Source organism: Lactuca sativa, chromosome 8, assembly GCF_002870075.4.
Source record: "Lactuca sativa cultivar Salinas chromosome 8, Lsat_Salinas_v11, whole genome shotgun sequence".
NCBI lineage: Eukaryota > Viridiplantae > Streptophyta > Magnoliopsida > Asterales > Asteraceae > Lactuca > Lactuca sativa.
The window spans coordinates 189,660,241-189,804,419 of record NC_056630.2 but is presented as its reverse complement, the minus strand read 5'-3'; the positions used below and the strand labels follow the sequence as shown (position 1 = coordinate 189,804,419).

The following is a 144,179-nucleotide window of genomic DNA, read 5'->3' as shown; positions in this document are numbered from 1 at the left end:
TATGACAACATATAACATTTAGCACATAAAGCATTTTAGGCAACTTTCCTAAAATAAACTAGTGCTCGTGTCTAAATCACAACAGACACACATCTCAAAATTTCACTTAGCATTCTAAGTTTAAGTCTAGAAATCCTACAAATTCCTAGTTCACTTAAACTAATGCTCTGATACCAACTGTGACATCCCCAAAATCTCGGCCAGAAAAGACCGATTTTCATTTATGCTTTTAAATAATTTCAGAGTAAATCCTTTTGATTTGAAATGGGTTGCGGAATTTGTTCCCAAAAACAAAGCATGATAAAACAATGTTTACCAAAGCATTTCATAAAAGAAATGTATTTTCATTATAATCAAAACTCGGGGTGTCATGTTTCGATACAGACCAATAAGTATAAACGAATACATTACAAGTCATATAACAAAATATAAACATATGCAGACTTGTAAACAAAACAACTTGATGGTTCATCCATCTCATGCCCTTCCGCCACTTCCTGTAATACAATTTAAAACTGAGTGGGTCAGGCTTGGGAGCCTGGTGAGCATATAGGGTTTTCAACCTACAATAAATATCATATTTAATTTTCACCAACCAACAATAACCCAATTACCCATTCCCGTTATTCTCACTTTAATGTCCCTAATTCAACTAACATATGGGACCTAGTCTAAGAATATTTCATCGGGGCGACAACACATGCTTCGGGGGTACCTCAGCAATATAAGTCAAATAAGGCAACCATGAGGGGGATGGAGTACAGCGAATGAACACCCAAGTTCATTAACACCTACAGGTGGCGAACCTGCTAATGTTTCCACAAGATTGTCTAGAATAGCCAGTGGTCGTCATCTAAACTCCGCTAGATGACTCAATCAAACAACAACGAGGCCTCTCATCTGTTTATTACACACCAACTGTCTACCCATGTTCTACCTAACATATTAGTAGATAAAAATATACATTTGTATACATAGTTTAAAAACCTGTATAGCATGCTTTAATAAACACATATATCACATACAGATGAGGCACACACACATAACACATATCTCATAGAGAAATAATCAGATCTATAAGATAGAAGAGAGGGAATACACATTCACACATAACACAACCAAATATATACACATAGCACGTATTTTATATAAAATACTTCGTATTATTGTATTTAGAAGAAAATAACTACACACTCACACTTGTAAACAACAATATACTTAATACACTCGAACCAAACTTGTATTCTTATTGTGTTTATGAAAGGTAGTATACACTCACTTGATCAGAAGATGATCGGACAACACTACGACTTGCAGAAGTAGTAATCCTCAGCAGATCTGGAAGATCTCTTCAAAAATCGAACTTCTCGCGGGCAGAGCTTCGGCTCGGGAACCGCACTTCTCGGGATCTTCGGGATCTCGGGACTTGCTTCGGGGCTAGAGTATGATACCGGGGCTTCGGGGTGGAATCGGCACGCAAAACGATGCAAAAGACTAGAGAGAAGAGAAGAAATGAACAAGAATTTTGGCTGCCTTCGGATCCCCTTTTATAGAGGCTGGAGCCTCGGAGTACGCGGGGCGTACTGCAGTACGCAACGCGTACTGCTTCCGAAATCGTCACTGCATGCGTCATCCGAAGTGTCGACACTATGCTGAGTACGCGGTAGCGTACTCTTGTACGCGGGGCGTACTCCGGATCACACCGGTGACTCGTCTTCGGATAAGGCTTCCGATTTTGATTTAAATTTAATTACAAAATGATTAATAAACTTCGGAAATTCATAACTTCTTCATACGAACTCCGTTTTCGATGTTCTTTATATCCACGGAAAGGTGAGACCACGCTCTACGACTTTCGTTTAGACTCCGTCGGCTAATTTTGACTTTATTTTTATTAATTATTTTTAATAGGCCGCGACAGAAACTTTCGTTATAAATTCATAACTTCTTCGTTTGACGTCCGTTCTCGCCCAACTTTTTATCGCTTCGATACCAACAATGAGATCTTCGATTCTCATTTAGGTTGCTTTGGCTAAAAACCGCTCGATCTCAAATCGAGTATTTCAGGCTGCATGCCGCTAAGCCGGAACTTCGATAAATCATAACTTCCTCATACGAAGTCAGATTTGGGCGTTCTATATATATTCAGAAACCTCGTTTCAATTACTACAAAATTAATCAAAGATATTAAGTTTATTTTACACTTAAATTTTGACGCTTATTTTTTTATTCTTAATTAATCAAACCACATAATTAAGAAATTAAGCACAAAACACATAATACTCAAATAATACAATCTTATTATTTCAAAACGGGTTACAAAGGTTAACCTAGACTATTATATTGCTACAAATGGCAAGCCCGGAAACACAGGCGTTACAACCACCAACAAGGTTGAGGTTGGTGAGAAGAGAAAGTTTGTGGGAACATCTAGTTCCGGTAAGAAAAGCAAATTTTCGAAATATGATTCGAAAAAGTTTGGTGGAGGAAAAGGAGGCGAAGCGAAATGGTGTGATACGTGTAAGAAAAAGCACTTTTGGGAAGTGTAGCGAGGATGTAACCTGCTACAAGTGTGGAAAAATTAGACACTTTGCCAATGAGTGTCCGAACAACAAAAGGATGTGTTTTGGTTGTAATGAAGAGGGGCACATTTTGAAAGACTGTCCGAAGAAGAAGGAGGCAGCAAAGCCCAACATTCCACCAAAGCCGAAGGCGAGAGCCTTCCAGATGACACTTGAGGCCGCGAAAGATGAAGCTGATGTCGCTTTAGGTACCTTTCTTGTTAATTAACTACCTGCTCAAATTTTGTTTGATTCTGGAGCCAACCACTCCTTTATTTTGCATAAGTTTGGTGGAAGACTAGCTTTTCCTGTTGATAGACTAGATAATGCTTTATTAGTCGAAGTTGCTAGTGGCAAGTTTGTACCTGTTAGTCATCGTATGAAAAACATCTTAATCGACCTGAATGGGAATAAGTTTCACAAGGAATTATTGCATATCGAACTTAATGGTTTCGACATCGTTTCCGGGAATGGATTGGCTTAGCGCTAATGATGCCGAAATTTTATGCAAGAAGAAGATAGTTAAAGTAAACCCGCCTAGGAAAGATTCGCTTATGGTGTATGGGGACAAACACAGAGTAAATTCTGGAATCATTTCCCTAATGAAAGCCAGAAAGTGTTTGACCAAGGGATGTACATCATATTTAGCATTCGTGATTGATGCTAAGAAGGAAAAGAAGGTGATGCAGAGTATTCCAATGGTGTGTAATTATCCGGAAGTATTTCCCGAAGATCTTCCAGGATTACCACCTAATAGACAAGTGGAGTTCAGAATAGACTTGTTACCAGGGACCACGCCAATAGCAAAAGCACCTTATCAATTAGCACCGATGGAGATGAAGGAGCTGATGATGTAACTTCAGGTGTTACTGGACAAAGGTTTCATTAGACCTAGTTCATCACCCTGGGGAGCTCCGATGTTATTCGTGAAGAAGAAAGATGCAAGTATGAGAATGTGTATCGATTATAGAGAGCTGAATAAGGCAACGATAAAGAATAGATACTCGTTGCCAAGAATTGATGACCTGTTTGATCAATTTCAAGGTTCGAGCTATTTCTCGAAGATCGATCTTAGGTCAGGATATCATCAGCTAAAAGTGAGAGAGCACGATATCGAGAAGACTGCGTTCAGAACACGATATGGACACCATGAGTTCTTGGTTATGTCGTTTGGACTAACCAATGCTCCAGCAGCGTTCATGGATTTGATGAATAGGGTTTGTAATCCGTTTCTAGATAAATCTGTGATAGTATTCATAGACGACATTCTGATTTACTCGAAAAGCCAAGAGGAACATGGTAGACACTTGCGAGAAGTGTTAGAAGTCTTGAAGAAGGAGAAGCTATATGCGAAGTTCTCCAAATGTGATTTTTGGATTCGAGAAGTCCAATTCTTGGGTCACGTGGTCAACCAAGAAGGGATAATGGTTGATCCAACAAAGATTGAGGCTGTAATGAAGTGGGAACAACCAAAAAGTCCCACAGAGATCCGAAGCTTTTTAGGATTAGTCGGATATTACCGAAGGTTTATCCAAGGCTTTTCTTCGATTGCTACTCCATTAACAGCTTTGACCCACAAAGGAGCTACTTATGCTTGGAGTGATAAGCATAAAGAAGCATTCAAGAAGCTAAAGAAAAGACTATGTGAGGCACCAATACTTTCTCTACCCGATGGAGTTGAAGACTTTGCTGTTTATAGCGATGCGTTTGGGGTTGGATTGGGTTGTGTTTTGACCCAAAGAGAAAAGGTGATAGCATATGCGTCTCGACAGTTGAAGGAGCATGAAAAGAACTACCCTACTCATGATTTGGAGTTGGCTGCGGTAGTTTTCGCTCTGAAGATATAGAGGAATTACCTCTATGGCACAAAGTGCAAACTTTTCACTGATCATAAGAGTCTCAAATATCTCTTTAATCAGAGAGAATTGAATATGAGGCAACGACGCTGGCTAGAATTACTTAAGGAATACGACTGTGGGATACTTTACCACCCCGATAAAGCTAATGTTGTTGCTGATGCTCTCAGTCGGAAAGTCAATCTTGAAGGAAAAAGGCCAAGAGCGTTGAGAATAGAAGTTGTCTTGATCATTGTGGAAAGTATAAAGAAAGCTTAAGAGGAAGCTTCTGAAAAGAATGACCGAAAGGAGGAACGTTTGGGCAAAACGTTGGTGTTCGGTATAAACAGTCATGGACTGAAGGTGTTCCAAGATCAGATTTTGATACCTAAGTCAGGTGGAATAAGAGATCTTCTGATGGAAGAAGCTCACAAAACCATGTACTCGATTCATCCTGGCAGCACTAAAATGTATAGGGACCTGAAACCCTACTACCGGTGGCCAACGATGAAGCTTGATGTTGCAAAGTATGTGGCCGAGTGTGTGACCTGTCCGAGAGTCAAGACACAACATCAGAAACCATATGAGAGTTTAGAGCGTTTACCTGTGCCTATGGGTAAATGAGAAGACATTGCTATGGATTTTATCACTAAACTACCCAGAACGAAAGGTGGTCACGACATGATTTGGGTGGTCGTTGATCGATTCACTAAGAGTGCGCATTTCATAGCAGCCAAGGAGAAATGGTCTATGGATAAGCTTGCGAATTCTTATGTGAAAGAAATTGTCAGGCTTCACGGTGTCCCGTTAACGATTGTGTCAGATCGTGACAGCCGTTTCACCTCAAGGTTTTGGAAAAGTATACAAGAGGAAATGGGTACCAAGTTGTGTTTAAGTACAACTTATCATCCACAGACTGATGGTCAAAGTGAAAGAACGATACAAACACTTGAAGATATGCTGAGAGCATGTACCCTAGAATTCCTAGGTAACTGGGATGAACATTTACCTTTGGTAGAATTTTCCTACAATAATAGTTTCCAGTCAAGCATAAAGATGGCACCTTATCAAGCTTTGTACGGACAGAAGTGTCGTACGCCGTCTTGTTGGCTTTAGGATGGGGAAAAGCAGTTTATGGGACCCGAGATGGTCTATCAGACTGCTGAGAAGTTGAAAGTGATCAGGGAAAGAATGTTAGCAGCTCAGGATCGTCAAAAGAGCTATGCTGACAAGAAGCGAAGACCGATGACTTTTGAAGTTGGAGATTCGGTTTTACTTAAAGTCTCGCCGTGGAAGGGACTTATAAGGTTTGGTAAGAGGGGAAAGTTAAGTCCGAGGTTTATTGGACCGTTTAAAGTTCTTCAGAGGATTGGGAACCAAGCTTACAAGCTAGAACTACCAGAAGAACTGAGGGGTATTCATAACACTTTCCATGTGTGTTATTTGAGGAAGTTCATGGGAGAAGTTCCCGATATAATTCCAATTTCTGAATTGAGAATTGATGAAAACAAGAGTTAATTGAAGAACTAGAGGCAATTGTTGACCGAAAGACTAAGAAGCTTCAACGCAAGATGGTCGAATTGGTGCTTGTTCGTTGGAAACATTCGAATGGGCCAAATCTCACCTGGGAAACGGAGAGTGACATGTTGAGTCGCTATCCGAACTTGTTTGTCAATGTGTGATTCCGGGGATGGAATCATCCTAAGGGGGAGAGAATTGTAACGCCCGCGTTTCCAGGCTAGGCATTTTCGTTGATGTAATAGTCTAGGTTAACCCTTGTAACTCTTTTAAAGTATTAATAATGAAATATTTGAGTATTATGTGAATTATTTGTTTATTTTCTTAATTATTATAATTTAATGAATTAAGAATAAAATAAGCGTCAAAAATAAAGTATGAGATAAGCCCGATATCTTTGTATAAAGATGTAGTGGCCGAAACGAGGTTTCCGAATATATATAGAACGCCCAAATCTGACTTCGTATGAGGAAGTTATGATTTTCTGAAGTTTCGACTTAGCGGTGTGCAACCCGAATACTCGATTTGAGATCGAGCAGTTTTTAGCCGAAACAATCTAAACAAGAATCGAAGATCTCGTTGTTAGTAGCGAAACGATGAAAAGTTAGGCGAGAACGGACGTCGGACGAAGAAGTTATGAATTTATAACGAAGTTTTTCTGTCCCGGCCTACTAAAAATAAATAATAAAAATAAAGCCAAAATTAGCCGACGGAGTCTAAATGAAAGTTGTACAGCGTAGTCTCACCTACGAGTAGATATAAAGAACGTCGAAAACGGAGTTCGTATGATGAAGATATGAATTTTTGAATTTTATTAAATATTTAATATTTAAATTTAATTCTAAATCTTGGTATTATCCGAAGAGGAGTCACCGGACTCATCCGAAGTACGCCCAGCGTACTGGTGTACGCCCAGTGTACTACGAACCGTGACGACCTTCGCACTCGAGTACCTCCGATGATGTAAGCGCTGACGATCTAAGGCATACGCCCCGCGTAGCCTCGTACGCCCAACGTACTTCCGAGGATCACACCCTATAAAAAGGCATTCGAGGGTAGCTTCTTTCTTTTGCCAAATTCTTCCTTTCTCTCTAGTTATTGCCTCGATTTGCATGCCATTTATACCCCAAAGTGATGGGTTTTAGCCAAAAGACATCCTATGTGCTCATGCAAACCCTAAAGCTTGGATCTAGGTTTCTCTATTGTACATGCTTTTAATCCAAGACTTAAAACCCTAGATCTAATCAATATAACATATGAATAAGGGTTTAGATCATACCTTGATTGTTATATAGTAATAACAATCTCAATTCCTTCTTGTATTGACTTTAGAAAGCTTAGAGTCACAAATGTCACTCCTCTAATGGCTCACAAGCACCAAAAGCAAGAGGATGAAGAAGAGAAGAGAAGGAGGCTGCCCAAAACATGTGGAAACCCTAACCAATTAGTTCACCACGTTTTTGAGGCTTAAGGGTACTATTTATACATGTAGGCTATTAGGGTTTTAAACTAGGAAACCCTAATTTGGATGCTTAGGCCCTAAGCAACCCATGGACCCTTCCTTAAAGGCTCTTGGACGATTTCTAATGGGTTTCCCCATAGAATTCGTCCAACCTCATATTACAAGGTAATTCATAGCCCAATTGCAAATATCTTACAATTACAATTCTAGTCCCTTAAGTTTAATGAATCTCTTTTAGCCACAAACTTAATTCTTATTAATTCTTGACTAATATTAAATTAAACAATATGATTTCTCCTTTAATATATTATTCTCATAATATATTAATAAATCATATTTAATCCTTTATCTCCATAATTCATCCTATCAAGTTGCTTTGGTGAAGGCAACCCAAAAGGACCATGCACCATCGGGTCAAGTACATACCAAAATAGTTATGGACTTAGACACTAATCCAACAGTCTCCCACTTGGATAAGTCTAATAACTATTCCGCGTATGACTTCAGATCCTGATCTGCAATCGTAGCTTTCTAAAGCCGTTGTCAACTCTGATCTTATCAGATACGTGTGTCCTTTAGATAAGGGATCATATATTCCTCCATTCTAGATATTGTCGTATAGACTGAGACATGGATCTAAATCATTCTCTCTGTCTCTGTGTTGTTTCCCGAATTCAGATTTATGACGACTGACAACAGACTACAATTGAACACATCAATTTAGTCCCGGCTTGGCCAAGCGCTTAGGTGCCATCACTAAATCATCGAGGGGCCCACAGATACCGCTTTTATACTACTTGGATAAAAGGAACGGATAAACTTTGACTCAATGCTCACTTGCAATTACTCACCAAATCACACACAACAATATGTTTTATAACACCAAGTTACTGGTGCGTTTACATATTATCAATGTGCAACCGACTCGCAAGATACAACTCACACATCTCAGTTTCAAGAATATAAGATGTTATCGTCTCACCAATCACTCGTGATAAAATCCATGAAGTGATCCAAGTGAGCGTGGGGTTTAATCCAATGCTCAAATCCTATTCATAAGCACTCATGAACGTTGTAGCAAACAATTGCTTATGTCTAATACACTTTATACAATCCACACACCAATTCACGACAATCTTCATTCATACCTACTTCCAACATATGAATGACTGTGGTCCGTTCGAATAATTTTGATTGTTCTGTGCCAATTAAATTATTCAGGAAGTCAAAACATGCAAAGTGAAACACAAGAATAATACTAATCCCATATGGCCTCAAACCTTTGAGTATAAATAAAACATTTTTTATTTATCACCATATCGATTACTCATTATTTGTTGTTTCGGGTAATCAACCTCTTACTTGAATCATAACTATACTTGTCCCATGCTCTTAGCATGCACACAATGTTTTCCTATGGTTCTTACTTTGTGAAATAGATCAAATGAACACATTTCCAATCATACTCATTTCACAACTCCCAATTCCTATCACAAGTGTAAGAATATCAAATTCTTGCTACTTATAGAATATGTTAGATTCTAACATTTTACGCAATGATCCTTTTGTAATATCACTGCACTAAAGTCACAAGGACTATTGCCAATGAAATTACAAAGTCCTCTATCGGAGATTGTTACAATTCCATAGATGTGATGTCTCTCACTCAAAGTACATTTCTTTGAACATCCTTTTGCATAAAAGTTTCTAATCTTAGACATAGATTCTCAATATCTAACTCCCAATATGGAAACCTTTCCATACTTACCATATCACAACTCATAGAATCTTATCTATACATAATAATGTCGATATGCTCCATCCAATATCATACTTCTATCTACTCACAAGCGACCAATCCTCAGCGAGCTTTGGATCGTCCTTTGATAGTTGTTTAATTATCTTAGTCAAAACCGATTCTAGTCCTTTTTCCCTTTAAATGCACTAGACATTTGGAAAATTTTAGAATGGTCAAATATTATAGCATTTGCAATCGATCCTATACCCGAAGCGTATTGGACACGATGCATAATGTCTTACATGAAGATTTAATACTTTATCAATCTTCTGCCATAATATTTTATGTGCTACGTTCTTATAATTCGAATTATGAAGAGGGATGTCGTAATCATAATCGAAATAGTTAAGAACACACTATGTATCCACAACCTAAGCCTTTAGATTTGAAACGAAGTACAATATTCTCTCCCTTAATTATAGCAAAACAACTATTCAACCATTACGACTTTGCAAAGTATAACTCTTGTTTTCTATAATTAATATTGCTAAATTGCAATACTTTCCTTAATAATCATACAATCATAACATTTATGCTCCCACTATCATGATGATTATTATAAACATAACACTTATGCTCCCACTAGCTTTGACACGTATTTAGAAAACAACTTAACTTACAGAAAAACAATACCTATTGAATTTCTTAAGTTCATATTTCTAATACTTAATGCTTTGATAATCTTTTATCTATGCTTCTTAATCTCATACACCTTTATCCAAGGTAGCTCATATGTGTGTCTTAATCAATTAAGACTAATTGCCAAATCTCACAATTCGAATCATGGAAAGGGACACTGTAACCATAATCGAATTTGAGAATACAATTTCACAATTACTATCTTCTTAAAATCTTTCTTAGTGAAAGCATTTCCTCATAATCATTTTCATGAAGGAGGGAATCTTATGACACTTATATTTTAATGGTGTATGTGTTCCTATCCATGTGAATTTGTCAAAAACAAAGTTTACGACAAATTCAAACTCATATGGACTGATCTTTCTCAATCTTGATTTCTTGCCTTATGGTAACACGGCTGCCCACCATGTCTTCCAAGTAGTTAAGTAGCTAACCCTTTCCCATCAATATACTTTTCATTGATTAAGGTCCTTGCCTATTATGCATTCAAACGAGAACTCATAGGGTTCATATGCATAATTAACTCAACTGGAATGGCATAGAAACAAGATAATGTCAACGCGATAGGTTGTAAACCTCAAGTCGTGTGCTAGTGATGTTCGATAAGGTTTATTTTGATTTGTTCTTGAACCCTTTCAAGACCATTAAGACTCCCACCGACTCCTTGACATATAAGATTCTCTTGTCAACAAAACATTTCTTGACAAACAAATATTCAAGAGTTAGTGTAGTTTTTATCAAGACAAAACACTTCACAAAATTGGTCCTAGTTGATCTTTGTCTTACCCAAGACATCACAACTTTCCAATTTCAAATGTGCAAGAATAAGAAAACTTTTTCCATATTCTACATTTGATGAGTGTTATAAACCTTCTTAAGACTTGTTACTCAATGTCACAATCTTAACTTTAAGATTTTGTTTTGGAACGAATTATGATTGACTTCTTGATTTAACCATTTCTTCAATTCTTGATTCCTCTTCTTAGACATACAATTGCACTAAGACTCACTTAGAGGATCAATTGAGATATGGTTCTTAATCATTAAGACCTATCATAAAATATAATAAAAGGTACTCTCCCTTCTTCTTAGAATAGAGAAACTTTTATCTTTCTGCCTACTTGATTCCTTTTATTCGTTCTGCTATTGATTTAAACCCTTTTCAATCAACTAAGAATTACACTTAATCTCATAAGTGTAATCATATTTACTTAACCTTAGTAAATCATGACGAATATCTTTGTTACTCTTGTGGTGGACTTGATCAACACACAACCTTGTGTACTCGATCTTCTAGTCCTTCACTTGACACTTTGTCAATGAATTAGTCTAATTTTCCCAAATGTGAAAGTTTTTTTCATTCATCATCCAATACTTGTTGCATGATTCCAAGTTTCTGTCCACTTGAAACTTGGATGATGACAAACTCTCCTTATTTGGTAAATTCTTGACATTTCCACAATTAATATAATTAAGAGTCACATCCATTCGTTATAGAAATATGCAAACATCAATTTTTCATAACGATTTCATTGCAAGGAAATAAATAAATAAATAAATGAGTCAAACCAAAATTTATTTTATTCATAAAAGCAGCGGAAAACATTTTGTTCTTACAATGCAAAATCAATTGAAAAACTATGTAATAAATATTCCTAACAACTCTATCATAACTTTCTAAGCTCAAAATCTAATCTTCAAGTCCATGCGATCGAGAGCCATTCTTTGCGATTAGACTCATCTTGCTTTTCCATCAAGCTTCCTCTCCTTTCACTGATCCTACAAACCATTCAAATGCAATCTTATCATATCATGTATTAAGAATCAACGAATAGGAACTTAATGGAGTTAGATAGTGGATTTTAGTGACATTGAACCTTTCAATTCTTCGATCTTGTGGGTTAGGGAGAACAACGGGAGGAGGAGGAAGAAGTGAAGCATGATTTCTTGTTCCTCGATCGAATCGTGGAATATCATCTTCATGTGGAATGCTTGTTCCACGGGATTTGGGAAGACCATAGTTGTCGTACTTTGACATCTACAAAACGGGAGAAAACAAATTCAAGTTAGTTGACAGGTTAAGTCCTTAATAAATCACCCAAATGAGATATTAAGGCTAGGATCCAACACAATATTCTACAACTCGGGAGAGGGATGCCGTAACCCTAATTGCAGAACATTTGAAGGTAAGTGAATGACGATTCACTAATTTCCACCATTGAAAAACGAAAAAGAAATTTTTAAGTTTTAAATCTATGAAAACTCCTAGATCCTTTGAGATTCATTGAACATTTCAATGGCATGTTTAAATCTCGATATGCCCCTCTAGTTTGTGACTGGGATGCCGAGGATCACAATGCGGGTGTAAATAACCATGCAAATCTACATGGTGCCCTCACATGTTACGATCACCTATTCGATGTGTCGGTTAACCACACACGCTCCACCGAACTATGACAAACATTGAGTCACCCTTTGATACCTTTGCTTAGAACCATTTAGTGTGCCGGTTAACCACACGCGCTCTACTAACGTCTTAGCAAGGGCACAAAGTGTAATTTCATGGAATTGCATCAATTCACTTTTGCCTAAAGTAACTAAGATTGGGAATTTTATAAAAACATTTAGTTACTTTTATACTTCATTATACTTATAATGGAAGGTTTCTGTCCTATCCTACCTGTTTGGCTAACGACCCTCCACTAGTAAAGAGTGCGGTGGGTAAGAGTGGATACCCATTCAATCGCCATTTTATAGGCAATTTCGTTAAACACCCCTTATAGACCAGCTTCGTGAATGAGGCCTACTAACGGTAAGACTGACTTTTACTCATAAATATATATAATGTTAGACTTTTAATGTTATATATAGTATAGGGTGTATTTTACACTTTTAAAATACTAGGTGTTCTAATTTAATAATTATACTTTTAATTTAACTAAATTGTACACCAAAACTATATGGATTTATTAAATCTCTTTTAATTATGCACTTTAATTAATTAATAAAACCATAAGAGTGTGATTTGAACTTTTCAAAACAATACTAGGGTTTCAGAATTTAACATTCCTAAATTAAACTTTTAATCAACTTTTAAATTCCAAAACTTGAGGGCAAGTTTTGAAACATTTCAAAACATTAGGGTTTATAATTTAAATATTTCAAAATTCAAACTTTTTAATCAAAAAATTAAATTCCATAACTTGAGGGCAAGTTTTGAAACTATTCAAAACATTAGGGTTTCAACTATTTAAATTTCAAAACAAAACTTTTAAGTTCAAACTTAAACTATAAAACCTAAAGGGGAAAAATTGAAACTTTTCACATGATAATTCAAATCTAAATTACAAATAATCAAATTTTATCTAATAAAACAAGTGATTATCTAAATTTTGACAATTATCTTCTATTTAGGTAAGGATAATCACCAAATATTGATAAAATTCGGATTTTATAACAAAAATATGTTTATGGTAATTATCCAAAGCTAAAACAGCAAGAAAATCGCGAAAATTAGCTGTCAGACGTTTCGACTTGTCGAGTCTGGACTTGGACTCGTCGAGTACACCTGACTCGGCGAGTACATCAAGTGACTCGGCGAGTCAAACACTCAGAACCCAAAAATTTTCGATTTTCAGTGCTGATTTCGATCAAATATGCATCAATACAATAGAAACCAACCTGGCTCTGATACCACTGATGGGTTTTAGCCAAAAGACATCCTATGTGCTCATGCAAACCCTAAAGCTTGGATCTAGGTTTCTCTATTGTACATGCTTTTAATCCAAGACTTAAAACCCTAGATCTAATCAATATAACATATGAATAAGGGTTTAGATCATACCTTGACACAACAGATGGCTCATCAATAATATGACAACAGAACACTGCTTAGGGAGGTGGAGAGGATGAAGGCGAAATTTCAAAAATCCTAGGAAATGACTCCCACAGTTGTACAACCAAGGATCCTAAACTTCGACAATACAGGATCCTTAGGAAACCAACAGAGGAACACAACTCCTACTGTGTCACCCTGGGGGACAACCATAAACAATCAAGCCTCCATAATCAATGATCCTTATGATCCCCTCAATACTCCTAGAAATCTCGATTCTAGTAACTTCTTAAACAACAATACTATCAATACTAACTCTATGAATGTTGATGCAAGAATAAGCCCAAACATGGCTAGGGAACTTCAGCAGTTGAGACAGATGATATCAAGTGTGCCTGGGGTAGTTTAACCCATACCAGAAGCATCTCCAAGAAGTTAGATGATCTTGAGATTTGCTCTTGCGATAACTGATATCGAAGTTCTTAAGCGCTTCCAAACTCCTAGCATGAAGCCTTACGATGGAACTATAGATGCTGAAGAGCATGTAGCACAATACCAAGAAAGGATGGAGATCATTCCCATCCCAGTGCACTTAAATGAAGATTGCCTATGCAAAGGCTTTGGTTCAAACCTCATAGGATTAGCTCTTAAATGGATGCTAAACGTTCTGCCCTATTTTATTACTTCATTTGCACACTTGGTCAATATTTTCAATAACCAGTTTTCTTGTAGTAGAACTTCAAGAAGATCACTAGTGATCTTTATCGGGTGGTTCAGGATCCTAAGGAACGACTTAGGTATTTTGTTAACAGGTTTGGCAAGGAAGCTCTAAGCATCCCCAACATTGACATGGCGACAGCTGTAGAGGCCTTCAATATGGGTCTAAGGAAGGATTCACCCTTCTATGAAGATCTTGTGATGACCCCATGCAAGAGACTGGATGAAGTTAGGTGCCGAGAACTAAGGTTCATAAGGCTTGAATAGGATAAAGAAGTCCAGAAGAAGAGAAACACTTCAAGTCAATACGAGAATCCCAACAGGAAGCCGAATCCTCAGCCCCAAAATCCTACAAATCAAAGCACTATTCTAAACTGGAAAATCACAGGGTTAATACCCTTGAAGACGAAGGAGAAGAGGAGGAACTTCCTAAGATCACTGACTATTGTTTTTCTATGGATGTTTTAGGATTAATCCATGCTATGCAGGATCTCGGAGACAAAGAAAGGTGGCTAATAAAGGATAACAAGTCCACCAGTTGGAAATACAAGTCCAAATGGTGTGCTTATCATGAAGATTTCGGTCACATAACGGAGGAATGTATAGCTCCAAGAAAGGAGATCAACTATCTCCTCGGCAAAGGAAATCTCAAAGAAATCCTGGGAAGAAAGAAAGGTCCAAGGAAAACAACCAGGATGGTCACAAGATCCCGGAGAAACCAGGATCTCTACCCCCAAACGCCAAGATAATTAATGTTATCTCAGGCGGATCTAACATTTGTGGTACTTCTTATTCTCAGGCTAAAAACAGGCCAAGGTCTCTAAAAGAAAAAAGGAAGATAGACCACGGAAGAATACCTTGGTTAACAATGAAAAGGAAACCACGTTTGACAAGATGGACATGGAAGGGATCCAGGATCCTCAATATGACAAACTCGTAATAACATTGAACATTCCCAACCATTTCGTTAGAAGGATCCTTATTGACAGAGGATCCTTGGTCAAAATCGTACTTTTGGACACACTGAAGAGGATGAACATCCCGAAATCAGAAATAATCAAAAGATTCTCAGTTCTCATAGGATTTAGTGGAGAAACAAAACACATCATTGGGGAGATAAAGCTACCAATATACATAGAGGGGGTAAACTCCATACAAAATTTTTGTGTTATTGACACTTTATCTTCTTATAATGTGATATTAGGTAGACCGTGGATCTGCAAGATGAAAGTGGTCCCATCGACATATCATTAATGTGTAAAGATGCCTACTCCATTGGGAGTGGTAAAGATCATGGGAGATTAATAGGAGTCAAAGAAATGGTGTAACACCTCCATGAAGCCTACGACGAAACCCCAACAAGCAGAACAATTAAGGCAGTGGGCACGATACGTCCTGAAACGAAAGAGCAAGACGTGAAGGAAGTACCCCTGAGCATCAAGGATCATAAAGTTAAAGTCCTCATAGGATCCTTAATACCTAAACAAATCGAGCAGGACTTGTTAAACTTCCTTTGAAATAGAAGCAAAACTTTCGCATGGAAACACGAGGACATGATAGGTATAGACAAGAGTATTATCATTCAGAAACTTTATATTGACTCTTCTTTCAGACTGATACACCAAAAGAGAAGGAAGTTTGCACCCGAAAGGAATCAGATCAACCAAGAAGAAGTCGAAAAGCTCCTCAAGACAGGGATGATCAAAGAAGTAAAGTTCCCAAGATGGATAGCCAATTTAGTTGTCGTACAAAAGAAGAACGGCAAATGGAGAGTATATGTAGACTACACGGATCTTAACAAGGCCTGTCCTAAGGATCATTTCCCTCTACCACACATTGAATCCATAATAGATGCAACGGATGGCCACGAGCTCTTAACCTTCATGGATGCTTCATCAGGATTCCAACAAATCCAGATGGAACCATCCGATGAAGAAGATACATCCTTTATAACACCGATAGGTATATATTGTTACACTTGAATGCCTTTTGGTCTTAAAAATGCAGGTGCAACATATCAAATATTGGTGAACCGGATGCTTAAAGATAAGCTGGGGGACACCATGGAGGTCTACATTGACGACATGGTGGTGAAGTCCATGAAAGTTGAAGATCACCTCAGGTATCTCAAATAAGCTTTTGACATTCTAGACGAATACACCATGAAGTTGAATCTAATTAAACACCACTTTGGGATGAAGTTGGGCAAGTTCCTTGGGTATATGGTAAGCAAGAGAGGAATAGAAGCAAACCCGGAGAAGATCAAAGCAATCATCGAGCTAAAATCTCCTTCTTCAACAAAAAAAGACGTCCAAAGGCTAACCGGAAGGGTAGTGACACTCAACAGGTTCATTTCAAGATCCTCAAAAGGTGTAAGCCCTTCTATGATATATTGAAGAAAAACAAGAGGTTTGAATGGACTAAAGAGCATGAAAAAGCTTTTCAAGAACTCAAAAAATACTTAAGTTACGCGCCATTACTAGTAAAGCCTATAGATGGAGAACCACTTCTCCTCCATCTCTCGGTATGTTCAAGTGTAGTAGGTGTTGTCCTATCCAAGGATCTTAATGAAGAACAACATCTTTTCTACTACGTAAGTAAAAGTCTTCTGGATCCTGAAACCAGGTATTCTCACCTTGAAAAATTAATTCTTGCGTTAGTAATTGCTTCTACTAAATTAAGACATTATTTTGAGACACATACTATACATGTAAAAACTAATTATACTATTGAGAATGTCATGAGAAAACCAGAGATTTCAGGAAGGATGGAAAAATGATCAGTGAAGTTAAGCACATTTGACATCAAATATGAGCCAAGATCCGCCATAAAGTCACAAACATTATCAGACTTTGTGGCTGACTTTAGTAATGATCTACAAAACGAAGTAGACATCGAAGCTAAACAACTCCTAGAAGATGAAAACTCGGGAAAATGGACACTGTTCACAGATGAAGCTTCAAACCAAAAAGGAACATGGCTAGGGATCATACTAAAATCGCCACAGGGGGACATTCTACCCCAGGCAATTAGTTGCGAATTCAACACTACCAAAAACGAAGCAGAATATGAAGAACTAATCATGGGACTATAGTTGGCAAAGGATCTTCAAATCAAGGATCTTCAGGTATTTGTTGATTCTTTATTATTAACTAATCACTTCAATGGATTTTATGCGGTGAAAGGTGAAAGATTAGCAATATACCTGGAGATCCTCAAAAAATTAGCCTCTGATTTTGAAAACTTTAGCCTAACCCAAGTTCCCAGAAAAGAAAACACAGAAGTAGACGCATTAGCTAACTTAGGATCCTCCCTAAGGATCCCACTAGAATCGAAGATCCCTATAACCCACATAATAACTCCAGCCATCGAAGCCTTTCCGATGATCCTGAACAACCAATAAGTGTGGCGTCCACAGAAGATCCTGGCCCTCAGAGCCCTCCTCGAATGGATTTCGACTAAAAGGATCCTTAAAGAAGACCACGATCATGGATCCAACCCTTTATGGAATATCTCCAAAATGGAACAATTCCAATAGAGGAAAAAAGCAAAAGAGCATTCAAAACAAGAGTCTCAAGATTCATAATAATTCAAGGTAAACTCTACAAAAAATCTATGGCAGGTCCATATCTTAGATGCTTGGAAGATCCCGAAGTTGTAGAAGTCTTGACGGACAAACATGAAGGAGACTGTGGTAATCACATTGGGGGCAGATCCTTATGCTTGAAGGTATTGAGAATAGGATACTACTGGCCAACCATGAAGAGAGATTCTTTTCCGCATGCACAAAAGTGTGATGCTTGCCAAAGACACAAAAACATCCTACATCAACCAGCATAACCTTTACACCCTGTTATCTCTCCATGGTCATTCATGAAATGGGGAATGAATATAGTGGGAAAATTACTGATAGCTCCAGGGGGAAAAGTCTTCATGCTGGTGATGACCGATTACTTCTCGAAATGGATCGAAGTTGAAGGCTTCACTCAGGTCTAAGACAAAGAGGTAGTCTCATTTATTAAATATAATATCTTAACTAGGTTTGGGATCCCGACTAAGATCATATGCGACAATGGATCCCAACTCATAAGCAAAAGGACAAGAGACTTTTGCACGAGTTGGGGAATCAAAATGATAATGTCCACTCTTGTTCATCCCCATGCTAATGGTCAAGCATAATCTAGCAATAAATTCATAGTAGACAAATTGAAGAAAATGTTGTAGAAGAAGAATGAAAGATGGGAAGAAGAGCTTCCTTTTGTCTTATGGTCAGATAGGACTACCTCCAAAGTAGACACAGGTCAGACCCTTTAATCTTTGGTGTTTGGGACAGAAGCGGTGATCCCTACTAAAGTAGTGATCTCGGCGGCAAGATGCTTGCTCCAAGACCAAGAGAATAACGACAGGATCCTAGCCCAAGATCTTGACATTATTGATGAACTGAAAGATCTTGCCAAAGTACGCATTGCTGCTCATCAACAAAGAATCACCAAGGCCTACAACAAGAATATAAAAGTCAAAAGATTCCAAATAGGAGACTTGGTATTAAGGAAAACATTCCAAAACACCAAGGATCCCAGTAAAGGAAAATTAGCTCCTAAGTGGGGGGGGGGGGGGGACCGTATCTCATAGACGCTGAAGCGAGCAAAGGAGCATATTGTCACAAACCCAAACCTAGAACGACGGAAACGTTCGGGGGCGGAGGACGTCATGTACAATATCATAATAATTGAATAGTAAAGAAATAAAAAACAACCATCATATACATAGTTGAAAAAGTTACATCATTGTAAGAGTTACATGTTCCAAAAGTTAATTACAATATGATGTCAAAAGATTTTTTCAACGCCTTAGCGTTCTATCTCCAAAAGCTGTTGCTTACCTATTTTTACTGGTTTCCTGAGAATATAAGTTATTTGAAGAAAAAGTGTCAATATTTAAGTTGGTGAGTTCATAAGTATTTATATGAATAAGTCTATGCCATTCATTGTAAAGAAATAACTTTTGTTTCCATAAAATCCGATATTTTCCATGAAATGAATTGTAAGTCGTTTGTTTGTAAAGTAATGATGCTTATCCTAAAAAATCCTATATTTTCCATAAAACTGAATTGTAGTCTAAATGTTCCAAGACCAAATTGTACAAGTATATTTTCCATACTTAGTTTAGTATATGTAGTTTTATTCGTAAATAAAACCGTTTGAAGAGATGTGTTTTTATGTAAAATAATTGTATTGTCGATTTCACATAAAATAACATATAGTCGTTTATCATGTGAGTTTTCATAACTGTGCTGAAATGAATTGCCTACCTCGACGTTCTTCAGGCGTTGAAAAGTTATGACATTTGTCACCCATAATCTGCAGGTCTGGCTGTAGCTATTAGCTAGGGTGCGGGATCATCAGTCTCGTGTATAGATCTATACACAAGTATCACGCTCTCTGGGGGGAGACTCTGGTTATAAAACATGACTTCCGTGTATACCTTGGTAGGTACGACGAAGATGATGACTCACAAATTTCCAACAAGATACATGTTTTTGTAATGAAAATGTTTGTATATGAAATTGTTATCCCTTTCGTAATCTTTATAAAATATAAAAATAATTGTATTTTTATATAAACGATTCTGTGTCCCGAAAGGGTAAAATAATGTGAATGTTTCCCAAACTATACCCATTATAGTTTAAAATGTATGTTTTGTTGAAAATGATAACCGTTGCGTTTTAACATATTTTGCATGTTAATGTTTGCACTATTTGGTAATAATGTTGTTTGCATATTTGATGTTTTCACGTAATAGTTATATAAACTGTAAGAAAACATAAACAATGGTATATATTTTAACACAAGTTTTATTGTGACTTACTTTTATTCCCCCCCTAAAAGATAGTAATATCATACAAAAGCGTAGAGGTATGAACTCACCTCGAATGTGATAGCGGTTTAGTTAACGAGATAGAAACGGTGAACTTCGATTTAGAACACGAGACGATAACTGTATCCTAATGTTTAAACACATATTAATGTGTGAATATTTGTGAAACAAGAACTCATGTGTGGAATGAACACTAAAATTAATGGAGAATGCTTACCAAAACTTATAGCTATTTGGAAGAAAATGATCTTCTGAATTTGTTTGAATCTTAAATGTTGAAGGAATGAGTTTGATATTTTGAGAGAGAAATGGGAGTTTTCGTATGCTGGAAGTGTAAAAATGAAAGTGATCCCATTTAATAGGAAGAAAGTATGAGGAGGTGAGGTGATGTTTTCATTGGTAAAAGGAATTTATCACATTAGGAAGGTGAATGGCCAATCCACTTGCACCTTATCTTGACTTTTAAGGGGTTTATAGTCAAAAAGTAAGTGATTTCAGATACAAGAAAGTTGGTTTCGGTCCTTTCATGACCGAAATCACCTTGGTGGTCCCCGAAATGTGAGATTTCGGTCCTAGTGGAGAAGCCAAGTCCGAAAACCCAATTTGCTCTAAGATTCTCAAATCCGAAAACTCTATGTGGTCCTAGATGCTTAAACCGAAAACTCTTTTTGACTAGATTCCCAAGACCGAAACTCATATATAAAGGTGTAAATTTTGGATTTTTCTTAGCCCTTTAACTTATGTTGAATCACATTGTAACAGCCCGGAATTTCAGGTATTGTTATAATTATGTTTTTGGGGTGTTTTAGAGGGGACTCGGCGAGTTGGAGCCTAGACTCGCCGAGTAGGATCGCGGACCTGGTCGCGGGTTCGCGACTGGACTCGACGAGTCCGGATATGGACTCGGCGAGTCTGCGCTGTTTAGCGAAAACCCTAACCGTTCAGGTTTGGGACGTATATGAGGGACTTATTGGCCATCATTGTTCACTTTAGCCTTCTGAGAGAAACCCTAATTCGATTGTGTGCATCTGGAGCAAGGTTGAAGACCATTGTTGATTTTGGAAGAGTTGTTGTGCAAGGAAGAGAAGGCTTGGTGAGGGGAACAACAAGAGAAGTCACGTTCTGAGGATTGGGGACACAGAGAGCACATTATTCAGGTAATAATTCGAGTTACATTCTTCTGTGTTGATGTGTATATGGATTTAGGGTTTATGGAACCCTTTTGTGGCTAGATTGAATGTTACCTTAGTCCCCAAACGATTGGAACCCTGTATTGGGACCTTTAGAGGTCCAGAATGTCCCATGCCTGAGCATTTCGGGAATCAATGGAGGTTTTGGATTGGAATCCTTATGCCTTAGGTCAAAATGTAAATTATGAGTCATGGGGTGTATTATGAGCACCGAAATGGGGACATTACGTGATGAATCAGTCTAGGAAGGCCAGACCTATGAATGGTCGGAGCAGTTATGACCTTAGAAAGCAGTTTGAGCGGTTGCATGGCATGGACTCGCCGAGTCCGATGAACAGACTCGGCGAGTAGCTTGAAGATTAACTGGAACTCGTCGAGTTGTTCTTCAGACTTGGCGAGTTGAGTCGGGGTGGCCCAGCGATTCTTCCATGAGGAACTCGTCGAGTCAAGAGGGATACTCGACGAGTAGAAAGGGAATATTAGAGAATTGGTGAGAACGTCTAGACTCGCCGAGTCGCCATAGCACTCGCCGAGTCCGGTCAAGTTGACCGTTAACCGTTGACCAGAGTTGACCAATGTCGGACTTCTTAGGGACAATCAAACTTAGAAGATAAAAGTGTTAATAAGATATATATGATGTTATAGGGAGATTGTAGCTCGGCGGATCGAGCACGAGTGATTTTGGGATTTGCTAGCTTTCGATATTCACGAGGTGAGTCTTCTCACTATACTGTACCCGGAAGGGTTTGACGGTATGACCGTAAGGTCAGATGTGATCTATGTGCTATATGTGGTAAGTTATTTGTTACATGTGCTATATATGTTATGGGCCGGAAGGCGATTATATTATGGGCCGGAAGGCATTATGTTATGGGCCGGAAGGCATTATGTTATGGGCCGGAAGGCGATTATGTTATGGGCCGGAAGGCGTTGTGTTATGGACCGGAAGGTCGGCATGGGTAGGACCGGAAGGTTTACCCAGCAGGGACGGAAGTCCCCTAAGACACATGGACCGGAAGGTCAGGGCCTGGAAAGGCGTATGTGCGTAAGTGGTATATTGGGGAACTCACTAAGCATTTATGCTTACAGTTGTTATGTATGTGTTTCAGGTACTAGCGAGGACCGTGGGAAGGCGCCGGCGTGATGTGTACACGTTGATTGATGTCTTGAGATCTTGGGAATTCTATGAATTGTATTTTGACATAACATTTGGAATAATTATGCTTTGTTTGAATGAAAATACTTTATTTTTGAAATGAAAATTTTGTTTGAAAATTTGCGTTGTTACACACATTATCCCATTTCATCATAGTATTTAGTATTTGTAACATATCAAGCTTTATAAACATATATATCTAGAGTTTTCAATATATAAGTATATATGCAACTTATATAAGTATGAGTTTTAAAGTATGCTCATATAATAACACGATATAAACATGCCCTTATGAATTCAAAGCTTTTAATTGCATCAATGTTACATGGGGAAACTACTGGTACATGACTGAAGTTTAGACCTAGTTGCTCTAGGATTTTTCCAGTTGTCACCTTATCCCCCGTTAGAGGGAATTTCATACTAAAATTTGAACTTTAAGTGGAACTTCAAGTGTTGGGGAAAAGATTTGGACATTTCTGTTTCATTTGATCTTTTCTCTCCCATGTGAACTTAGGTCCTCATTTGGCATTCCAGCGGACCTTCATTATCAGTATGTGACTCTGTTTTGTTTTTTTGACTTCTCTCTCCAAGACTTCCACAGATTCTTACATGAAGTGTAGATTCTCATTAATCTCAATTTCATCGAGTGGGATAATCAGATATTCATCTGACAAACATTTCTTGAGGTTGAACACATGGAAGGTAGGGTGTATGTTACTAAGTTCTTATGGTAGTTGGAGTTTATAAGCTACTGGATCAATCATTGTGAGGATTTCAAATGGCCCAATGTACATTGGATTTAGTTTTTCAAGTTTTCCAAAACATATCATGCCTTTCCAGGGTGAGACCTTTAATAGTACACAGTCAATAACTTGAAATTCCAAGGGTTTTCGACTCTTGTTTGCGTAGCTCTTTTGTCTGTCTCTAGAGGCTTTCAGTTTTTCACGAATTTGAACAACATTTTCTGTAGTTTCCTTGATGATCTCCGAGCCAGTGAGAGTGTTGTTAGGAACTTGCTCCTTATCTAGTTGTGTGTCACCCTCTTCATCCCAGCATAGAGGTGATCTGCATTTGTGGCCATAGAGGGCTTCAAATGGAGCAACCTTGATACTGGTATGCCAGCTGCTATTTTATGAGAACTCGACTAACGGTAAATGGGTATCCCATGACTTACCAAAGTCGACTACACAAGCTCTCAACATGTCTCTAGTTTTTGGATAGTTCTCGCACTCTACTTGTCTATTTGTGGGTGGTAGGCTGTAATCATGTCCAACCTAGTTCCTATATATTTTTGAAGTGACTGGCAGGACCGAGGTGAATTGACTATCTCTGTCAGAAATAATGGATACTAGCAATCCATGTACAATCTCTTTAAGGTATGTTCTGGTCAATTTTTCCATTTTGTATGTTTCTTTGATTCGTAGGAAGTGCGCGGATGTAACAAGGTAAATTTCAAAACAATTTTTCACTTTTAAAATTAATAATTTTAATTCATAAAAATTCTCATATCTCCTTGTATCACATATCAAATCCATAAAAACACATCCCAATATCAAAATGTATAAAAACTCCAATAGTGTGTACTGATCATGCAGACGCCTTTCTGCGATCCTCACTGGTACCTGAAACACATAACACAAAACACTGTAAGCATAAATGCTTAGTGAGTTCCCCAAAATACCACATTTACACATAATAGCCACACGAGGCTATAACTCTGTGAGCCCTCTGGCTCTAACTCTGTGGATCCTCTGGTCCTAACTCTGTGGACCTTCCGGTCCTAACTCTGTAAACTCTAACATACACACAACATAAATCACATAGAAATAATGTTGTGCAACAAATCACATAAATAGCATACAAGATACTCTATCACATAACTCTAATTACTACTCAAGTTAAAGTATAGTGAAAAGACTCACTTCGAATAACTCGGTAAACCTCAAACTATAAAATTCTGCACTAGCCTCCGCCTAATCACATAATAATTACTCTAATTAATACAACTTCTAAAGTCTAGGCTAACCCTCTCTATAAGTTCTCTAAGAAGGGTAAAAGGCTATTCTACCCCTATAATGGCTCATAAGTCCAAACATTGACTAAGCACTAAAAGTCAACGGTCAAACTTTGACCAGACTCATCGAGGCACTCCGGTGACTCGGCGAGTCGACACTAGTCCTCTGAATCCTTCCAATCCTCACTTGGCACGAAGAGTCCCCTCTCCACTCATCGGGTTACTTAGTAACGAATCGCGGGGCAACCCCGACTCGACTCGTCGAGTCCACTCATGAACTCGGCGAGTTGCTCCCATGACAACACCCATCTGACCTTCTGAGGTCAGATTTGCTTTCCTAATCTATAGATCTGACTTCCCCATAGCCAATAACCACGTAAAGGTCAAATCTTGCTACACATTCATTGCGCCCAAGTCTTATTTTGGTGAAATTCCTTCTAACATGGCAACCTAGTCTCCTTTCCTCCATAAACCAACATAAAGCAGAATGAGGAAGGCTCTCTGGACCTCAATGGATCCAGATCTGAGGTCTAACATAGCAAAGGACCATAAACTCCACTCATTAAACTCTAAAAAGGCTATAGAAAACCCTAGATCATGGATCTTAACCCAAAACAGAGAGGAAGTTCGATTTGATACCTCAAAAGTGTAGATCTGAACTTGGAAACCCTGGATCCACAACTCCTTTGACCTCCTCTTGCTAGAAACAACTTCTCATTTGCTAAATCACACCAAAATTGATCAATATAGCCTTATCTCTCTTTCAACTCGCTCAAGCTCTCAAGGGGCACTCTCTCTGGACAGGTAGTGGCACAAGAGGGCTATAAGGTCCTTTAAATAGGGCACATGCCCGAGGATTTAGGGTTTCAGTCGTCAGCACGGACTCATCGAGTCCACCCTTACCGACTCGTCGGGTCCCCTCATTTATCAATCAACAATACATGATCCTACTCGACGAGTCTAGGCGTCAACTCGTCGAGTCCCTCTCTTAACTCCAAAAATAAATGATAAAATATAATACCTGGAAATCCAGATGTTAGAATTCTCCCCCACTAGAATCAGACTTTGCCCTCGAAGTCTTACTCCACAAACAACTCTGGATGCTGCTCACGCATCTCCGACTCCACCTCCCAAGTCAACTCGGACCCTCTCTGATGCTGCCACTGAACCTGCACCAGGGGCACCTCCTTGTTCCTCAAAATCTTGATCCTCCAATCTACAATCGCAATTGGCCTCTCAACATAATTCAGACTGGCATCCACCTAAATATCCTCTAACGGTACTACCGCCGACTCGTCGGCTATACACTTCCTCAACTGAGATACGTGGAAGGTATCATGGATCTGGCTCAACTCCGCAGGTAGCTCCAGACGATATGCTACTAGGCCTACCCTTGCAGTCACCCTGAACGGACTGATGTACCGGGGCCCCAGCTGGCCCCTCTTCCTGAATCGGATCACTCCTTTCCAAGGAGATACCTTTAGGAGTACGAAGTCACCCACTTGGAACTCAAGCTCGGACCGTCGCCTATCCGCATAACTCTTCTGGCGACTCTGAGCTATCAGTAGCCTCTGCCTGACCTGTTGTATCTGCTCTGTAGTCTGAAGCACTAACTCAATGCTGCCGATCACTTGTTGCCCAACCTCTCCCCAGCATATAGGAGTCTGACACCTCCACCCGTACAACAATTCAATGGGAGGCATGCCGATACTCGAATGGTGGCTGTTGTTATACAAAAACTCAGCCAATGGCAAATACGTGTGCCAACTTCCTCCGAAGTCCATCACACACGATCGCAACATGTCTTCAAGTGTCTGAATCGTCCGCTCACTCTGACCATCCATCTATGGGTGGTATGTGGTACTAAAATGCAGCCTCGTACCCAATTCCTCATGGAATTTCTTCCTGAATCTGGAAGTAAAACGTACATCTCGATCTGAAACGATCAAGATCGGTACTCTATGCTGCGATACCACCTCTCTCACATATCTCTGTCAGTCTCTCAGCAGAACACCTCTCGTTGGTAGCAAGAAAGTGAACGCTCTTCGTCAGCCGGTCAACAATCACCCAATTTGCATCGATACCCCTCGCAGTCCTCGGCAATTTGGTGATAAAATCCATGGAAATTTGTTCCCACTTCTACTCGGGAACATCAAGTGGCTGCAACTTGCCATGCGGACGCTGATGCTCAGCCTTCACCCTGCGAAAGGTCAAGTACCTCTCTACGAACCATGTGACATCCCTCTTCATACATGCGCGGCCACCAATACTCCCTCTTTAGGTCCAAATACATCTTAGTGGCCCCGGGATGGATCGAGAACTTCGACATATGCGCCTCCTCCATCAGAATGGTACATGCCCCACCTTCAAACGACACCCAAATCCGACCCTGAAAGGTCATAAGCCCTCGGCTATCGACAACGAACTCAGATATCTGTCTAATCACCTGCTCTCTTTTGCGGTTCTCAGGTCTCATGGCCTCTACATCGGCCTCCCGAATGGTGTCCAACACCGGAGTCATCACTACCAATCTCAAACAAACATCTTGTATCGGGGCACTCTCCGCCCTGCGACTCAGGGCATCGACTACAATATTAGCCTTGCCTGGGTGGTACAGGATCTCACACTCATAATATTTTACCATATCCAACCATCTCCTTGTTGGATTAGGTGTATAAGCCCATAACTATAATTGGTATGAACTTGAATTGATAGCAGCACAGTCCTTTTGGGTTGCCCTCAAACCTAGCAACCGGACAAGGAAATTATGAAAGGAGAGATATTAATTTATTATAAGATTAATAAATTAATATAAATGAATTTATTAATATGTTAAAAGATTAATATATTAATAAGAAATCATTTTGTTTAATTAATTGTTAGCCAGAAATTAATTAGAATTAATTTTGGGGCTAAAAGAATTAATTATAAAGTGCAGGGACTAGTTTGCAATTATCTAATAGTTGAGTGGAAGGCTCTAGAACCTACTTGGATAAGGGTGGACGAAATCTATAGGGGAAACCCTAATAATTTCGTCCATAGGGGCTTGGATAAGGCCCTTGGGTTTGCTTAGGCTCTAAGCAAAGGATAACTAGGGTTTCCCCTAAACCCTAGATCCCTCGGCTATATAAGGAGCCTCCTGGTTCATATTTTGGTCACTCATTCTTTTGAAGAAACCCTAAGGGCTGAAATTTTGCATACTCCTTCTCCCCTCTCTCCTCTACTTTCCTTCTTGCTAGTTTGGGTGTGATTCCATTAGAGGCATTACACTTGTGGTGCTAAGCTTCCAAGAAGATCATGATCAAGATCAAGGGAATTATCAATTGTTTACTATAACAATTGAAAGGTATGTAATTACTAAACCCTAGTTTATAGATATTGAAAATAGCCTCTCTCCTCTAGGGTTCTTGTTTTGCAATTCAAAGTTGTATGTTCAATAGTTAAAACATAGATCCAAAGTAGGTTGCATGTGAACTTAGGAATTGTTTTCTAGTTTATTTGTTTTACCTATATCCCATCAGTGGTATCAGAGCCATTGTTTGTTTAAAATTGAATTGCTATAATTGTTGAATTGCAAAATAAGGCTTTATAGCCATTAAACCCTAAAGGCCTTTTTTTTCCCGATTTTTAGGGTTGTGGATCAAAGGGTTTTTTCGAAAACCCTAGCCTCCAAAGAACCCTAATCGAAATTAGGGTTAGGGTTTTGAAAAACCCTAGCCTCCTCCCTTGTAAATTTCGAAATTGCTAGCCTTTTTTTAGGGTTTCTTGTTTTGGATAATTGTTACTTGATTAGATTAATTGGATAATTATCCTTTACCCTATTTTTCGAAATTTAGAGGGATAAGGATTAGGATTAAATTAATTGATTAATTTAATTAGATAATCCTTACAAGATTTAATAAATTAATTAAAGGTTAATTAATAGATAGATATTAAATCTAATTAATTGGTTTATTTAAATTTAAAATTTATTAGTTTAAATTTCGAAAATTTATATAAACCCTTGGAGTTTTAAAATGTTTTAAAACACACCTTATATATATTATAAATAAAAGTTAAATATTATATATGTATAAGAATATGGTCAGTCAAATTGCTAGTATGCCTCATTCACGAAGCTAGTCTATAAGGGGGTATAAGGAAACTGCCTATAAAATGGTAGTTGAATGGGTGTCCACTCTCACCCACCGCTTCCTTGATTAGTGGAGGGTCGTTAGCAGAATGGATTTGATAGGAAAACTACTTCTCATTAAAAGTATAATGCTATTAAAGAAAGTACTAGAACACTGTTTTCAAAATCCCAACTCTAGTTACTTTAGAAAAGATGTGAAAAGTATGCTAATCCATGAAATTGCACATTATGCTTTATTGGTCGTTAGTGGAGCGTGTGTGGTTAACCGGCACACTAAAAGGCACTAATAAAAAGTAGTAATGGGTATCTTATAATTATCATTTTGATGGAGCGTGTGTGGTTTACCGGTACTTCAATAGTTAATGATATAGACAATAAGGTTACCAAACACATTTGCGAGGTTATTCACATCTAGTTTGCGATCCTCGGTATCCCAATCACAAATAGTAGAGCATAATCCGAGATTAAAACATGCCGTTAAATAGTTTTAATGTATCTCAAAAGAATTAGGAATTTCACTTCGTTTATTTTGTCTAATGGTAGAATTTGTGAATAGTCATTCACCTACCTTTATGAGATTTGAACTTGGATCTCGGCATCCCATTTCTAAGTTGTAAATCGTCATAGTTGGGTCCTAACCTTGATATGATATCTTTAGGTTATTATTTTGAGGTGTCTTGAAATCTAACTAAAACTATCTTTCTTTTCAGATGTCTACTCCTGGAAACACTTCTGCTTCATCATCCTCCAGCCACAACTTCTCTCTACTAAACATTTGCTCCAAAGTCGTTATGGATGGCTCCAACTATAACGATTGGATTTGTAACATCAAGATGGCGCCTAGATTCGAGGACAAAGAGTATGTCCTTGAAAAGGAGCTCAAAGAACTTGATGAGTCCAAAGCCACTCCCGAAGAGTATGCTGCCTACAAGAAACACTATGATGATGCTACCAAAGTGGCATGCATCATGGTTGCAACCATGTCCCCAGAATTGCAGAGGTACTATGAGGACTACTGGCCTTTTGAGATGAAAAAGGACCTTATGGAAAAGTACCATAAGCGAGCTCGTCAAGAAAAGTTTGAGGTAGTCAAGTCACTCATGGCTTGCAAGATGAAAGAAGGAGAATCGGTTGTATCTCATGTGCAAAGAATGCAACGCTACATAGAGCATTTGGTCAAGCTCAACATTCACTTCGATGAGGAATTGGGCATTGACATGGTCTTGAACTCATTGCCTGATTGTTATGGTCACTTTATTTTAACTTACCATTTGAACAACACTGAGTAGACATTGGCCCAATTGCACAACTTGTTGCAGACAACTGAGGCAGGGATGAAGGGTAAAAGTATACCCTCCACACCTGCAAGTGCCCCTGTCTTGGCCATTGGACAGGGAAAGGGGAAGAAGAGGAAAGGTCCTCCCAAGCAAAACTGGAAGAGCAAGGCTCAAGCTGTGTCATCTAGTAATAGCCCAAAGGCTAAGCCCAATGGTTCCACTCCTCATGTTTCTAATCCAAAAGAGGCCGTTTGCTTTTACTGCAATCAAAAGGGGCATTGGAAGAGATCTTGCCCGCAATATCTGTAAGATATCAAGGATGGCAAAGTGAAGCCATCCTCGGCAGGTATTTACACTATTTATGCTAATAACTCATTATCTTCTCATTCATGGGTCCTTGATACAGGATGTGGTTTTCATATCTGTTCTGATTTGCAGGGGCTAAAGGAAAGTGAGGAGATAGAGCATGGGAGGATAAACTTGATCATGGGGAACAAAAAGTCTTCACCAGTAACCAAGATCGGAGTTTATGAACTGTTGCTCAGTAATGATGTTAGATTAGAATTAGTAAATTGTTGCTATTCGTCTGAGATGACGAGAAACATTATTTCATTTCATGCATTGTTCAAACAAGGTTTTAAATATTCTTTTAATGATTTGAATGGTTCAATTTCTGTTTATAAGAATGGTGTGTTTATGTTTGAAGCTTTACCTTGTGATGGTGTGTATGAAACAGTGACTTGTGTTGATAGCTTAGGAAATAGTGTACTTAATATTGACTTGTCTAATAGTGTAGACAAGGCATGCTTGTGACATTGTCGTCTTGGACGCATTAACAAGAAACGCATAGCCCAACTCCAAAAGGATGGAGTGTTGGAATCATTTGACCTAAAGTCAGATGATATGTGTGAGTCTTGTCTTTTGGGAAAGATGACAAAATCACCATTCACAGGGTCTTGTGAAAGAGGTGAAGGTCTGTTAGATCCGATACATATAGATGTGTGTGGGCCCTTCAGATCAACCACAAGGGATGCTAATCGATTCTATGTGACTTTCACTGACGATTATAGCAGATATGGTTACATCTACTTGATCAAACATAAGTTAGAAACCTTTGAAAACTTCAAAGAGTTTAAGCATGAAGTTGAAAATCAATTGGGCAGAAATATAAAGATACTTAGATCTGATAGAGGCGGGGAGTATCTTAGCACCGAGTTCAACGACTATCTGAAAGAATGTGGGATAGTCTCACAATTGACTCCTCCTAGGACACCACAGTTAAATGGTGTAGCTGAGAGGCGTAATCGAACCTTGTTAGACATGGTTCGTTCTATGATGAGTCGTGCCTTGCTTCCTATTCACTTCTGGGTGTATGCCTTAGAGACAGCCGCCCACATCCTCAATCTTGTCCCTACAAAGAAGGTTTCCAAAACACCTCACGAAATGTAGACATGGAAAGTTCCTTCGTTAGCACATATTAAAGTCTGGGGTTGTGAAGCTTTCGTAAGACGAGAGACTCACGACAAGCTAGTAGCTAGAAGTGAGAAATGTGTTTTCATTGGATACCCAAAGCAGTCTTTTGGATATTTGTTCTACAGACCTAGTGAAAACGTTGTGTTTGTAGCTCGAAGAGGAGTCTTTCTGGAAAGAGAGCTCATATTCAAAGAGGACAGTGGGAGTACCATTGACCTTGAAGAGATTCAAGAGTCAACTAATGAAGGAACCTTAGATGACACTAGCACTCAACCAGAGGAAATAGTTCCTGTTGAACCAATTGATAAATCATTGCCTCTTCGAAGATCCACTAGGGTGAGTGTGCCACCTGAGTTGTATGGTTTTCATATTACTTCAGATGGTGACACATTCATAAGTGACAGAACACTAGTAAACTTAGATGAACCAGTCACTTATAAGGAAGCAATGGCAGGCCCAGAGGCTTCCAAGTGGAAAGAGGCAATGGACAACGAGATTAAGACCATGTATGACAACCAAGTTTGGAATTTGGTTAATAGTGCACCAGGTCGGAAGACAGTTGGGTGGAAATGGATCTTCAAGAAGAAGACATTCAAGGCTCGACTGGTTGCAAAAGGTTTCACTCAAACCTCAGGGGTTGACTATGATGAGACTTTTTCGCCAGTAGCTAAGATTAAATCTATTAGGATATTGCTCGCCATAGCTGCCTTTCATGACTATGAAATCTGGCAGAAGGATGTCAAGACTACTTTCCTTAACGTGAAGTTGGCTGAGGATGTTTACATGAGTCAGCCAGAAGGTTTTGTTGATGCAAAGTTTCCCAATAGAGTGTGCAAGCTTGAGAAATCTATTTATGGATTGAAACAAGCATCTCCCAGCTGGAATCTTTGCTTCCATGAGAAAGTCAAAGAGTTTGGTTTCTCTAGAAGTGAAGATGAGTTTTGTGTGTATATCAAGGCTAGTGGGAGTATAGTAACTTTTCTGGTGTTGTATGTCGATGACATATTACTCATTGGTAACGACGTTCCAACCTTGAATGAAGTTAAGTCTTGGCTTGGAAAGTGTTTTGCCATGAAAGACCTTGGAGAAGCCGCCTATATTCTTGGGATTAGAATATTGAGAGATAGAAAGAAGAGACTAATTGGACTTAGTCAGAGCACATACTTGGATAAGGTACTAAAGAGGTTTAGTATGGAAAATTCCAAGAAGGGAGAGCTACCTATCCAGAGCAATACCAAATTGAGTTAGACTCAATGCCCGAGTACAGAATGAGGAAATAGATGACATGATTCGTGTACCTTATGCTTCCGCTGTCGGATCGATCATGTACGCTATGACATGTACTCGCCCTGATGTGGCCTTTGCCTTGAGCATGGTCAGTCGCTATCAGGGAAACCCAGGTAGAGCACATTGGATAGCCGTAAAGAATATACTCAATTATTTGCGAAGGACGAAGGATTGGGTCCTTGTGCTTGGTGGCAATGGTACTTTGAGAGTAGATGGTTATAGTGATGCCAGCTTTCAGACGGATAGAGATAACTTCCGTTCTTAGTCGGGCTGGGTATTTTTACTGAATGGAGGAGCAGTTACTTGGAAGACTTCCAAGCAAGATATGGTGGCTGATTCTACTTGTGAATCAGAGTACATAGCAGCAAGTGAAGCATTGAAAGAAGCAGCTTGGTTGAGGAACATCATCGGAGATCTCGGAGTTGTTCCAACCATCCAGGAGCCTATGGAACTGTTCTGTGATAATGAAGGAGCGGTTGCCTTGACAAAGGAACCGAGAGATCATGGTAAAACCAGACATATCGACAGAAAGTACCATTTCATCAGACATAGAGTAGAAGAAGACCATCTAATAGTAAAGAGGGTGTCATCTAAAGATAACCCAGCAGATCCCCTCACAAAGGGTCTGAGTAGGGCTAAGCATATTCAGCATGCTCGGAGCATAGGACGGAAAGATGATATTAGTTTTAGTAGTTAGATTAGTTTTCTGAAACTTGTAACAAGGTAAATGTAATTGACTTTTGGTGATTAAATAATAAAGTATTATTTATAAGTTTGGGTTCTACCTTTTGTCAATTGTTTATTATTGTGTTTCATTTTTGCATGTTTTACTTCCCGAATAATAAGATTATTCAAACTCCACAGTTGCTCGTACTTTTGGAAGTAAGTAGTGAATCAAGACTGTCATGAACTGGATTGTAGACTGTCTAAGGATAGACATGGCAATAGATTTGCTGCGACGTTTATGAGTACTCAGAAATTGAGATTTGAGTATTGGATAAACCCTCGCTCAGAGTATTACTTCATGGAATTCATCACGAGTAATACTGAGATGATAATATCTTATAATCTTGAAACAGAGATATGTGAGTTGTAATTTGCAAGTCGGCTATGCATTGGTGATACGAAAATGCATCAGTAACTTGGTGTTATAAAACGTATTATCATGTATGGTTTAATGAGTAAAAGATACAAGCATGTGAGTCAATGTTTATTCGTTCCTTTTGCCCTAACGGGAAAAGCGATATCTGTGGGCCCCTCGATGATTTGGTGTTGACTTATGTGTTGGGCCCAGCCATGATTAAATTGATGTGTTGAATTAGAAGTCCTACATCATCACAAATCAGGAACCGGGAAACATAGATTCTAGACAAAGAGGTTGATTGCATTCCATGTCTTTTGTCTACGGATATCTAGCAGAACGAAGGATTATATGATCACTTATCTTAGGACACGTAACAGACTGGGTCAGAGTTCGACAGCAGCTTTTTGGAAGCTACAATTTGCTGGTCAAATTTAGAAGGCATACTAGCAATTATAATTACAGACTTATCTAAGTGGGAGACTGTTGGATTAGGTGTCTAAGCCCATAACTATAATTGGTATGAACTTGAATTGATAGCAGCACAGTCCTTTTGGGTTGCGCTCAAACCTAGCAACCGGACAAGGAAATTATGAAATGAGAGATATTAATTTATTATAAGATTAATAAATTAATATAAATGAATTTATTAATATGCTAAAAGATTAATATATTAATAAGAAATCATTTTGTTTAATTAATTGTTAGCCAGAAATTAATTAGAATTAATTTTGGGGCTAAAATAATTAATTATAAAGTGCAGGGACTAGTTTGCAATTATCTAATAGTTGAGTGGAAGGCTCTAGAACCCCCTTGGATAAGCATGGACGAAATCTATAGGGAAACCCTAATAATTTCGTCCATATGGGCTTGGATATGGCCCTTGGGTTCGCTTAGGCCCTAAGCAAAGGATAACTAGGGTTTCCCCTAAACCCTAGATCCCTCAGCTATATAAGGAGCCTCCTGGTTCATATTTTGGTCACTCTTTCTTTTGAAGAAACCCTAAGGGCCAAAATTTTGCATACTCCCTCTCCCCTCTCTCCTTTACTTTCCTTCTTACTAGTTTGGGTGTGATTCCATTAGAGGCATTACACTTGTCGTGCTAAGCTTCCAAGAAGATCAAGATCAAGATCAAGGGAATTATCAATTGTTTACTATAACAATTGAAATGTATGTAATTACTAAACCCTAGTTTATAGATTTTGAAAATAGCCTCTCTCCTCTAGGGTTCTTGTTTTGCAATTCAAAGTTGTATGTTCAATAGTTAAAACATAGATCCAAAGTAGGTTGCATATGAACTTAGGAATTGTTTTCTAGTTTATTTGTTTTACCTAAAACCCATCACTTTGATCCTGGAGATATAGGAGCTGGAACACTGCGAACTGTCACCCCCTTACTACTTACTTTGGTTTTGCGAATCTTTTTCAATACCCCTGATGTTGAGGGTATTGTTTCCTTCTTCGATTTTAATGAGGTCTCCTCTATCTGAACCTCTTCTTCTTGACTATTTTTCGAAGATTGAACTTTTGCATCCTTCTTAATGGTCTTTTGCTTCTTTGGGGATTTTGTAGTGAATTCCAATAAGTTCCCAATCTGCACAGCTGGATCAAACGTCTTCATATATCATACCAACACTTTGTGAGTAGATGATACTTTGCGAAGCATACCATCTAGAATGTGAGCAACATGAGTAAATATGTTTTCATTATCTTCCACCTCCTTCAGAAATTGATATAACAAAAATTCCGCAACCTCAGCACCCTCTGGAACTTGAATTCCCTCTTTTTCATACGCCTTTTCCAAAATAAGGCTCCAATACCTTACACATGAGATACCTTTCTCAGGATTAGTGTTTTCCAAACTTTTTACGAACTCCTTCCACAACTGAGTTCCGTAGTCAACACTAATATCATAGTATAAGCCCATCACCATCGCGTAAACTTCCATACGCCCCCTATCAAGACCTACTGTTCTTCCTGTCAAACATCTGAGGAAAATTCCAAATAGGAAATTCCACATACAGGGTAATCCAGACTTTCTGAAATCACTAATCTTCTTAAGTGTTAGCTGATGACCCATCTCATTGAACATAAAGATTATTTGGGAATTAAGGGGTTTGAAAAAAGGAGGGTTGTTGGGAATGTTCAAGAACTCAACGAATAGCTTCTTGGTGAGTTTAACCTTTTTTTTTATTAGATTGAAGGTTATAACATCAGTAGCATAGTTGTATGAAGCCGATGATGCTGCCAATGACAACCAAGTCATCGGAACTGAGAAAGAACTGAACATGGCAGTAGACAGAGGAGATCTTTTCAAGGCAACTATTAACATCTTCAATCCTTATGGGTATGATGAGACATTTGGATCAACCAGATAGTTGGTGCTTTGGATCTTCATGAGTGATTGTGAGAGAACTTCATCAGTGTTTGATTGAGTACCAGCCATTGTTAGGGTTTGAACAAGATGAAGTTGAAGAAGTTTGAAGAACTTTAGGATTGTGAGAGTTTTGATCGCGTAACCGTATACCATTATCTTGAACCCCCTTTTGTTAGGTAACCCAAATCAATTTGAAATTATAGCGGGATACATTTAATGTTATCCGATGTGGCACCTTGATAATCGGACCATGACAGTAAAAGGTAACCATGCTGTAAAAAGTAACTATCACATCTCCTAGAAAACCGGACAGAATACCAACCATCTTGAGTACACAGCCTGCCAATTTTCCCGTTATAGAATTTGAACTGTTAAAACCCTTCGCATGGAGGCAAGGCTCTTTCACTTTTGGGATATAAAGTGAAGTCATATGCCAGATTTGCGAAATCATCAGCCTGAGTTGGTATTACTCAGAACCTCAAGGATTTCGTGAGTGCAATGTTCCAAAGAAATAAGATGAGAAACAACAAAAAAAAATAGGAATTCTGTGATGTCAAAAATTCAATTTGACACGAAGGCAGTTAAACCCCAGGCAAAGGTTGCTTCATTAATCATCAAGAGAGATGATCAACAGCTTGTGTATGTTCCTGTGAATTACAATCGAATACTTTTTGATAAGTATCAAAGGGCTTCTTTTGAAAGATACTTTTGGGTTGGTTTCAAATTTCATTACATATCAACCTTAACATAAGGTGAGAAATTGTAACTGAAATTACTTGTATGACCAGTCTAGTCAGTGACAAGTTGGCTTTTGAAAATATTTATCATGACTAGGATTTGCGAATGAAACTCACACAGAAATCATATTCAAAATTTTTTTTTATACTGGATCATGTTGGGTAACAAACATCGTGGGTTGCGAATGTTTGATCAAGGCCACTCATGCGAATTGAATATGATTTGGAGTTTCGAAATTTTGGTACTGAAACAAAAGTTTCGTTAATATCTGGAACAAAGTTCCCCGTCAATTCCTCAAAGTTTATGATGTTTGGGTTTCACTTTCATCACGGACTCATGATGTCAGATCATAAACACATAATTTTTGTATATCTAAGTCTCGATGGGTTTGATTAGAGACCTCTCAGACATACGTCTTTGTGTGTGATTTGTATGAAGAATTTTGAGATGAAAAAGATTGGTTATAACATCGAATGTACCTCTGTTATTTGTGGACCAAACAGAAAACTCTTAACTCATATGAGAAGACTAAGGTAGCTCTTTTGACTTATGCGAATACAAGCCTTTTGGGAACAAATTTTCATGTGATAATTTCATTAAGGCTTTCTTTTCTCACACATAGAGTCATATGAGGCTTGAGTCAACATGCTGCAGCATGCTTCTAGGGACATCCTAACTAGTAAAAAAAATTATACCTTCCCATAGAAACATATATGCATGACCTCTTCGCATTAAGCCCTGGACGAAACTCAAAACACACTAAAAAATATTTTTGTGATTTTTAAATTTTTCAAAAATAAAAACATAACAAAATAAAATCTTTTTGGATTTTTGATTTTTCAATAACAAAATTGAATAAACAGAAAATCTTTTTGGATTTTTCAAAATTTTCAAAAATAAAAAAAAAATAATTCAAAATGAATTGTAAACCTAACCTTAGTTGTCATGTGTGCAAATGCGAATAAATGTGGATGCGAAGCCATGCGAACCCTCTGAATGAACAGTAACTTCTGAACGATTCTGACTCATAACTGCTGAATGGACTTTTCATTCTTGATATTTTGAAATTGAATTTGCATCAATCATCCCCAAACCTGCCAAAATTCTAACAAATGATTTTTCATCAAGAGGTTTAGTAAAAATATCAGCAAGTTGTTCAGTGGTTTTAACAAAATGGATTTCAACATTCCTATCTTCCACATGATCTTTGATAAAATGATATCTAAGAGCAATGTGTTTTGTCTTTGAATGTTGTACTGGATTATGACAAATGCGAATTACACTTTGCGAATCACAATACAAGGGAATCTTTTTCATGTTTATCGCATAGTCACGAAGTTGACTCTGAATCCAAATAATTTGCGAAGTGTAAGCAGCAGCTGCAATGTATTCAGCCTCAGCAGTTGATATAGCAACACAAGTTTGCTTCTTCGATTGCCAACTTACCACCTTCCCATCCAATATTTGACATCCACCACTTGTACTTTTCCTATCCAAAGTACATCCTCCTAGATCAGAATCTGAAAAAGCTTGAATGAAAAATCCCGATTTCGAAGGATACCAAAGTCCTAACAAAACTGTTCCCTTAAGATAGCGAAAAATATTTTTCACTGCAGTCAAATGAGGTTCTCTGGGATTAGCTTGATATCTAGTACAATTACATACCGAAAACATAATATTAGGTCTACTTATAGTTAAGTACAATAAAGACCCTATCATGCTGCGATAATGTGTTAAGTCAACAGCAGGAGCATCTAACGAAGGAGTTAGTCGTGTTCCTACTGCCATTGGTACTCTTAGTTTCGTGCTATTGGTCATTCCAAACTTTTCAAGCAAGTTCTTTGTGTATTTTTCTTGATTGATTAAAATACCATCCCTGTTTTGTCTTATGTTCAATCCAAGAAAATTATTAATTTTTCCCATCATACTCATTTCAAATTGACTCTTCATTAGATTTTCAAATTCAATTGACAATGCTGGGTCAGTTGAGCCAAAAATAATATCATCAACATAAATTTGAACAAGCATAAGATGATTCCCAACTTTCTTGTGAAATAATGTGGGGTCAACTGATCCTTGTTTAAATTTAGATTGTTTCAAAAAATTTGTAAAAGTTGCGTACCAGGCTCTTGGTGCTTGTTTTAATCCGTACACTGCCTTGTCTAGAATGTAGACATGATCAGGATGATCATCATTTATAAATCCTGGCGGTTGTTCAACATAGACTGTTTCTTCAAGTTCTCCATTTAAAAATGCACACTTAACATCCATTTGAAAAAATATGCGAACTGCTTCGAGTCTTGCAACAGGAGCAAATGTTTCTTCATAGTCTATTCCTTCTTGTTGCGAATAACTTTTAACAACTAGTCTAGCTTTATTGCGAATAATATTGCCATCTTTGTCGGTTTTATTTTTAAAAATCCATTTTAGTCCGACAATTGAAACATCAGAAGGTTTAGGAATTAATCTCCAAACCTTGTTTCGTTCAAATTCAGCCAGTTCAAATTGCATAGCAACAACCCAATCTGAGTGTTCCATTGCATCCTTTACTGTCTTCGGCTCTATTTTCGAAATAAAGACATTAAACATACATAGTTCTTGGTTCGCATTCAGTACCTCATTTTTCGCATGAATTTGAGCTCTTGTCAACACACCATCTTGTGGATTGCCAATTACCTGTTCTTTGGGATGATTTCTTGTCCATTTCTCAAGTGGTGGAAAATCAGGATTAAATTCCAATGGTGCATCTTCATACATATCTTCATATTCAGATCCTGCAATAGAAAAATTATCATTTAGTTCATGAAACTCATCATTTTCATCAAGATTAATTGTCTTAGTTTCATCATGCTCCCCCTCAACAGGATGTTCATCTTGATGCTCCCCCTCAAAATGATGATGCTTTTGTATTTGCAAATGCTCCTGCTCAACTTGATGATTCATATTTTCATTCTTCCCCTCGAAAGTTGGCTGTCTGTGTGCATTGTGAATCGTATGCTCTCCCTCCATACGAACTTCAGGCACACTCTCGCAAGATATTGAACTTGTAGTAATTGTTGAATCATCAGTATGTTTTGAGGATTCTGATGTATGATTATCAGGAGCATTAGTTTCCGAATCAATTGCCCTGTCAGGAATTCCAAAAATTAAGTCATAATCAAAATCATTTATTTCAAAATTATCAATTTGTGTATCTGAATTAACAAGAATTGATTTATTTTGAAATTTAGTATCCGTTTGTTTAAGATAGTAATCATCGAAAGTTAAGTTGAAAGTTTCAACTTTTCTTGTTCGTTTGTTTAGCACCCTGTATGCAACTGAAGTTTGCGAATATCCTAAGAATATGCCTTCATCAGCTTTAGCTTGGAACTTGGTCAGATTATCTTTTAGATTCATTATAAAACACTTGCAACCAAAAACATGAAAAAATTTGACATTAGTTTTTCGATTGTTGAGTATTGCATATGGAGTGACATTGAATCTGCGATGAATGAATGACCGATTCTGAGTAAAACAAGCAGTTGATACTGCTTCAGCCCAAAGATATTGAGGTAAATTCGCATATGTCAACATGGTTCTGGCTGCTTCGCATAAAGACCTATTTCTTCTTTCAACAACACCATTCTGTTGTGGAGTATATGGTGAAGAGAAATTATGTGAAATACCTTTGTATGTGAGAAAAGAGTCTAGTGTTTGATTTTTAAACTCAGAACCATTATCACTTTTAACTCTGCGAACATTCTTTTTAATACTAATCTCAATCTTTTTGATAAAATCAATCATCGTCTGAGCAACTTCAGATTTTAACCTGAGAAAAAATACCCATGTGAATCGAGAAAAATCATTAACAATAACTAAAATGTACCGCTTTTTATTGATTGTAGCAACAATCGACGGTCCACATAAGTCAATGTAAAGAAGTTCCAATGGTTCTACGATTTTTGAATCTATCACAACTGGATGACCTTTTCTATGTTGTTTTCCTTGTTCGCAAGCTGCACACAGAGTATCATTGTCAAATTTTAGTATAGGTAAACCTCGAACTAAATCTTCAGTGACAAGTTTGTTAATATTGCGAAAATTCAAATGTGACAATCTTCTATGCCAAAGCCAGGTGACATCATTAGATGCCTTTGATAGTAGACACACAGCAGGTTTGCCCATGATTGGTTTGATGTCCAGTGTAAACATATCACTATATCTTTTGGATTTGAGAAGTACATCATTTGTCTTCGCATTTGAAATGATACCTCCTTCTTCATTAAACATAACTTGATTTCCAGTACCCACAACAAGTTGCGAAACACTAATCAAGTGATGTTGAAGACCTTCAACATAAGCAACCCTGTTAACAGTGAATTGTCCATTTGTGACTTTTCCATAACCCTTCACTTGACACTTGTGATTATTCCCAAATTTGACTACTCAAGCATTTTCCAAGCTTCGATAATCTCGCAAATTTTCCTTTCTTCCAGTCATGTGACGAGAGCAACCACTATCAATATACCATTTCACATCATATTGCTCGTCACACATCACCTGCATTTATTGAAAAAATTTAGGAACCCAAAACTTATTGGGTTCTTCATTAGTAGTTTTGAACAAATGCTTTGAATTTAAAAACCATGATTTCACTTTGTCTGTGACACTATCAATTATATCAACATCATCAGATCGAGATATTGAAATATAGTTGTTCAACAGTTTTGGATTTTCATTGAGTTTCATCTCATTTTTCACAACATTTGCAACTTTGATAGCCGGTTTCCATTTTTGTACCGGAACTTGCGAATCATGAGATGATGAACTATCAGTGGAAGAGTTATTCACGAACTTGTCAAAAGCATGCTTTATTTGTTGCTCTGAAAACTTCCCATTTTGATATTGTCTTCCTTTCCTTTCAAGCCAACGTTTGATCATACATACATCAGATTTTCCTTTTGTGTATGAAACTTTGGTCGGTTTTGAGACTGAAGGATTTGGAAAATTTGGTTGTTTAGGTAAAAACTTCATTTTTGTTTGAGTTGTGACATTTAAAGATGATGAATTATTCGTGAATTTGCCAACATTATGAAACTTTTGATTTTTCACAAATTTTTGTGAAGTCTCAAATTTTCAATTGTTGTCATATTTGCGAACAAATTTATCATTATTTTCTTTGGAATTTTGTCAACAGAATATATTGGTTTGTGAAAACTTGTATCTTTTTGTTTATTCATTCTTTGAAATTTTGATGATTTTGACTTTGAAATCTGTTCTTTTTCAACTTTTGATTTATCATTGGACACAACTTGCCAATAGATTGCTTTTCTTGCTTTTCTTTTTGAAATATTATTTTCTGTTGAATAATTTCCAACCATCAATTTAAATTTATGAGAATTTAATTTCACTTCAACCTTTGGTTTTTCAACTTTTTCAAAACCTTTGTTTGTTTTTTCATTTTTAACTACCCATTTTTGTGATGATTTTTGTCTTTGAAAAACATAAGGATTTTGAGTTAAATTGTTTTCTTCTGTGTTTTGATTTGCGAAAAAACCTTCAGTAGTTGACCTTTGATTATCTTCAACCATTTTGTTGAATTCAGGGTTAATTTTCTCCGCATTCCTAGTAGTGACAAAATTTTGATTTGGAAAAATGGTGTTATCAGTGCATATAAAATTTGGATAAACCATAGTGTTGGTTTCCAAATAATGTGCACCTTTGTCACTTAGAATTTTTTCAAATTATTTTGTATCTCCAAACACTTGATCAACCACTACTCGCGGAGGTATTTCATGTGAATCCTTCACATCTTCTTTGTTTTCATCAGTGTCATCAGATTTCCAGCTTTCAACTTCCATATTATCAAAATTACAATGTTGCGAAGTAGAGGGTTTTTTCAATGTCATCTTTTACAATCAAATCAACTATAATTTCTTTACCTTTGATCTTAGATGTGATATTAATGATTGACAATTAAGAACAATCAACCTCTTCTTCCTCTTCAATCTCACTGATTTCACTCTCATTATCTGAATTGTCATTGATATCAGCATAATTGAGTTGAGAATCAAGAGTTGAGGTTTTAGTTTTCTTTAAGATTTTCACTTGTTCATTCTTTGTCAAACTTTCATTGACAATACTAACCAACTCATTAGCATTCAAAAATTCATCAATTTTCACAATACCATATGCGAATCTATCATCAGGTATTTTGTCAAATTGAGCAATTGTGCTTTGGCAATCATAAGACACAACATCAACTTTTTCACGATCATATTCAAGAAAAGGTAAAAGTATCCTATGTTGTTCTTTGCTAATCTCAGATGAATGATGTAAAGCAGTTAATTTTGCATACAAACGTTTAGCAGAGTTACAGTATATATTTATTTGTGCTAGCAACAACCTAACTTCATTTCCAAGATTGTATTTATCAAAATTTACATTTTTGATTTGCAATTCAAGTTTGTCTACTCTGCTTCGTTTTATTTCTAACTCTCTTCGTGTCTCAACTAGTTGCATATTTAAATTTTGAGCTTCAGTACTAGCAGACAGAATAATATAATCAAAATAAGCAACAATATCATCAAAAGAAGTAATTTCAGTATCATAAGCAGATAAAGGAATATTAAAATATTCAAGAATAGCACGTACCTTGGTGGTCATTGGTGATTTGTCTGTTGATTTGGATACGAAGCACCGTCCTGAAACATCCTCTTCGCAATTTTCTTCAAAGCTTGCAAACATAGCTCCATGAGTCAGATGTCTCATTTCTTCGTCATCAGATCCTGAAGACCAGATCTGATATGTTCCACTTTCTTCCTCATCAGACTCACCCTTCCCAACTAGTGACATTCCTTTTGTCTTTGCACGTAACTCTTCAATCTTTTCCGAATAGTAAGCTTCATCTTTCACTTTGTTCTTTTTCTCCTCTTTCTTTTGCAACATGCAATCAGCTGCGAAGTGATTCGCACCATTGTAGTAGTGACAGTAAATTCCAGAATCACCTTTCAATTTCTTTGCATCTTTAGCATCTTTTTTCTTTTCATCAACTTTTTCCATTTTCTTCCTCTCCTCTCCTCTAGGATTTGCAACTCCACTCTTCGCATCATTCACCTTTCCTTTTGAATTAAAAGGCTTTTTGAAAAATTTCTTAACTCTGTTGTTTGAGTAGAATGCCACAGCTTCATCATCAGAGTTCATTAAGAAGCCTTCATTGTCTGAACCATCTGTTTCATTAATTTTGACTTCTGATACTTTTGAAACAAGAGCCAAAGGTCCTCCTATACTTTGTTTTGATTCTTCATAAATTTCTGAAACTTCACTTTCATGTGTTTTCAGCTGATTGTAGAGATCATTTAAGCTGGTTGTATCAAAACTCTATTGATTCATAATCATCATACTCACACTTCGCCATTCCTTGCTAAGACCCATGATGAATGTTAAATTGAACTCCATGAGAGACCTAGTGATTCCATACCTATTGCAGCGATACACAAGCTCATTCAGACGATCATAGTAACTTTCAAGAGTTTCAGAATCCTTTTGTCTGAATTCCTTCAGTTCAACAAGACATTGCTTCACAGAGTTGATCTTCGTCTTTTTGCTACCTTGATACTTCTCTTTTAGAGTGTTCTAGATCTCCCTGGTTGTTTTACAACTACGAATGTAATTGTAAACCACAGGAGGTAGAGCACCTCTTAGTTCCCTCATGCATCTCTTTTCATTCTTCTTCAGAGGTTTTTGTTGTTCAGCAACTTCAGCAGAAGTAGTAGACGGTCCAATTGGTTGAACATTAGCAGGAGCTTGCACTGTTCCATCGATACAATTCCAAAGTTCTTCATCAATTCCATTTAAGTAATCCTCCATTCTATCAGCCCACTGATCATAATATTCAAGGATTAACATCGGAATTTTGGTTGAGGAACCAAGCAAGTGAGAGAAAGAAGTCATTGTATTCATGCTGAAGTTTGCCATTGATGAACACGGAAATTTTCAGAAAGCTTGAAAAACTTGATGAATTTGAGAATTGATCAACTATAATGATCACAAATTGCTAATCGATCACTCGATTAAACAATTCAAAGACAGAATCACTTCAAATCTGAAGATCAAATTTGATTTTCAAGACCAAAATGCGCGGAAAATTTTGAGTAAAGTTACTACTCAAAAAGCAAATGATTCTTTCACGAAAATCAGATCGATGCAGTTTGAATCCTGCTCTGATACCAATTGAAGAGAATTGTTATCGAGAATATGAAAACAATTATGATTGAATGATTGAAAAAAAATAAGAACACAACGAGTAAATATTAATCAGATCTTATATTGATGAAGACTGATTACAATGCTTTAAGCAGAAAGAATACTCGAGTTTTCAAAAGTTCTTTCTACTTCTATCCTTAGTCCCTATTTATAGGAAACCTTAGTGTACAAAAAATATACTAAGTCTAATACAATACACTTCGCATTCAACTGTGACTTAGTAAAATAACTAATATGCGAAACTAAAGAAACAACCACTTTGACTTTTTATAATACATAGACTCTACACATTAAACCGAGAACTTTCATAAAAAGAACGTCAAAATCTGACTTCGTATGAGGACGTTATGATTTTTCTAAGATTTAATATAACAGTATACATCTAAAAACTCGAAATAAAGATCGAGTAATTTTTAGCTGACACAACCTAAACGAGAATCGACGGTCTCGTCAATAGTATTATAACTATAAAAAGATAGACGAAAATACGTCGGATGAAGAAGTTATGAATTATTAATGGATTTTCCTCGTCCCGGTCTGTTAAAAATAATAATATTAAAAATAAAAGTCAAAATTAGTCAACGGAGTCTAAACGAAATTTGTAGAGTATCGTATGCGAAAGTTACAAATTTTTAAAGATTTGGGTACAAAATCCGAGAAGCTTCGCATGCTTGGCTCGGACTCAGCCACATACAAGCCTCGCATGCATGACGCGTGTCCGACTCGTGCCGTGTCCGAAGGTCCGAAGTGAGCCACCTCGCCCTCACATCCGCCACCTGCCTTGCCTCACGTCCGACGCGTGTTCCCTCGTTATCTTCGAATCCAGAGCCTCGCAGCCCTATATAAGGGAGGTGCGAACCCTCCCAGTTTTGGTTGGATTTTTGCACATTTTTTCACCTTAAACCCTCTTTTAAACTATTTTATATCTCTCGAAGCCCTGGGATCATACCTAACACCCGATGAACATCCAGAAGTGCCCGAAGTCCTCGAGAAATTTATGTTTTCGGTTTGAAACTCAACCCTCGCAACGTCCGGGTTTCAATAAAGCTCCTAGTTTTCATTGAAGAAAGTTATTTATAGAAACGAAGTGCTGCTCAAATTACCATTTTAACTTCTGGTTATTTCACGATGAGTTCAATATATATGAACACTTGTATGTTATGTGTTATATGTGTAATATCTTTCCCTTGTTATCCTGAATATGGATTTATACCTTTGGCCATGTAACGCATGTCTCGTATCACTTCTGGTATTGGAAATGAGCCTTTGGCCATGTAGAGCATGTCTCGTATCACTTCTGGTATTGGTATTATGTCTTTGGTCATGTAGAGCATGACTCGTATAACTTCTGATATCAGCTTTGTGCATTTGGCCATGTAGAGCATGACTCGTATCGCTTCTGGTATTGACATAGGGCTATGTAGGGCTGAAAGCATGTATATTCTAGCAAAATGATAATCATAAATTGTATATTTTCTGTGCCACTTGGGCTGAAGCTTTATTGATCTATATCAAGTTGAAAGTGTTATGTCTCATTGATTGTAAATCTTGAAATCAATTTATTGATTAAAATGGAAAGCTTGTCACATGATTCACATATATTTTTGTTGTTCTTTGTTCCTCTTTGCTTCTATCATATTGGTATATATATGGCATAACATTATATTTTATCTGTTATTGAACTCACTAAGCATCACCTCTTATCCTTCTCAGTCTTTAACTATTGCAGGTAATAAGCATCCAATATAGACAATATTGTTGGAAGATCTAGAATAGTTAATAATATTACTATTGTAATTAGTGTTCATGTATGTATAAAATTATAATTTCCTGGGTAGTTATGTAATATATGTAGCAATCGGTTCCTGGTATGTATCTCATTCAAGTATTTTTCTCATTTTGGAATGGACTCGACGAGTTGAAGCCCCAACTCGTCGAGTAGAAGCGACTTGGACCCGGGGGATAAGTGGCGGACTCATCGAGTCGGCAGCCAGACTCGATGAGTAGACCCTGTCTGGATAAAACCTAATCCAATGGTTTGCACCCTATTTAAATATCTTATTCAGCCTCCCTCATCTCCTATGCTCTCAGAACACCTCACATTAAACCCTAATCATCTTGGTAAAGATCGAAGGCCTCTTTGGTGGATTTTGGTGGTTTGTGCTGCATCTACAGTCCTTTGGAGGTATAAAGTTTATACCTTGCTCATTCATGTTCTAGATCCCTTTTGGAGTGAATTAGGGCTTTAAGGAGCCATTTTAGGTGACCAACTATGAATGCAATCATGGTTGAGGCTAAGACTCCATATCCAAGGTCCTTAGGGGACTACAAGACATAAAGTGGCTGACTTTGGGGCCTTAGAAAGCCCCATGCATTTTAAGAGTTTCTTTTAGAGCCTATTGAGCTTATTCTCCCATGCATTTTAAGAGTTTCTTTTAGAGCCTTTTGTAACTTTATGTCCTAGATCGTCTTAGAAACCTAGATCTATCTTTTGGGCAAGTGTTGTACATCAGAATTCGAGAAATGAGACTTGAACAACCTCGACTCAGCGAGTTGTTCTTGGGACTCGGCGAGTCCGATGCTTGGCTCCCCTTTTCTGTTAGGGTTCAAAGGAACCTAGTGATTCTTAGAGTGGTCTTAGAAGGGTCCGGGGGAGTGACCCAATGCATTGGACTTAGCCATAGACCTGGAGTTCATAGGACTCGACAAGTGCATGAGCAGACTCGGCGAGTCCAAGGCAATCTCCCAACTTTTGAAGGTGAACTCGACGAGTTGTTCATACAACTCGGCAAGTCAAGGAAAGGACTTGTTTGTAGGATGAGGATGAACTTGAGGGGTTGTGCATACAACTCAGCGACTCGGATGAAGGTTCATTCGAGGTTTATTTAAAAGAAGAACTCGTCGAGTCATTGCTAAACTCGACGAGTAGAAGCGTGAAGAAGGGCATATGAAGGTTAGGGACTCGACGAGTTGGAGGCCCAACTTGGCAAGTCAGGTCAACTGGAAGTTGACTTTGACTTTGACTTTTCTTTGACTTAGTCAAGGGTAAAATAGTCAATTTACCCTAAGAACAGTTATCAGTGTCTAAGTAAGTGTTTTATGGTAGTTATAGTCGGAGGATCACCGGAGCAGCAGTCGGACATCTGTCGATCAACTTTTCAGCAGTCAGCCTTACGAGGTGAGTTACCTTCCAGTAGGGGTGGGTCTACGACACCAATTCCGGCCCACGAGTAGGTGATTATGGGTGAGATGGTTATCTTTGTGATAATTTTCTGGTTGCTATATCTATGTTAAGTATGTGTTAGTATTAGTAGGGCGTGCTAGCCCCTGATTACCGGTTGCAAGATACTAAAGAAGATTACCGGTTGAAAGACACCGAAGGGGTGGACAAAACCCATGCATGTATAGTTGTATGATTATGATATGCCATTATGTGACTCAGTATGCCTATGTATTTTATCATGAAACCAATATGTTATTACATGTAATATGTGATAGGGGTAGGGGTGAAATAGTCCCCAGATACTGGTTGAAAGATACTGAAGGGGAGGGTAGTTCCCAGATACCGGTTGAAAGATACCGAAGGGGAGAATAGCTCCTGGATACCGGTTGAAAGATACCGAAGGGGAGGATAGTTCCCGGCTACTGGTTGAAAGATACCGAACAGGAGGGTAAACCGGTTGAAAGATACCGAAGGAAGGGTAGCTCCTGGTTATCGGTTGAAAGATACCGATAACTATGTGCTATGAGTATGGTGGGGGAACTCACTAAGCTTTGTGCTTACAGTTTCAGTTTTAGTTTCAGGTACCTCATCATCTAAGGGGAAGGAGCCGGCAGTGTAGCAGCGCATCACACACACACACATGTTTCCGCATGGAGTTTCCTAGGAGTATACTCTGAATTATTTTACTTTTGACAAAACGGGATTTATGGTGACATGTTTGGATTATTGACGTATTGATTGTGACATGAGATATCTTTATGAATGTTTATATGTTATAATCTATTTAAAAATGAAATTTTTGGCCTTGATTTTTGGGATGTTACAATATATTAAAACTTAATCGGTTTGTATCCAGTCTTTTGTAATTAAACTATCAATGTAAAATATTGTTTTTTAAATATGCATGTAGCATGTTTTGGAGTAACTTGGAATAATATGATGTAGTTTTAGAGAGGGGTTCTCTCAATTAGTCTCTTTTGATCACTAAATTAATTTCAAATCAATTCTTGATCAATACTAATTAAATTATATGATATCTCAATTAATATATTATACTTATTATATATTAGTAAATCACAAATAACCTATTTCTCAAATATTCATCCTATCATATTTTCCTGGTGAATGCAACCCAAATGGACCATGCTACTCTCGGGTCAAGTACATATCAATTATAGTTATGGGCTTAGATACCTAATCCAACAGCTTTCGTTAGAATCCTGGATTGTATGAGCTTGCTCATTTGGAGTTGCAACCCAAGCGGGAGCAGAGGCCAGTGTTGACGATCCTATCTCGCGGCGGTTTCCTGAGGATCCTATATTGTCAAAGTTCAGGATCATGAGCTGCAAGATTGAGGGAGTTGTTTCTTGGGGTTTGTGGATCTCTGCCCTCAATCTCTTTATTTCATTGAGTACCGTCCTGTTTTCCTCCTGCTACTGAGTGACTCATCGTTCCAATCTCTTCATTATAGTGAAGAGCTCGTTATTGGAAATCAGTGCAGGAGGATCCAAAAATCCTTGGGTAGTGACCGGAGAGTTGTTTTTCATCGGTGCCTCAGAAGTTTTCTTGGGAGCTCCACCTGAGGTGGAGGAAGGTTTTTAGAGGAAATGGCTCTCCATTGAGAATGAGTCTTGTGTTGACTAATTCTACATATATGAGAAAAAGAAAGAAGAACACAACCATTACAAGTGTTAGTAAACATTAGTGATAATAATCAAGATCTTGTGATATGTTTAATGATCCTGAGGTTTCAGAAATATTAAGGATCTTGAATATAATTATGGGATCCTACCCGTAACACTCTGTACCCTAGAGAAAGGACTAAAGAAATGACTAGATACAATACTATTCCTTAGACTTGGCTGGCTTTAGGTATTATGTTACCCTAATAAAATGGATAGAGTATTGTCTAGATTCAACATTATCTTTTAGATTTAGCTGGCTCTAGGTACTATGATACTCTAGAGAAATGGCAAGCAGAATGATTAGATATAATGCTATTTATTTAGATTGGGCCATCACTAGGTACTTTGTCACCTTGGAGAATTGGCCAAAGTTACAACTAGGTATAATGTTATCCAAGAGATTTGGCCAAAATAACGGCGAGGTACTGAGTTACCCTAGAGATTTGGTCAGTATAACGACTAGGTATAATATTATTAATGAAAATTGGGAAGAATATCTACCTCGCATTATATTATATCCTAATAGTTTAGCAGATTAACGATATGCTATAATTTCTAATTATATTATTTGGGCAGAGTAGCGATATAAAATACATTGTATAAGGATGTCAATTTTTATAGCGAATTGATAATAAAGATATAATAATTATTAGTTATTTTCATGTATTCCCCATATATTTGATAAAAAGTTGGAAAAAGGGGCCGTGAAACTCACCCTTGTAGCATGCTTTACAAGACCCTAGGACCGTGATTGGGGCGTCGGGGCTTTGGATCGACCGTGCTCGAGGAAGTAATAATAACAATAAAATAAAATTTTTAAAAGAGATTTCTTAAGATTTTTGTGGGTTATTTTCTGTAGAAACGAGAGAGAGGTTGAAAGAGTTGAGTGTGAATTCGAAATGAGCAACAACAATAATTTATAGGTCGAGAAACTAGCGGTGTGTCGTGTTTCTGACGACATGGTTCAGTACCCTTCTGATACGTGTCCGCCTTTGGTGTCACGTATGACCTTCTAGAAGTTGGTGCACGTCGCGATTTACGCGCCGCGTGCGCACCGAAAACGCTGATTCTTGTAAAACCCATAACTTTTTTTATACGAACTTCTTTTTTGATGTTCTTTATATCCACGCATAACTATCGATGAGTAATACAACTTTCCTTTAGGTTGTATTGGCTAACTCATATTTTAATTTTAGCCCATTGGTTTTATATGATTTAATGATTTTGCGAAAATTATATCTCTCTCGTACGGACTCTGATTTTGGCGTTCTTTATCTCAAAATTCTTATATTGAGGAGTACCACGATTCTCCTTTTGGTGAGTTTAGCTAACAGTTAACCATTCTCTTCGTAGCTTTTTAACGTCACATATTCCTTCTCAAGGTATCATAATAGTTAGACGTCTACTTCATGGTGTGAGGTACCATCCAAACAGAGTCTTCTCTTATCCCGTTCTTGGGATATCATATCTCTAAAAATTTATAAGTACTAGGCAATTCACACTCAATATATGCATTATCATCGCTTTTCTTTTATGTAATTCAATTAAAATCAAGTGTCATGATAAGCATATAATTATATATAAACTATGTCTAACTTAGAGTCCTCAACTTTGCTATTCACCATATAAATTCAAGAAATTGGCTTTGCCAACCTGGCATTAAGGTCACCCCTTCATTCTATACTGACTCTAACCCAGGATGACTTTTTGGGAAGCCCGTCCTTACTCCCCAGATGGCCTGTCAAAGACAATGTGAATTATCATGTTCCCTAGTCAAATAATTGGTTGGATGCAATATCTACTCCACGAGGAGCACTATAGACATAGATTTTATCATCACGATCTCTCTATTTATACATCTAGGGATGCTTATTTTCACTTTGCCAATTGACATTACATTAACTTTTCATGTATCTGAACGTGGTCAGATGTTTTCGAGCAGTGAGGCTTACACCCACTTGCATTAGTTCATCCAAAGTTCCTCACCTTTATGCACGAATTATTGTATATATAATCCATCTTCCTATCAAGGTTAAGGCGACAATCGGTCTATTCATAAATCTTTGTATAATACCACTAAAACATAATGATGGCTCATTAGATATCAAAAACTCATAGCACAATTTAATTTTCATAAACCAATTGAGAACATATCATTTACTGTAGGATAGATTTCATGAAATATAACAACAAACCAGGATTATATGACTTATTTACTAGATCAAGCTTTTGATCGCTAATGCAAAATAATGAACGAATGTTTTTTTTTAAAAAAAAATATTATTGTGGTTGTATAAATTATATTTTAGTGTTGTAAACTAGAATTATTTAAATTTCAATTTAAAAAACTCTTTTAAGTTCAAAAAAACAATTTATTTAAATTTCAATTATTTTAACAGTCTGCAAAGACAAACAATCTTCTTCTTCTATACCGTGTCCATGTGGTCCACCTTTTTGTTATGTAGATATGGTCCACACACTCTACCTTTTACATTTTAAAAAACAAACAACATCTTAGACAACATTGACAAAAACGTAAGTAATATACACCATCGATGGCTTTTCACCAAAATTAGATTACATTGCAAAATTAATTTGTCATCGCAACCCATTTCTATCCTTTTTTGAAACACACTCCATGCTTGTTCTTGAAGAATAATGCATGAAATAGGTACAATATCTCTCCTTTCATTCATCTCGTGTTAATCCCTCTTCATCAAATATAGTTCTAACTGTCGAACATTTTTCTAATGGTCAAACTTATCATGTGGGAAACAATAATCGTCGAGGCATCGTTTGCAAGAATTGAGATGGAAGGTGCTTGTTTAACATTGGAGTTCAACCACCATTCAGATAAGAAAACAACGCTCCACCATCTTTCTCGGCTCCACAAGGATAGGAGCACGGATGGATGTCATGGGCCTTCCCCCACCGGTTTTTCCTACTGCACAAGTACCATTGAACTGCCCTGGTCCGACTTAATGTTAACGTTACCAGAGACAACCCAACAACTGTGTCACATTGCCCCTACCTTCTCGACCCATTCAAACGACGTTTAACCCATTTCTTCTTCTCCATCCTAGTTCAATGACACTCTCAATTACTTGGTAGCCCCTTGTCAACCTGTCTTCTATTTTAGGGCAGCAGGCCCAAATAACTCCAACGAGGGCACCATTCTCCCACAATTGTTCAATGCCATGTTGTTAAATGACCCAACAATCGGTGGATGGTACATGGATTTTGGACTATATCTCATTTTCATTTTGATTCATGATTTTTGAAGACCAATACTTCTAAGTGTAACTCTTTTCTATGTTGGTCACAGATTGATCCATAATACATTAATACCCATGACCGAAACGGGACACTCCAATCTTCCTTCTAATTCCCAACGAGCTCTCCATTTAAAACACATCTTCAAAATACATCATAATATATGAAGATACAACATGGATACTTGGGCTATACACAAGACCACGGGCCGAGGATATACATAAATACAAAATATTGTTTACTAACAAATAACAAGCATGGTAGATCCACAATGCCTCCTATATGATACACAAAATTTCACATACTCAGATGGATTGTGGTATTAGTGATCAAATTTTATTATAGTAAAAATATCTTAACATACCGTGTAGTTAAAAATATTTTTACTAGTACCGGAAAAGCATAAAAAGATGATAAAAAGAGGAAACAAAGATTCCATAAGTTTTCATGCTCCCCACATGAGGAAAGTTGTGTAGTCTATTCATTTGAGCATATTATATCTTATTTATAATTTTAGTTTAGTGTTGCTTTTCCATATAATAACTCACTCTTTGTATAGAATAATATAATATTTGACTTAATATATAATCTTTTGAATTTTCAATGGCTTGATGTATATTTACAATATTTAGTACAAGTTATCAATATATGAATATACAACCAATGACTCATCATCTTATTAACGGCCTTATCAAAAAGAATTTTGGTTGTGAAAAATGACACTTGCCCTCTCTTGTGTTCATTTCAAAGAAAGACTTTTTTATATATTAACGAATGGTTGCGCATGTTAAAATTAATTGGTTTAAAATATTGACAAATATGTGTTGAAATAATTGTAATTGAGATAGAGTATCCAATATGAATCTTATTCTATTAACCCATTTTAAATGGATGTTGATATATTATAATTAATCAAGTTGTACAGATACATAATTTAAAGTTTTTATTGATGTCTTATAATACACATAATACAATTATATTATCACTACACGTTCTTCTTGATATGAAGAAATTAGATGACTCAAAATTTTCTATAATATACACCACAAGCGCATACTTGAGAATTGTTCTCAAGTAAGAGTAGAAAATCAATATACTTGATGCACCACTCTCTTACGAGCTTGATGCAAGTAAGACTAGATTCGAAAGTAACTTGCATAAAAAGCACCTTAATGATTTGGTTGATGTTATGTGACTAATGTGAGCCACTATGATATCAAGTCTTTAGAGGGGTCTAGAATTATCAGAGATCTATGTTATCAACAAAAATATTCAGGAAAAGTTCCATACTAAAGCACAACATGAGGATTTTTATTTTTTAGACCACTGTGGCCATCACTCATGAAAAATGGTCGAGTCTACATCAATGAATTATCATATTTTTAAAATAAAAGGGCACATTGGTCACATTGACAAGCTTTATATCTTATTATGCAAAAACTGGATAAATAATCTTATCACTAATTCTCTTATAAAAAGTTCTAATTTTATTAGTTCATGTTTAATTTCAACATCAACATGGATAAATTATATATATATATATATATATATATATATATATATATATATATATATATATATATATATATATATATATATATATATATATATATATATATTAGTGCTTTAAAATCATCGGATATATGCCTAGACAACTTTTGAAAATAGGTTAAAAAATGGATTCGATCAAACTCGGGTCAACTCAGGCCAATCTTATTTCATCAACTTCTAATTTATTATATTTAATTTATTAATTTAAATATGTTATAAAAATAAAATATTATACTATTAAGGCCTTAATGGTATTTGTTAAGATCATATAGTTAATTTGGTAATTTAAATATGATGTTAAATCTAAATATTGAATAAACTTTAAATGTATGTCAAAGACTATTTTTTAAAAATAGTTAAAAATGTTTAAGTATTTTAAATATTTAGCTTAAATTGACATGTGAAATTAACTAAAAAATATCCAAAATCAATTTTTTTTTTATTATTTGTTTTTTTTAAATAAATAAATTTTAAAATAATAAATGTTAAAAGTACATAAGTTAGATTACAAATAATGATTTATAATTTAAAAAATTATCATGATTGAAATTTTAAAAAATATTCAAGTAATTAATTTATATATTAATTAATTAGGGTAATATCAAGTAAAGTTCTAAAATTTTGTCTCATTTTACATTGTAGTCACAAATTATTATTTTTTTCAAAAAAAATCCTAAAGTCCGCCAAAATGTTGCATTATGACTTTTTTCTACCGATTAGAATTGATAAGAAATTAATTTGAGATTATTTCGTAAATTAACCAAAAAATATTGAGAATTTTCTACAAAAAAAAACTTTATTATTATTATTATTATTATTATTATTATTATTATTATTGTTGTTGTTGTTGTTCTTGTTGTCGTCGTCATTTTGTTAGAAATGTAAATAAATATATTATTTTTGAAATTAGTTATTATTAGTATTATTAAATAAAAATATGTATGTATGTATGTATGTATATATATATATATATATATATATATATATATATATATATATATATATATATATATAATTCATAAGATAACCAAGTGTGGAACTTGATGGATCAGACATCGATTGGAAAACGATGGATTGTAAATGGATATTCAAGAAGAAGACCAACATCAATGAGAATGTACATACTTTTAAAGCTAGGTTGGTTGTGAAGGGTTTTACTCAAACCCAAGGGCTTGACTATGATGATACATTCTCACCAGTAGCCAAGATCAAGTCTATTTGGGTAATGCTCATCATAGTTGCCTTCTATGATTATGAGGTATGAAAAATGGATGTTAAAAACGCTTCCTAAATGGGAAGTTGACTAAGTATGTTTACATGACTTATCTAAAAGGTTTTAAACATGCCAAATATCCTAATAAAGCGTGCAAGCTTGAAAAGTTCATATTTGGGCAAAAACAAACATCTAGTAGCTGGAATATTTGTTTCCATGAAAAAGTAATAGAGTTTGGATTCTCTAAAAGTGAAGATGAGTCTTGCATGTATGTCACATCCAGTAGGAGTGTGGTAACCTTCCGGGTCTCGTATGTTGATGACATACTCCTTATATGAAATACCATTCCAACCTCGCAAGAAGTAAAGTTTGTGGTTGGAAAGTGTTTCACTATGAAGGATCTAAGAGAGAAAAAAAATACATTCTTAGAATACGAATTCACAGGGATAGAAAGAAACATGTAATTGGACATAGCCAGAGTACATACTTTGATAAAATATTGAAATGTTTCAGTATGGAAAATACCAAGAATATGGATTTACCCAATATTTATACTATTAAATTGAGTAAGACTCAATGTCCTAATATTGATGAAGAAATAGAAGCTATGAATCTTGTCCTATATGCTTCGACTATTGGATCGATCATGTATGTTATTGACTTGTATTCGTCCTGATGTGTCTTATGCTTTAAGCATGGTAAGTCAATTTCAAAATAATCCTTGAAGAGCTCATTGGACAATAATTAAGAACATTATGAAACATTTGCGGAGAACCAAAGAAATGTTCTTAGTTCTCGGTGGAAATGATGAGTTAAAAGTGAGTGGTTATAGTGATGCCAACTTTCAAACAGATAGAGACAATTATTGTTCACAATCTGGTTAGGTATTCCTTTTGATGGTGGGTGTAACATCCCAAAATTTAAGGCCAAAAATTTCATTTTAAATTATTAATTATAAAAGTCGTTTGTCTAAAAACCACCATAATATCGATCATAACAAAATCAGAGTATCAGTAGCAAATACATATCATGATAAACAATATCAGAGTAAAAAATCCCAGGAAGCTCATATGCGGAAATAGTGTGTGTGTGATACGCTGCAGTCAAGCCAGCTCCTTTCTCCTGGAAGAAGAGGGACCTAAAACAAAAACTGTAAACCGTAAGCATGAAGCTTAGTGAGTTCCTCCATCATACCTCATATCATACAAGCACATACTGTCAGGCATACCGGGGTGCTCGACCTACCCTGCCAGACATATCTGGGTGCCCGACCTACCCTATTGAGCATACTGGGGTGCTCAACCGACCCCTTATCATACATACCGGGATGTCTGACCTACCTCTTCCGGTTTATCTCAACCGGTTTTGGGGATTACTTCACCCCTGCCACTACTACATAATAACATAACATAACATACTGCTAGGCATGCATGGGATTTACCCAATAGTCCAGGCCCAGTCCTTTAAGGCCCAAAAAGCCCAATGAACCCACTCTGCACGCGTACCCGCGGCCTACCGGGCACGTATGTCCAACATACTCTGGCCTTGATCGAAGATGGGAAGTTGACCCAGTATGCGCAACGTACCAGGGTGTATGCCCAGTGTACTGACCGGCTTCCTAAGGGTTCCATTTGTGACTTAATCCATTAAGTCCTTACGTCCAAAATGTAGATCCGGGTCCTCTAGGCCATCCTAGTTCATAAAGTCACAGACTTTATGAGCTTGCTGTTGGATAAGGTGTCTAAGTCCATAACTATAATTGGTATGTACTTGACCCGATTTAGCATGGTCCATTCGGGTTGCATTTCACCAGAACGATTTGATAGGATGGACGTTTGAGAAAGAGGTTACTTATCATTTATTAATATATTATGAATATAATATAGTAATATGAAATCATAGTATTTAATTAGTATTGATCAAGAATTAATTTGGAATTAATTTAGTGATCGAAAGAGACTAATTAAGTTATGGATTCTTATAGTGTAGGCCATTTGTTATTTAGGATGGGCTAAACCAATGTAGTAGTCCATGGAGGTTTTTACCCATGGATCCTAAGTAATGTGAAAGGTCATGGGTATTAGGGTTTACATGGATGTAACCCTAATCAAGAAACACTATATAAGAACTCCTCTAGCTCATGAAATTGGCACTAGTGAACTTTAGAAGAGAATAACCGATTTTTGTGTGCTAGATACTTTATCTCAAGTCCTCCAATTTTTGGTGGTGATTTGTGATTCCATTTGAGGCATTCACATTATTAGTGCTAGGCTCTTAAAGCTCCAAGTTAACAAGCTACAAGAAACGTATGTTATCTAACTAGTTTTGTTATACAAGTATCCATGTTTTGTATGTTGATTAGGATAATCCTTTAGAAAATAAAATTGCATGTATAATTAGAGAAAACATGGATCCAAAGCATTTAGGGTTCTATGTGCACCTTAAGGTTGTTAGAGTGCTCAAAACCCATCACTTGCATGCATGATTAGGGCCAAAACATGATTTTGGGTCCTTAAACCAACTCCATGGCCATCAAACACTTTCATGGTTGAGGCTAAACCATAAAGGTCTGATTTTTTTATGACTCCAAAAGCCTATAAGAGCCTAAATACACAACTATTATGGTCTGAGACTATGAAGATGCAAGAAGCCTAAAAAATGGAGTCCAAAAGTGACATAAAACACCCAAAGATCAAATCTAAGAATACAATGATCAAGTTTGAAGCTTGATACCTAAAATGAGTCAAAAATGGTTCCAAACTCTTGGACCTACAAGCTCCTTTTGAATCCTTGCCTCTTCCTCAAACTCCTTTTCTTCTAAAACACCAAAATCACACAAAGAAGCTCTCAAATGGAAAATATACACAAGAGTGGGTTAGGGTTTTGAAGGTGGCTGCTTAAGGGTGATACGAAGGCCGGTCCAAGGACATAAGGTCCTTTAAACATGGATCAAACCCTAAAATTTAGGGCTTAGTATCTGCGTGCGTACGCTGCACGTACCCTTTGGTACATTGGGCGTATGAGCATGGCCTTTGTGCCGAAAACTCATGAGTATGTCGAGCGTACCTGGCATGGTATGCCCCACGTAATATCCTTCTCAACCCAATTCTTGAAGTCCAACTGTCCTGGCCCAAACCAAAACAAACCCATTACTCAATAAGATAAAATAATATTAATACCTGGTAAATCCCGGATATTACAAATCTCCCCCACTTGAATTAGACTTCATCCTCAAAGTTCGCTGTTGCTACTGAAAATAACATGGGGTAGTGCTCTTTCATCTGATCTTTCAGCTCCCACATCCATTCTGAACCCTTGCAATGCTGCCACTGCACCTTCACCAGTTCTACTTCCTTTTTTTTCTCAACGCCTTCATTTTCCTATCTAGAATGGCTATCGGTCACTCGATGTAGTTCATGCTGTCATCCACCAGAATATCCTCTAGAGGCACCATTGTAGAGTCGTATACCAGGCACTTCCGCAGCTGGGAAATGTGGAAGGTACTATGAATCTAGCTATGCTCGCCTGGCAGATCCAGCCTATACGCCACCCTGCCCACTCGGGTTGCAACCCTAAAGGGAGCGATATACCTGGGACCCAACTTGCCCCGCTTCATGAACCGGATGACACCTTTCCAAGGTGACACCTTCACAAGAACCATATCTCCGACCTGGAATTCTAGGTCTGAATGACGGTTATCGACATAACTTTTCGGTACTCCCCATGACTCTTTGCCCAACCTCACCCTAGTATATCAAGGTCCTACACTTCCTCCCGTATAATATCTCAAAGGGAGGACGATCGATACTCGCATAGTAGTTGTTGTTGTAGGAGAACTTAGCCAATGGATGATAGGTATCCCAGCTACCACCAAAGTCCAAGACACACGCCCGCAACATATCCTCCAAGGTTTTGATGGTCTGCTTGCTCTAACCATCCGTCTACAGGTGAAAGGTTGTGCTGAAGTGTAGGCGAGTACCCAACTCGTCATGAAACCTCTTCCAGAATATGGAAGTAAACTACACATCTCGGTCAGAAATCACAGAAATTGGCACTCCGTGCCGAGCTACTATCTCCCTGATGTAAATTTTGGCCAGCTTCTTGGCCAAAATGCTCTCTTGGATTGGAATGAAATCGACACTCTTGGTCAATCGATCCATGATGAACCAAATCGAATCCACTCCCTGAGCGGTCCTGAGAAGTTTCATGATGAAATCCATATTGACATCCTCCCATTTTCACATAGGGATATCCAATGGCTACGTCTTTCCGTGAGGCCTCTGGTGCTCGGCCTTGACCTTCCTGCAGGTCAAGCACCTCTCAATGTACCAGGATACATCCAGCTTCATGCAGGGCCACCAATAATTGGGACAAAAAGATCTCTGTACATCTTCGTCGCCCCGAGATGGATAGAAAATATGGACTTGTGCACCTCCTCCATCAATACTTGGCTCACACCTCCATGATACGACACCCACACCCTACGATGAAGTGTCAACAACCCACTACTATCATATTTGAAGGAGGAAATCTGACCCACAATGCACTCACTCTCCTAATGTTCCTCCTTCATAGCCTCCTATTAGGCCTCTCGGATCTGCTCGAAATTTGGAGTCACTATTGTAACAGCCCGAAATTCAGGTTCTACCATTTAACCCTTCATCTTTTCCAAGTTATCATATTGGGTCCTTTGTGTTGAGTGTTAAGTTGGTGAGTACGTTGGGCGTACAAGGAGTACGCTGCGTGTACTCCCATGCTTATCTTGTATGCGGATTTCATCCGGGTACGCTGGGCGTACCTAAGGTTACACCGGGCGTAACCGGCCCAGATTCAAAAACCTAATATGACTTGAGGATTATAAAAGGAATGAGATGGTCTTGTCCCTCAGCCACCATCTTTCAGAAAGAAACCCTAAGAGACTATTTCCTTCGTTTTTAGCTTGGGTGTGAGTGTTCTAAGCTCCAAAGTGCCATTTCAAGGTGGTGAAAGAGAAGAGGAGACCATTGTGGATGCTATAAGTTGGTGGACAAGTGTGGATCTGAGGACTACAAAGTTGGAGCTACTTCCTGAGGTAAAAAGTTCAGATCTTGCCTTGTAGTTTATATGATGTACTCCTTGGACCAATTTCTAGGGTTTTTGGTCCCAAGATGGAGACTTTATGAGCAAGTAGTCTCCATTAGCCTAGATCTATCATATTCCAGAACTATATGAGTTGTATGTGTTGGATTAATGTCTAAGTCCATAACTATAATTGGTAAGACTTGACCCGACCCGGCATGGTCCATTTGGGTTGCATACCATCATGCCCTTGGATAGACTATAATGAGAGAAATAAGACACTTATGGTTATTAATATATTATAAGTTCTAGTATATTAATAATAAGAATAATAAGATTATTTAATTAGTATTGATCAAGAATTAATCTAGGATTAATTAAGTGATCAAAAGAAGACTAATTAAATATATGGGTTGATTGTGTAAATCATCCATACTTGTATAGTGGGCTAATGCTCCATGGATAATCAAGTTGGGCTAAAACCCATAGGATGGTCCATGGATGTTCCATGGTGTATTTGTACCCATGGATCATGGAAATGAAAGGCCATGTCAATTAGGGTTTACATGGTGTAACCTTAACTATATAAGCATCTTATTCTTGACCAAATCGGGCACTAGAGTGTGAAGTGAAAGGGCTAGCCAATTTCATGAGTTGTAGAATTCTCTCAAGCTATTCTAAGTGTTTTGGTGATTGTGATTCCACTTGAGGCTTCCACACTATTGGGGCTAAGCTCTTAAAGCTTGAAGACATCAAGCTACATCAAAAGGTATGTATTCTATCTTGTTACATTCATTGATTTGTATGCTAGATTAGGATAATACCTTGGAAGTTCTTATTTGCATGTTTAATAGAGAAAACATAGATCCAAGGTATTTAGGGTTGCATGTACACTTAGGAGTGTTAGAATGCTCAAAACCCAACAGTGGTATCAGAGCCTAGGCTTGTTTTCTTGTTATACCTGCAAGAGAAGCTGAAAAAACGAATTTGGTGCTGTCTGATCATCAGACTCGGCGAGTCCATCAGAGGACTCGGCGAGTCCATGCCTAAAATGTGATCAATTCGATCCAACTCGCTGAGTTGGTTCATGCACTCGACGAGTTGGACCCCCAGACAGCATATTTTCGAGTTTTTTGGCTAGAAATGGACTAGGAACGTTACCCTAAGTTGTTTTTGAACTTATAAACTTGTTTTTGATGTGGTAATGTTCATGCTAATCCATTTTCAAAGATAATTGTCAATAGATTCATGTTTTGTATTAGTTTAAGGCTTAGACTAATTACATGAAAAAGTTTGATTTGAATTATCTTGTACTTATGAGTTGCTTAGATTAATAGAAAAGTTAATTGAAATAGTTGTTTTCAATCCATTTTAATCTAAGAGTTGAGTATAAAATGTGTTTGTGTAACTTGTCCTCAAGTTACATGAAGAGTCACATTAAAGACTCATAAAATTCATAAGAGTTGGCAATGGTTACAAAATGAAGAGTCTTGTGTCATTGAATAATTTTTATGACTCCATAACTTGTCCTCAAGTTATGGAAGTTCAAGAGTCACTTCATTAAAGGAAAATATGTAACCATAATTAAATCCATAAGTTATAAAATAAAGAAAAAGTTAGTTCTTTTATTAGTTTAAAGTCTTCCATAACTTGTCATCAAGTTATGGAACTTGAAGCGTTTTTGGAATAAAACTACTTTAAACACATAAGTTATGGAATTAATTAGTTTTGAATAGTTTCAAAACTTGCCCTCAAGTTTTGGAATTTGAAAAGTTTTCACTTATGAATACTTTAATTTCAAGTTAGCCCTTAGAATTTTAAAAGTTAAAATTCAACCCTTATACTTTATAATATTATAAGTTAATAATATATATATGTATAAGAGTAAAGTCAGTCTTACCGCTAGTACGCCTCACTCACGAAGCCGGTCTATAAGGTGGGTATAAGGTTGTTGCCTATAAAATGGCAACTTAATGGGTATCCACTCTCACCCACCGCTTGCTTGACCGGTGGAGGGTCGTTAGCCGAACGGATAAGACAAGGACTTATAAATTCTCCTTTCATTAAAAGTATTAATGATAAATACTAAGTAACTAAACTCTTAATAATACCCAATCTTAGTTACTTAGGAAAAATGTGAATAAGGTGCTAACCCATGAAATTACACTTTACACTTTGTCTAAGTCGTTAGTGGAGTGTGTGTGGTTAACCGGCACACTAACTTGGACTTAACAAGGTAGGTAAAGGGTGACTTAATGTTTATCATAGTATCGATGGAGCGTGTGTGGTTAACCGACACATCGATTGAGGGGTAAACACTTAAGGGTACCAAGTAATTTGCATGGTTACTTCACACCTTGTTTTGTGATCCTCGGCATCCCAGTCACAAAACCTGAAGGGCACACTCGAGATTGAAACATGCCTTTGAACAGTTCAATGAATCTCAAAGATCTAGGAGATTTAAAACCAATTAAAACCTAATAATACATTTCGTTTCTCTTGGTGGAAATTGGTGAATCATCATTCTCCTACCTTCAAATATTTTATAGCTTGGATTACGGCATACCTCTTCTAAGTTATAAAATAGTTTGTTGGGTCCTAGCCTTAATATTTCATATTGGGTGTCATATTAAGGACTTTAAATCAACTATCTTGAATATCTCCCAAAAGATGTCTGGTTTAGACACCTATGATCTTCCCAAATCTCTTGAAACAAGGTTTCCTAATGAAGATGATGTCCCATGGATATCATACTTCTTTCTCCTCCTCCAACTATTCTCCCTAACCCACATGTTCTTAAAAAAGCTTAAGGTCACTCAAGCCCTATTGGCAAGGCAATGTCTAGGTATGGTCACATCTTGGAGATGTAGTCACATATTGACAAGCCGGGAGATTTGGGTGTCAAAGTCTTGAGAAATTTGGTGTTCAACTACTTTCTAAGTCACATAGTGAGTTCTTTTGGAACACCTATGAAACAGACTATGACAAGACCCTTAATGATCTTATCTATTTGCTAAGATCAACTTCCTAAAACCTTATGGACATTGACAATGATGACATTGGATATCTAGTAAAGCATTCTCTTCCCAGTGGAAAGGGATCGGCCATAGTCAACTCGGTTGACCAAATGGTAAAGAGAAAAGCTAAGTCTGTGATAGTCTCGTGTACCATTATCAAACGGTCCATAAGTTTATATTGCCAAAGGAAGGGGCATTGGTTGCAAAACTACCAAATTTACCTAAGGATGTTAAAGTCAATAAGTTTGACTCTACTTCAGGTAAAGTCCACTATCTAACTCTGCTAAGTTTCTATTCTGAGATTCTTGATACATGATGTGACTGGGTCACATGGTGATGTTTAAGAATCAAAGAAAAGTGAAGAAACTTAAAGTAAGAATATGCTGAATCTGATGGCGTAGATGGATTTCTATCGCATAGCTTAAAAATCGGATTCTTGAGCTACTTCTTAGGAGTTATGAGATATTACTTAGGAATAGATAACAACAAGTTTTCATATGGATTGTAAGGATATGTTTTTCCGCAAAGTTTTAAAATAAAAGGAAAATTTTTTATTTTATTTATTTTAAAAATATCCTTACAATGGCATTTTTGAGGGAAAATTGTTGCTTATATGATTCCGTTAAGAGCAAGAGTGGAAATATGAAATTGATTCTTTCATTTGTGGTAATGTCTAGATTTACCAAATAAGGAAAGATTCTCATCACCCAAGTTTTAATTGGACCGGAACTTGGAATCATGCAAGTTGTATAGCATGATGAATGAGAACTTTCAAGTATTGGAAAAAATTAAGACTAATTACTCGGTCACATGGATGTGTGAGTCAAGTAAAGGACTAAGGGATCGAGTACACATTCTTGTGAACTGATTAAGTCCACCACAAAAGACTGATAAGACTATTCGTCATAGTTTACTAAAGTTCAGTAAATATGATTATACTTACAAGCTTAAGTGTAACTCTGAGACATTGGAAAAGGTTCCAATGTATGGCAGAGCGAATAAGAACTTAGGAAGAAGCATAAAAGTTTCTCAAATCTGAAAAGATGGGAGAGTACTTTAGTATCAGTTTTGTGATCATCTTAATGATTAAGAAACCATAGCACAATTAGTTCTCTAAGGAAATCTTAGTGCATTCTTATGACTAAGAAGAGGAAACTTGAATTGTTGAAATGATTAAATCAAGAAGATGAGTCATACTTCGTTCCAATACAAGTCTTAGAGTCATACTCCAAGATTGTAACTTGAGTGACATGTCTCAAAGAAGGTTTAAAACACTTGTCAAATGTAAGAGTAAAAGTTTTCTACTCTTGTACATTTGAAATTGGTAAGTTGTGATGTTTTGGATAAAACAAAGACCAACTAAGGCCAATTGTGTGAAGTGTTTGTCTTGATTAGAATCTGCACTATCTCTTGGATATTTGACAAGGGAGTCTTATATGTCAAGAGGACAGTGGGAGTCTTAAAGGTCTTGAAAGTCTCAAGAACTAACCAAGAATAAAACCTAAAGTTCTTCACTAGCACACGACTTGAGGTTTATAACCTATCATGTTGACATATTCTGTGCCCATTCCAGTTAAAGTTGGCTTTGCATATGAGTTCTTAGAGTTCTCAATTGGTTGCATAACAACTTGGAAGCAATGGCAGGCCCTTGAGCTGCCAGGTGGCAAGAAATTAAGATTGAGTTCAATCCATATGGTTTTGGATTTGTCATCATCCTTGTCTTGTGTCTATGGTTTTGACAATTCACATGGATAAGAACACATACACCATTAAATCTAAGTGTCATAAGGTTTCTCTCCGATTCATGAAAATGATGGTGAGGAAACACTTTCACTAAGTAGATTTTATCTAGATAGCAATTGTGATATTTTCATTCTCAAAGTCGTTAGTGGAGCGCGTGTGGTTAACCGGCACACTAATATGGACTTGTGAGAAGTGGCAAAAAGGTCTAACCATTATGATTATGGCATACCTCTTCATAACTGTTTAGACACACAAGTGTGCTATCTAAGGGAAGGTGTATGATTTTTGATAAAGTTTTATCAAAACAATCTAGTATCAGAAATCTGAACTTTGGTAAGAAAGTCAATGAAGTATTGATTTCTAGAAGTCCAGCTGATTTCTGAGTACATGTCAAAGCTAGTGCGAGCATAAGTGTTATGCTAATAATCATCATGTTAGTGGGAGCATGATCATTATGATAAGTATTGCAAGTTAGCAATGTTAATTATAGAAAACAAAAACTTTCAATTCGTGAGGTTGCAGGGGTTGGAAAAGTTGTTTTGCTATAATTAAGGGAGAGGAAATTATACTTCATCTCAAATCTATAAGCTTAGATCGTGAGGTTTCAATCATTTAGTCAAGGATATATATGAATTTCATGTTGGAATGGCTCAACATAAGGAAATTCTGTATATGGATCCACTATTTGCGTTCTAAAATTCGATTATGATTACGGCATCCCTTTTCATAATCTGAATTATGAGAACTTGGCAAATTGAAATGGACATATTATAGCAAAAGACTGGTTTAGTCTTTATGTGAGACATCATTAATCGATTCCCATATGCTTCAGATATAGGATCGATTACATGTGCTATATTCATCCTTTCTAAAATTTTCCAAATGCCTAGGGCATTAAGAAGGGAAAAGGTTTAGAAGTGGATATGACTAAAAGGATTAAACAATTGTCGAGGACAATCTAAGGTTTACCAAAGATTGGTTGCTCAAGGACAGTTGGAAGTATAGTGATAATTCTGGAAGGACCATATTGACATAGTCTGTAAGGAGGCAACTCTTGGTCAGAAGTGATAGTCAAAAATGGAATCTGGAAATGTTTCAAAGTTAGAAATTTCAATCTGTGTAAGATTAAGGAAACTTAATGCAAGAAGGATGTTTCCAAGGAGTTGATCTCCTTTGGAATGCTCTGGAATGTTTGTTTTCAAGTCTTTATGACTTTGTACATAATCATTACAAGAGGATCACTGCATATAAGTTTAGAATCTACCAGATTTCTGTAAATGGCATGAATTTGGAATTCTTGCATTTGCAGTAAGGATTTGGGAATGTGAAAAGAGAATCATTGAAGTTCTGTTCAATTGATCTAGTTCACAAAGTAAAGATCATAGACAAACATAGTATGCATACTTGGTGTATGGCATGACTAGTGTTTAAGAAAACATAGTGTACATGCTTGGAGCATGGGACAACTATTGTTTTAAATTCAAGAATAAAGTTGATAGCTGAAACAGTGTACAATGAATAATGTGTAATCATATGGTGATAAATAAAAGGTGTTTTATTTATGTTCAAAGAGTTGATACCATGTTGGATTCAATTATTATTGTGTTTCATTTTGCATGTTTTGACTTCCCGAATAAACTGGGTTATTCTTCCGGAATGACTAAGTTATTCAAACCATCCACAGTCGGTCATATGTTGGAAGTACATATGAATTAAGACTGTCATGATGGGTTGTAGAGGTCTAAGGTGTTGGACAAGGCTACAACAATCATGAGTGCTCATAAGTTCTGAGTATTGGATTCAACCCGCGCTCATTGGAATCACTTCATGGATTTTATCACGAGTGATCATGAGACGATAATATCTTATATTCTTCAAACCTAGAGATATGAGTTGTTACCATGAGTTGATAGTACATTGATTGCACGTAAACGCATACGGTAACTCGGTGTTATAAAACGTGCCTTTGTGTATGATTCAACAAGTAGTAGAACAAGCCATATGAGTCGAAGTTTATCCATTCCTTTTACCTTCGGGATAAAAGCGATATCTGTGGGCCCCTCGATGATTTGATGATGACAAATGGAAGTGCTCGGCCGGGCCAGGGCTGATTTGATTTGTTCAATTAGTCAGTCGTCATAAATCGAAAATCGGGAAACAACAAATGGACAGAGAGAATGATTATAATCCATGTCTCAGTCCATATGATATCTAGAATGGAGGAATATATGATCCCTTATCTAATGGACAAGTCATTGACAAAGGTCAGAGTTCATCTACAAGGTCAGAGTTTGACAGAAGCTTTTGAGAGCTACGATTGCCGGTTGGTTCCTGAAGTCATACGCAATAATAGTTTTAGACTTATCCAAGTGGGAGACTGTTGGATTAATGTCTAAGTCCATAACTATAATTGGTAAGACTTGACCCGACCCGGCATGGTCCATTTGGGTTGCATACCATCATGCACTTGGATAGACTATAATGAGAGAAATAAGACACTTATGGTTATTAATATATTATAAGTTCTAGTATATTAATAATAAGAATAATAAGATTATTTAATTAGTATTGATCAAGAATTAATCTAGGATTAATTAAGTGATCAAAAGAAGACTAATTAAATATATGGGTTGATTGTGTAAATCATCCATACTTGTATAGTGGGCTAATGCTCCATGGATAATCAAGTTGGGCTAAAACCCATAGGATGGTCCATGGATGCTCCATGGTGTATTTGTACCCATGGATCATGGAAATGAAAGGCCATGTCAATTAGGGTTTACATGGTGTAACCCTAACTATATAAGCATCTTATTCTTGACCAAATCGGACACTAGAGTATGAAGTGAAAGGGCTAGCCGATTTCATGAGTTGTAGAATTCTCTCAAGCTATTCTAAGTGTTTTGGTGATTGTGATTCCACTTGAGGCTTCCACACTATTGGGGCTAAGCTCTTAAAGCTTGAAGACATCAAGCTACATCAAAAGGTATGTATTCTATCTTGTTACATTCATTGATTTGTATGCTAGATTAGGATAATACCTTGGAAGTTCTTATTTGCATGTTTAATAGAGAAAACATAGATCCAAGGTATTTAGGGTTGCATGTACACTTAGGAGTGTTAAAATGCTCAAAACCCAACAGTATGTTCATAAAAATGCAATCTTGGATGTGAATGTCGAGCCATGCATGGGATCTAGACTTTTGGAGGAGAAAGGAAAGGGTTAGAAGGTGTGGGGAACCTTTATAGCCATGCAAAGGCTTAAAGGTTTTGACTTTATGGATTAAGAAGTATTAAAATGGCCAGATCTAGAATATGGGGTTATGTCTTAACCGTTTAAGACCTTGGAATGAGAAAGTAAGAAACTGGGATGTAAGTTGGGCGTAATCCCAGTACGCGCCGCGTATTGGGTCGCGTCCCTCGTTTCTGGAAAGCAAGAGTACGCCCCGCGTACAGGAGCTGGTACGCCCCGCGTACTGCTTGCTGTTGACTTTTGTTGACTTTTAGGGTTTTGGTCAACATGTGGACTTTCGAGTCAGGGAGGGGTGAAATGGTCTTTTACCCTTCTATGGGATATTGGAAAAGTACGTAGCATAGCCTTGGAAGCCGATAATAATCAGAATAATTATTTGTTGTGAATAGGCGGGGCTAGGTCATTTTTTCGAGATTTAGAGATATCGAACACGTGAGATTCTAGACATCATACGAGGTGAGTCTTCTCACTATAATGTACCTGGAAAGGTACCTATGTGTGACCGGAAGGTCTTGTATGTTATGAGATGCATGTTTTGTACGATGGGCGTTGCATGTTTGGTATGCGTTATGTATGTGATATGTATGCTATGTATGATATGGGCCGGAAGGCATTATGATATGGGCCGGAGGGCATTATGATATGGACCGGAAGGTCAGGGAGTTATGAACCGGAAGGTCGACACGGGTAAGGCCAAAAGGTTTACCGAGTTGGGAAGGAAGTCCCATGAGACACATGGACCGGAAGGTCGTATGGAGTATGGCCTAGAAAGGCGTATGTGTGTAAGTGGTATTTTGGGGAACTCACTAAGCATTTATGCTTACAATTGTTGTGTTATGTGTTTCAGGTACTAGCGATGAGCGCGGGAAGGCGCCAGTATGACTCGTACACACACGCACATGCGAGTTTATATATATAATCTGATCTTGGGGTTTTGTAGTGATACAATGATGATACAACGCTTGAATGAATGTAAAGGATGTTTTATGGTTTTAAAAAGTGAAAATTTGTTTCAAATTTTTACGGCGTTACAATTTGGTATCAGAGCCTTTGTTTGAGGGATTCGGATGCGTCTTCGGGCGTATCTGAACTCAAACTAAGGATTTGAGGAAAATTTTTGTTAAGGAAGTAAAATTTTTGAAAAGAGTAAAAAGAGTTTTGAGATAAACAGAGCAGAGCCGTGTGTACGATAAGCCAGGACCCGAACGATGAATCCCCAAAAGTACCCTTACGTTATATATTATGAGATGTGTTATGTTACACTATGCATGCTAGAGTAGGCTAGGTATACATATTAGGACTAGAGTGGCCTGATTTGTGATGCCTTAGCCTAGGAGATTTCTGCTGCTAAGATGCTTTGAGAGTGGGTAGATGGCAGTTAGGAGCTCATGAGAGTAGAGTACTCGTAATCCAGGATCCAAGGAGGAGGACATGGAGTGAATGCTGATGCGGTGTGGTCAGTAGTATTGGGCCCGTACTACTGAAGACACCGGATCAGTGGACACCCCAAGTAAGAATCTTTTGGACAATGGAGGACAAGTAGGTTGCGTCATCGAGTATGAGTATGATCGATCGAGTCTCTGATAATTTTGTTGTATTTCAGAGGCATCATTGTTGGGACACGCCACAGGCCTGAGGCGGGCGGTGTGAGTGACAAGGAGCTTCGTCAGATGATCCACGATGAGGTGGCTGCGGCGATCAGGGCCGAGATTCCGGAGATGTTTGGGTCTATCAAGACCACGCTGTTGAAGACTTTTGATGAGCGGTATGCCACTGTGACTGAGGCCGCAGCCGCTACAGCTACAGCAGCTGTGGCTACTGCCAGGCCTCAGGGAGGTGACTTGTTACTGTTCCAGGAGTTCAGCAACACGAAGCCACCCGAGTTTGATGGGACGCAGGATCCGATCGCTGCGATGAGATGGATTGCTGACATTAAGGGATGCTTATTTACGTGTTCATGTCCGGAGCATCTGAGGGTACGGTTCGCTTTGAACCAGCTTTGCTTGGGAGCGAAGGATTGGTGGAAGTTTGTGACAACGAACTTCACTCTTGCAGAGATTTCAGCGGTGACCTGGGAGAGGTTCACCACAATGTTCAGAGACGAGTATGTTCCCCCGGTGGAGAGGGAACGGCTGGTTCAGGAGTTCTTAACCCTCAAGCAGGGTAATGATTCGGTTACTGTGGTCACCCGGAAGTTTCATGATAGGGCGATGTTCTGCCCTGAGCAGGTGTCTACTGAGCAGGCACGGATGAGCCAGTATCTGGGTATTCTAAGGAGGTACATTCATGAGTTCGTGTCGAACTCGACGTACCAAACATTTACTGAGCTCCAGGAAAATGCCAGGAAGAGGGAGATTAAGTTGGAGACTCAAGCCAGGGAGGAGGCCGAGTCTCATAGGATGCATCGGCGGCCGGCTCAGTCTCAACCGGCAGCCAAGTGGACCAAGTCCGCTGATTCGAGGACTGGAGGCCAGAAGGGCCGCACTTGCGGGAAGTGCGGCAAGGGTCATGAGGGGGACTGTCGATTGGGTGCTTGCTACAAATGTGGAAAGGAGGGGCCTATCGCCAAGGATTGCCCCAAGGGATTAATGGTTTGCTTCCATTGCAAACCTGACCGGCCATCGGAAGGCCGAGTGCCCTTAGCTACACCAGGGATCAGTGTAGGGATCTGCGCCGGCTGCTAGGGTTACTGAGGCTCAGCCGGCAAAGGCCGAGGCTCCGAAGGCTTGTGGGAGAGCTTTTCAGTTGACTGCGGAGGAGGTCCGCACAGCGCCCGATGTTGTGGCTGGTATGTATTCCGTATTTGATCTTTTGTTTATGATATTGTGCTTATATGATGATATGCGTAGGTACTTTTCTTGTGAGTTCTGTACCTGCTTTTGTATTATTTGACTTGGGTGCGAGTCGGTCCTTTGTTTCCTTGGCATTTAGTCAGCACATTAGTATCCGTCGAGAGGTGTTGAGTCGACCTCTGCAAGTGTCCATAGCTGATGAGCGAGCAGTGTATGCTACGGAAGTGATTCGAGGATGTATCCTTGAGATCTTCGGGGTGGAGTTCCCGATAGATCTGGTCCCGATTGCGATGGGGGACGTGTGCGTGATAGTGGGCATGGATTGGTTGAGCCGATTTGGAGCTGTTATAGACTGCGAGCGTCAGTTGGTGACGATCCGAGACCCTAGTGGGGGAGTACTTACGGTGTGTGGTGAGGGGACTCGGTGCGGGTCAGCGTTTTGTTCGGCTGCCAGGGCGAGGCAGAGTCTGCAGCAGGGCTGCAGTGGGTTCGTAGCCTATGTGTTGGACACGCGCGTGGCCGCGGGAAGGCCAAGTTCGATTGAGGAAGTTCCGATAGTGTGCGAGTTTCCGGATGTTTTTCTCTAGGAACTACCGGGCGTGCCTCCAGAGAGGCAAGTGGAGTTCCGTATCGATTTGGTTCCGGGAGTAGCACCAATCGCCAAGGCACCTTATCGCCTCGCGCCGCCAGAGATGCAGGAGTTATCTTCGCAGCTTTAGGAGCTGTTGGGTAAGGGGTTTATTCGACCGAGTAGCTCACCTTGGGGAGCGCCGATCCTTTTTGTTAAGAAGAAGGATGGTTCACACCAGATGTGTATTGATTACCGGGAGTTGAACAAGTTGACGGTCAAGAACCGGTATCCATTGTCGAGGATTGATGATCTGTTTGATTAGCTACAAGGGGCATCTTGGTTCTCCAAGATAGACTTGAGGTCGGGTTATCATCAAATGACGGTTTGGGATGAAGATATCCAGAAGACAGCATTCAGAACTCGTTATGGGCATTACGAGTTTGTGGTGATGCCTTTTGGGCTCACCAATGCACCAGCTGCGTTCATGGATCTCATGAACAGGGTGTGCAGGCCGATGTTGGATCGGTCGGTGATCATATTCATTGATGATATTTTGGTATATTCGAGGTCCAGAGAACAACATGAGGAGCATTTGAGGGAGATCCTTGGAGTTCTGAGATCGAAGAGGCTGTATGCCAAATTCTCCAAGTGTGAGTTCTGGTTATGAGAGGTTCAATTCTTGGGACATCTCGTCAACCAGAATGGGATATTGGTCGATCCGGCCATGATTGAGGCAGTCATGAGGTGGGAGGTGCCGAGTTCACCCACCGAGATCAGGATCTTTCTGGGATTGGCCGGCTATTATCGGAGATTTATTAAAGATTTCTCCAAGATCGCTGTGCGACTCACCAAGATGACCCAGAAGGGTGTTGCATTTTTGTGGGGTCCGGAGCAGCAGACCTCATTTGAGACACTTCGCCAGAAGCTATGCGAGGCCCCAATTTTAGCCCTTCTGGAAGGGATGGAGGATTTTGTGGTATATTGCGATGCATCGATATCCGGATTGGGAGCGGTGCTTATACAGAGGGGGCATGTGATAGCGTATGCATCGAGGTAGCTTAAGCCACATGAGTCGAGATATCCCACTCATGATTTGGAACTGGGAGCGGTAGTGTTCGCCCTCAAGATGTGGCGACAATATTTGTATGGGGTTCGGTGTATGACATACACGGACCGCAAGAGCTTGAAGTATTTGATGGATCAGCCCAACCCGAATATGCGCCAGAGGAGGTGGTTGGACGTGGTCAAGGATTATGATTGTGAGATCCTGTACCACCTGGGCAAGGCTAATGTTGTAGCCAATGCTCTGAGTCGAAGGGCAGAGGGCGCCCCATTGCGGGATGTTTGTTTGAGATTGACAGTGATGACCCCGGTGTTGGATGCTATCCGTGGGGCCCAGGCTGAAGTTGTGAGGTCAGAAAGTCAGAAGAGAGAGCGAGTTCTTGGGCTGGTATCGAAATTTGTTAACGATAGTTGGGGGCTTATGACTTTTCAGGATCGGATATGGATACCGTTTGTGGGTGGAACGCGTACCATCTTGATGGAAGAGGCTCATCGATCGAAATTATCGATCCATCCCGGGGCCACTAAGATGTATTTGGACCTGAAAAATGATTATTGGTGGCCCTGTATGAAGAGGGGTGTCGCATGGTTTGTAGAGAGATGCTTGACTTGTCGCAGGGTTAAGGCCGAACACCAATGTCCACATGGTAAGCTGCAGCCATTAGAGGTTCCCGAGTAGAAATGGGAACATATTACCATGGATTTTATCAACAAATTGCCAAGGACCGCGAGGGGTGTCAATGCAATTTGGGTGATTGTGGGCAGGTTGATGAAGAGCGCTCACTTCATTGCCATCAGTGAGAGCTCCTATGCTGAGAGGCTGGCAGAGTTATATGTGAGGGAGGTGGTATTACGGCATGGAGTTCCGATCTCGATTGATTCAAATCGAGATGTGCGCTTTACTTCCAGATTTTTGAAGAAGTTTCACTAGGAGTTAGGGACGAGGCTGCATTTCAGTACCGCATACAACCTACGGACGGACGGGCAAAGTGAGCGGACGATTCAGACGCTCGAGGATATGCTTCGGGCATGTGTATTGGATTTCGGAGGGAGTTGGGACACGTATTTGCCCTTGGCGGAGTTTTCTCATAACAATAGTCATCATTCGAGCATTGGCATGCCGCCCTTTGAGCTGTTGTATGGGAGAAGGTGTCGAACCCCCATTTTCTAGGGAGAGGTAGGGCAGCGTGTGATGGGCAGCACCGAGATTGTGCTTCAGATGACGAAGCAGATCCAGCAAGTCAGGCAGAGGTTATTGACCGCTCAGAGTCGTCAGAAGAGTTATACGGATAGACGTTGGTCCGAGCTCGAGTTTCAGGTCGGCAACTTCGTGCTCCTGAAGGTCTCTCCTAGGAAAGGAGTGATCCGATTCAAGAAGAGGGGCAAGTTGGGGCCCCGATATATTGCACCTTTCAGGGTGATCGCGAGGGTAGGCAGGGTAGCCTATCGTTAGGAGTTGCCAGCAGAGTTGGTTCAGATTCATGACACTTTTCATGTATCGCAGTTGCGAAAGTGCACAGCTGACGAGTCGGCAGTGGTTCCATTAGAAGATATTCAGGTGGATACGGGCCTGAATTATGCCGAGAAACCAATCGCGATTCGGGATCGGAAGATCAAGGTTCTGAGGAACAAGGAGGTGCCATTGGTGCAGATTCAGTGGCAGCATCGGAAGGGGTCCGAGCTGACTAGGGAGTCTGAATCGAAGATGCGGGAGCAGCATCCAGAGTTGTTTTCGGAGTAAGACTTCGGGGACGAAGTTTGGTTCTAGTGGGGGAGAATTGTAACAGCCTAAAATTCAGGTTCTACCATTTAACCCTTCATCTTTTCCAAGTTATCATATTGGGTCCTTTGTGTTGAGTGTTAAGTTGGTGAGTATGTTGGGCGTACAAGGAGTACGCTGCGCGTACTCGCGCGCTTATCTTGTACGCGGATTTCATCCGGGTACGCTGGGCATATCTAAGGTTACGCCGGGCATAACCAGCCCAGATTCAAAACCCTAATATGACTTGAGGACTATAAAAAGAATGAGATGGTCTTGTCCCTCAGCCACCATCTTTCAGAAAGAAACCCTAAGAGAGCATTTGCATCGTTTTTAGCTTGGGTGTGACTGTGATAAGCTCCAAAGTGCCATTTCAAGGAGGTGAAAGAGAAGAGGAGACCATTGTGGAGGCTAGAAGTTGGTGGACAAGTGTGGATCTGAGGACTACAAAGGTTGGAGCTTCTTCCTGAGGTAAAAAGTTCAGATCTTTCCTTGTAGTTTATATGATGTACTCCTTGGACCAATTTCTAGGGTTTTTAGTCCCAGGAGGGAGACTTTATGAGCAAGTAGTCTCCATTAGCCTAGATCTATCATATTCCAGAACTATATGAGTTGTATGTTCATAAAAATGCAATCTTGGATGTGAATGTTGAGCCATGCATGAGATCTAGACTTTTGGAGGAGAAAGGAAAGGATTAGAAGGTGTGGGGAACCTTTATAGCCATGCAAAGGCTTAAAGGTTTCGACTTTATGGATTAAGAAGTATTAAAATGGCCAGATCTAGAATATGGGGTTATGTCTTAACCTTTTAAGACCTTAGAATGAGAAAGTAAGAAACCGGGATGTACGCTGGGCGTAATCCCAGTACACGCCGCGTACTGGGTCACGTCCCCCGTTTCTGGAAAGCAAGAGTACCCCCCGCATACAGGAGCTGGTACGCCCCCCGTATTGCTTGCTGTTGACTTTTGTTAAATTTTAGGGTTTTGGTCAACATGTGGACTTTCGAGTCAGGGAGGGGTGAAATGGTCTTATACCCTTCTGTGGGATAGTGGAAAAGGACGTAGCATAGCCTTGGAAGCCGATAATAATCAGAATAATTATTTGTTGTGAATAGGTGGGGCTAGGTCGTTGTTTTGAGATTCAGAGATATCGAGCACGTGAGATTCTAGACATCATACGAGGTGAGTCTTCTTACTATACTGTACCTAGAAAGGTACCTATGTGTGACCGGAAGGTCTTGTATGTTATGAGATGCATGTTTTGTACGATAGGCGTTGCATGTTCGGTATGCGTTATGTATGTGATATGTATGCTATGTATGATATGGGCCGGAAGGCATTATGATATGGGCCAAAAGGCATTATGATATGGGCCGTAGGGCATTATGATATGGACCGGAAGGTCAGGGAGTTATGGACCGGAAGGTCGACACGGGTAAGGCCGGAAGGTTTACCGAGTTGGGACGGAAGTGCCCTGAGACACATGGACCGGAAGGTCGTATGGAGTATTGCCTGGAAAGGCGTATGTGTGAAAGTGGTATTTTGGGGAACTCACTAAGCATTTATGCTTACAGTTGTTGTGTTATGTGTTTCAGGTACTAGCGATGAGCGCGGGAAAGCGTCGGCATGACTCGTACACACACGCACATGGGAGTTTATATATATAATCTGATCTTGGGGTTTTGTACTGATACAATGATGATACAATGCTTTAATGAATGTGAATGATGTTTTATGGTTTTCAAAAGTGAAAAATTGTTTCAAATTTTTACGGCGTTACAACTATTGTCATCCTCAAGCAAATATATCTAATCGAGGATGTCTTGCGGCTAAGTGGATCATCCACAACATTGGCCTTCCCATGTTGGTAAAGGATTTCACAATCCTTCACCACGTATAGCTACCGGTGCTGCCTCATATTCAGATTTGGCTGATCCATGAGGTACCTTAAACTCTTGTGATCCGTGTAAATGGTACAACGGACCCCATCGAGGTAGTGTCGCCATATCTTGAGGACGAAAACAACCGTCCCCATCTCCAAGTCATGTGTCAGATAGTTCGCCTCACAAGGCTTCAGCTGCCTCGATGCATAGGCGATAACATGCTCTCTCTGCATCAACACTACACCCAAACCCGAGATGGATGCATCACAGTATACTACGAAATCCTCCACGCCCTCTGACAGGGCTAAGATTGGTGCCTCGCACAATCTCTATCTCAACGTCTCGAACGCTGCCTACTGCTCAGGCCCCCAACGAAATACAATGCCTTTCTTTGTCAGCCGAGTCAAGGGTACTACTGTCTTGGAGAAATCTTGAATGAATCTCTGGTAATATCCTACTAACCCAAGGAAACTCTGAATATCGGATGGAGACTTCGGAACCTCCCATCTCATCATGGCCTCTACTTTGGCCGGGTCGACCAGAATCCCATTCTGGTTGACAACGTGCCCAAGAAACTGCAACTCGCACAACTAGAACTCGCACTTGGAGAACTTCGAATACAAGCTCTCTCTCCTCTGGGTATCCAATACCTCTCACAAGTACTCTTCGTGCTGCTCCTACGTCTTGGAGTAAACCAAGATGTCGTTGATGAAGAATATCACAGACTGATCCATCATCCGTCTACATACGCGGTTTATGAGATCTACGAACGCTGCAGGAGCATTGGTGAGCTCGAAGGGCATCACCACAAACTCGCAGTGGCCATAGCGAGTCCGGAAGTAGTCTCTGGGACATCCTCGTCTTTGACCCTCATCTGATGGTAGCCCGATCGTAAATCTATCTTGGAAAACCAAGATGCTCCTTAAAGCTGGTCGAAGAGATCATCGATCCTCGGGGGTGGGTAACGGTTCTTCACCATTACCTTGTTCATCTCCCGGTAATTTATACACATACGATGCGTCTTGTCCTTCTTCTTCATAAATAGGATTGGGGCTCCCCAAGGCGACCTACTCGGCCTGATAATTCCTTTGTCTAACAGCTCTTGCAGTTGTGTAGACAACTCCTGCATCCCAGGAGGAGCCAACCGATAGGGTGCCTTGGTTATTGGAGCCGCACAAGGAACTAGGTCGATCGGGAACTCCACCTGTCTCTCCGGAGGTATCCCAAGAAACTCCTCTGTAAATAAGTTCGAGTACTCTCGCACCATTGGCACATCACCCATCATTGCCTTACCCGTCTCCTGGGTATCCATAACATAGGCGGCGTATCTTGCGCAACCCTGCTGAAGGTAGCGCCTAGCCCTTGTTGTTTAGCACAAGGCTAGTCCTTGATGCGGTCTCTCACCCTGAACTACCAACTCTCCTGCACTAGGGGTCCTGATACGCACCAACTACCCCGTGCAGTCGATCACTGCCCCATTGGGGCTTAACCAATCCATGTCGATGGTGACCTTGTTCCCACACAACGGAATGGGAACAAAATCCATGAGGTATCGCTCGCCGTATAACCTCAACACGTAATCTTAGAAAACATTTGATGCCCGAACAGATCGGTCGTCAGCAATATAAAGGACAATCTAACATGCCGGAAGGCTTGAGAGAGAAATGACCGAGTAGCCCCCGAGTCAAATAACACCTGCACTGGGATGCCATTCATATGGAACGATCCTAAACAAAACACATAAATGTGGAACATGAATAACATAACCGACATATAATAAAAGTTAGGGAGAAGAAAACATACCCGTAACCACATCTGTTGTGCCACGCACGTCCTTGGCGGTCAGCTGAAAGGCTTGGCTCCTCACCACTGGAGCCTCTGTCTTGGCCTTCCAGCCATCCGTTATCCGTAGTGTCATTGGAGCTGGCGCCACTACGTCTGCTGTCAATCTCGGGTAGTTGCCCTTTTTATGGCCTCACTGGTTGCAATGGAAACACAACAACTCTGATGTCTGAATAGTAGGGGTAGGGGTAGTATAATCCTTGCTAAAGTGCCCCGTCTTGCCGCATTTGTAGCAGCCCGATCCCCTAGCCCTGCATACTCCCTCATGTGGTTTGACATACTTTCCACATCGTCTCCGGCCCTGATGGCCCTTCGACCTCGAGTCGAATCCCTTTGGTTTCTTCCTAGCAACCCCCTTCACCTGCTCAGCCTTTGCCTTCGTCTTCCTAAGGTGGTCTATATCAATATCCTTCTCCCTCGCCCTCGCAATCATGGAATCCAGTGTCGGGCAGGATGAGTAGTTGACATGCTTCCGGATGTCGGCCCTAAACATATCATGGTACCGGGTCTTCTTCATCTCGTCATCGCCCATGTATTAAGGTAATAATAAGGCCCTCTCCATAAACTTGGTGGTAACCTCTGCCACCGACTCAGTAGTCTGTCTCATTTCTAGAAACTCCTCGGCCAACTACTAAAGCTCCACAACCAAGACGAACTCAGCCTTAAATCTGGTCACAAAGTCTGACCAGGTCAAAGCCTCAATTGTTGGGGCTCCCAATGAATCCCTAACTGCATCCCACAAGTCCCTCGCTCTGTCCCTCAAACATACAGCAACATACTGAACCTTCGATCCCTCAGGACAAAAGCTCGCCAACTGAACATACTCTATGTCTGTAATCCATCTCCTGGTAACCATGGCGTACTTCACCCCGTGGAAGTCTGGCATACCACATCCCTTGAAGTCCTTGAAGCACTGTGTGTGCGTGCTTGACTGGCTAGGTGCCATGTCGCTCCTGAACGCCCTCAGACGATCCTCCATCAACTCAATAATCCCTTCCTTGATCGACCCAAAAATCACCAGGGTCGCCTCAAGGATTCCTCTCATGATCTCAGATGCGATGAACTCACATAGTTTGTCGTCAACTGGCTCGGAACCTGCACCCGAACCTGAACCTGATCTTGACCCAGACCATGATCCTCCTGCTTCGTGACGTGTCAACACGATTCTGAAACAAAACACATAATCATCACGATCATACATAACCACGAGAGGTCTCATACATTCTACAAGTTCCTTGGTTCTAACGCAACCCTCCTTGACTCGAGTACGGATCCTATGCTTTCAGTAGTATGGGACCATAGTACCTTCAACATCTATCCGTACTTTCCTCAAGGATTACATTGTCACACCCCAAAACCAAGAATCGCGGAAACGTTCTGGGGCGGAGGACGTCATGTAATGTATCACAACAATGCAAAGTAGTAAAAAAGCAACAACATCATCCATTGCATTAATAGTATAATTTTAAATACATATGTGTTCTTTCATATCATAAAAATATAATAAATGTTCAAAATAAAAGATGAGTCTTGACCGCTCCGTCTTCACAAAACCTGGTCGTCGTACCTGTCTATTTGTGACTTGAGAATACATGTTATTTTGAAAGCGAGTATCAGCAATAAAGCTGGTGAATTCATAAGTATTAATGTGTCTTTGATTTGTAAAACTGTAAAGTAAAGACTTGTAAATATTTGGAGAAAAGTTTGTATAAGTACGTAAGTGTTTGTAAGTAATTGTAAAAGTTTGAAAACCCTAGAAAGTCCCATATTTCCTACTAGTATAAAAACTAGTCTTCTACTAAGACCCAATTGTTTTGAAAGTAGTCTTCTACCAAGACCCGACTGTTTTGAAAGTAGTCTTCTACCAAGACCCGACTATTTTGAAAGTAGCCTTCTACCAAGACCCGACTATTTTGAAAGTAGTCTTCTACCAAGACCCGTCTGTTTTGTAAGTAAGCATCACTGTAAATGTGACGGTTTTTCCCTGTTTAACTATTATTATAAAACTATAGTTTACCTCATCGTTTATATGTAAGAGTCACAATATCAAGGTAATAAGGAAAATAGTCTATCTATATCAAATATATCCTACCTTGTCATTTATGTGAAGGTGTCACAAAGTAAAGGAAGCAAAATAATATAATAACTAAAAGTTGTATCCTTTTTTACTTGGATATTGACGGCGTGGAAACTCACCGAACAGTATAACCGTAGACACCTGTCGACGATCATTTTCCCTACTGTAGCTAACAACTTTGGGTGTGGAATGGTAAGTCCCGAAACGTTTGTAACACATTCTATGTAATAGTATCTATTAAACGTATTAATGTAAACGTGTTCATGTAAGCGTATCTATGTAAAAACGTATTCATGTGCGCGTATCTATGTAAACGTACTTATGTAAACGTACTTATGTAAACGTATTCCTGTAAGCGTATCTATGTAAACGTATCTATGTAAATGTATTCATGTAAACGTATCTATGTAAATGTATTTCTTCATATAGTATGTAATGTATTAGTATAGACTCATGAATGAACTGACTCTTGTGTGATTCCTTATACTTGGAATAGTAAGTAGTATTTCCTAACTATACCTATTATAGTTACTATCAATGTACGTGTATACCCGAAAGTATGGCTTTGCTACCCAGAGGTACTGAACTGACTGATGGAGCTTTTATGTCTATATATGTATACATGATATATAACTATTATTTAGACGACATTCGGACGAATAATTGGTGCTCTAAGGCCACATCCCAACGAGGAAAAGGAAATAAAGCAAGCTAGCCATCCTAAGTCCTTTAAACATTACTTATGTAACTATACATATATATAGGCATGCATTTGACAATATAAAAGTATAAAAGAAGTTTTGTATAACCTTTGAAAAGTTTAATACTAAGAAATGATGACTTGATGTCAGTTTATAAAACAATTTGAAAGTATTTTGTTTGATAAGACAGTTTTAAGTATAAGGAAAACCTTTGTTTGAAACACAAGTGTAACAGAGTTCAAAAGGAAACATACAGTATGTAAAGCAGTTTGATGAAGAGTTTGAACATGTAAAAATGTTTGAGAAAAACATTTGAAGTAATCTATGATTGATATAATCACATGTGATTAATCACATTTGTATAGTAAATCCATTTGTATGCTAGTTATTAATCACATGTGATTGATATAATAACTAGCATGATTTAACTTGTATTCCCCTCCATAAAGCATTTATAAACATTTAAAAACATTTAAAAGGTTAATTAAGGGATATGAACTCACCTGCAGTAAGTGGATCGGATGGAAGTGTCGGAGAAGTGTTTGGTGTCAAGTGAAGACTTAAACACACACAATGATCCTAATAACATATAAAGACATATGTGTGTGTGTGTGTGTATATATATATATATATATATATATATATATATATATATAATCAGGGATTTAAACACTAATTAGACAAGTATAAACATTCTAAGTCATGGAAAACACTTTGGTCAAAGTGTTAGGAGGCCATTGGGTTGCAACAAAGGAGTGTAAGGCATTGTAAGGGAGTTTATGGTCAATGGACCATACTTATTGGAGTTTACAGCCCAGGGGAGTTTACTCCTGGCCGTAAACTATCAAATGGGTCTCCAAATGAGGCTTAAAGCTATTATGTCTTAAGTGGTTAAGTGTTCCAAGGCTTAAACAAGAGGCTAGGTGAGTGTAAGGTCCAAGAATGACCTTATATTGAGTTTACGGCATGGGGACCACTTCCCCATGAGTTTACGGCCATAAAATTATGGTATGAAGTACCATTTTGTTTCTTGAAGTCCCTAGTTCAATGGTGTATGGTTCTATACTAAGTTCCAAGGCTTGGTAAGGTGTTAGGGTGTCATTTGCACCACTTATAGGGGTTTACAGCCCAAGAACATGTCTTGGCCGTAAACTCCTTTAATCTAGTGTTTCTTTGTGATTTTAGGTTCTAACCATGTTAAACCTAGTGTACAACGAGTTTGAACAAGAGTACTTACGATCTAGGAGCTTGAATGGTCGTTTTTGGACAAGAACACTAGTGTGTGTTCTTGGTGTTCTTGGTGAAACTTGAAGATCTACACAAATGGAATGATTTCACGGATGAAATCATGTAAGATCACTAGTTTATCTAAGATGTCAACTAGTTAGGACAATAGACTTACGTTTTTTGAAGATTCGGGACGAAGATCGGGATGATACTTGAGAGGATTTCAGCCAAGGGAAGGAAATGACTGAACTAATGGCTAACATATCATCATATAAGGGGGAGTTTACGACCCACATGGAGTTTACGGATGTAAACTCCATTGTGGTGGCTGTGAACTTCTTGTCAAAGGTTTTTAGACTTGTTCGTTGTGCTATAACATTGGCAGATTAACCCCGACAATTATCCCTTAAGTGTACAAGGCTTAGAACGCTCAAATAAACTCCTAATTGTGCTAAAAGATAATAGCAATGAGTTTGACTTTTAATGAAGTGTTTGACTGTACAGGATAGAAATTTTCAGGTTGTCACATCATCCCCCCGTTATAGGGAATTTCGTACCGAAATTAGAATTTAGGTAAAGGAGTAGGCATGAATAACCGAGCAAGGAGGTGGGGATACTTCCTATTCGATTGATTCTCGTGCTCCCAAGTGAATTTAGGTTGGCATTCCAGTGAACCTTCACTAATGGGAAGTAGCTTTGCCTTGTTCGCCTGACCTCTCGGTCCATGGTCACTACGGTTCTTTCACAAAGGTGAGGTTCTTGTTGATCTCAATCTCGTCGAGTGGGATTACAAGAGTCTTGACGGTAAGGTACCCTTTCAAGTTCGAGGCATGGAGGGTATAATGGACGTTACTGAGTTCGCAGTGTAGGTTAAGTCGTGGATGTTTCTTTGCTCATTCTTACTACGTGAGTAGGTAAGTAATTCATTCACAAGGACAATGACGAAATGATCCAAGTAAGAATGGCGCACCCTATTCATTAAGTTCATGAATACTACGGGCGTATTGGTCCTATCCGAGGGGTATCACTATGGACTGGTAGTGTCCGTACTGAGTATGGAAGATTGTCCTCAGGACATCCTTCACTAACACTCGTAACTGGTGATATTTGGATCTCAGGTCTATTTCTGAAAGGTAAATAGTTCCGTGCGGTTGGTCAACCAATTCTTCTATGCGAGGCAGAGGGTAATGACTTCTAATGGAAATCTTGTCGAGGTCTCTGAAGTCGATGGACCTACGAAACAATTCGTTTTTCTTCTTGAAGAACAAGACCAGAGCTCTCCAGGGTGAGAAGCTTGGTCTTTCCATTCCATTGCTGAGTAGTTCGTTAAGTTGTCTGGATGGTTCTTGTATCTCCACGGGCGTTAGACCGTAGGGCGATCTGGTTATAGGAGAAATATTAGGCTCTAAGTTTGTTCGCATGACGATGCGATTACTCATAGTTTTGGACAGTCTCCGTCCTGAAGTTCATATTAGAAATACATGGTTCATCAAGCACAGTCTCGTGTATACGAGTCGTATATAATTAAGATTGAAAAGGTAGTCGAATAAATGATTCTTCTTTAAGCTCACATCCCTACGAGGAAAACAAGTTAAAGTGGAATCATCAATTCTAAACCTGTAGAACCTTGATTATATACCACCCCTGTGTATACATTCTTCAGTGACAGATCAACTGTAAATGTCCTTGGTTTGAACTTGACGTACTGTACAAGTTGTACTTTGGGGAGGTTTGCTGAGTTTTCTTCAGAAAGGATAAGATGTATGAGGTACTATATGCATGAGTACTTTGGTGTTCTGGAATGACGGCTTCGCTAGAAAGGCGATTTCGGAGAAAGAGATGTGCGCACGAAACTGGTATTGTGCGGATTGAATTGACTCAAGTTGTATGATAATGTCGGACTCAATTAGAAGTAAAGACATTAGATTTTAAGATAAATGTGTTACAGACAAAACACAACAGTGCAACTTTTAACAGAGTTACAGTACTTTAGAGTAACTACAGGAATTACTATTGCGAACAAACTATACTACAAAAGGCAAGTATAGGCAGCACGAGGGTCCCTTTACTGACGGGATCTCAAAAAAAATAAGACTCGAGTTTCACTAGTTTTAAAATAGTTTAAAAGCATACTTAATACTGACGATTTGAAGTGATCCTATACTATAGTAGGGTCCTTCGTTGCCTTTTTCCATTCTGAGGTCAAACTCCACCTGTTCCACCGTCGTTCTTCTCTGTTGGGCAGTGCCTCTTGAAGTGTCCCATTACACCACATAGATGGCATATCCGAGAGATTTCGACATTAGTGGTTGAAGTAATGTATTGGATCCGAGTCTTGCAGCTGGTAGTATGTCCGTTCTTGTTGCAGTTATAGCATTGTAACAGACGATAACTACCTAGATGATGGAAGTTGCACTTATTGCATTTCGGTAGGTTTCTGGCATACTGTCTGGCTGGGTTAGGGGCAATTGGGATACCAAAAGGGATGGTAGTAGGAGGTACAGATGTCGTGGCTGCGAAGGCTGCCACAGGTTGTTGTCTTTTGCTCGCCCCTTGGGGTGATTTGCGTTTAACTTTATCCCAGAACTTTCGTTTGTTATTCTTGGGCTTGAGATTCGGGGTGTCGTGGTAGTTTGTTACTCGCTGAGGTACTTGATTGTTACTTGGATTGGAATTATTTTTAACAATCCCGTTAACATTCGCTTTGTTAACGTTAAGGTGAGTCAGAACAGTTGTCACGGCAGCTGAGACTTCAGCTTGAAAGGTATCTGCATCAATTTAAAGAGTTGGTGTTTGGTTGATGGGTTGATCAATTTTCTTTAGCGACATGATTCTGTTACATGGAAAGAAAATGAATTCGTGAGCGAATATGGTTGAACCTAGATGTAGTTCGATCGTTCATGTAAAGAATAAAAATATGTTCTCGTGGGTTTGACCTACATCCCTATGATGCAGTCCTAGTAAAGAGTAGAAGTAAGTTCGTAGAATGGTCTCAAGACATTTGTCATTTAATCCGAGGTATTATAGGTTGGTGGATAATATGATCCAACCTTTGAAAGAGGCTTGAAAATGATTCTGGAGTTAAATTACCCTAGTCCAATAACTTGACTAGAGTGGGTTTCAGATAGACTCCATGATAGTATGATGAAAGTATTTGAACAAAGAGTGACACGGAAGTTAGCCGATTGTCAATATCATCGATGTTTAAGATGTAATAAGTTCGGGAAAATTGACCTTGTAGTAGGTCTTACATCATATATAGAATAGAAAAGTCTTTGACATCATAAAGACCTAACTAAAAGTACTTACAGTACAAGGTAGTTACATAGAAAAGTGCTACACGGAACATAGATAGGAACACGGTTCTTTAAAACAAAGAAGGAAAGTAAAGTATCTCCTACTGGCGACGGTCACCCTTATGGTGAACCCTTAGTTCAGCTAGTTGATGTTCCATATCAAGCAGGTATCTTTCGTACACCCTCTGGCGTACTCGGAGCTCTATGACTTCGGCTCGATTTTCAGCTAGGGCTTGCAGCAAGGTCTCGTGGTTTCTCTCAGATCTCTCATAAGTGTGTTCAAGGTGATTGGTGCGGATGGTATGCATTCCTACATTGGCATCAACCTATGCGATACGATGGGGAGTCGTCCTGCCCTGAATTTCGTTTTGGGCAACTCTACGGATCAGGATTGGTAGAACTCTGTCTACTAAGCTCCCTTCATTTACGTTGTAGAAGCTTCAGTCTCCATTAAACGGCATAGGCTGATCTTGCTCTTCGCTCCATGTTTCCAAGCATTCTACCCAAGGAGGCGTCGGGCCATGAAAAGTCAGACGAGGGTTAGGATTTGGAATGGGAGCTACCGGGGGTAGGTTATCAACCTCGGTTTCGGAGTTATCATCATCCGAAAGGTCTTCAACATGGTGATCATTCAATGGGATTGGATGATCATTCTCGGGTTCTTCTCCAAACCATCCAACATTGCCTTCGCTCAGAAGGTACGGGTTGCCGTGGGGATGGAGTCCAACCATGTTATCTATGCGAGAATTAGGGTAAGAAAATAATTATTAGACGAACTATCTAGATAATTATTAAATAATCTTCATTAGTTACATCACTATTTGTAAAGTGCATACCAGTTATATGTAATCAAAACAGGATAGGCCTTCGAATAAGTGACCTTAACTCCAAATTCACAAGGAATAGGGGTAAAGCAAAAATTTCACAGATTCTAAGTCTATGACATCCTAGTTACATATAACCTTGGTGTATCCACTTAGCAACTATCGACTTAGTAATTAAGACCCTTCTTAGTTCTCAAGTAAGTAATTATAGTAACACAAAATACTCCTATAGTATTTTATACTTAGGTTCTGTTATAATGTTCTCATTGTGGTAGTGTTGGTAAGTTTTTAGACTTGTTGCCACATCACAACCATTCTTGGGCATGTGCTAATCACTCCTCGAACCAGCATAGTTGATCAGGCTATGCCACTCCCAAGACTGAACATACATCCTCGAGCTTACTTGTGATATTCAACAATCGTAATACTTTTGTTCTTGTGATTGTGACACGGATTTTAGTATGAATGCAGGTATGTATACTTAGTTAAATATTTTATTATTTAAAAGTATAAACTCTTGGTCAGAGTATTTTTAATCCCATTTTATTTATAGTTAGTATATCTTTTATGGATTGATATACTCAATTCACTATAAACAATGCTCTGATACCAATCTGTCACGCCCCTAAACCGAGAACAGTGGAAACGTTCTGGGGCAGAGGACGTCATGTAATGTATCACAACAATGCAAAGTAGTAAACAAACAACAAAATCATCCACTGCATTAATAGTATAATTTTAAATACATGTGTGTTCTTTCATATCATAACAACATAATAAATGTTCAAATTAAAAGACGAGTCTTGACCGCTCCGTCTTCACAAAACCTAGTTGTCGTACCTGTCTATTTGTGACCTGAGAATACAAGTTATTTTGAAAGCGAGTATCAACAATAAAGATGGTGAATTCATAAGTATTAATGTGTCTTTGATTTGTAAAATTGTAAAGTAAAGACTTGTAAATATTTGGAGAAAAGTTTGTATCACACCCCCAAACCAGAACGGCGGAAACGTTCGGGGGCGGAGGACGTCATATTCAGTATCATAACAGTTCATAAAAAGGAAAGTACACACCACCATATATATTAAGGTTTCCAAAATGTTTACATAGTTGTATTCGTTACATGTTCAAAAGATAAATACATAAACATCTTTCAAAAGAAGTAATTAATGTCAGCACGTTAATCCCCAAAAGTTGATTTCCAAACCTGCTTAGTGGTTCCCTGAGAATACAAGTTATTTCAAGAGAAAGTGTCAACAATTAAGTTGGTGAGTTCATAAGTAGTGTTTTGAGAAAATGTACGCCATTCGAAAGTTCGTGTATGTTTTCCAGAAAACGCGGTATTTTCAAATGAAAAGAGTTATGATTCGTTGTGTTGAAACGAAATGTATTAGATCCAGAAAATCCCATATTTTCCCTAATAGTTGAGATATGATTTGTTGTGTTTTCCGAGAAAAACCCTTATTTTCTTATAAAAGTATGAAATGCATATGAATGTTCGTGTTACAAGTTGTTAATAATTGCACCAGGAAAATCCCTTATTTTCCTATTAGTTGTTTGTTTTAGATGCAGGAAAAAGCCTTATTTTCCTAACATGACTAGTAGTCGCTAAGACCGAAAATCGTAAGCAACCGACGTGCTTAAAAGGTGTGGCATAGTTTTATATAATAAACCTATACGAAGATCGCACTTGTTAGATGAAGAAAAGTTTTAATGACTACTCGTTCATAAAAGCATAATACCATAATAATTGTATATCCGATGAGTTTTATAACCATACTAAACATAATATGCCTGTAGCGACGTTCTTCAGGCGTCGTAGCGTTATGACAAACTGTCACCCCAAAGGACGGACTGTAGCTAACAGTTAGGGCGCGAGATCATGACTTCCCGTATAGATCTATACACATTTGACACGTTCTCCGAACGGGAAACTCTTGTTATAGACAGGACTTGTAGCGGTACCTTTTAGCAAAAAGGTATTATTTGAAGATATACACGTCTCACGGATTCTCAACTAAGTCTGTATTAAAGTAGTAGTTTTGTATGCAAAGTTTATCCTTTTTCACAACGTTTGACAAAGCATAAATCATAAGTTCTTTGAATGCATAAAATGATTTATTAAAGAATGTTACCCTTGATATGATATATTTGTATGTAAACGTATAAATAAAACATTATTTCTATTTATAAAACATATTGTATCCCAAGAGGGTAAAGTTGTGTTGTGAGGTGTTTTGCATGATGATGACTTCATAAGATAGTTAAAACAACAGTATGAAAAGTATAGAAAAAGATCGATGTTTCACACGATTTTAGTCGTGTGTTTACTTTTATTCCCCCCTTAAAAGTGTTTAAAAAGCATTTAAAAAGCATTTAAAGTGTGGTTTTAGGGGTATGAACTCACCTGATAGATTGAAGAAGGTGTGACGAAAACCGAGCAGAACTTTGACTTGAAAAAGCGGATTTTTCTCGGGATTCTCGGGAATCTCGGGAGCGTAAAACTTCCTTCGGGGCTTGAGTATGGGAACCGGGGCTTCGGGATAATTATTGCACGGAAATCGAGGCAAAACGCAAGAAAAACGAGAGAAAATGAGCAAGTTTCCCCAGAACCCTCGCATTCCTTTTATAGGGGTGCTGAACCGCCTCGGTACGCTGGGCGTACGAGGGTACGCGGGGCGTACTGGGGCGTCATCGCTTACGTACTTCGGATGGGAGGGCATAGAGGAGTAGGGGCGACGTGGACGAACCGAGGCCTACCACCCGGTTACGCTGGGCGTAACTCGGATCAGGCCGGTGACTCCCCCTTCGGATAATACCGGAATTTATTTTAAATTTATATATTTATTATTTAGCAAATTTCGAAAATTCATATCTTCGTCATACGAACTCCGTTTTCGATGTTCTTTATATCCATGCGAAGGTGAGACTACGATCTACAACTTTCGTTTAGACTCCGTCGGCAAATTTTGAATTTATTTTTAATATTATATTTTTAATACGTCGGGACAGTAAAAGTCCGATAAAGTTCCATAACTTTTTCATCCGACGTTCATTTCCGTCAGACTTTTTACCGTTGCACTTCTATTGTTGAGACCTTCGATTCTCATTTAGTTTGTGTCGGCTAAAAGTCTCTCGATCTCTATTTCGAGTTTTTAGCTGTCTACTGCTATATCCGTAACTTAGAAAAATCATAACTTCCTCATACGAAGTCAGATTTGGACGTTCTTTTTATGTATGTTCATGGTTTAATGATATCTACGGCTTTCATTTAGATACTTAAGGCGAAAATGTATTGTATTGGAACATTCGCATATTTCGTTTAATCGGTGTTGCCAGTTTTGTCGGAAATCTTAGAATGGTCATAACTTCTTCGTTATAGCTCAGACTTTTGTGTTCTTTATATGTATGAAACCCTTGTTATGATATATACCACTTAGCATACTTAATTACGGTTTTATAAAAGTTTAAATATTGACCAGAATTTTGCTGTTGTTACAGTTTGTATAAGTATGAAAATGTTTGTAAGTAATTATAAACGTTTGAAAACCCTAGAAAATCCCATATTTCCTACTAGTATAAAAAGTAGTCTTCTACCAAGACCCAACTACTTTGAAAGTAGGCTTCTACCAAGACCCAACTGTTTTGAAAGTAGTCTTCTACCAAGACCCGACTGTTTTGAAAGTAGTCTTCTACCAAGACCTGACTGTTTTAAAAGTAGTCTTCTTCCAAGACCCGACTGTTTTGTAAGTAAGCATCACTGGGAATGTGACGGTTTTTCCTTATTTAACTATTATTATAAAACTATAGTTTACCTCATCGTTTATGCGTAAGAGTCACAATATAAAGGTAATAAGGAAAATCGTCTATCTATATCAAATATATCCTACCTCGTTGTTTATGTGAATGTGTCACAAAGTAAAGGAAGGAAAATAATATAATAAGTAAAAAATGTATCCTTTTGTACTAGGATATTCACGGCATGGAAACTCGTCGAACAGTGTAACCGTAGACACCCGTCGATGATCATTTTCCCTACTGTAGCTAACAGCTTTGGGTGTGGAATGGTAAGTCCCGAAACGTTTGTAACACATTCTATGTAATAGTATCTATTAAACGTATTAATGTAAACGTGTTCATGTAAGCGTATCTATGTAAAAACGTATTCATGTGCGCGTATCTATGTAAACGTACTTATGTAAACGTACTTATGTAAACGTATTCCTGTAAGCGTATCTATGTAAACGTATCTATGTAAATGTATTCATGTAAACGTATCTATGTAAATGTATTTCTTCATATAGTATGTAATGTATTAGTATAGACTCATGAATGAACTGACTCTTGTGTGATTCCTTATACTTGGAATAGTAAGTAGTATTTCCTAACTATACCTATTATAGTTACTATCAATGTACGTGTATACCCGAAAGTATGGCTTTGCTACCCAGAGGTACTGAACTGACTGATGGAACTTTTATGTCTATATATGTATACATGATATATAACTATTATTTAGACGACATTCGAACGAATAATTGGTGCTCTAAGGCCACATCCCAACGAGGAAAAGGAAATAAAGCAAGCTAGCCATCCTAAGTCCTTTAAACATTACTTATGTAACTATACATATATAGGCATGCATTTGACAATATAAAAGTATAAAAGAAGTTTTGTAAAACCTTTGAAAAGTTTAATACTAAGAAATGATGACTTGATGTCAGTTTATAAAACGATTTGAAAGTATTTTCTTTGATAAGACAGTTTTAAGTATAAGGAAAACCTTTGTTTGAAACACAAGTGTAACAGAGTTTGAAAGGAAACATACAGTATGTAAAGCAGTTTGATAAAGAGTTTTAACATGTCAAAACATTTGAGAAATTCATTTGAAGTAATCTTATTGGTAAAACAGCTAAAAGTATAGTAAATCCATTTGTATGCTAGTTATTAATCACATGTGATTGATATAATAACTAGCATGATTCAACTTGTATCCCCCCATAAAGCATTTATAAACATTTATAATGTTAATTAAGGGGTATTAACTCACCTGTAGTGAGTGGATCGAATGGAAGTGTCCGACAAGTTTTTGGTGTCAAGTGAAGACTTAAACACACACAATGATCCTAATAACATATAAAGACATATATATATATATATATATATATATATAATCAGTGATTTAAACACTAATTAGACAAGTATAAACATTCTAAGGCGTGGAAAACACTTTGGTCAAAGTGTTAGGAGGCCATTGGGTTGCAACAAAGGAGTGCAAGGCATTGTAAGGGAGCTTGTGGTCAATGGACCATACTTATTGGAGTTTACGGACCAAGGGAGTCTACTCCTGGCCGTAAACTCTCAAATGAGTCTCCAAATGAGGCTTAACACTATTATGTCTTAAGTGGTTAAGTGTTTCAAGGCTTAAACAAGAGGCTAGGTGAGTTTAAGGTCCAAGAATGACCTTATATTGAGTTTATGGCCTGGGGACCACTTTCCCATGAGTTTACGGCTGTAAACTCATGGTATGAAATACCATTTCCTTTCTTGAAGTCCCTAGTTCAATGGTGTATGGCTCTATACTAAGTTCCAAGGCTTGGTAAGGTGTCAGGGTGCAATTTGAACCACTTATAGGGGTTTACAACCCAAGAACATGTCTTGGTCGTAAACTCCTTTAATCCAGTGTTTCTTTGTGATTTCTAGGCTCTAAATATGTTAAACCTAGTGCACAACGAGTTAGAACAAGAGTACTTATGATCTAGGAGCTTGAATGGTCGTTTTTGGCCAAGAACACTAGTGTGTGTTCTTGGTGTTCTTGGTGAAACATGAAGATCTACACAAATGGAATTATTTCACGGATGAAATCATGTAAGATCACTAGTTCATGTAAGATATCAACTAGTTAGGACAATAAACTTACGTGTTTTGAAGATCCGGGACGAAGATCAAGATGATACTTGAGAGGATTTCAGCCAAGGGAAGGAAAGGAATGAACTAATGGCTAACATATCATCATATAAGGGGGAGTTTATGGCCCACATGGAGTTTATGGCCGTAAACTCCATTGTGGTGGCCATGAACTCCTTGTCAAAGGGTTTCAGACTTGTTCGTTGTGCTATAACTTCAGCTGATAAACCCCGACACTTATCCCTTAAGTGTACAAGGCTCAGAACGCTCAAATAAACTCCTAATTGTGCTAAAACATAACGGCAATGAGTTTGACTTTTAATGAAGTGTTTAACTGTACAGGATAGAAATTTTCGGGTTGTCACATACATTGAGTTCACCAAGTCCCTTCTACTACTACTACTTACTACACTAAACTCATCCTAGGCTCTCCGTAGGGTAATTCTCCAAACTACTCTTTGCCATCATCCGTATAAGGAATCCCTGCTACCTTCACATAACTAGCTCGCGAATACCATTACATATTACTAAGACCAGATAATTCTTCGAATGATAGGTCTTATCCTACAACGGTTGGACTCAAACAAGAGCTGCGAAATAGGGCTAGACCTAACCTTCTGAAATTATTCAGTCCTCACAACATGCAACTTAATGTATTCATTCACTAGTTAGTCAAAGATAACTAGAATTTCCTAGCAGCACAAAGCAAGTAGCATTTGGGCATTGAGTAACCCAAACTAAGCACATTCCAATCAGTCTATCATGTTACTGACTAATTAGTTCTAGCATAAGATTCAATAAGCACATAAAGCAGGCACACAAGGCATCTTCCTTGATCCTTAGCCCTAATCTAGCATGAAATTCTCATAATCATATATCATAATAAACATGTATGGGTATCCTGGGGAAACTTACTTGAGTTCGGCCGATTGCACGCATCACACATCTTTTTCTTTTCAAAATTCTTTCTCCTTTCAAATTCTTTTATGAAAAATGTTTTTCCTTTTGAAAATTTTTATCCCAGTCCTCAGTTTGAGTCCAGACACACCCAAGAGTGTGCGTGAACATCTCAAAGTAAGGCTCTGATACCAACTTGTAACATCCCAAAATTTCAGGCCAAAAATATCATTTTAAATTATTAATTATAAAACCTGTTTGCCTAAAAACCATCATAATATCGATCATAATAAAATCAGAGTATCATTAGCAAATACATATCATGATAAACGTAACAACGTAAATTTTTTTAAAACAATTTTTCATTTTTCAACCAAATAAAACTCATATAATATTCTCGAAATCTCATGTTAACAAATGTCATCACAATAAAACATATCCCAGAATCTTAAAAACATAATCTTCTGCCAGTGTGTACAAATCATGCTGGCGCCTTCCCGCGACCCTCGATAGTACTTGAAACACATATCACATAAAACAGTAAGCATAAATGCTTAGTGAGTTCCCCAAAATATTGTTGGATTAGTGTCTAAGTCCATAACTATTTTGGTATGTACTTGACCCGATGGTGCATGGTCCTTTTGGGTTGCCTTCACCAAAGCAACTTGATAGGATGAATTATGGAAAGAGAAGATTAATTATGATTTATTAATATATTATGAGAATAATATATTAAAGGAGAAATCATTATGTTTAATTAATATTAGTCAAGAATTAATTGATAATTAATTTTGTGGCTAAAAGAGATTAATTAAACTTAAGGGACTGGAACTGTAATTATAAGATAATTGCATTTGGGCTAAGGATTACCTTGGAATAATAGGTTGGACGAATTCTATTGGGAAACCCATTAGAAATCGTCCAAGGGTTATTCTATAAGGGTCCATGGGCTGCTTAGGGCTTAAGCAGACAAATTAGGGTTTCCTAGTTGAAAACCCTAATAGCCTGCATGTATATATAGTACCCTTAAGCCCCAAAAATGGGGCTAAGAGTTCCACTATGGTTTATGGACGTTTTGGGCAGCCTCGTCTCTCCTTATTCTTCATCCTCTTGGTTTTGGTGTTTGTGAGCCATTAGAGGAGTGACAATTGTGACTCTAAGCTTTCTAAAGTCATTACAAGGAGGATTTGAGATTGTTATTGCTACATAACAATCAAAGGTAATTCTCTAAACCCTATAATATGTTAGATCTAAGATTGTAAGTTTTGGATACATTGCATGTACAATAGAGAAACCTAGATCCAAGCATTAGGGTTTGCATGAGCACATAGGATGTTCTTATGGCTAAAACCCATCAAATACCACATACAACACATAAGACACTCGAGGCTATAAGACCCTCCGGTCAATGTGTCTCAGCGGGAGCCTCCAGTCCCATAGCTAGTTGGACCCTCTGGTCCGGTCTAAATCGTTGCACCCTCCAGCCCGGTCAGGTTGAGGACCCTCAGGCCTCGTAAGTCGTTGGACCCTCCGGTCCGGTCTAATATCACATAGCATACATAAATCACAAAGCACATAATCTCAAGCAAGTACATAACATGGAATACCCTCTGGTCTGCACATAGATACCACTCTAAGTAATGTATAGTGAGAAGACTCACCTCGTAATATGTCTAGTAAATTGTCATGCTCGATATCCTCGATCTAGCCTCCGCCTAGCACAATGATAATAATTCTATTCAATAATCTTCTTACATACTCATCTCTAGAGAATGGGTAGAAGACCATTCTACCCCTCCCTGACCCCTCTTATTCAGTTTAACCAAACCCTAAGGTCAACTGAAGTCAACTCCAGTCAACGGTCCAATTTTGACCAGACTCACCGAATGTACTTGTATGACTCGACGAGTTCGTGTGTATCCTTTGAATCCTTATAAGTCCCCACTCGACTCGTCGAGTTAACCTCCCAACTCGACGGATTACCACTGGTCACGAATCGCAGGGAAACCCGATTCGACTCGTCGAGTCCCCTCATGGACTCGGCGAGTTTCCTTCATGGTAATAGTCATTTGACCTTCTAAGGTCAGATCTGTTTCTCTAACTTATAAATCTGGCCTCTAGCACCCAAGAGTCACGTAAAGATTCAATATTGATGTCCATGCACCACACATCTAACTCTATTTGATAAAATAACCCTTATAATGGTGTCTTAAGCTCAATACTCTCATGTAACTGCATAAAGCTGGGTTATTGGGACTCTCTGGACCTCTCAAGGTCCAGATCTAATGTCAATGCCTCAAGGGACTCCACATATTCCATAACTCAACTAAAAAAGGGGGGTGTTGAGATAAAAACTTTGAGACACACTTGAACAAACGTTAGAACAAGTATATTGCGGATTAGTTAATCTCGAAGGATCTAAAAGCTCAAGAATAATATTTAGTGTTAGATAGTTAGATAGTTAGTTGCGGAAAAGTAAAGAAATGAAATGACAACAATTGTTATATCAAGTATACACTTAAGCTAATTCATAACGAGGAATGCATTGAAACCAAGTTAATAAGTGAGAACAAACTTAGTGATTAAGTCTCAAAAGACTTGCTCTGAAGAAAGATTGTAATCGATTATGAGAGTTGGAAGAGTGAGTAAGAGAGATAGAAAAGATAACTTCAGGGATTGCAATTCAGAATTAGATGCGTGTTTTTGAATACAAGAGAATGAGCTTTATTTATAGAGACTCATGAAGTACACTAGATTACATCTCTAAGAGTAGTCATGCAAGGCATACTGGACAATAGAGAGTATTACCAAAATACAAATAAAGTAATTTAGTAAAGAGGCTGTGGTAGGTAGAGACTACAGTAGCGGTTGTTAATGAAGAAGCTTGACTGCGGCAACTGAAGTTTATGCCCCTTTATTCAATTAACCTCTTTAAGTCACCAAATTAATTCCTAATTAATTTATGACTTATATTAATTAAATAACAATATTATTATTCCTTATATTATTCTCATAATATATTAATAATATTTCTTCTCTCATTATAAATCATCCTGTCAAGTTGCTATGGTGAAGGCAACCCAAAAGGACCATGCAAAACCGGGTCAAATACTTGCCAAATATAGTTACAACCTTAGACACTATTCGAACAATAAGCATATACTGCCAAGCATATCGGGGTGCCCGACCTACCCCTGCCAGGCATATCTAGGTGCCCGACCTACCCTGCTGAGCATACCGGGGTGCTCAACCTACCCCTTGTGAGACATATTGGGGTGTCTGACCTACCCCTTCAAGTTTATCTCAACCGGTTCCGAGGACTATTTCACCCCCTGCCACTACCACATAATAACATAACATAACATACTGCTAGGCATGCATGGGTACTCACCACCCCTTCAGTATCTTTAACCGGTATCCAGGGACTATTCCACCCATACTACTACTAACATGTATATCAGAGCATCCTAGCACATAAAGTATATCAAATAGTGGCATACCAGACAATTATTAGAAAGACAATCATCTCATACAACATTCCCTACTAGTGGGCCGACATTGTGGTCTTAGACCCACATCTACTGGAAGGTAACTCACCTCGTAAAGCTGAGTGTCGAATCTCATGGAAAGTAATCTCTAATAGCTGCTCTGATAACTCTCGGCTATCATAACCATAACAACACTCAATCAGAATCTATAATACTGCTTAGGGTAAAATGACCATTTTACCCCCTTAGCCTAATTTGAACCATTACTAAGGCCCAATTCTAACTTATGATATCCAGTCCACCTATGGCCCATCAAAGGCTTCCGAAGGGCCCATTAATGGCCAAATTTTCTAAATTGGGTGATATTCTTCAAATGAGTCATTACAATTCCAAAAGTGCTTAGCCCAAATAATAATTTTAAAAGGCCCAACATGGCCCAATACTCTAATTCTAAATTCCCACGCCCATAACTATACTCCATAGTGGGCCAAGGTGCCCAATAGTCTAGGCCAAATCCTCTAAGGCCCAAAAAGCCCAATGAAGCCACTATACATGCGTACGTGCGGCGTACCGGGCACGTACGCCCATTGTACGATAGCCTTCACCGAATACAGGAAGTCAACCCAGTACGCGCAACGTACCAGGGTGTACGCCTAACGTACTGACCAGCTTCCTAAGCGTTCTATTTGTGACTTAATCAGTTAAGTCCTCACGTCCAGAATGTAGATCTGGGTCCTCTAGGCCATCCTAGTTCATAAAGTCATGGACTTTATGAGCTTGCATGCGTGATTGGGGCCAAAACATGATTTTGGGTCCTTAAACCAACTCCATGGCCATAAAACACTTGCATGGTTGAGGCTAAACCACCACGGTCTGATTTTTTTTATGACTCCAAAAAGCCTCTAAGAGCCTAAATAGACAACTATTATGGTCTGAATATATAAAGATGCATGAAGCCTAAAAAATGGAGTCCAAAAGTGACACAAAACACCCAAAGATCAAATCTAAGCATGCAATGATCAAGTTTGAAACTTGATACCTCAAATGAGTAAAAAATGTTGCCAAACTCCTGGATCTACAAGCTTCTTTTGAATCCTTGCCTTTTCTTCAACCTCATTTTCTTCTTAAACACCAAAATCACACAAAGAAGCTCTCAAATGGAAAAAATACACAAGAGTGGGTTAGGGTTTTCGAGGTGGCTTCTTAAGGATAATAATGAGGCTGGTCTAAGGACATAAGGTGCTTTAAATAGGGATCAAACCCTAAAATTTAGGATTTAGGATCTGCGTGCGTACGTTATGCGTACCCTTTGGTACGTTGGGCGTGCGTGCATGGCCTCCGCGCCCAAAACTGTTGAGTACACTGAGCGTACTTGGCATGGTACGGCCCGAGTAATGTCCTTCTCAGCCCAATTCTTGAAGCCCATTGGTCCTGGCCCAAACCAAAACAAACCCATTACTCAATAAGATAAATAATATTAATACCTGGTAAATCCTGGATGTTACAGTGGGGTTGCAACTTTGAAATTTTCCAAGAAGAAAACAGTGCCTGATTCTACATGTGAATCAGAGTACATTGTAACTAGCAGGGCGGCAAAGAAAGCGACATGGCTAAAGAATTTCATCGGTGGTCTCAGAGTTGTTCTGTCAATCCAATAACCCATAGAAATTTTCTGCGATAATGAAGGTGTGATTGCTTTGACTAAAGAAACAAAATATCATGGGAGATCTAGGCACATTCTAAGGAAATACCATTACGTACGACAAAGAGTTGAACATGGAGACCTTTTGGTGAATCGAGTATCATTAGAGGATACTCCGACTCCGTTGAGCTAGGCCAACTAAGCACATTGAGCATGCTAGAAGCATAGGATTGAGAGACAATATTAGTTTTAGTAATTAGTTGAAAGGTTAAAACAATGTAACAAAATAAATTGTAATTAATTTTGGTGATTAAATAATAGATATTTATTTATGAGTATGTGTATTGCCTTCTTTGATTTTTTGTTTTGAGTTTCATTTTTGCATGTATACTTCCTAAGTATTTGTTTATTCAAAATACCACAGTCAGTCATACTCTTAGGGAGTGGGTATTGATTCAAGACTGTCATGGAGTAGTAGTAGATTGTTCATGGAGATTGGACACGTCATAGAGATTGTTGCTATGCTCATGAGTGCTTAAAATGGGGATTTTAAGTAATGGTTAAACTCACGCTTAGAGATTACTTCATGGATTCAATTACAAGTAATTCTAAGATGATAATATCTTATATTCTTTAAGCAGATATACATAAGTTATACTTTGCAAATATGTTGTGCGTTGGTCTTACATAAATCCATCCATACTTAATGTCATAAAACATAATTATATGTATAGTATGATGAGTAAATGTTATAATTATGTAGTCAAAGTTTATTCGTTCCTTTTATCTATTAAAGGAAAAGCGATATCTTTAACCCCCTCGGTGATTTGATGTTTACATTATATTGTTGGGTCCAACCTAGACTAAATTGATGTGTTCAAATTGTAGTCTAATAAGGTCATCATAAATCGGAAATCAAGAAACAAAATCTTGAACTATGAGATTGATTTGTATCCATATCTCGTGTTGATACGATATCTTGTAGAATGAAGGAATTGTTGATCACTTATCTTAGGACTGATATTTGATATAAATAAGAGTTCAACAATGCCTTTCAAAGCACTCTTTGTTAGTTATCCAGAGTTTATACGAGAAATTGCAGTTAGCAAATTATCTATGTAGGAGATTATTGGATTACGTGTCTAAGGTCTTAACTAAATTGGTATAATCTTTTAAATAAAATCAAAGTCCCTTTTGGGTTGCCCTCATAACCATAAATAGTTATGAATGATATTAAAAAATTGACTAAATGATTTATTAATTTCTTATGTGATTAATAAATTAATTAGAAATTGATAATAATTAATTCATAATTTATCATAATTAATTATAATTCAAATTCGGGCTAGTTATAATTAATTAGAGATACAAGGGTTAAGCTATAATTGTTTAAAATTTAAGCAAATGAGAGGTTCTAGAACCTCCTTGCATTGGATGGTTTTGGAGGCACATCAAAGAGTTCTGTAAGCCTCCATTTGCATAGAAGGAAACTAATTTGAATAAGGATTAATATGGATTATTTTAATATTCAAATTATAAATAGGGCCCTTAAGGCTAGGACTTCTGGTGACTATTCTCTTGAGAAACCATAGCCAAAAACTCCATCACCTCTCCTTTCTCCAAATCGTTCCTTAGATTTATAGGGTTTTGAGTGTGATCCATTAGAGACATCATACTTTTGGTGCTTACTTTACAAGGAAGAACTTGAAGGAAAGCATATTGCTGTTTTCGAAATAGCAAAGTTGTATTTCTATGTTAGGTGAGTACGAAAGTAAATTCCATTGAAACCTACAAAATCCTTCAACTAGTGAATTTTATGATTCCTTCTTAAAACCCATGGAATTCAATTCCGAGTATTTTTTTTACTTTTAAAAATTACTAAAATACACTTTGGACAATTACACAAGTAAACGCCTCTCGCCTGTCAATATCCTTTCCCTATTTTCTCTCACCTGTTTCCATTCTAGTTCCTACCAAATCCAAAATACCCTTTGGATTAAATCTTAATTCCAAAGTACTCTTTAAAAATAACCAAAATACCCTTTGAATAATTTCATATATCCAATCCTTCAAATTCTTTCTACAAGAGTCTAAAGAACATGTTTTTTGGAATTGGTCCACTTCAGCTTAAGAAATTAGTAAATTTACAAGTGTTGTAAGATTTTTTTTATACTTTATATAATTTTTTTTTATGATGGTAGCAAGACACATGTAGTGGAATGGAGCATTCATCTCATAATGTGATTCCTTCTCATGGGTTGATTTTAATTGCATAGCGGAGGGGTGTTTTTTCCAAAATAAATAAAGTTAAATTTTTTTGGCCTGTTTGGGTTTTTATGTATTTTACAGAAACTTTTTGTGGGTTAGTGAGATATTTTAATAGATTTGCAGAGTATTAGTTTAGACATGGAAAATAAAGTGTTGAAACAACGGTTAGAGAGTTTCGCTGAAATGAAATAAATAAAATATGGTAAGTTTGTACACATGTTAATATAATTACAAAAAAAATTCTTTGATAGAATAAAAAATTCAAATAAGAAATTTGAAAAGTGTAACACCCAAAATATATTCTATACTGTAAAGGAGCCCATTGAAACTCATATGGTTAGAGATAAATTTTTATCTCAAACCATATTGATTAGAAATCTATATCATTTCATATTTCTTAAATTAATGAAAATTATTACAATAGTTATAAATTTTAATAATTTTTGTATTCCTACTTATACATATTATATTACTATCTAAAGAATCAATCATTTTCATAAACATAACCATACATATATAACATACAAAATTTAGATAAAATACAAAGATAAAGAAGTAATAGATAAACAAGGTTTCTGAAGTGTTAATTTGAAAAAGAAAAAGTTGAATGTTGAAGTATATATCATAATCAAGGTTTTGAAAGACTAAAATCTATATGGTGTTATTTTCTTCTTTTCAATTTATATCCATATATTTTTCCGTTTATGTTTTTTACATTTAAAGAAAAAAATTATGGTTGTATATTTAAAGCCAAAAGGAAAATGCCTACGTTTCAGTTTAATTGTTATAATTTCTTGAAGATGTATGCTCTTAGTTTCAATTGTCTTATATAATTGTTTGATTGAGTTTCATGTTAGAAATATGGGTTAAGAAATAGCACTTGGAATTATCAGAATCGTGATTATCACACCTTCAAATCGAAGTATTTGGGTGGTACTCCCCAAATCCTCAATTGGACAAGACTCGGAAATAAGAGAAAAAGAAGAAGAGTATAAGATGTTATGATTTTCGTGAGTACCAAAAAATGATGACCAAAATTGGTTATTAACCATCAATGTTGAAAAATTGCCACCAAACAGTTTTCTATGTTTGAAATATACCAAAAAAACTGTCTCCAATAGTAATAATGTGTCGCAAAAACAAGTATTGTAATAAGAGTCAAAACAAAGTAAACAAACATGGTTTATTTTCAATAATTCGGATTTCTAATGCATTTTCTTTGCCCCTTGGACCCTACTCCGAGGGGTGTTGCCCCGGATCCCCGTTTGTTCAGGGGCTTCTCCCCTAAATGACATTATATTTTAAATTTTGAATAAACTTAAACAAATGTGCACTCCGCATCTTCTTTACTTGTTTAATATTCATCAAGATTGATTTTGGTCAACATATCAACCCATTACACTTAAATACAATTAGTCAAACATATTACCAATATTTTGTATACTTACAAAAGTAGAATTATATTATTAACGAATATATTAATATAACATATGAGTTAAAAAAGTATGACAACATGAGGGGGTGTTCAATATATATATTTATTATAATAAATGTCAATTTTATTGCAACATATTCATTTGAAACCATCACTATAATTCAAAATTCTTTTTAACTAGAACTAATTATCCACTGTAACTCAAGAGTTTTGTAATTTATGTGTATATATGATTAGTTATGTGTACTTATTACTTTAACTTTAAAATAATTAATTACTACAAGTGAAATGTACAAATTTATATAAGCAAAATATATAGACTTTGTTTATATTGTTTGAAGACAACATGAAACAAAATTTATGGTTATTTGCACAGCGTAGAATCCCTTACATTGTATTTTTCTTACACAAATAAGATTCCCTAAAAAAGGATTTACGGTAACAGATATTCACATATAACATTTATATTATATTATATTATATATATATATATATATATATATATATATATATATATATATATATATATATATATATATATTATTTTGACTGTAATACTTCATACATATTATTAAATGCGTTCTTGATGTTGGTTATCTTATTATTTTGAATATGAGATTATGTTTTTCCGTTCGAGTTTTGTGATTAAAATATTATTATTGTTAAATATATACATTGTGATGAGCAAGTTATAATTAGTTTCATATTAAAATTATATATATATTTCCTAGGTGTAAAACCCGTATATTACACGGATTAATTTAAAAAAAAAGATTAAACATTAAAGTGTAAGCAGTAAATATATTTTAATGTAATACTTTAAAATAAGAACGAAAAAATGTATTTATTACAATTTAATTTAATATATATTATATTTAATACTTTACATATATAAATATATATATGATTTTAATTTTAAAATTTAAATAAACCAGAAATTGACAAGTGAATAATATTTATTTCAAAAATACCATAAAGTGACAAGTGTCAAAACTCATGAGAGATTAACAAGTGGCAAATTTATTTTCATTTATTAGGGAGGATAGTTTCATATATAATATATAATTTTTAATCATATGCAACGCGCAAATACAAGCCTAGTTGAATATAAAAAAAAACAATATTGGTTAATGATTTTGGAGGGAATTGGAAAAAACTAAATATTTATTTTTCACTTATAATTAAAATTATTAGGTAAAAGTACAAAAAACCCCAACCAATTATACATGTATATACAGAAAAACTCTTATATTATTTTTATGTTCAGAAAAACCCTTATATTATTATTTACGTTTCAAATAAAACCAAATCGTAAATTTTTAAAAGAAATGACCAGCTAAAAATATGATATGATATTTATACATCTTATATTTCTTTGATTGTATGCAAAAACATGTCAAACCGACATATATTTGAATTACTTTCACTTGATTGTTTTATCTATATGATTGATTTTTCTCTTCTTAACTAATCGTTTTATCCCAATTTAAAATCAATGTCGTATTAAAAAATTAAAAATGTAAGAAACATTAGATTTTTAGATGTCAATTTCTCTTAAGAACTCGTATTTTAGTTTTTTTCGAATGATAACTATTAATATAGAGGGTTTTTTTAAACATAAAAATAATATAAGTTTTTTTTTTCATATTCATATATAATTGGTTGGGTTTTTTGTATTTTTCCCAAATTATTATTTTTATTTATTTCAATATATATTATAATATATATGATGAAGGTATTTTTCCCAAACCCGTATTTACGTCACCATCTTTTGTTTTCATATTTATCGTATTAAGAAAGTCTTTTCCCCATCCTTTGTATTAGCTTCCACTATAATGCAAAGAAATATAAATTCCAAACAAAACTTACTACAAAACAACAAATAATACAAATAAACCTGCAAAAAAAACTCCTGACCTGTGAAACATTGGTCTTGCTCTAGTTAGTAATTTTATAGATAATGAATAAGTATAAGATCCAAATTCATAACATACAAATCGTTATAATTAAATTATCATGCTTAAACAAATTTAACCTGTTTCATGATAAATGTATTCGTTAAATTCAATTACAAAGTAATAATTACCATAGAATTAAAGTAAATAAAAATAAGAATGTAAGTTGACATCATAAAGGAAAAAAGGAAAAGCAATGAGACAAGAAAAGCGATGAGGTGGTGGAAGCCGTCCATGCAACCCTTTTAACTTTTGATAAAGTTTTCATTTATTTACCTGCAACAAAACAAAAAGATTATATATAAAATTTATAAATAGATAAATATATATGTTATATACAACTTTATATAAAAAAGTGAAAGTGTAAAAGAGAAAAAAAGTGAAAGTATATACCAAAAAAGTTTGCTTTGAAAAAGGTATATACACTTAAGGTGCAACGGAGCTCAAAAGCACACCGGTTAAATTAGTAACGCATTTTCTTTTTATGGATATATATTATACTAGGCGAATACTCGTGCGTTGCGCAGAAACATCTATATAACTGAAATCTTTACAAATATATGTTTTTTTAATATAACAATATTGTTGTTGTTGAATTTGATATAATAATTTGTATACTAAGTTGATATAATATATTGATTATTTTGAATTATATGATAATATATACATCTATTAAAACTGCATAATCTCAATCTTTTGAACTATATCTACACACGGGTTACTCATGAATAAAATTAAATATAATATATGATTTAATGTTATTTATAGTTGTTGTTATTCTTAATTAATTTTTTAAAATTTATTTGCTTAACATTTCAATTTCTATCATTGTAATTATTTAAAACATCAAACAATTTTTTTTATTTTAAAGATAACAATATAATCATTATATAGAGTTATTTTTAACCTTATTAACCAATTTATAATCATTATTAGAAAGAAATTGAAAAATCATGAGAGTTTCAAATGAATGTAGTGAAAGGAAAAATGAATGGGGGTTTCAAATGCATGAGATTCAAGAAAAAATGCTAGCTTTATAAGTATGTATGATTATTTTCTTAGTATCTTGTTAATGTATTGTATTTTGATATTTTTTGGAAATAGAGATTTTCTATCGAAGTTTTCCAGGTCAAGTTTCGTGCAATGAATATAATATTTTGTCTAATGTCCTGCAATTATTTTAGACAAACATCTACGACCATAGAGATTTAGCAGTGTCATTAGTTAAACAAGAGTCATTATAATTATCCACCATATCTTATGCATGTCTTCTTAAGTCGGTACAAAAAAGTTATTCAATCATACCAAACATTTCTGTTTTTTTAATGCCCAAATATTTTATTTTAAAATGTAATGTTCTAAAGTTGCAATAAGATTAACTAAAAGTATAATGCTAAATAGAAGCAAGTAAATTGCATAGGAATTGAAGTACATTAATTGCATAGAATCGAAGCACATTTGTTTTGAAACGATTTTAAATATGATTAATAATATATATGTTTTTAGGACACATTTTAAAATTCGATTATGTAAGACTCACTAATACCTTAATTAATTGCTTAATCGATTATACCATATAATATGAAAAAGTTATTTTATTTTATATTACAGTATTATATTTGGTGATCTTTTATATACGGTTTTATAGTAATAATAAAAAAATATACTGTTTTACAAACAAAGGAATATGGAAATAAGTTACCGTTTCGGCCGAAAGCTTTTCTCATGAAAGTTAAGAATATGATAATGAGTGCAACACCAGCTAATAATCCAATTATTATTGCAAATGTCTTCTCGGCTTCATCATGCCCATCTGCTAAGAAGAGTAAATTATATACGTAAAAACTAATTTTTAACTGATTATTATTCTAAAGAATATATGTTTAGACTCGATGTTAATAACGTGACAACAAGTTAAAAATACTAATTTACTTTACTAATCCACTTTTTCATTTAATTAAAAAATAAAAGATTTAGCTTTTAGTTTCTAGCTACTAACTACCAATTACCATTTAGCTTTGACAAATCACACAACTCTTTAAGTATATTGGTTTTGAAAATATATCTTACAAAATATTTACTAAAAGTACATATACATTTTACGTGTAACTTTTGAAAATGTAAAACTTTTATCGAAAAGCAAAATACTAATAAAAAATGAGGCAAATATCGTTGTGATGAATCAGTTTACGTAGTACATGGATAAAGTGTAGATTTATGAACATGCATGAAAAGCATCAAAAGTATCAAATTTCGATTCAAATGTACTATCCTTTAACAAGCCAATATTAAACTATGTTTTTTATATATCAAACTTTAAACTAATTGTTTTAGATTTATATGTTTCAAACTAAACACACCTGACAAAATCAAGTTCATAATCTATTTTGAAACTAAATTGTTTCTCAACCGAAACTAACTTGTTTATAATATTTTACATTTATAATCTACATGACTATTCATCTTTTCAGTTAATTTTGCTAAACACCTAAATGTCTAAATTACTGCCATTATCTTTTTCTAATGATCTAGTGCACACAACGTCGGTAAAATGGTAAAGGTAAAAGTAATTACCATGATGATGAGAAGTAGCATAAGCATGAGCTCCACTCGTTGAATACCTTGCATAACACTTGGCCAAAAACATATCTCCAAACACCGCACCGCCGCAATCACTTTTCAACCGTCCAATCGCCTCCGTCACACAATCTTGACACTTGCCATTACTCAAATCCCCGACACACTGAGCCACCCCTTCTACATCAGCGGAACCACCAACCCTATACAACCCACTGGAAGAACCCAAGCTCGCCAACACCGCATCCCTCCGCCCCATCACCTCCGGATCATACCCAACCGACGGCGCACATTTCTTCATCACCACCGTCTTATCCTCCACCCCAATGAAACTAGTGTTGTCATACTTGACGAAACACCCTTCTAGCTGCAGAGCACCACCGCAAGCTTGAGAGCAGAGTGGGCCGAGTTGGGTCACTGCACGTGCAACACAGGTGGCGCAGTCCGGCATGGCTAAGTCGCCTCTGCATTGGTAGACACCGTTGATTACCTCTTGTTGGGTGGAGCCGGAGATGCTGTATTTGTTGTAGGACGAGTAGGTGGCTGAGTTGACTAGGGAAGTGAGGAGTGAGTTGAGGTTGGACTCGTATGGTGAGCCAGGTGAGTATTTGATCTGTGAACAACCTCCATAGATGAATGAGTTCGTGGAGGAATGTGAAGAGTGTAAGAGAGAGAGAATTAACATAGAGAGAAAAGGAGTAGCTAGTGCTTTGGCCATGAGAGTGTTAGTGTGTGTTTCTTGGTATGGTAGGGTTTGATTGAGTGGTTAAGTAGATGAAGAAAAGCTCTTTTTTACTTAGCTAAGTATACAAACGAATTAATGGCCAGTCTAGCCATGCAAGATTGAGGTGGTGGTTGGGCCCACTATCTTGGCTTGGGGGCATATATTTTTATATCTCCATTATATGCCTGAAGCTCATTAGAATAAACTCACCTTTAATAGTACTGTTAATATACATATTAAAATTAAGCATAATATGGTTAGGAACAGTGTAGTTTAGATTTCTCATGTTTTTGCCATACTGTTTTCATGTAATGCTGCTATTTGTCCATACATGTTTCTATATTGCCTGCTTCCTCCCTCTATTTTTTTTATTTTACTTTTTTTTTATTTTATTATTTTTTTTTTATCGACAATTTTTTCCTTCATTATTTAGTTTTTCGGGATAATAACTTGAAAGGTAACGGACTTTCGATTTTGTTCACATTTAATTATTAATTTTTTTTTTCATTAACTGTTTGCCACCGAACTATTGAAACTGTCATAAGGGTAAAATATGAACAGTTTCAATAGTTCCATGACAAATACATAATGTAAAAAAGTTTAGTGACTAAATGTGAACAAAGTCGAAAGTTCATTTCCCTTTAAAAAAAGTTCAATGATTAATGTGAACAAACTTGGTTTTGTATTATGTTTTAGCAAATTATTTATTTTTGTTAAATTCTAACAACATTTGTTGATAAAGAAATCTATAAAATAAAGAAAATAAAACTCCAAAAAATATATTAAAAAAACAAAAAACCGAAACCTAAACAAAAAACCAATAATTTAGTATTTTCCAAAATAAAAAATCAAAATTTACAATCTAATTTGGTTTAACAAATAAATGAATTATTCTCACCCATAGGTATTAAGAAATTGTATTTTATTGTCGGAAAATTACGTTGTATTCTGAAGAAAAAAATTGAAAAACTTATTTTTTTAAAGTAGTTATTTAAATATGAACTATTTTTCTAAATCCTTTTAAAATTATGAGTGACCTTTTTAAAAGAAAAAAAATAGCGACGCCTTAATTGTTGAATATATTGGTATCTTTTTCTAAAAAAAATGTTTTTGAAAATGTAATATGGATGGGGTGGTTTGGGTGCAATATTTTATAAAACATGTTAACGGTTTTACTTAACTTTATATATCTAATTAAATAATCATAAATTTCAATAATTATTCAAACTTTCTAAGAAAATACAATCTCAAATATAAATCAATTGTCCAGGTAAATTAAAAATCCCTAAATTCTATATAACTTGACTTTCATTTTCAATATTCTTTTTAATAGTAAATATACTAATATGATTTATGTCAGTACAGTACATGGAGTATAACAACATATATAATATATCAATGTATGTATGTATGTATTGTTTTATAAACAACGTATATGGTTTAATTTATGTCAATTTATATGTTGCATAATTTTATAACACAAAATTCATATATATAATATTAGGATAATTTTTATAGATATAATATTGTATGATTTTATAACATATATATATATATATATATATATATATATATATATATATATATATATATATATATATATATATATATATATATTGGTTTCATTTTCATTTTTTATACATTTTTCAGGGTTTTGTTTTTTTTATTTCATAGATTTTTTTCATCAACAAATGTTGTTAAAATTTAAAAAAAATCCATAATTTGCTAAACAATAATACAAGATGAAAGTTTGTTCATATTTAGTCATTGAAGTTCTTTGAGAGGGAAGCGAACTTTCAACTTTTTTCATATTTAGTCACTAAACTTTTTTTATTATCTATTTGCTACTGAACTAATGAAATTGTTCACATTATACCCATATGATCGGTTGTTACCGGTCATATGGGTAAAATGTGATCAGTTTCAAGAGTAAATTACACGAATGATCCCTACGGTTTGGGGTAATTTGCGTGCTTCGTCCCTAACTTATTTTTTTAACTCGGAAGGTCCTTATGGTTTGTTTTCGTTACGCGTTTGGTCCCTACTGTTTATTTTTGTTACGCGTTTGGTCCCTGTCTTATCTAAAAAGACTATTATTTAAAAGAGGAAAAAATGATGGAGTAGGTGAGGTAAGGTGAGGGGGTGGGATTAGGGGTGTGTTTATTTCAATAAATTAAAAAAAATCAAGGGCATAATAGTCTTTTTAGGTAAGATAGGGACCAAGCGCGTAACAAAAACAAACAGTAGGGACCTTCCGAGTTAAAAAAATAAGTTAGGGACCAAACGTGCAAAGATAGTTCGGTGGCAAATAGATAATGAAAAAAAGTTTAGTGGCTAAATGTGAACAAAGTCGAAATTCATTACGCTTTCAAGTCATTATCTCTAGTTCCTCTGTTTTGCTCCATAGGGTTGAGTCATCCACCGACTATAGTATGTTGCTATGTTTCAATTTGTTTTTCGATCGCAATCGGCGCTGTACACGCAATTCATCCCCAACAATGTCTTTCCCTGCTCATCCACCATCTTCTTGCTTCCAATCAACCTCTTCTACCACCTTCTAAATCGACTGACACTTCCATCTCACATACTAAACCCGTCTGCATACCGCTGTTCCTCTAAACCCCTCTCATATTGGAATTCCCCTAGATTTGGAGAGAACGATCGTTTTAGGGAAATGATCATACCCTATTGTGCTCGCTTCTGATTTCTCCCCAAAATCCATCAAAGAACCAGTGCACCATCCCTCTGTCTTTCCTCTCACATTGTAACATCCATAAAGATCATGCCAAATTTGAACTTTTTAAAACATTTAAAAATCATTAAGTTATTACAATTCGTTTTCAAAATAGTATCATATCAGAGTTCCCAGAAATCATAATGATAAATTGAGGAAGTGTACGGTCATGCATTCGCCTTCCCGCGATCATCCGAAGTACCTAAAACAATAATCGATAAATATAAGCTCGAAGGCTTAGTGAGTTACCCCCAAAATACCAACGCATACAGATATAACAATATCATATAAACATATAAGCAAACAACATGCATAATGAGCCTTCACCATGACTGGACCGCCTCATAGGCCTTTAGCCTATCTGGACCGCTCTCCGAGCCTTGGGTACGTCTGGACCGCCTCGCAGGGCCTACAGCCTATTCGGACCGATCGCTAGGCCTTCGGCCTAACTGAACCCCTTCATAGGACCTTCAGTTTATCTGGACCACCCTGGATATGTTGGCCTTCAACACAAAGCAGGACCGGCTCAACTCAAACCCCAATCAACAAACATATGCACATACATATCATGCATATCATACGCTAACATATATAACAGTCAAACCGATCTAACCGCTCACTAATCATAACAACATCCTATTACTAGGATACATACCTAACTGGTCACTAACATAGCATATCACCATCCTAACTACCATGATGTAAATAAATAAGTATATCATGAAATAAAATCGGATCCAAATCCGATAAGAGCCGACATTGGTGCCTTAGACCTAGTTGATATAGTGAAGATAACTCACCTCGCAAGAAATGCTGAAATGAACGGAAAGCCTTCAATTTCCGTCTCACTGCAAATCCCGAACTATTCAAATAATAAATATTAAGTCAATAAATGGGAATATCAATCTTGACCAAGAGTCCTACAACTATTCATAGACCATTTTGCCTCTTTCCCTAATTTGGGCCAAGGCCCAATGTCAATCCATGATCCACATGTCCACATATGTATGGCCCATTATTGGCCCAATTTACCAAATTAGGTCCAACTCCCTATATGGGACTTATTCTAATATCCATATTCAAAACTGGCCCAAAACACCATTATTCAGAAAGCTCATCAAGGCCCAAGTCTAACTAGTCCAAAGGTGGACCAATCCCGAATCCCAATTTGACAAAGGCCCAACAGAGGACGTACTCCTCTGGTACGCTGGGCGTACTCTTCCTGACGTCGACCACCATCGGGGTGGTTGACTCAGTACGCTGGGCGTATAGGATTTACGCAGGGCATACGTAGGCTTTTGCTAAAACCTTAATAAGTTCTTAATGGCTTAAGAACTTAAGCCTAAATTCCAAATCTATCGACCAAATGTGTCTTTGAACCATAAAGTCGCAAACTTTAAGACTTTGGACGTCCAAAAAGCTCTTAACACATGGTATTAATCCATTAAGACCTTCCTACTCCATGCATGAGACACATTTAGCTATTGGGACATCATTTTTATCACTTAGGACTTCCTCAAGGGCCTGAAAGGATAGCTCATCTCGTCCAAATCATATCATGCATCAACTTAGGACTTTTGTGGCAAGAAAGGGTTTCTTAAAGCTAAAATGGCAAGATCTATAACATACATGCATACATTTTGAAGCTCTTTACCTTCTGGAGCTTCTAGGGCACCAAACAACTTCAGATCTATTAGCTTGTTCTCCTTCTCCAACTCCTTGATGCAACACCTTCTTCTAAAACTACTCAAAATACACACTATAAGCTCACACACTCAAGGAAATGATTAGGGTTTGGGGAAAACAACTCTAAATATTGGAGGCTGAGGTAAGGGAGGGTTATGAGCTCATAAGGTTGTTTATATAGCCCCCAACCCTAAATATTAGGGTTTTCTCCTGACATAAGTATGCTCACAGTACTAAGGTGTACCTTAATATGCATAGCGTACTCTTATGTACGCTCAGCGTACTCATTTCTGATCCAAGGTTGCAACCTTGGACCTTAGACTTATCTTGGCTCTACACTTCCAACCTCAAGGACTACAAGTGAAAAAATAATGATAGAAGAGAGGATTCAGAAATACCTGCAAAATCTCGGGATGTTACACACACAACATCGACAAGAATAGAAAATTAGCATGGTGCTGATGAATATGTCGATTTGTGATTTTTTAGGGTTTATCTACGTCATTTCAGATGAGATATCCTCAACAAATAGACAACTTCAAGGTGATTTACTAATTTCAGATTAGAAGGTACATATGCTTCTGTTCATAATCTTTGACAAATATATGAGCATAACCACATGTATCTTCCCGGTTTTAGCTTTTCAGTCGGATTGCTTGATTGCAACCACCTATTGTCCACCGATGTTATATTCCAGTTAGGAACTGTCGTCGCTCTGCTCTTTTTTTTTCTATATTTCTTTTTCTTATTTACCTATACCGACACTATCATGTGGATTATTTTATTAAGCTTATTAACGCCTTTAGGTGGAGCATATTTGGTGTACATGTATCGAGGGGGGGGGGGGGGGGGTAATCAAAAAGTCTGTTTTGCCCTTTTTTTAGTTATAAAATGTCGTGCGAATAAATAATAAAGTTACTATGTTCCTAAGTTCACTTCTCCTATAAAAGAAGTACAAACCAATTCTTATCTATCGATTTTTGAAACAAAATATGATATCGAAATATTTTATTGTATTTGTTTCATTTGTATAAATAGGCTAATTTGGGTTAGATATGAGGTTTATATATGGATTCAAAAAGTTATTGACATCATTTAACAAATCAAACAATATCCATACAACATATAACAAATAAATAACAAAGAAAAAGTGACCTATGTTTTACCACCTAATCACCTACTAGTTTAGACAAAATTGCAAAAAGGGTCCATGTGGCTTGACAAAAGTTATTTTGATCTATAAAGTTTTGAATTAGTACCATTAGTTTAAAATAAGATTTTTATCGTGGTTTTGGTTCTTTTAAAACTTGAAATAGCTTAAAATAACTAAATTTCTTTTATTATTAATTTTTTTTCTATTTTCTAATTACTTTAGTGATTTTTTAATTTAAAGAAACAAAAACAAAAAAAAATCCTCACCCCTACTCCTACTAACCCACCCAACCCACCTTTAACACACTGACTCCATCACTTTCTCTATATTCTTTTAGAAGCTTTGAATAGCTGCCGAAGCAACTAGTTTTCGATAGAGACCATTGTCCTCCGAAGTTCGATATACTGCCATTATCCTTTCCCAACCACTGGAGACTGTCATCAATGTAATTTAGGGTTTGAAAAACCCTGACATAGTCTTTCTGGATATGAAACTCTAGCTCCATTCGGCGGCTACGTTTGTGGGTATTTAGGCCTAAAAGATAATGGTGACACTAGGGTTTGGTGATTTGAATGAACTCTAACTTTGACTTTCCATATCCTAAGATGGCGGCACACTACGGGTTGTTGTGACGAAATATTACTATGATTGAAGTCATTGCTATGATCAACGACTCCGATGAAGGGTTTTCAACACTACCGAAAGGCTCATACCATCTATTTGTTGCCGGAGCTACTTATATGTTCATTATCAGAGCTCGAACTACCCTTCATTGTCATTTTAGATCCAGAACCAAACTGACCATATATATATATATATATATGTGTGTGTGTGTGTGTATACATATATATATATATATATATATATATATATATATATAAAGAGAGAGAGAGAGAGGTTCTAGTTTGGTTAAGGTTTGAATGATTTTCATGTTCTTAATCTTGAATAAATTCATTTTCTTGTAAATTTGGAAATGGTTTGTATATTAGAAGAATAGGACATTCCGTATCAGTTTCAATTTCTAGATTTTGTTTCGAGAAGACTAGGGTTCTACTAGTTTGGTAATTAGTTCTTGTGCTTTTACAAATCCAGTTGTTCTTGTGATTTACAAATATCGTAATATACTACTAACACTGTCTTTTTTTGTGTGTTATCGTGGCTCCTTAGAGAGCAACATGCATATCGTTTCTAACAGCCAGAGGTTGTGACCCGTAAATCCGGTTAGTCGGCCAACTGAGGTTTGGATACTTTCTCTCCATTCCATGGGAAGGTGTTTGAAGCAATGTTTGTAAATTATGTCTTTGAAGCTTCTTGTATCTATCTACACTCTGCGGATCACAATGTTATAAATATATGCTTGAATTGTCATCAGATCGGTTCCATTCCAGTTTGATGGCCTGGGATCATCTATGGAGAATATGAGATTCATCATGCTCTTTGCTAGGGCATCTACATCTTTTGCTCATGAGTAACTCTATCGATGTGTGCAGATAGCTAATATTTCCTATTACATACTTTCTCAGTCCTTTCCGTATTTTCTTTTGTTTGTCTATGTGGTACCCTTTTTTCATCTCATTGGGTTTGAAGGCTTCGTGCTATCTCGATCATATTAACTTTTAGTTTCTTATCCTTCATTTCCTGCCGGAGGGAGTGCAATCCTCTATGTCATGCGTTGTACTGCAGTGATACTCATAGAATCTGGGTTTTCCCTTAGCCTTTTTCTCGTGTTGCCTATCTGTTACTGCATATACATTTGCTGTCATGGTTTTCTGTCGTCTCTGCGGTATGGTTGGTACCACCTTGAAGATCTAGTCAACTAGAAAGACTAGCTGAGACTATTACAAATATGTCTGGCATGGTAACTGTCATGTTGATCGGTGTGGTGGGATTTGGCACCAGCTATTGCTTTGATGTATGCTTGTTGGTACACCGTTTCTGTTTCTCGTTGTAGGTATTTCTTTAATCACTCTTTGAGCTCATGCCATGTCTAATGTGTCTTCCCTAGAATTTTTTCTGATAATTCACTTAGCAATAATCCCCATGTGAATACGCCAGTGACCATACCTTCGTCCCATCTTGGTGTGGCGAGAGTCACTTTGGTGAATCGATCAAAATAATGCTTCACTGACTCTCCCTCCTTTTTCTTACATCCAATGATTGCGAGTGTATCCCCATGGTACTTCCTCAATTGCATGAAGTTTGTTAAGAAGACATATTTTAGTTGTGGAAAGTTGCTTATGCTTCTTGGGGCCAATGTTTTGAACCATATTCTGGCGTTCCCATCTAATGTTGTGGGGAAATATATGCACCAAAACCTCTATTCCAATTTCAATGATGTCATCATCCACTCATAAGTGTCGATGTGATTTTTTGGATCCGTCGTTCCATTATATGTTTTCAGCATTGGGAGCTTGGAGGTGTTTGGAACTTTGTAATTCAATAGATCTGATGTGAATGGAGAGATTATGCTATGACCCACTTTTTTGTGGGCAAAATAACATTGATAAAGTGGTATGTGGGTGAAAGCATGGTGAGTGGTGTAAGGATATAAAGGGTTTTGCAAAGGTATATAGGGATTTGTATTGACATTAGGGAAGACTATGGGCATTACCGTTGAGAGTGCCATTGGTGCTGTCTGAGATGTACTGATTTCCAATATGAACATCTAGTTTTGTAGAATGAACGGCAGTGGCATTGGTGTCATCAATGGCGACATATGAGCGTGATGTTGGAACGGAGTAGATGTTACCCCGGCTGCTATACTGCTAGATGTGTTTGTAACATCGGCTTGGTTTGGATTGCTCAGTGGTGTTTGTAGCCTTATTACTGGTGGGAATAATGGTGGTATTAGGATGTGGGTAAGTCCGGGCATCTATAATCTGCTCAATGGATCTGTAAATGTGGCCTGAGTGATTATTTGGTTCGATATTAGTAAAGAGGTCAGTGGTGGTTTTGGTTCTAGTGATTTCATTTGGTGAATCAAAATTTGGGCATCTCTACTTCCTTCTCATATTTCTTCTATCGCCATCGCCTGGTGGAGGTGATCGTGTAGCTTTTGTTCGTTTCTGCACACAACGGATGGCGCCAAATGATGTGACGTCGATCCCTTAGCTTCCAAGTACTGTGAAATCCTTCGATATCTACAGTCACACTCGATAGATGAAAATTTTAATCATGACCTAGGAGGATATCCTAGGGGAGGCGCTTTGATGATAAGTCAGTAATGGTGGTTGGTGAAATTAGGTGATAGTTTGAGTGGGATTCAGAACGTACCTGAGAAAATATGCCTTTTTTCTTATATAGGTAGGGTTTAGTGTATGTACCCTTCTAGAGGCATGTGGGTTTGGGACCACCGGATTATTCCCTATAACATCCCTTCATTCCTTATTGGTCCATGTGGATACAGGAAATATGTTGTGGTACCGATTTGGTAGGGACATAATCTCCGTTAATGGAACGAGACGATCCTTTATCTGACGTTAGTTCCATACAATTTGACCCACACTTCCTTATTCTACCAGCGAGACGGGGTTGCAAAGTCATGCCGTTTTGTCGGTTAGCCAGACCGGATATGCAACAAGATTTTCACAACAGTAGTTGCCTTGCTCTGTTCGGGCTGCCTAGCAGTGAAACATCCAATGGATACGTCATTATATATTATTGTTACAAATTTTATTGTTCTTGTTGATTTACATTTTTTGGTTGCTCTTGAGTTTATGTTTGAAAATACGGAAAAATGGAATAATTTATTCTTCAAATCTAAAAAAAATTATATTTGAATTCATCAGATGGTGGTGGTAGTTCTTCAACTTTAGTTTGAAATTGCAGATATGGAATTATCTGAGTTTTTTTGTTATTCAGATATAGAGAAATTATGTTTGAGTTCATCACATGGTCGTTGTGTTGAACAGTCTTTGTTATATATTTGTTTTGTGAATCTCAAATGAGGTAGATATGTAATACCTGTTTTCGTAATTGAGGGGTGTAAATTGTGATAAGTCATGTATGTAAATGAGCATGAAATTGCTTATAATTCTGTATTGCTATTTAGCAAAATATAGTTGAGGAATATTATAGTGCATGTGATGATGAGTCTGTGGATATAAATTTTGTTACAACAGAGTTAGTATGAGAAAGTTATGGATTTTTGAAGTTGTGATGAAAGTACATTGCTATTCTGAGAAGGTCAACATAAGTTAAGTCAACGGTTAACTTTATGATCACCACGACATGGTGGTATGATAACCACGACATGGTAAGTGGTGATTCAATGAGACACATGTCAACCAGAGAGGAACACGTGGCAAAAGGTGGTGATACGTGGCAAAAGCGGGATCTAGTTGATCACCACGGCGTGATGTATATATGACCACAATGTGGTGTATCCCAAGCTATAAATGAGTGTTTTATGAGAGAGTTTTTGCATGCAGGATCAGAGATTCTGCTCGAGAATTGTTCTTGCAAGGCTATAACGGATGAGATATATTGTTGTACAAGAGACACGAGAACGACTATAAGATTCGTTGAGGTATCTTTTACCCTATTATTGTGTAATTATGATATGTGATAGTTTTTAGGATTTGTAAACCCGAGTATATGTTACGGGTGTTCGAGATATGGTGCTATTACAGACCTGCTGGTACGATTCCTAAGTAAACCTTAAGGTGAGACAGTTAATTGGGACGATGAGGGTTGTAAACCATAAGTAAACCTTTGTGATGAGATGGAAGGCAACGTAAGTCGGGAACCAAATTTGGAATGTTTGCCAACTAATCAGGTGAGTAAGACTATTCTAACGTCTGTTGTTGTTGATATCTGTGTAGCACAATATGTGAGTTATTATGTTATGTAAACGATTGAATTTCATTGTGGTGTTATAAGGATATATGTAACGCATGTAGATCTGGGCTAGTCAATTTAGAGACAATGAGCGTCAAAATGACCTTTGATGGAAGATTACCTAGTAGGAGTAATGTTAACTAAGGTGTAGTATATGTTACAAGGATTCCAGATATATAAAGAATGTCGAAATCCGAGTTATAACGAAGAAGTTATGACCTGTCGAAGTTTCACGACAGAACCGACACGACACAGCGCTACGTAAATAGTGAATTTACGATAGAACGATATTTGGCCTTAGTGATCTAAACGAAAGTTGTAGAATACGTTAAACCGAGAGCGTGTATAAAAAGAACGTCCAAATCTGACTTCGTATGAGAAAGTTATGATTTTTATAAGGTTCAACTTAGTAGTATGCAACCCAAAGTGAGAATATGAGATCGAGTGGTTTCTAGTCGAAATAATCTAAACGAGAATCGAATATCTCATCTATAGTAGTGCAACGGTAAAAAGACAGTCGAAAACGGACGTCGGATGAAGAAGTTATGAATTTCTAACGGAGTTTTCCTGTCCCGACCTACTATAAATAATATAATAAAAATAAACTCAAAATTAGCCGACGGAGTCTAAAAAAGAGTTGTAGAGATAATCTCACCTATGCGTGCATATAAAGAACACTAAAAACGGAGCTCGTATGTGAAATATATGAATTTCTGAAGTTCGGGGCATGAACCCCAACCCTGAGTTAGGGTTCACGACGTGAACAGAGGGTTAACGACGTGAACACAGTGATGACATCTTCTGGAGCCTGGCAAACCCAACTTGCGACTACACACTTGATGACGTTGAAGGTCAAGATGTGAAAATCGAAAAATTAGCCATATAAATAGAATCGAAGGGGCAGCAGGTTTTGGTTCCTACTTTCTTACTCTCTCACTCTCTATACCCTCTCTAAGCCATCTGGAAGCACTCCTGAAGCCCCAGTATCACCCCGAAGACCGAAACTTTGCCCGCGAGAAGCCTAGTGTGTGAAGATATCCCAGTTTCACCGAATAATTACTACTTGGAGAGCTGTAGTGCTGTCCGATAATCATCTTATCAGGTGAGTGTGTAGTTACTTTCTTCTAACACATAGATATGAAGTATTGGCTATATAATACATGCTATGTGTTAATAAATTGTTTGGTTATTCGAGATGGGTGTTGAATATGAAGTATTGGTTATAAAATACGTGCTATGTGTTAATATATTGTTTGTTTATTTGAGATGGGTGTTGAATGAATGTTTTGTATAGGTTTTAAATGATTTAAACAATATATGTATTTAATATCTACAAATATATTGGGTAGAACATGGGTAGATGAAATAGTTGGTGTATGATGAAATAAAATGATGCTAGGTTTCGATGTTTAAGATGATCTAGTCATCCGAGACAACGATCACAGATTATTCTAAATAGTCGATTGGAACATTAATAGGCTCGTAGCCTGTAGGTGCCTATGTACTCTGTGTTCATTAGGCGATTATGTTCACTAGGAGCTTTTGTACTCTATGTTCATTAGGTGATTATGTTTACTAGGAGCTTTTGTACTCTATGTTCATTAGGTGATTGGGTTCACCAGGTGCTTTTGTAGTCTTTGTTCATTAGGTGAATGGGTTCACCAGGTGCTTTTGTACTCTGTGTTCATTAGGTGATTGTGTTCACTAGGCGCTTTTGGACTCTGTGTTCATTAGGAGATCGTATCCCTAAAGAAATTTTGGATTCTGTGTTCATTATGTATTTCTGAACTAGGTGTTCATTACGTATTTTAGAACTGAGTGTTTACTAGATTCCTACGTGTTCACCATAGGTAATCTAAGAACCTTGGCAGCACTAAACTTTGTGCCAATTCCATAGGTCAATCCTTAGGAATGAATTGGAGAAGGATAATCGGGTAAATCTTTAAGAAATAAATGGAGATAATGGGGGTGGGTAATTGGATTGATTGTTTGATGATTGAATATAATAATTGTATTACTGTGGGTTGAAACCCCTATATGCTCACCAGGCTCCCAAGCCTGACCCACTCAGTTTCTTGTATTACGGGTAATGGTGCGAGAGCATAAGTTGGACAATTTGTGAATATGTTTTGGATTATAGACCTGTAGTTGTATATAATTGTTATATGGTCTATTTGTAATATTTATGCTTTTGGTCTTTTATCAGAACATGACATCCCGAGTTTTGTTATAAAATGAAAATACATTTCTTAAAGAAATGATTTGATAAATTTTATTTTATCATATTTTGTTTTGGGAATAAATTCCACAACTATTTTAATCAAACGATACTCTGAATAAATTTTAAAAAGCATAAATAAAATCTGTCTTTTCTGGCCGTGAAATTGGGGATGTCATAATATATTCATACCACATGATGGTATGAGTTGTGTTGTGATGATCATCATGATGTTATAGAAATATACACATAACACGAGATGGTATGAGTTATGTTATAATGATTGTTGTGATGTTATAGAAATATACAGATACCACAAGATGGTATATTATTACATATATGTGGATGCAATGAAACATGGGTGGTGATCTGATTTAATTGATAGATTGATTACGATTGAGACATGGATCACGTTTGATAAATTAATTATGATTGAGAGATTGATCATTTATGAGATAGATCGGTTTTGACTAACTAATTATATTAGAACCGTGATATATGTAATATATATATATATATATATATATATATATATATATATATATATATATATATATATATATATATATATATATATATATATATATATATGATTTATCTGATTTATGAGATAGATCAATTTTGACTAATTAATTATATTAGAGATGGCAAAAAATGACCCAACACGAATGTAAAACTCGTAAAATCCAAGCAAATTTAAAACTTTTTAAACAATTCAAAACCCATTAGTTATTACAAAAATGTTTTCAAAATAGTTTAGTATTAGAGTATCCGAGAAACCATAAGTCGAAAACACATGGATGTGTACGATCACGCCTTCGCCTTGCCAAGTCATCTGAAGCACCTGAAACATGCAACTAAAACCGTAAGCACAAAGCGTAGTGAGTTACCCCCAAAATACCCAAACCCACAATAATACACATGTAATCATAAACAACATACTATGGGTCCAGTCAACCATCGGGTTGGAATACCTTGTTGGATATAGTGTATAAGTCCATAACTATATTTGGTATGTACTTGACTCGACCCGACATGGTCCATTTGGGTTGCACTTCTCTCGAACAATTTATGGATAATCTTTTGAGAATAATATAAGTTATGATTTATTAATATATTATAAGTTCTAATATATTAATATAAAATCATACTATTTAATTAGTATTGATCTATAATTAATCTAGAATTAATTTAGAGATCAAAAGTATTACTAATTAAATATGGGCTCTTATATTTATATAGTGTGGGCATTAGGGTTTACATGGATGTAAATATGGGCTCTTATATTTATATAGTGTGGGCATTAGGGTTTACATGGATCAAAAGTTTACATGGAGCTTTAACCCATGGATCTCATGGAAATGAAAAGACATGGGTATTAGGGTTTACATGGATGTAACTATAATCCACCATACTATATAAAGGATGCTTTGCTTCTTAAAATCACACTAGTTGTGGTGAGTAAAGTAAGAGGGCCGATTACAAGAAAGAAGATTACTATTCTCTCAAAGTTCCAAGTTTGTGGTGATTTGTGATTTCCATTTGAGGCATTCACACTATTGGTGCTAGGCTCTAAAACTCCAAGCAATCAACTACAACTACAAGGTAAGTGATTCTACTAGCTTTATTTGATTCAAGTTCCCCATGCCATGCTAGATAGGATAAGAACCTTGGAAAAATAATTATTTGCATGTATCTTAGTGAAACATAGATCCAAGATTTTTAGGGTTGCATGTACACCATAGGAGTGTTAGAATGCTGAAAACCCATCAGTGGTATCAGAGCCTAGGCTTGTTTGTTTGATACTTGATGCAAAAATAGTGGAAAAAGTTGATTTTCTTGCTGTTTGCATGATGAACTCGCCGAGTCCATGGGGGGACTCGTCGAGTCCATGACTAAATTCATCCTACACGTCGAGTAGGTTCATGCACTCGACGAGTAGAAGCCTCAGAATGCAGATTTTCGACTTTTGCTGCTGGAAATGGATTAGAAACATTTCCCTAAACTATTTTGGTGTTTTAAAACTTGTTTTAGTTGGTGTAATGGTTGTTCTAATCCATTTGCAATAGCTTATATCAAAATTTCATGCTTTGTATATGTTCATATAATCCTTGAAACTTTGATGATCATGTTTACGTTCTTATGAATTTAGAAGATGATAGGAATTATTTGCTGAATTATTTAGGATTAATTCTTGATCATTATGTGTTTTAATGGAGTCCATAACTTGTCCTCAAGTTATGGAAATCTAAAGGTCACACTTTAATAAGAACCATTAAAAGAACACAAGTGTTATAAAAATGAAGATTCTTCATTTTTAATACTCAATTAAATTCATAAGTTATAAGAAATGATTAAAACTTTAGTTCCAACCCTTAGAATTTTAAAAGTTAAAATTCAACCCTTATACTTTATAATATTATAAGTTAATAATATATATATATATATATATATATATATATATATATATATATATATATATATATATATGTATGTATGTATATGTATGTATAAGATCAAGTCGTCTTACCACAAGTACATCTCATTCACGAAGCCGGTCTATAAGGGGGGTATAAGGTTGTTGCCTATAAAATGGCAACTTAATGGGTGTCCACTCTCACCCACCGCTTCCTTGATCGGTGGAGGGTCGTTAGCCGAACGGGTAGGACAAGGACTAATAAATTCTCATTAAAAGTATAATGATAATAATAAAGTAACTAAACCTTATTAAATTCCCAATATTAGTTACTTTAGGAAAATGTGAATAAGGTGCTAATCCATGAAATTACACTTTACACTTTGTTTAAGTCGTTAGTGGAGCGTGTGTGGTTAACTGGCACACTAACCTAAACTTAACAAGGTAGGTAAAGGGTGACTTAATGTTTATCATATTATCGATGGAGGGTGTGTGGTTAACCGACATATCGATTGGGGGGTAATACATTAAGAGTACCAAGTAATTTGCATGGTTACTTCACACCTTGTTTTGTGATCCTCGGCATCCCAGTCACAAAACTTGAAGGGCACACTCGATATTGAAACATGCCATTGAAGAAAGTTCAATGAATCTCAAAGAATCTAGGAGTTTTTAAACCAATTAAAACCTAATTAAATATTTCGTTTTTCATGGTGGAAATTGGTGAATCGTCATTCACCTACCTTCAAATATCTTATAGCTTAGATTACGTCATCCCTCTTCTAAGCTATAAAATATTGTGTTAGGTCCTAGCCTTAAAACTACATTTGGGTGTTTTATTAAGGACTATCTCTAAATCTAATCTAATCTATTCCCTCTTCTTTTCAGATGTCTTCCAATAACAATGCTTATGGCTCAAACCATACTAGTTCCTTCTCTCTCATGAATCTTTGTGGGAGAGTCATCTTTGATGGATCCAACTTTACTGATTGGATCAGAAACATCAGGATGGTCACTCGGTATGAGAACAAAGAATATGTTCTTGACAAGGAGTTGAAGGTACTCGAGCCAACTGCTACTCCTAAAGAGCTTGCTGAATATGAGGTACATGAAAGAGATGCTACAAAAGTGGCATGCATCATGATGGCCACCATGACAGCCGAGCTCCAAAAGTCCTATGAGGACTGTTATCCTTTTGAGATGCACCAGGACTTGATGGACTGCTACCATCAGAGTGCTCGTCAAGAGCGATATGAAATAATCTCCTCCATGATAACAACCCGAATGAAGGATGGTGAACCCATCACGGGCCACATGCATAAAATCTAAAGGTATGTGGACCATTTACTGAAGCTAAATGTGAACTTCCTTGAGCAGTTAGCAATAGACATCATTTTGCACTCCTTACCATCGTGTTAAGATCAATTCCGCATGACATATCACATGAACAAGGAAGAAGTCACCCTCAGCAAACTTCAAGGTCTCTTGAGGACCACCGAAAGTGGTCTAAAGGGTAAGTCAGTTGTTACTACTCCTACTCCTACTCCAACTGCGACCAATGTCTTGGCAATCGGGCATGGAAAAGGGAAGAAGAGAAAGAACCCTTCTAAGGGTACCAAGGGTAAGACCCTTGAAGGCTCCTCTTCAAGCAAAACCAAGAAAGGTTTTGTCACTCCTTCTGCTAACCCTAATAAGGATGAATGCTTCTATTGCCATGAAAATTCGCAATGGAAGCGAAACTGCCCAAAGTACCAGCAAGATTTGAAGGATGGGAAAGTAAAACCCAACCATGCAGGTATATAAACTATATTGTCTAATAACTCACGTCATTCTAAGTCTTGGGTCCTTGATACAGGTTGTGGTATTCACATATGTTGTGATTTGCAGGGACTAAGAAGAAGTGAGAATGTGGATCAGGGAAAGATAAATTTGATCAAGGGAAACAAGAAAGCTTCACCTATCACCAAGATAGGAGTTTATTCCTTAGTGCTAAATAGTGGGTTTACATTAGATTTGAATAAATGTTATTATTCGCCAGAAATGGCAAGAAATGTTATTTCCTTTCATGCATTGTATAAACAAGGTTTTACCTTTTATTTTGATAATAATAATGGTAGTATTGATGCTTTCTTTAATAATGTTCTTTATTTTAAAGCATTACCTTGTGATGGCGTGTATGAAACTGTATCTGTTGTAGATAATCTAGGAAATAATGTATTGTGTATTGACTCTTCCACTAGCTTAGATAAAGCATCTTTATGACATTGTCGTCTTGGACATGTAAGCACAAAACGCATAGGCCAACTCCAAAAGGATGGAGTCTTGGAGTAATTTGACCTAAAGTCAGATGATAGTTGTGAATCTTGTTTGCTTGGTAAAATGACAAAGTCACCTTTTACTGGCACTTGTGCTAGGGGTGAAGGTTTGTTGGACCTCATACACACGGATGTGTGTGGACCCTTCAGAACCGCCACAAGAGATGCTAATCGCTTCTATGCGACTTTTACTGGTGATTTTAGTAGATATGGATATGTCTACCTAATCAAGCATAAGTCAGAAACCTTTTGAGAAATTCAAAGAGTTTCAGCAAGAAGTGGAGAATCAGTTAGGCAGGAACATTAAGATGCTTCGATCCGATCGTGGTGGTGAGTATCTTAGTACTGAGTTCCTTGACTATCTTAAGGAATGTGGGATTGTCTCACAATTGACACCTCCTAGGTCACTACAGTTGAATGGTGTAGCTGAGAGGCGCAATCGGAACTTGTTGGACATGGTTCGTTCCATGATGAGTCGAGCTTCGCTACCAATCTCATTTTGGGGGTATGCGTTAGAGACTGCCGCCCATATCCTTAATCTAGTCCCTACAAAGAAGGTTGCCAAAACACCTCACGAGGTGTGGACTGGATAAGTTCCCAATCTAGACCACATCAAGATTTGGGGTTGCGAGGCTTTCGTGAGACGCGAAAATCACGATAAGCTCAAACCCCGAAGCGAAAGGTGTATTTTCATCGGCTACCCATAGAAATCCTTTGGTTACATCTTCTACAGACCCAATGATAATGTGGTCTTTGTAGCAAGAAGATGATTCTTTCGAGAGAGAGAATTCATGAGCCAAGGAGACAGTGGGAGGCAAATTGACCTTGAGTAAATTCAAGAGTCAAGTGGTGAAGGAACTTCAAACCCTAGCCCTCAACTTGAGGAGGAAACTCCTGTTGATCCGACTGAAGAATCTATATGTCTGAGGCGTTCCACCAGAGTTAAGAATGCACTTGAGCATTATTATGGTTTTCATATTACTATAGAAGGTGAGACACTTATCAGTGATAACACACTGGTAAATCTGGATGACCCTAACAGCTACTCGGAAGCCATGGTAGGCCCTGAGGCTGCTAAATGGAAAGAGGCTATGTATAGCGAGATACAGTCCATGTATGACAATCAAGTTTGGAACTTGGTTGACAATGTACCTGATCGTAAGATAGTTGGGTGCAAATGGATCTTCAAGAAGAAGATCGACATGGATGGTAATGTACACACTTATAAGGCATGAATGGTTGCAAAGGGTTATTCTCAAACTTTAGGAGTTGATTATGATGAGACCTTTTCACCAGTGGCGAAGATTAAGTCTATTAGGGTTCTGTTAGCCATTGCTGCATTTCATGATTATGAAATATGGCAGATGGATGTCAAAACCGCTTTCCTTAAGGGAAAGTTGGCTGAAGATGTTTACATGGTTCAGCCAGAGGGTTTTGTCAGTACAGAGTACCCCAATAGAGTGTGTAAGCTCGAGAAATCCATTTATGGATTGAAACAGGCAACTCGCAGATGGAATCTTTGCTTTGATGAGAAAGTTTAAGAATTTGGCTTGTCAAGGAGTGAAGATGAATCTTGTGTCTATATCAAGGCTAGTGGGAGTATAGTCAGTTTTTTGGTACTGTATGTGGATGACATACTACTCATAGGAAATGACATCCCAACCCTACAAGAAGTTAAGTCCTGGCTTGGGAAGTGTTTCGCTATGAAGGACCCTGGAGTAGCTGCCTATATCCTAGGGATAAGGATTTTGAGAAACATGAGTAAAAGACTAATTGGACTTAGTCAAAGCACCTATGTGGACAAAGTGTTGAAAAGTTTCAACATGCATAATTCCAAGAAAGGAGAGTTACCCATCTAGAGTAACGCCAAATTGAGTAAGACACAGAGCCCTAGTACTGAGGCTGAGATAGCAGAAATGAGTCGAATACCTTATGCTTCAACTGTAGGATCGATCATGTATGCTATGACGTGTACTTGACCTGATGTAGCCTTTGCTTTGAGCATGGTTAGCAGGTATCAGGGGAACCCTGGCAAGACACACTGGACTGCGGTAAATAATATCCTCAAGTACCTACGGAGGACTAAGGACTGGGTCCTTACCCTAGGTGGCAGTAATGACTTGAGATTTGTAGGGTACAATGATGCTAGCTTTCAGATTGACATGGATAATTTCTGTTCTCAGTCGGGCTGGGTCTTTACCCTAAACAGAGGGGCAATTAGTTGGAAAAGTTCCAAGCAGGAGACAGTGGCTGATTCCACTTGTGAATCAGAGTATATAACAGCAAGCGAGGCAGCAAAGGAGGCTATATGGCTAAAGAACTTCATCGGAGACCTTGGAGTTGTACCAGCTATAAAGGAGCCAATGGTGATTTTTTGTGACAACAATAGTGTGGTTGCCTTAGCCAAGGAACTAAGAGATCATGGGAGATCCAGACACATTGACAGAAAATATCACTTCATCAGACATCGAATAGAAGAAGGAATCCTCGTGGCAAAGAGGGTATCATCGGATGAGAACCCAGCAGATCCCCTCACAATGGGACTGACTCGGGTTAAGCATCTCCAGCATGCTCGGAGCATAGGGCTGAAGGATGATATTAGTTTTAGTAGTTAGATAATCTTGAAATTTGTAAAATGTAATTGACATTTGATGATAAATAAAAGCTGTTATTTATGAGTAAAGTGTTGCTATCTCTTGTCAATCGTTTACTATTATTTCTTTTTGCATGTTTTGACTTCCAGAATAATTATGTTATGGTTTATATCATATTATTCAAACTCTCCACAGTCGGTCATATGATGGAAGTAGATATGAATCAAGACTGTCATGGGTTGGCTTGTAGAGGTCTAAGATGTTAGACAAAGCAGGCTACACCACTCATGAGTGCTCATAAGTTCTGAGTATTGGATTCAACTCACGCTCACTTGTATCACTTCATGGAATTTATCTCGAGTGATCGTGAGATGGTAATATCATATAAGTCTTCAAACCTAGAGATATGATTTGTTACCTATGAGTTGGTTATGCATTGATTGTACGAAAACGCATTGGTAACTCGATGTTATAAAACGTACATTTGTGTGTAATTCAACAAATAGTAGAGCAAACATATGAGTCGAAGTTTATCTGTTCCTTCTAGGATTAGAAGCGATATCTAGGCCCGTCGATGATTTTGTTTTGACCTATGTACCGGGCCTGGTCAGAAGTAAATTGATGTGTTCAGTTAAGTTCTATATCAAACAAATTGGAAATCAGGAAACAAATGATGGACAATAAGCAAGACCATGTTCCATATATTTGTCCGGCTGATATCTAGAACAGAGGATTATATGATCACTTATCTAAAAAGGCGCATCATAGTTCAACAGAGTTTAAAGAGCTACGATTGCTGATCGGTTCCTGAATTCATACTTGCAACTATAGTTATTAGACTTATCCAAGTGGGAGACTGTTGGATATAGTGTTTAAGTCCATAACTATATTTGGTATGTACTTGACCCGACCCGGCATGGTCCATTTGGGTTGCACTTCACCCAAACAATTTATGGATAATCTTTTGAGAATAGTATAAGTTATGATTTATTAATATATTATAAGTTCTAATATATTAATATAAAATCATATTATTTAATTAGTATTGATCTATAATTAATCTAGAATTAGTTTAGAGATCAAAAGTATTAGTAATTAAATATTGGCTCTTATATTTATATAGTGTGGGCTAATGCTTATTTGGAATGGGCTAGGCTTGCTTGGAAAGTCCATGGATACTCCATGGAGCTTTAACCCATGGATCTCATGGAAATAAAAAGACATGGGTATTAGGGTTTACATGGATGTAACTATAATCCACCACACTATATAAAGGAGGCTTTGGTTCTTGAAATCACACTAGTTGTGGCGAGTAAAGTAAGAGGGCCGATTTCAAGAAAGAAGATTACTATTCTCTCAAAGTTCCAAGTTTGTGGTGATTTGTGATTTCCATTTGAGACATCCACACTATTGGTACTAGGCTCTAAAACTCCAAGCAATCAACTGCAACTACAAGGTAAGTAACTCTACTAGATTTATTTGATTGAAGTTCCCCATGCCATGCTAGATAGGATAAGAACCTTGAAAAAACAATTATTCGCATGTATCTTAGTCAAACATAGATCCAAGGTTTTTAGGGTTGCATGTACACCATAGGAGTGTTAGAATGCTCAAAACCCATTATACCCCAGGCCCACAACCAATAGGTTGGAATGCCCACATACTATGGGTCTAATCATCCTTGGGATGGAATACCCCAGGCCCACAACCAATAGGTTGGAATGCCCCCATACTATGGGTCCAATCATCCTCGGGATGGAATACTCACGGCCCACAACCAATGGGTTGGAATGCCCAGGTCTATTGGTTCTCGCACAATGCAGATTAGCCTCAACCGCCAAACAAACATGTGCACATATAACAGATAATCACATAACAGTATATAGACAACAACTGATCTAACAGATCATACAATAATATTATACTACCCTCTAGGATACCAAACTAACAGGTCATACCACATATCACATAATATCATCCTACCCTCTAGGATACCGATCTAACAGATCATACTAACATAACATAACCAGATAATAATCCAAAGGGTTTCCCTTGTTGCCTTAGACCCTTGAGTATAGTGAGGATAACTCACTTGGTACTGCTGAAATCCTGCACACAAAATCTCCAGCTGCTGGTTGACAAAATCCCAAGCTGTCAACATCAAACAACACCCAATTAATAATTGGGCTCCAAGCCCAAGGTCAAACTCACACTCCAAAGGACCAATAGTCAACCAATGGCCTAAGGCCCAACATATGGCCCAATTTTCCAACTTGGGCCCAAGTCCTCGCATAGGCCTTATCCTAAAGCCCATTAATAGTCCAATTGCCAAAGCCCAATAGGAAGGTCCAACATAAAGCCCAAGTGAAATTAGGGTTTCACATAAAATGACAATTAGGGTTAAGTGTTTCTCAATTAACCCATTAAGGACTAAAATCCATTAAGTCCCTTACTTTACTAAATAAGTCATATGGTGTGATTGGGCTTAATACACGATTCCATTCCAATGGCCCAAATGTGAGTCCCGATAAGTCCAAGCCCATAAATTCCAAAATTAGGATTTTCACATGAAATGATGATTAGGGTTAAGCGTATCTTACTTAACCCATTAAGGACTTAATCCATTAAATCCATTATTGACTTAGGTTAATTTTCCAAATGATTATTAATTAATATTTTAACTTTACTAAAAAATTCCCGTGCATGTCCCGATCAATTCCCAAAATTAGGCTTTTTAAGCCATTAGGGTTTTCCAACCTTAATTAGGGTTTCTTACCCAATACTAGCCCATTATCTAATTGGTTGGGCTTTTGGGTCACTTTGGGACTCATTGGGCCTATTAGGGTTTTATTGGGACCACTTTGACCAAGTATCCCCCAAACGAGTCAAACACAACAAGGCAAGCACACCGCCACCCGACATGGCAGTCGGTGACGGCAGCCACCACCTCACGGTGGTGGTGACATATTTTCTTTTGATTATTCCATTTTGTTACAATTACAAAGATGAAAACCAAAATAGCACGCACACACTAACACACACACTCACACACATACACACCTAAAACCATAGCAAAACATGCACACAACCGCCACCACGCGGCCGCTGGTGCTGGCAGAGCAGTAAAGGCGGCGATTACCACCATGGTTGGCAGCCATGGTGGCCTTCCTTGGTTTTTAGCCAAACCAATGCCATAACACGACCTTGACTGGACCACACCAGAAGGTACACACATGAAAACCCCGGAACAGTCACAACACCACCCACCTAGTGATTCACGGTGGTGGCAGTGGCTGAGCTTAACGACATCAACATGATGTATCATCTAGGGGTTGGAAGGAGCTGAGGGAATGCGTTGGAGTCCATAACGAACAATCGTCAAGCTGGTCGTCAGAATTGGCGGCGACTTCGTCTTCCATAGTTGGTTCCAACGACGGTGGTGATGCAGCAGTGGAAGAAGGTAGTGGTGACGGCTGGAATACAGTCATCCTAGCAACGACAGCAGCGACAACCTCACTTCGGTTCCCGATGGCCCTTAATGCCAACAACAAGAGCTCCAAGAGATTCATCCAATTCCTCGCATCGTCCGCTGGCTAGGGGTGGCGCTTCAAGCCAAGGCAGTGGCAACTTGAAAGCAACAACAGCGGTAGAGGGCACCTACTCGGGTCCTCGTCGGCAACTCTTTCTTCATCAACATGGCAGCAGCTTCGTCGGCAATAGTAAGAAACAAAGGGTGGTGGCGTCTAATGAACATACGGCGGTTGATGCATCATGTAGGTTTAGGGTTTTTAGCATGGATGAGTTTTAAATGGGAAGAAAATGTCACCAGGTTCAAGTCCCGCTCCCTTTTCAACTTTTGCTCTTTTATCCAATTCTGACCCCTCCCTATCAAATCTTTTTCAAAACGTCTCCCAAATTTACCATTCAGCCCCTCACTTCATAAATTTTCTCAATTTAAATCCAAAACTTACCCTTTAGCTCTTGCTACCAAGAATCCTTTCATAATAGGTCCATATAATACCAAACACCCCTTGACTTATGAAGTTCTTTCCATATCAAGCCCCAAAATTACACTTTAACCCATGGAGATTCGATTCTTGTCATTTGGCTTCCCAAAACCAACTCCCAGCTAATTATTATTTGGTTTTGGGCTATAATAATATAAAATAATAATAATAATAATCGCTTCTCGGGGTTCTAGATTTATTATTTATTTATTCTATTTTAAATAGGATGTTACACCGAACCCAACCCAAAATTAGCGGGTTGGGTTGATATTTTCAACCCATGTAAGTTAAATGGGTCAACACGTTAAACTTATTTAATTAAATAGGTTGGGTTGCCTAAAAATTATCAACCTGTTTTTAACCCGCCAATCCATTTACTTTAATATATATATATATATATATATATATATATATATATATATATATATATATATATATATATATATATATAATTTAATAATTATTTTATTATTATCATGTATAAATGAAAGTACTAATTTATAAATTATAATGTTGTAATATTATTTACGTTTGAAAAAATTCAATCGTAATTTTCGTTCTTTTAATTTTTAGCACCGACAATATTAGTTACTCTCTAAAATCACTTCGAAATTAAATATTTTTATTGTTATTTAAATAATTTATATGTATTTTTAAATTAGGATTGTGATTTTGTTATACTTTGAAACTTCATTTACGTTTGGAACTAATATAAGTGATATAATATATAGTTAATTTTTTAAATTTTAAATTGTTTAACCTAAGTTTAACCAATTTATGTAGTAGGTTGGGTCGGAAACTATATAAACACGTCAACTCCATGAAAACTCATTTATCTAAAATGTTGGGTTGGGTTTGAAATATCAACCCATTTAAATAAACATGTTGAGTTAGGTTGAAAACTTCAACCCAATTAATAATGGGTTGAACCCAAACGAACCCAAATCGACTCATTACCAACTCTATGTTTTATGTTATTGAAGTTTTTATTGTATTGTTTGCACTAAAATGATATTTTTAAAAAACTAGTGGCCATATTTACAATATTGTCACTATTTTATATTTGTTTTCTCATTCTTTCGTAACAAATTAAAAATGAAGATTCCCATTGAAATGTGATGTGCGTGGTCAGAGAAATTAAGTTTTTTTTTCTTACAAAAATACAAAAATGTTCTTTGTGGTGTTTGAATTTTTTTCCAGGAAACACGTTCAATCTTTGAAAAAATTGAATAGATGGTCATTTTGAGCATGTTTCGTTGCGTAGGTGGTCCATCGAAAAAATGAAAAGACTAATATAACCTTGATATATGTATTTTCTAATTTTCTTTCGTTTTTAAAGTTATTATTACTAAATATAAAAATGGGGCTTGCATACTCTCTCTCTCTCTCTCTCTCTCTCTCTCTCTCTCTCCCTGAAGCGTCCCAAAATATGGAGTAAAATTTTTATTTTAATATAATAGAAATCATTCAAGCACAATTCCCTTAAAAATATAAACAAATTATAAGTTTGAAGTTTCAATGAAAGATCAAGAGTAAAATCATAACAATAGATAGTGCGACAATCTCCGGTAAACGTAAAGCAATCACACCTAACTTTTCCGTTTGGTACTAGAAGTACATGAAGCATTTAAACATAAACCGTAAGAACAAAGCTTAATGAGTTTCCCAAAAGACCACATACCACAATACAACAATACATAACCATAACGAGATTGTTTCAACTCATGTGGATGCTATGGGCAGAATCATAGTCTTACAACCATTTCCTGCCACGGGCTAAACATGGTCTTTCCTTCTATGTGCCAAAATATAATCTTTCATACGTGTGTTATGTGCCAAACATAGTATTTGATACAAGTTATGTGTGCAAAACATAGTCTATAATGCAAAAGTCACAAAGTCAATCTAGCTTACCCTGACACCATGTGTGCTACGTAGTATAGTGAAAAGACAAACATGACAGACAAAGCAGAAAATCAACACATATTGCAAGTAATGAGAAGGTTGGTATTACAAAGCTCATGGTATTAATCAAAATGTCAACCCTTAGTCTATGACCTAAACCCTAAAGTTTCACCCAAGGTCAAACTTAGTAAAAAATTCAACAAGTATATATTCTGGTCAAACAGATATGTCATGCCTCCTTCTAGGCACCTTACACCCATAAAAGGACAAAACAGTCGGGTCATTGGGTCGGAAATAGTCACAAAGCAATTTACTAGAAACACGCTGCGACTTTAGATATCGTGTCGCGAAAAGGCCAACTCAGTTATTTAGAAACGACTTAATGCATTAAGACCAAGCTTCCAATTCTTAGGTCTGGTCTTAATTGATTTCTTAATGGATAAAGTTTCCAACGTTATCCATTACCAAGCCCCAAGACAACTAGATCTAGAACCTTAATCTATTAAAAGTCAAAGTTCGCATTTTTATACATGCATGGAGAATAAGAAAGCATGCATCCACTAAAAGCTCAAACCAAGAACTCAGATCTGAAGTATTAAATGATCCTAAGATCATGGAGTTGCCCAAATCCATAGATCAATCCATGGAGGGACCAAAACATTATAAATATGAATATAAACACCCATTATTCCTAGATCCTAAGATGGACATATATAAAACAATGAACTTTAAGACTTACAAAGGTCCAAAAGTGTAAGGATGACTGAATATTCACTTGCAACAATACCAATGGCCAACCTTTGGATGATTTCTTCACTTTATGCATCAACACACATACACACAAGTGAATGAGAGGAGAGAGGATGGCTCAAAATACTCAAAAGAGATTAGGGTTTCACAAAAAGTATTTTTAGTTTGATTGTCGAGAGTGAAGTCTCGAATCGGTTGTAATTGAATTGAAGGGTCGAATGATTGGTTAATAAGTCGAAAGTATTAGACTCGATTTTGGTTTTATTACTTTATATTCGAAATATATTAGATTAGGATTGAAAGTTGTGAAAAACGTTTGATATTCAAAGCAAAATGGCTTAAGGGATCGAAACTTGGTAATTTGGAGTCGAAAGTGGTTTCGATTGATGCTGCTACGTTCTTTCGCATTTGGAACGTTATGGGAAGAAGATGAACTTTTTTGAAAATGGTCGCTAGATTTTCAGTGGATTGGCTAATTTTACCCAGTTTATCAATTTCTTGCAAATGGAACGGAAAAATGGAAAGGTGTTGGAAAGATTACAGAATTATTCCCTGGAGTTTCAGAATTCTTGCAACTTTCACCCAAAAGTTTAAATCTTCACAATTTTCTCTTGGATTTTTGTGATTGTTTTTGGTGCAAGATTGTTTGTGGTTTGTGAAATTTTTTTGTTCATTTTGAAGTCTGGGAAGTCAAAGATTTTAAGACGTTGGCGTATTTTATTTGGATTTTCTCGGATTTGAAGCGTTTCATTTTTTCACACACCGAGGGGGAGTTTCGTATGGTTTATTCCTTGAGTGTTTCTCCTACCCTTTTGGCATTTTATAATCATTTGTTGATTATAAAAACGAGGATAAAATTGACATGAGTATTCTAAACTTTTTGGATATTCTTTTTCAAAGCGGATTTGAAGACCGATGTTACTTCGATTGGGAGTTGGTCTTGATCGCTTGGTGCTAGTTTGGATATTGAAGTCGTGACATCAAATCTAAATTTGAGAGGGAGAATGTTAGGGTATAAAGTTCTCCTTGGATGTGATGTAGGCTTACCCTCTTAGGGATGTGTAATGGGTTGAGCTTTTCCTATACATAGGAAGTGAGATGCTCTATAACATTTTGTTTAAAGCAAAATAAGTAATTAAATAAATAAATAATGATACTTAAAAACTTTGAGATTTAATTTTTTATATTTTATTTTAATTCTAAGTCATATTATTATCGGGATGTATGCATTGTGGTGTTATAGTTATATTTGTGAATATTGTGGGTTAAATTGTAACTTTTGGACTTGAATTGTAAGGAATTCTGAAGGCTAAGGGTTGTTTCATAAAATATGGATTTAAGTTGAAAAGAAATTGAGAAGAGAGGTTGGAAGTGTAAAAAAAAGGGTTAAGTTGATCATGGACGGGTTTATACCCCGTCACCATCCTCTTATCCTCCATATTTAACGGAATATGAACCCTAATCCTAATCGGATGCAATAGCCACCACCCTTATATCCCCTACATCCGACCGGCACCTCCAACTTACTTGTCGCCACCTTGCACCGCCGAGCCACCACCGTTACACCCCGCCATTAAAGATGAAGATTGCCATTGGGCGTCATGGAAGTAGACGACCGGAAGACGCCAATCGTTAGTTGTCGTTGATGCTATTCGCTGTTGGTTCTCACTTATCCTCTTCCTTGTTTCTTCCGTTGTCTGCCTCAGCTCATGTTACGCCGTTCAGATATCTGGCGCGGCTGCTGTTTCATTTCATCGTCCCTTTTGTCGCGCCACCGTCGTCTTCTTACTCCAAGATTGAAGTTCAAGCGTGGTGTGTATTTATACTTGTGTATGTATGCGTATTTTAGTATGGTTGACATGTATTGTTGGCCGGAGAGCAAGAAGACAACCGTGGTAGCCAACCATGGTGGCTGCCGCCATTTCTACTTTTTCTGCTGCCACCAACCACCATGAGTGGTGGTTGTGTGCGTGTTTTGGTGTGTATGTGTGTGAGCATATTTCATGGGCTTAATGTTTTACGGATTTTTCTTGGCCAAGAAACATAAGAAAACTCATCACCACCAACATGAGGTGGTGGCTGCCACCTTCTACCACCGTTCTGCCACTGCTAGCCAGCATCTTCAGTGGTTGTGTACTTTCGGGAGCATTTGGACTGATGTTGGAGTGCTTTTGGTTTTGTTTTGGCCTAAATTCATATCCACCGCCACAATGAGGTGGTGGTTGCCGAGGTGAGCCGTCGTTGATCACCACTGCCCGAGGTGGTAGTGGGTGGTGCCCGACTTGTTTAACATTAATTAACCTAAAAACTTAACCAATGGACTAATTGGCATGCAATTGGGTTTGAAACCCTAATTCAGGTTTAGAAAACCATAATTTTGGATATGTTAGTTTGTAATTGTCGGGACCCGCGTTTTGGACCATTGGATTGATGTTATGACTTATGCCAAATTACATTGTATATTTGGCCTAGTGGGGCGATCCACATAATGGATTAAGTCCTTAATGGGTTAAGTAAGAAAACTTAACCCTATCGTCATTTTATGTGAAAAACCCTAATTAGGTTTGGGTTCTTGTTGGGCCATTTCTTGGACTAAGTTGCTGTGGGCCTTCGTGAGCTAACTGGGAACATGTTTATGGACTGAGGAAATTGTTAGGCTTTAGGATAAGACCCATTGGATAGGCTTGGGCCCAATTTGGAAAATTAGGCCTTGATGATTATGAGATATTGGACCATCGAAATGCCAAGTGTTTGGACTAGACTAAATGGTTGGGCCTTAAGGTAAAACCATGTAGACGTTTGGGCCCAATTTGGAAAATTGGGCCATATGTTGGGCCTTGGTTGATTATTTGGCTTTTAGGCCTTTAGAGTGTAAGTTTGGGCCTTGGTTTTGAACCAAGCCATTTAGGGGGAAAAATGGTCCTTTTACCCTAAATATGGGTTTATGGTTATGCATTGAAACCTAAATGGTTAATTGGGTGTTGTTTTAATATGGACAGTTCGGGAGTCTGTCATCCAACAACTAGAGTTTTATCCTTGGGACTTCGGTGGTGTGAGGTGAGTCTCCTCACCTTACTAATGGGTCAAAGGCACCAAGGCCGACCCATTATATGTTATGTGGTATGCTATTTGTTTATACGTGATGTCGTATGCTAGTTGATTATGTGGTATGTGATATGCTAGTTGTCTTTGTGATACTTGCATGGAAGACCTCGTGGGGTTCGCGAGGCAATTGCATATAAGACCATGTGGGGGTTCCCATGGCATTCCAGGCTAAGTCCATGTGTGGGTTCCCATGGCACCCGATGTAAGACCTTGGAGGGTTTCCATGACATCCTTAGTTAGGACCATGTAGGGGTTCCCATGACAGTGGGCTAAGAACATGTGGGGTTCCTATGGCACCCGGTGTAAGACCTTGGAGGATTTCCATGGCATCCTTAGTTAAGACCATCTGGGGGTTCTTATGGCAGTGGGCTAAGACCATGTGGGGGTTCCCATGACACCCGATGTAAGACCTTGGAGGGTTTCCATGGCATCCTTATATGTTTGCATTCATGGCTTATGTAGTTGATGTGGCTTATGTAGCTTATATGGATAATATGGTTTATGTGATTATGTGGATTGTGTGGGGTATCTTATGGGGAACTCACTAAGCTTCGTGCTTCTAGTTTTGTTTATGGTTTCATTTATCATTGCTTTGGAAAGGAAGGGCCCGACTTTATCGCAACGTACACACCCGTGTTTTCTACATTATGTGATTTTGGGATATAACTCTGATACATGTTTTAATTTAGCAATGTTTTTGAATGGTTGGATTAAGTAGAAATTGTGTTTGACTATAATGAAAAATGAAAATTTTAACCCTGGATTTTTGGGTCGTTAGATGCTCCCATTTATCTAACAACATGAGTGATTAGTTTAGTGAGAGAAATATTGCATGACCCGCTTTGTAATAACTTTGTAGAATAATGAGAGCTTAAACTGTTTTATTTACTTCTCGTATTATTGATATTGTTTGATTCACATAATCATTACATTTTCACATTCATCATCATTCATGGGATCTTACACCCGGTCATAATCCTTGACCATGTCGAGTCACCTACGCTGCCTCATATTCAGATCCATGCAATCCATCAAATATCTCAAGCTCTCATGGTTGGTGTAGATGGTATACCAAACTCCATACAAATTATGACACCACATATTTAGGGGGAAAACCATTTCCCCCATCATAAACAGGATAATTCTCCCCGTGAGGCTTCAACTGCCTAGAAACATACACGATAACATGACCCCTCTACATAAGCACAACACCCAAAACCAAAATTGATGTATCATAGTAAACCAAAAAATCATCCACACCATCGGGAAGAGTCAATACCGATGCCTCACACAACTTCTTTCTCAAAACCTCAAACACTGTTTGCTGCTAGGGACCTCATTGATAAGTGGTATTCTTGTTCTTCAACCTAATAAAGGGAACCAAAATCTTTGAGAAATCCTGAATAAATCTCTTGTCATAGTATGCTAACCCAAGGAAACTCCAAATCTCAGATGGAGTCATCGGAACCTTCCATAGCATCACTGCATCAATCTTTTCCTAATTTGACTAAGATAACATTTTGGTTGATGAGGTGACCTAAGAACTGCACCTCAAGCAACCGAAACCACATTTGGAGAACTTAGCATAAAGTCTCTCAATCCATAGAGTCTTAAGAGCCTCCCTTAAACGCTTCTCGTGCTACTCCTGGGTCTTAGAATAGACCAAGATATCATTGATAAATACAATCATAGATCGATCCAACATCGTCCTGCACACACCTAACTCATGAGGTCTATAAATGTTACAGGTGAATTGGTGATTCCTAATGGCCTCAACACGAACTCGTAATACCCATAACAAGTCCTGAAAGTCTCCTATGAATATCCTTGTCCATGACCATCTTCTCATGGCTTCCTGACCTCAAATCTTTAAAAACCAAGGCGCACCTTGTAAATGGTCAAATAAGTCGTCGATCAAAAAATTTGGTTAACATTTCTTCACCGTAAGATTATTCAACTCCTTGTAATCAATGCACATCCGGTAATTTTTCTTTCTTAAAAAAAAGGTGCTCCACAAGGTGAACCACTCGGCCTGATAAACTCCTTGTCTAATAGCACCTGAAGTTGTATGGACAAACCTTGCATCTCTGGAGGTGCAAGTCGGTAAGATGGCTTCGCTATCGAAGCCACACTTTGAACTACGTCAAATCTGAACTCAACCTAACTCTCACGAGGCACTCCCAAAAAATCCTCAGGGAATACGTCAGGAAACTCTAATAAAATAGTCAGGTCTACAATGCTCTTGTTTTGCTCGACCTGAGTATCCAACACATAAGCCAGGAACCCTGAGCACTCATGTTCTAAGTGCCTCCTAGACCTCATGGCTAAACAAATGGTTGGGCCACTCCATGAACCCTCACCATGACTAATCAATTCTCCCCTACTTGGGGTTCAAACTCGCAACAACTAACTCTCACCATCAATCATATCCCAAACCGGCTGAGCCAGTCCAACCCATGATCACCTCTATCTAGCCTAAACGAATATGAACGAGATCAATCAGAAAGCACACTCGGAACATCTCCAACATACAATTCTGGTAAACCTTAGATGCAATCACGGTAAAATCATCGACAATCTCTACAACTATATTGTGATCTAATTCTATCATCGTAACATTGAACTTCTTGCTGAACCAAGAAATACAAATGACCGACTAGCCCCCGGTGTAAACTATATAAGAGTAGGCATACAATTAACTAGGAAAATTCCTAATCACAACAAAAAAAATAATAAGAATAAATAAGGAAAACCACAATAGATAAAGTACAAAAACACACACACTGATAACAACATTAGACACTGCCCTCACTTCCTTTGTAGTCAACTGGAAAAAATGGCTCTTCATCACAGGGGCCTCCGCCTTTCCCTGCTGGTCATCAGTGATTCTTAGGGTGGATGGAGCGGGTTCCCTCACCGCCGTACTGGATAAACACAAACAATCGGCCTTCTTATTCTCAATATTATTGCAATGGCAACACATCAACCCAACCCTAACTTGCAATCCCTGCTAATGTGTCCCATCTGGCCATATTTGTAATAGTCCAACCCTGTTGCATGACAAACCCCATCATGCAACTTTTTGTACTTGCCACATCGATTATTGTCATGCTGTCCCTTAGAATACACATAAAAAGTCTTGAACTCTTATTGGTATGTACTTGACCCAAGAGTAGCATGGTCCAAGAGTACTTGACCCAAGAGTAGCATGGTCCATTTGGGTTGCATATCATCAGGACAATTTGTTAGGATGGATTCTTTAGAGAAGGTTATATATATGATTTATTAATATATTATAAATTATAATAAATTAACATGAAATCATATGTTTTAATTAGTATTGATCCATAATTAATTTAGTGATCAAAAGAGACTAATTTAAATCTATGGGGACTAATTATGATAATTAGCTATATTTATATGTGTTGGGCTTATGATCCATGTTGGACCAAGTTTATGTATGGATACATAAGGAGTTGGGCCACATGAACCATGGATCATAACACCCATGGTTATGGATTTGGGTTATACTCATGACCCTTGGAATCCTACATATAAATATGTCCATTCATAGCCAAAAACGCCTAGACTTGGACTTGGAGTTCATGGGGGTTTTTTTTTGGTGTGGAAGGAGTTCTCTCTCAAGTTCCACCTTTGTTCATGATGTGTCGTGACTTCATTTGAGGCTTCCACACTATTGGGGCTAAGCTCTTAAGGCCAAATACATCAAGACTTCAAGCTACACATAAGGTATGTTACCCGAACTAGTATCTTGTATGGTATATGACAATTGCATGTTAGTTATAGGCTTAAGACCATGGAAACATCATTGCATGTATAATTAGTGAAAAAATAGTTCCAAGGCATTTTGGGTTGTATGTGAACCATAGGATGTTGTAGTATACAAAACCCTTCAGTGGTATCAGAGCCATGAGTTGTTTTCAAATTATACTTGATGCTGCTTGCTGAAAAAGGCTGAAAAAATCAAAATATTTGCTGTCTGGACGGGTGACTCGACGAGTCCATTCCGGGACACGATGAGTCCATGTGTAAACTCATCCAAATCGTCGAGTTGGTTCTTGCACTTGGCGAGTTGGAGCCCTGACAACATATTTTCGAGTTTTTTGGCCTGCTTTGGATTAGAATCATTACCACAAAATGTTTTTGTTCATAAAATTTGATTTTGTTGTTATGGTAATGTTGATTCTCTTCCAATTAAAAGATAATTGTCATGATTTCGAGTTTTGTATTAGTTTATATGAATATGCTACTTTCTTGAAGATTGATGATATGAATTATCTTGTTCTTAAGAGTTAGTTTAGATTGATAGGAAAAAAATTATGTGATCATTGTTTCGATCCAAATTGATCTAAAAGTTGTTCATAATATGTGTTTTTGTAACTTGTCCTCAAGCTATATGAAAAGTCTCATTTATGACTTTTAAAATTCATAAAATTTCCATAATTTATGAAAATGAAGAGTCTAATTTTTTTAAATGTTTTTAAAGTCATCCATAACTTGTCCTCAAGTTATGGAACTTGAAGAGTTTTTCATTAAACTACTTTAAAATCATAGGTTATTGAAACCAAAAGTTTTTTGAATTGTTCAAAACTTTCCCTCGAGTTTTGGAATTTGTAAAGTTACCCCATGTATACTTTAATTCCAAACCTTAGAATTTTAAATGTTTTAAATTCAACACTTATACTATTATAATATTATAGGTTTAATATATATATATATATATATATATATATATATATATATATATATATATATATATATATATATATATATATATGTATGTATAAGAGTAAGTCAGTATTACCATTAGCATGCCTCATTCACGAAGGAGGTTTATAAGGGGGCATAAGTTTACTGCCTATAAAATGGCAGTTTAATGAGTGTCCACTCTCACCCACGGTTTCCTTGACTGGTGGAAGGTCGTTAGCCGAATTGGTAGGATATGACTCTAATTCTCCATTCATTAAAGGTATAATGATAAATATAAAGTAACTAAAGTTTATTAAATTCCCAATCTTAGTTACTTTAGGAAAATGTGAATTTGGTGCTAACCCATGAAATTGCACTTTGTACATTTTTAAGTTGTTAGTGGAGCGTGTGTGGTTAAACGACACACTAATCTAGGTCTGAGAATGCGTGGCAAAGGGTAGCTTGATCTTAATCATAGATCAATGGAGCATATGTGGTTAACCGACACATTGATTAAGTAGTTGTAACGTTGGGTGTACATAGGTAGTTTGCATGGTTATTCACTCCTTGTTTGTGATCCTCGGCATCCCAACCACAAACTTGAAGGGCACAATCGAGATTTAAACATTTCATTGAATAGTTCAATGAATCTCAAAGGATCTAGGAGTTTGAATTTACTTAAAACCTAATTTTTGTTTCCATTTTTCATGGTGGAAATTGGTAAATCGTCATTTACCTACCTTCAAATATTTTATTGCTTGGGTCCTAGCCTTAATATTTCATATTGGGTGTTATATTAAGGACTTAAATCAACTTGCTTGAATTTCTCCCTCATAGATGTCTAGTTCAAACAACTATGGTCTTCCTTATCCTTTTGGATAAAGCTTTCCTAATGAAAATGATATCCCACATGGCGACCAAGGTGAAAGATTAATCCCTTTGTCAAGCATTAATGGGATTGGAAATCATACTTAACTTCCTCCACCTCCTCCAATCATTGTCCCTAACCCACAAGTTCTTGAGAAGTTAAAGGTCAGTCAATCCTTATTGGCAAGCAATGTTTATATGTGCTCACATCTTGGAGATGAAGTCACATATTGACAAGCTGGGAGAGTTGGGTGTCGAAGTCTCGAGGAAGTTGGTTGTTGACTGGGTTCTTTAGTCACTCCCTGAAGATAGATCATGACATGACCCTTATTGATCTTACCTATTTGCTTGTTGCTGCTGAATCAAAAATAATTTGGAGCAGTAGTAAAGCAAATTTGATTTGAAGATCTACTTCCCAAACTTAGATGGACATTGACAATGGAAACATTGGAAGTTTAGAAAAGACTTCTCTTCCCAATGGAAAGGGATTGACTATAGTCAACCTGGTTGACCAAATGGTAAAGAGAAATGCTAAGTCTGAGATAGTCCCGTGTACCATTCCTAAACAGTTCATATGTTTCTATTGCCAAAAGAAAGAGCATTGGTTGCGAAGCTGCCCAATTTACCTGAAAGATCATAAGGATGGTAAAGTTGAAAAGTTTGACTCTACTTCAGGTACGTCTACTATCTAACTCTAATGAGTTCCTATTTGGAGATTCTTTTTACAT

General features: G+C 37.4%; 1 protein-coding gene across 2 annotated transcripts; it reads right to left on the bottom strand.

The window, feature by feature from the left end:
• Positions 1-104,861: 104,861 nt before the first annotated feature.
• LOC111921941 (plasmodesmata-located protein 7) lies at positions 104,862-108,203 on the bottom strand. Of its 2 annotated transcripts, none has more exons than XM_023872360.3 (3): positions 107,426-108,203; positions 106,554-106,667; positions 104,862-105,127 (listed from the first exon to the last, which is right to left on the bottom strand). In XM_023872360.3, the coding sequence occupies exons 1-3, from the start codon at positions 108,144-108,146 to the stop codon at positions 105,120-105,122; spliced, it is 843 nt and encodes a 280-aa protein (XP_023728128.1). In that variant the 5' UTR covers positions 108,147-108,203; the 3' UTR covers positions 104,862-105,119. The 2 variants fall into 2 exon arrangements, with proteins under 2 accessions (XP_023728128.1, XP_023728129.1); XM_023872361.3 differs by having other exon boundaries at positions 106,554-106,664; positions 107,426-108,198.
• Between the last annotated feature and the right edge of the window lie 35,976 nt (positions 108,204-144,179).

Bases quoted from the DNA above. Each gene is read 5' to 3' on its own strand.
- LOC111921941 (XM_023872360.3), bottom strand. From the start codon at position 108,146: ATGGCCAAAGCACTAGCTACTCCTTTTCTCTCTATGTTAATTCTCTCT. The intron at 106,668-107,425 runs GTAATTACTTTT...TACTCTTCTTAG, and splicing joins TGCTACTTCTCATCATCATG to CAGATGGGCATGATGAAGCC.